Source organism: Lepeophtheirus salmonis, chromosome 4, assembly GCF_016086655.4.
Source record: "Lepeophtheirus salmonis chromosome 4, UVic_Lsal_1.4, whole genome shotgun sequence".
Classification (NCBI taxonomy): domain Eukaryota; kingdom Metazoa; phylum Arthropoda; class Copepoda; order Siphonostomatoida; family Caligidae; genus Lepeophtheirus; species Lepeophtheirus salmonis.
In genome coordinates this window covers 52,965,237-53,109,415 of record NC_052134.2, presented here as the reverse complement: position 1 = coordinate 53,109,415, position 144,179 = coordinate 52,965,237, and the positions used below count along the sequence as shown (strand labels likewise).

Genomic DNA, 144,179 nt, shown 5'->3' with positions numbered 1-144,179 from the left:
GTCTATTAATATAAAAACACTTTGAATTTTAAAAATCAACATGATATAATTTACTAATAACAATAGAATTTCAAGAAAATATATGCTATAAATAGATGTGTGTCTGAGCTCTCTAAATCATTAATGTAGACGTCCTTAGTGGCAATGATGACTTAGAGGTGGTGGCGGAAGACCTGGCATCCGCTACGGATATAGCCCTTTATCATGGGGTCCCAGGGCAAGCTGACAGAGGCTTTGAGGACCTCATTGTTTGGATTACGGACACTGTAGGCCTTCCCCTTGACATGCACTCAAAAGGTGTAGTCGAAGGATTAGGTATAAGGACTGTAGGGGATCAAAAGTGTCAAAAAAATTTCAAAAGAACTCAATAGACTCATTTAAAAGAGTCTTGCAACGGAAGAGATGGGATTCTTTCATTTCTGGTGTCAAGAGAGGTCTCTCCACCCTCACAAGGCTCTTTTCACCTACTTTAATATAGGTGGATGTTACTTACTTAGAGGGAGCAGTTAAAATTATTCTCAGCATACTTTTAAACACTATTTTAGACAAGCTAGAAACTGTCACACCACCTAGGAGAAAATATATATTTTTCAGTGTGCGTAGGTTTGCGCCCAGGTTTGCGCTTTATGTATATGGATTTCGAACAAGATTCCTAGGTTAGTTCGAGTAATTGTAATACTATAATGTTGATTTATACTTAATCAGTGCAACTCCATCTAACCAATTAAAGGAACATATAAATAGTTTGTTCAAGCCCTAATTGATCACAGATTCTCACACCGTTAAAGCATAAAGCACTAACGCAAAAATCTACATTGTAATTTGTTGTCAGCTGTCGATTTTTCTACTTATTTTCGTTTTATCAGTGTTCCGAACATTGTTGATTGGTTAAATTTGAATGAGGTCTTATTAACTATCAACTGATTTTAGAACTTTTTTCTGTTTTTTCGGAGGAGAAAAGTTTATGGGATACAATTAAGGGAGCAGCGGAGCTGCCTGAGGGGACGAATGTTTCGGGCCCATCACTATGAAGGGGACCATTTTTGTAGCTATTTTTAATGGTATTTGAAATACAAAATTCACTATTTGAATAGTTATTTTAACGTTAAGCACTTCAATTACTTGCTTAAGGAAATTTAATATAATTTAACTATTATTAATGTCATAAATAAATAAATGTTTACTTTTTCAAAAATCTTTTAAATTCCATATTTAATTATATTAGTTTGGGGAGAAAGTAATTTCGTATTATCCGCCCTTTTTAAGACTTTTTAATACCTTGTTTATTATTGGTCAGTTAAAAACGATAAATAGGTATAAATGTTTGAGTGTATACTATATAAGCTTTAGCAAAGTACTGCCATTGGTCAGTTTAGTTGTGAATTATCTTGTGTCAAGTATGTAATTATCAATGGAAGAAATCCTCCATATTTTAGAGTTTTACTCCCTGAAAGGAAAAACGGGTCGAAAGCGACCTAGAAAATAGGAGACAATTAGACATCGTCAACACAACACCAGGAGGCTGACATCTTTGAGGACTTGCGAAAAACTCTGGGAGCTCGGATGTGAAGTTCTTATGCTGTCACCCTACAGTTCTAACCTGGTACCAAGTGACTACCACCTGTTCCTGTTTATGGACAACGGGCCTTAGGGGGTACATATTTGACCTCGATAGAAAATATTGTGAACATTTGTTGTCCGAGTTTTTTTCCAATAGGGACAAGGGATTCTCCGAGATGGGTATTATGAAGTTGGATCCTCGTTGGCTGCAATTTATCGAATAGAATAGGGGATACTTGGCTTTAGTCGTATTATTGAAAGAACTTCATATAAAGCATTGAAATAAAGCGAAAAAATACTTAATTCCTTTTTCCACAACCTATTACTATAGTACTTGAACAGCTGATCAGGAATCTATAACTAGTTTTTTGGTTTTTCATATCCCATCTAGTTTTATAGAATTTTCTATTGAGATATGTGCTTTTATTTTATTTGCGATTATCTGTTTTTGAGAAAATGTAATTTAAAGGTTGCCCCTCCGTCAGTGAAGATACTTTTACTTACTCAGTTACTGAACTGGGTAAAATGAAACCACGAAAGAAACATATATATATATAATTTTTTAATTATTTCCTCAGCTTTGTACTAGTAAATAAAAATTCTAATGCTGAAATTACTTGGATGAACATGAAGACATTGGGAAATTTTTTGTCCTTATTTTAAAATAATCTTAACAACAGGATTTTGGGAGTGTCAAAAAGATACAATTTGTTATCCTTATAGTAGAAATATTAAATTAAAAAAAATTCAAAAGGATCCAAGAAAACAGTTCATTAAATTCACTAAACCTTGATTAAATTGACTAAATATATGAATAAAGTCTAAACAAGGGACAATCGAGATGAATAAAGAGTTATATATAATCAGATTTAATGTTTCAGGAGTATATAGAAAAGTACTGGTAAAAAAAGTAAATAGAAAATAGAATTTATGTAAGTCTTGGTGTGTATAATATCCCAGTTCAGTAACACAGAGTTAAAAAGCCAAAATATTTTAAGGATTTTGTTAGAAAAGGAATAATGCTTCGGTTTTTCAATTGCTTTTACACTAATGGGTATATAATTCATTAGTGGTTCATTAGCTAAAGAGTAATTAGTTCTTAAAGGTCTACTTAAGCTGCAAAATTGATGTGATTTTTTTTGTTTGAAGCAAAAATTTATCGAGGTTAGTTAATGAAAGTTATAAAACTCCAAGGTATCGAATTATATTTTATAAAAAAGGAAATAAATGAATATAAATAGGAGATACAATGATACTAGTAGAAACCTAAAGTAGAATGGGCAATCTGTAGGGGCAAAACTTCCGTCTAAAATCAAATTGAGTTATGTATCTCAGTTTGTTCTAAAGTTATGGTTGATTATACATTTTGTGTTACCATGACCTTAACCTCTCAAAGTTTTATGGCCTTTTACTATAACCTTGCCATAAAATTTGAATACTTTGAATTTTAAATTTCAACAAGATATAATCTATTAATTAACAATAGAATTTCAACAAAATTAATACTATATATAGATTCGTGTTTGAGCTCTCTTAATCATTAATGTAGCCACCCTTAGCATCAATAATGGCTTCTAGACGGTGAAGGTATGCTTGGGACGCGCTGCAGATGTAGTTCTATGTCATTGTGTCACAGTGCCATAGAACAGTGGATTTGAGTGTCTCAGTGTTTGGATGATGGACAATACTGGCCTTCTTCTCAACATGCACCCAAAGGGTGTCGTCGATAGGGTTGGCAACAGGGATATAATGAGCCAAAAATGTCAAAAAAGTGTTCAAAAGAGTCTTGCAACGGAGGAGATGGGTTTCTTTTGACGGTTAGTATTAACTGAAAATGAGGTGAAATTAAAAAAATATATCACTGGCTATGTGTGAAGCCCGGGAATTTTCAGCCCATGTATTATAATCTTTCTACCAAGTTTGATTAAAATTGATCCTTAATTTTCAATGCAATCCTGGTGTCTAACAAACAAACTAAAAAACATAACCACCATTCTACTTCATTGCGGAGGTAAATATTAAAAGGTTTACGATGGAGTTTTATATATTATTATAGAATTAACCTCTTATTTATCACTTCTTCAATCGATTTGAAAACAAATCATTATTGTAGCTGAATTAGATCCAAAAGGAATATCCTTACCAGTTCTTATCAAGAGATCATTCGAATTCAACCAATTAACAACGTTCAAAGAATAATTAGGATAGAATATAGAATTCTATAGAATCACGTAACCTTTCCTTTGAAAATAAACAGAAAAAAAGAGTAAGCAATTCTTCTCAACTATAGAATAGTTATTAACTCCCTGAAAGGAAGTTATTCCAATTCAACCAATCAACGTTCAGATAACTGATTATTAGAAAAAAAATGAAAAAATTGACAGTTAAAATTTGACAATAATTAATTGACAATAAAATGCACAGTCTGATGTATACATTTTTTTAAATGTTCCTTTTAATTGGTCAGATGGAGTTGACTTAATTAGGTATAAGTAAACATTCTAGTATTGCAATTGAAGTCCATATACATTAAGTTTATTTCCATATCTAGGAACGACAGGGCGCAAACCTACGTACATTGAGTGCAAGAGAATAATTTTTACCGTGTGTGTTGTAAGTGAGGTAACACCGTGTTGATCACGTCCTTAGTTGGGTTGTTTCACGCAACCTTTCATCCGAAATGAAACAGGGGAAATGGTCCATAATCAGTTGGTAGTAGCTAGCCAATTTTACCCAACTATTATTCAATAATTGTTGTGAATCGTTCACATCAATCAAGGAGCTAATTTTCTAATTCAATCAATTAACGTTTCAAATACTGATTGGGAGAAAATAACATACACATTGACGGCTGACAGAAAACTACACACGGCATAATCTCGATAACACAAAAATAATCTATGTATTTTGTTGTATGAAGTCGATTCCTCTGACTTGATACGTCATGGATATAACATAATTTAAACTTGTAATGAATAAACGAAGCATTAAGTTATGAACACTTATGCTCCGCTTCCAAAATGAAAGGAATACAATTTCTTGTTGATCCCTCCTCGCATATATATATATATAGGATGTCAAGAAATTAATGTCCTCTTTTTAAATTTACGGCGTCTCTAAAAAGAAGAAAAGGAAAACAATAAAAACAGAAGCACGTGGGCTTAGAGACTCTTAAAAATCTGTATCGACCCAAATTTAAAGTAAGGAAGGGCCCTTTATACATTTTTTTCCTTAATATTTTTTAACAATCATGTATAAATTTCAATTATGTCATAGAATGGTGAAGGAGCACTCCTTATACTCCCGAAGCAGGACCATAGGCAACTTGAGGATGTGAAAAGGTAGGTTCATCTAGCTTGGGACCTTGGTGTTTCAGTTCGAACCATTCGAAGGTGATCGAGAAAATAGGTGAACGTGGAAGGAAGAAAAAACTTTCAAGATTTGCATTAATAACCATCGCCAAAAGTCTTAGAAAAAAAGACCAATCCTTGAGGAAATTGGCGATCAGATTGACGTCAAATGATCATCCAGTGTCACATGAGACTATTTGAAAGCACATGAAAGAATCGCCAAATGTCTTGCCGTATAGGCATCAAATGCAGCCAAAACTCAGGAAGATTCAGAAGAAAAACAAACTTATTTGGTCAATAAATTACTGGAGAAGAGTTCTTTTCTCTGATGAGTCCACCTTTGAACTATTTCACCATCCCAATCCTCGAACTGATTGCGTTTGGGCTGGCAAGAAGAAAGATGTTGTGCGGATTCTGAAAGTGAAGTTTCCCTCGAAAATTCACTTTTTGGATCTTATGAGCTACCGGGCTCTTCATTTTATACCTCGAGGACAAACTTTGACGTCTTCATACTATGTGGAAGCCATACTCAAGGAGTGTCTTACCACTCCGATAAAAAGGAGCTGAGAAAACGGATCTTTTATGAGACAAAAAATGTTACCAGACATGTCAAGAGCCATTGTCCAAAAAAGATCAATAAATTACTCCCCTACAACCAATGAAGAAACTCTCGTCCCAAAATGTAAAATTTGGCTGGTAGCAAATTTCAGATGAGCCTTTGGATAATTTAATTGCTTGTATGCCCGAACGCATTAAACTAATATACAATTGTATAGCGACGCTTTTAATGAAATATTACAATACAGTATCGAATAAAAAATATTATGTAAAATTCAATATTGAATACCTGTAATTCATTTTAAAAATTGTAGCACAATTATATGACAATGATAGTCTGGGAGTACTTATAAAATAAATATCATTTAGTGTGATTGACTCATTTGGCTAAATACCAAATGATTTCGGCCATTTTTTTTTTTTTTTGTGGTTTCTTTTTGGAGGAAAGGTTGCGTGATCCAATAAAGGTAACGACGTGTACCATTATATTTTCGTGTTTGTGTGGTAATAATATATGTATATTATTTTTGAAACGGACTTCCATTTGACAGATTTCTTATTTATATATTTCTTTCTTTATCAATCTACCTACATAAAGATACTTGTAGTACAAGAAACATTTATTCATTTTTTATGAAGTATTAAAAAAATTATAGACAGAGGGTTGAGTGACGGATGTAGGATACTCATTGCAACAATAAGAAAAAAGGCCTAATAAAGGAATATAATATACGTTTTGTTGTTGTATGGATATTAAGGAAGTAAGTAGCTATAAATTGAAGGTGTATGTAGAGCAATAATTATGCCTTGGGGCATAATTTAAACCTACATAGTTTATAACCAAATATAAAGATCGATCCTAAGAAAGGAAAAGTGCGAAAGTGGGAAAAATAGCACAATTATTTTAAGATGATATAAACATTAGTAGGTTATGAGGAAACACTTTTTATCGACACATTTATAAAACATTATTTTATGAATACGTTCATGCATTTAATATGTATTAGGCCGGTTTGTTTTTCCAACTTTTTTTGAAATTTGATTACAGCTTGTTCGAAAAAGTTGGGTTTTGGTAAGGGAATAACCAGGGGCGTCCGTAGGGGGTAGGCTAGAGGGGCTGTAGCCCCCTCAATTAGGAATTTTTTGCTTTTTACGGCCAGTTAAAGTTTTTTCGTCATTAAGCCAAATTATGCAGCAGAGCAAATAATTTACTATTTGAAATATAGTTGAAAAAATATCATTTTTATTTAAATAGCCGTGGGTTTTTAAATTCTCTTCGAATACATTTATTATTTGAATTTTTTTTCCAATGTAATTATTTTTTCGTCAATTTTTTTTTTTTTTACATAATTCTCTGTACATATGTTATCCACAATGTTAACCACACATGGACAAACTCAAAACAGATGTCTTGAAGTCTCTAAACTGGACTTATAGAATGTGCAGTCTCTCTTTGTTTGTACGATTCTCAATTTGTTTGTAAAAAGGGTGGAAGTGGCCATCCTGTAGCAGAACCATTTTTCTTTAGAGTCCATGAAAGGGTTGCAAAATATTTTTATTGAGTTTTTCAGTACATCTTCCGGCAGTTTACAACCTAATCAAAAGAAGTGTTTACGCACCAAATCAGCTGGAGAACCCACAATTTGGCTTTCGATGGCTTTCTTATAAACACTTGAAATAGCTAACGCCATATAGCAAGGGATTGGGTGCCTATAAAACTTTGTCAATTTTTTAATTCTTTTAATATGCAAGAAGGTCTTTGGTGTGGCATTTGTCGACTCGCTCCACAATTATCTAATTGCTGAAAGTCCTTATGCCTTGAAGAGTTCATTTCTAGTCTTCAACCTGTGTTTGTAGTTCAATGGTTCGTCTACGCCCAGCATAGGAAGAACAGAGTCCACAATTGACTTCCATGAATTGGTCATTATCTTCCAGTAAGCACTAACTATACTTGAAGACATCAACAGCTCAGGAGGATCCATGAAAATTCTTTCGTTTTAAAATTGTTTTTCAAGCATTTTGCACAGAAATCCGAACAACTTCTGAGTCTAATCAGCCATATAAAGGTTAAAGATTTCCAACTGGTTTATATATTTTTTGGACCTATGCCTCACAATGAAATTGGAGCATACTAGCGGCTCTTTGAAAGATACACTCGCTTTGAACCCCATATAAATTTTTCCAGGATGATCTGCATTTTGTCTTTAATTTTCTCTGAGTAAGGGCTATACCTAAGTAAGTGGACTACTCGGGTTATTGCGACCGCATTCCATATTTTTACCCTATCTAATATATTTATATGGTACCTATTGTACCACGACGTAGTATTAGAGATATATTCTAGGACTCTCTCTCTCTCTGCGTTAGTGTTGATGCAGATCGCTCCATCCTCTTTTGTTATTGAGACTCCAAGAAGAATTGATCTAGTGGATAATTTCAATAACGGAAAACATCTCTTCAAAGGTTCTTCTAGTGAAGATAAAAATCCCGTATTGCTGGTGTTGACTATTAGACCCAATTTCAATTTTATTTTTGATTTTTTTTTCCAAAAAAGTATAATTTTTCAAAAATCCAAAAAGTATACTCCCACCGAACATCAATTTTTCCTAACTTTTTTCTCCTTTTTTACTCAATAAGGCAATTTAAGAAGGGATATTTTTTAAAGGTTAGAAAAATATCCATCAAAACTATACTATGCTCAATAACAAAAAACGTCTTTTTAGTATCCATATTCACTAAATAACGAGTTTTTGTTCGATATGTGCAACCTAAAGATGACTTTGTAGGACAATGCAATTTCGCATGGGTAATTTACGTACTATATAAAACTTTTCCGCCCTAACTGTAATCGAAATTAGAAAAAGTTGAAAATCAAACTGCTCTAATTTACATTATTATCTATTTAACTATAGATAAGACCAGGAGATTTTTTAAACCTAGATCCGTTATCCTGCAATACGCTTTGCTTTTCATCAATGCATTAGTCATTTTGTAACAAAATAAAGTTCACGTGGTTATTTTTAGTCTGATTCAATATTTTTAATAATTTACCATATAAATTTTGTCAAATGAATTTTTTTCTGTTCCGACTCACTTTGATCCCTGGATATAGCCTATTTAGGAGGTAACTAAGGAAAAGATCCCTGTAAAGAATAGACTAAGTTTATAAATTAGAAAAGGAAAAACGGTTGTTGCGTGTGCTTTTCCTTCTTTTTTTGCTCATTATTTAATAAGTTGTGGTGTGTTAACATCTCCTTCTAAAGAAGAATCCTCCCCTATTTTTGATGTAAATTGATTTAAAAATGTATAATAAAATTAATTTATATGAATTCAAATATATTTATGCTATTTTTCTTGCAATATGCTATGTTAAATCTAGAAGGTTCTCCTCTTTCTATCAATAATTAATTCCCATTTTGTTTCTGGATGATAATGTACCGAAACGCGACTCGACCGAATAAATAAGGAATGTGCAACACTAACCTAACCTAATTCCATGTGATTCTAATTATGCTTGGTGCAAATATAATTTTATAGGCCATATTAGTAATGCCTCAAAGAGGATATGTACGAATGGTTACACATTGTGTTTTAAGTAGCTTCTACGTACGTACAATATAATTCCCTGACTTCATTAACCATTGCAAAAATAATGATTCAATTACAAAATATATCAAAACCTTGCAAAAAACACAATAAAAAATAGCAATAATCATATATCTATATGTTGAAGTAGCCTATGGCCATTGCAGTACCTAATATAAATGAATCCCACAATCTTTTTTAGCCCATAGCTTCCGCATTATTGAATTACGAGGCCTTCAAATGTTTTAATTAAAATGATATCATTGATTTTTATTTTGGTTTTATTTTTGTTTTTGGGAGGAGAAGGTGTTTGATATGAAGTATGTATGGAGTATTCGTATTTTTGGATTGTCTGTGTTTTATAAATATTTCCATCTACGTTGGCAATTCATAGTCATGCCCACATTAGCAGTTTGAAAATGTGGACATTAATTCCCCTTTAATGATTGGTATCATCAATGACGCATAAAAAATGTCATTTTCTATTACAAACAAGCTATCATTTATTTATAGGAAACCAAACAGGGTATAAGCAAACTAAAAATACAATTTATCCGCAAGGTGGCGTGATAGTATTCAAGTAAACAACCACCCCTATGACATTTATCAATATAAAATAGAAAAATAAGTTGGAATGAGAAACCTCCCTCAGAAGCTAGAAACACAAATCTCGAGATTATTTTTTCCGTTCTGCATATACCAACTCAACCTGGGGAAGCAGGGGTGAGCCCAGAGTAAGGTGTTTAATTAATTTTTTTTAAATGCTACCCTCAATTTTTTTTCTATTTGATCTCAGCTACTCAATTATGAAAGAACAAACTCTCTAAGACAATGATAACAGGTACTCCATTCGATGCAACATATATTTTGCCTTGTCCCGGGATATTTTCATTATTCAAATTTACGACCATTTTTTCTTTAGCTTCTTGAGTGACATCATCATTGAAGAATGAAAGGTCAGCAGCTTCATCAGTCAAATACCATAAATACTGACTAAGTTTCTTTCAGGCAGCTTTTGATATTATTGCGTCTATTTTTTGTATGCTTTCAATGGTTTTAAAAAGCAGAAATCATTATATTGTGCTTTGACTGCTAAAATACATTGAAGGCAAGGCTTAACGTATAATGTTTCAATCAATAAACATATATATAACAATGCTATTTTATCGTCATTATTTTTATTATAAGCTAGTAACTTAATAAGCATATTTTCAGGGAGTATTATTGCTCTTGGCCTATGGCACCGGGAGGTCTTTTTTTATCATTGTCTCCACCTAAAAATATAATACATAGTTATATGAGCTCCATGTAATCATCCCCCACAATTTCTTTTGATAGTTCACTGCGATAATATTCTAATAAATCTTAAATCTCCGAAAATGATAAATTACTTTCTACTAATGTTTGTAAGGCGTCTATTTTGAAAGAATCTAATTTTTTCCAATAATCTTTTAATTTTTGAAAGAAAGGAATATTTGGACTTGTTGTTACATTTTTGATTTTCACTTCGAAAACGCTTTTTAAAATCAGTTCATGAAGGTGATGACGACTAGTAAATAAAAATATTTCTCTTTCAAATTTTTTCTCCATCAGTATAACGGTACCATTAAGACGACCAGTATTTGAAGCTGTGGTATCACAACAGAGAACTTGCACATTTTCTTTGAATTCCCAGTCTAGGATTGTCTTTCCATATGGAAAGAGAATCGGCAAACTTTCTTCTTGCATCTTCCAGTTATTCAAAGCATTTTCCATCCCAAAGTAAAGCTACAACATCTTGTACTTTGTCTATAAAATCAATTCTTTTTGCGTTCCCCGAACTTTTCTTCGATCACTCCATACCTTTTTGGATAGTAGACTTACTAATAGCTGATAATTTGAGTAATAAAATCTTTTTTAATCCTTTTTTCGGGTTGTTATTCCATATGAATTTAGTTTGAGCTTGTTAAGATATAAATCAGAAAACAATTCAAACAGATTGTGTTATCTTGGAGCTCCTAGTCTGTAATTGACTGTCAAGTTAAAATCAAACAAGGTCACAACATTTCTCTAATTTGAAATGTAATATGTAAAACTTCACTGCTTTCCAAATATATTAAGAACTAATAGAATACTATTATGATGAACAAAAAAGGTACTATTTATCTATTCTGAAAGATAAATTCAACATTTAACTGAAGTAGGGTGAACCGGAGAAATTTTTCGCTGGAACTCAATTTAGAGGAAAATATTCAAGGACTTGAACATTTGTGCAAAGACTAGATACTTTGCTTGTACTTTCAGTATAATGGCTTATTCCAACCTATGGAAATCTATTCTTTTCTTTTTTCTTGATATTTTTTATAAAATTGTTTTTTTTTTTTTGCTGACAAACCACATATGTTAGTTGTCCACATAAAAGGAGGCTGGGATAAAAAAGAAGAAATTGCAGAAAAAGGATTTATCTTTTTCTAGCTAATTTACTTAAGAATGAATCATATTACTCTTGACAGACCCTTATGTAAACTTATATCATCAATATATTATTTATTTGTATGGGGGTTATATTAGGGAAGACTTTGAGCTTTTTGATGATCCTCCTAATTTAAAATATAAGGGCTTAAAGTCCGGGTTCTCACAAAAATCAAAGCCAGTCTATTTCTATGTGTAACATTTTACGGGATAGATATTATCTATTCATTTTATTATTTTCAATCTTTAAAGAGTAAAGTTTAAAAGAGAGGTTTTGTGAGGACAATGATTTAACAAAATCATCTGAGAATAGTACTCAGCACAACTTTTATTCAGTACGTGAGGCTTCAGCTCTTAAAATTACCTCAATACGAGGCCTAAATCCCTTGCAGACCAGACTATGTGTTCAGAATCGAGCTTGGCCAATTCCTTCTTGATGGAACCTCTAGACACAGGACAATCCTCCGAGGAGTAGTACACACCCTCTCCTCCAGGTGCTCATTGATAGAGTTTCCAATGGGTTGCAAGGGGTTACGTTTGGAGAGGAGGGAGGCCACATATTGAAGTCCTTAATTCAAGAAAGTTGTCTCTCAGCAAGGGCGTCTGCTTTTTTTTTTTTTTTTAAATTTAATTTAATTTAAAAATTTAAATTTTCAAATTTTTCCAAAAATTTATTTTCTGTGAATCGATATTTTAAAATTTTTCTCCAAAAATTTAATATACTTAATCACTTTTTTTCCAAAATATTATAAATTTTCAATTTTTATAAAAATGAAAATTTTGATTTTCAAAAAATTCCAAAACTAAGCCCCCCCCACTTTCATTTATTTAAGACACGGACGTCTGTCTTGATTTTATCCCTGAACTTTTCTCTGTCCCAATCATATAGAAGTTCGATTTAAATATCATATCTGCATTGAGTCGTTTCTTCCTCTCCGCATAAATGGGAGGGCAGACTTTGCCTGTGCTGGTCATAACACCCAAGACCATGGTGACGATGAATAAGTCCCTGGAACGATGAACAGGTACGGCTGTACCCGAGCTACTCGGATAAGGCCACGAGGGACCATTTTACTCGTTCTCTTTTGTGTGTTGTTTTTAATTTACATAAGGAGTCTTGAGTCACAAAACCTATCTTTCACCGAGTTTGAAAAACAATCGAAGAATATATTTCCGATAAACTATAATTTAAATTAAGTTTAACACTAGATTAGATCAATTTGGTGAAACAATTCAAGCCTGCTTTTATGTAGACACGTCTCATATGTGGGAATAATATGTAAAGGGCGGGAAACCTTTTGTGTCAATATTTACTCTTATTTCTGTTCTTCAGCTAAAAGAAAGCTAAAAAAATGGTTGTTAAATATTTGTATAGAAATTATTTATATTGTTAGGAAACGCAAATATTATAAAAAATGTGTAAGGACAGAATCAATAGAAATCTTTTAGAAGTTAATTGGGATCAAATTTGTTGTTCCTATTGATGTATATATTCGTGATGGCGTGCTAATGTGTTCAGGAAACACGTACATTACAATAGGGTGTAGCTTATTTTACAGAGTGCGACAAGGAAATTTTCCTTCATCAAATAGCAAAATTCAAACTTAAATAACTTTTTATTAGAAAAGTATAATGAAAAATGTTATTCAAAATACTTTTAGCAATCCATCTTGGCAAGAATTATTCAAAAAGCCCGCTTCCAGCCTCTATCACAGCCTCCCCACAAGGTCGGAACTTGGCGCAGGTTGCCACAATATAATCAACACACATGTTGGCCACGATTAAAAAGGATGGGAAAGATCTCTCAAGGAAAGAAGAAAGTGGGGGGACACAACTTGAAAAGGGAGCCCTGGGGGACCTGAAGAAGAAGATCAAGGAGGACCCCAAAAATTCATGAATCGCCTCTCTAACAAGTTTGACGTGGACGAGGGGACAATCAGAAGGGCTGTGAAGATCTTCACAGTCGACGGATGACTCTTCAAATAATTAAGGACTGTTTTGTATCTCTCAAGCCTCAAGGACTTCATCCTGTCGGTGAGGAGATGTCTTGAAGTCCTCACAAAGCTCTTAAGGCTGAGATCATCATGATATGATATACCCTCCTGATGGTGATCTTGTCCACATTGAACTCGTCAACCAAGTGGCGCATTGATGCTGTTGAATCTTCCTTGATCTTGGTCTCCATGGACTTGAGGAATGTTTCATCCCTCTTCAAACTATTTCCTTCACTTCTTACCTTCTTTTGACTCCTTTAATAACACATGTACCGGAAAATGGCCTGAGCTGTCACCTGAAAACTTAATAAGCGTAAAAAGTTGATTATAATCGAAAGGAAAATTTCCCTGTCGCACTCATTATACATTTTCGAAATATTGGGGCTTTAATAGCTCAAAAAGTTTATTTTAGTCTAAAGATATCTTTTTCAAATTTTGAGCGGTTTGGGAAAATATTAAGAGGGAACTCTGATTTGTGTCACAGTCTCTGTGTGCGTGCCCTTGAACATTTGGTCAGGTTGTTCAGGGTATAGGTTTTGAGGGATGCTAAACTCCTCCCCATGACTCAAATTTGTGAGTAAGACAACATTTTTGTCAATCATCATTTTTTAAACTGTTTCTGTATTCACTTTTCAAATATGGCAATGCTTACATTTATTGTCTTAATAATAATAAACAAATACATAAATCATAATCACAGTCAATTCACCGATCAATTTCTGGAATTTCAGACAGGATCAAATTTATGGCACAATTTAAAATTTCCACTGACAATATCAAATTTTATTATCAATGAAAGACTGTGGTTTTATGTTGAAATTCACCCTGCAAACTTTCACTGATTTTCCAGTTTTGAGACTAGTCAAATATTTTATGCAATTCAACGTTTTTTGTGACAGACGATATTTATTCTAATTTAATAAAGGCAAATGTATAATTTGGAGCTTATGAGAGAAATAAAAGTACTTTACCTCGTCAAAAAGCCGTGGAGTTTGATTGCTATACAAATTAACTATTGATTCCCCATTACATGTGGAAGAATTAAGAGGTATATATATAAGCGCCGCTGCCCGATATTCAGCACTTTCTATCAAAATCCCTCAGTTATTATATTCGTCGTGGGCATGAACTTGAAATATTATCAAATTTGTTCCTTCAAGGTCCGTACAATATTCTAATGTCATCCAGTCAATGAATGATAAAACTTATTTTGGATATTTTTTCAGGTTATTTTACTTGTGGACATTAAATGTAAACTATAAAATGTTCATTTATGTTTTTTTAAACTTTGTCTCAACCAAAAAAACAAACAAACAAATAATCATAATCACAGTCAATATAAAACGATCAGTAAAAGCATGAATAATACGGAATATTAAAAATTTAGTTTTGTATACAACATTTCGTCTCAATAACTTTGTTCACGTAAGGGGTCATACATTTATGACGTCCGAGAGAAAGTACAATTTTTGACGGGGGTCTCTGATTGAACATCCTTAATTTTTAGATCCCCCTGTATGTATTTGAGGGCATTGGTTGCATCATTTGGTTGAATAATGATTTTTTTTAATCCCTATTCTTTTCATACAAAATTTTAAAATTAAAAAGTATAGTAAAAATTCTTTCGTTTCGGGACACACCTTCTGATTTACTTCATATTGAAAAGGTTTTGTCGATCAATGATAAGTTCCGAATGTAGTGGACTCTGTAAGATCCTCCTTCCCCCCTCCCCTCATACTAAGAAATCTTTAAATCCCCCCCCAACTGGACGTCATAAATGTATGACCCATAAGATGAGATTATCCTGTTTTTTAATCCAAGGCTTGATAAATAAATTCTTAATCGTAAAACTCTAGCTTTAAGTTTCACATCGGTAAAGATATTATTATTTACCTTATTTTCTTTCTCTAATCCCATCTTCTTCCCTCCCCTCGACCGACTTTGTTCATACGATCTCCTTTTGAGCAGCACGAGCCAAACTGCTGGTGAAATTAACATTTTCATATTATGCTCTAAGTCTAGTAGATCAGGGGCCACCTACCTTTTTGAAGATGAGGGCTATTTTAAGCAAGTGTATCCGTAGGATTATATTTTGGGAAGGGCTTAAAATATAAAATCTTCTGCTGAATAATTTGGTGGAAGGCGCTTTTTTTAAGAAACAAAAATGCTTAAGAATTTTTTTAATGCTATTTTCGCGTAAAATTTTTCCATCATGATAAAAAAAATTATAATGCAGAGAAAAAATTCCTTGTTTTAGGAGGGGCAGGCTACTGCCCCTCCAGCTCCCCCCCTGCAGATACCCCTGTTAAGATTTTGAAAAGGCTTGAGGGCTATCACTAAAAAAATATTTATAAACAAATCAATAAATATACTTTTAGAATAAGTCGAGTAGGCGACTAAAAAGAAGCCAATAGGCGACTAGGTACCCAAGGGTATAGGGTTGGTGACTTCTGCTCTAGATAGTAAAGATTATGAAATTTTTTCAATTATTATTTAATTTTTTTGGTCACAATTTTAAAATTCATTTTTCTTCTTCTATAAAATAGGTTGACAGTCAATTTTTGTCTTTTCTAAAATTTTAACATTCCAATTTGGCATTTCTAAGAAATACATCCTGTCAGAAAGCCCCCCATACAAAGAAAGATCCTAGTAAAGTTACTGGACTCGTAATTTGACTTGGAATCGAAAGTCATTTCAATTTTTTCAATGGATATTATGTATTTTTTTATATTATCTATATATTTCTGATTACTTGAACTGGACATAATGAAAATATTCAAGGGCTTTTATATATATATATTTCAGGGGTGTCAACAGGATTATATATAGGGGGAAAGGGGGACTTTAAAAAAAAAAAAATATAAATATATATATATATTTTAAAGAAAAAACCCTACCGCATTCTCAAAAAAAAATTTTTTTTTGGAAAAAAGTGTCAAAAATTCACAGTTGTTGACAAGAACTAAAATTTTTTGGAAAAAAAAAATTAAAATATTCAATTTCAAGTATTAAATTTTTTGGAAATTTTTTTTTCAAAAATTAACAATTATTTTCAAAAAATAAAATTTTTTAGTAAAAAAATTCATAGCTGTTTACCCAAAATTAATTTTTTTGCAAAAAAATGACATATATTAAATTTTATAATAAAAAGAAATAGTGTCTTAATTTTGTGGGGTGGGGGGTGGCTACAGCCCTTCTTACCAACCTCTTGCGGACGCTTTAGTATTTTTAGTAAGGGGGAAGGGGAGGGGGCAGTGATTTTGAAATTTTTTTTAAAAAATTAAAATTATAATAATTTTTCATCCTGCCTAAAAGAATTTCCTACTACAAAGCAAAAAATCCTAGATTTGGTGTGGGGGGAGCTAGAGCCCTCCCCTCTGGACGCACCTAACTTGGACTTGCAGATCTATAATAACTTCCTATCCTTTGTAAATTAGCATCCCAACACTTTATCGAAAAAAGAACTTAAACAAACTATTTCTTAACCTGTTTGTTTTTTGTAAACATGTTTAATAGTTTGAAATAAAAAATTTATATCATGAGATAAAAGAAGTTTATAGTCATAAAGATTTATGTTTTTTTACTAAGAATCTCTTTGTAATATATTTTTGTATTTGTACAATTAGTATATTACAAATTAGTTTGCCACCATATTTCCTTAGTATCATGTATCTTCAATCCACATCATTCAACAAAATGGTTTGTTTTTTTCTTTATTAATGTCATTGTAAGAAATTAATAGCTTGAGAAATAACGGTAACACTTTTCAAAACTGCAAATAGTGACTTAGCAATTAGTTACTCCATGAATTGTTTTGTTATTGTAAAATTTTTGATTATTGGAACAAAGCATAAATTGTAAAAATAAATATTTATGAAATAAAAACATTATTAATAAACTTTATATATTTTAATACAAAATTTGTCAAATTTATTCGAATTCCAATATTGTTTGGATTGATCCATTTAAATAAGTAGTGTCGAATTGGCAGGACTCAACTTGAGTCCATGATATTTGAAATTATTTGAAATTCGAAAAAATATATAAATTAAAACTAAACAAATGTTTTTTTTCTTCTTTTATTGCTATTGGTCAAATAGAGTTATTATTAGTTTTTATGGTATTAATTCATTTTCTTCAATTATCAGGTAGCGGCAAACTATAAATTCTTTATAAGAGAGAGAGAGAGGATATCATAACAGAAAAGAAAAAAAGAGCACACGCAACAACGGTTTTTCTTTTCTAATCTCAAAACAGTTATTTATCCATACCTTGTGCTCAGTTTTAGGTATAAGTAGGCATTGTAGAATACCACTAAAGGTTGGTTCACTAATGGTTTTCCACTGACGAATTTTAGTTTATTTTTAACGAAACCTTTTATTTCTTATTTATTAACATTTAGGGAAAAAGAGCGTAGAATTGATGGAGAATACTTCATAAGACGAAGTAGAGGTGTAACCTCTTGAGTAGTTAGATTTGCGCCTTATTTGCGGTTTTTTGGTATTGTTCCGGTAATAAGTGAAGAACGAATGGTATTAATTGAATGACGAATTCAAATAATATAGATAAAAATTTCTTCCTTTCGATTCCTCTAGGAAGAATTGATGATCCTCACATTTTCCTCAAGAAGAGTGTTACTTCAGAGGAATCATCTCTCCTTTGACTAGTTGGGATTCGTTTGTAACATGGGTGGGAAAGTGATAAGAAGACCTCAAAGGAAAGTTTGGATCCAATGCTACTTTATTCGAGGAATCATGGAATCTTTAAAATACTGTATCATTCTTATATAACGTTTTTCTTTCCCCCCCCCCTTTTCCAAATAAAATACTATTTAGAATACTCATTTCCTTTATTGTATAACGCAACCTTTCACACAAAAAAGAAATAGGGAAAAAATTGCCAAAATCAGTTGGTGAGTTTGCCAATTCTGGACCAACTACCAACTATAGAACTTATATTCAATAATTTATGAAAAATGTTCATAACTTAACAAGAGCTAATAATTATAGTTCAACCAATTAACTTTCAGAACACTGATTTGCCGAAATGAAGGAGAAAAATAGACAGTTGACGCACCCTATATTACTTTTCACCACAACTGTCTTCCTAGGTAATTGAACAAGATCCTATTTTGAAGGACAAGGAACGTTATCGATCGAAATCTTATTTTATATATTGGCAAAGTTTTTGCCACGATCGAAAAATCTAATAATTAATTACAGGTGTGTTTTCAGTTCTTTGTTAAGATCATATTGATATCCGTGGAGATTAAAACAAACCAGGTTTTATTCTTCATTCAAACAATAGAATATTTGAGGGGTGTTTTTCATTTGCTTATTAATTAAAGATATATACGTACATTTTATGATACAATGATAGATGCCAGAATGAATGGTAAAAGCTATAAACTTTTTTTTTGGTTTTTGAAATTTTATGTATGTGCAACAATGGTAGGAACTTTGGGCCTCAAATAAACTTTTGGTTTAATCACCACATAAAAAAAATAATTTTATGATTTTTTTTAACCAATTAAAGAATAACATGTAATAATAATCTAAATTTCGTGTATTTAATTAGAAATTCATCTTTTAATCATCAAATATAGCACTTTGAGGACGTATAAAGGCGTTTGAGCAAAGAAATATCGCAATTTGAAGCTTTTTTCATGAAATTCAAGTCAAAAATGGCTTAAAATGACCATATTTTCTGGACAATATCCAAATTTCGTGTATTTAATTAGAAACTCATCTTTTAATCATCAAATATAGCACTTTGAGGACGTATAAAGGCGTTTGAGCAAAGAAATATCGCAATTTGAAGTTTTTTTTCATGAAATTCAAGTCAAAAATGGCTTAAAATGACCATATTTTCTGATAAAAACTCCAAATTTCGTGTATTTAATTAGAAACTCATCTTTTAATCATCAAATATAGCACTTTGAGGACGTATAAAGGCGTTTGAAGAAATACCGCAATTTGAAGCTTTTTTCATCAAATTCAAGTCAAAAATGGCTTAAAATGACCATATTTTCTTTTTTCAAAAAAGTCCAAATTTCGTGTATTTAATATCAAATTCAAGTCAATGGTCAATTAATGGCCTTTAGAACATATATACTGTAGTAATTTCTCAGTTCTTCTCCCCCATTTGTAGCGGGCGCTCTTGAACCTTCGCTTACAGGTTTCTAGTAATATATAGAAATATATAAATAGGATTTTAGTTAGAAATTTTGAATGATTATAATTTATTTAATGTACCTTCAATTCGTCATATGGAGTTGCACTGATTAAGTATACTTAAACATTACAGTATTACAATTACTTCATCTGACCAAGGAATTGTCTTTGAATGTAATAATATACCTACATTTTCTTCCCTTGGAATGACTGAGACGGGAACCTACATACAAAGAGTTCAAGATAATAATTTCACCTGAGCACGCCATCCATTGAGCCCATTGGATTATTTACGGATTGAATTTTACAAAAAGTTAACAACATGGAAGGACTTTGAAAAAATTATAAGATAAAAGACATGCATAAAGATATTACTTCGTAAATTTAAATATTAACACAGTCTAGGAAAAGAGCCCAAAATGGTAAACCTAATAAAAAAAATAAACATTCTACAAAAATGTGATTCGATCCAAATTATTTATTAAGAAACACTTTTAATTATTCTTGGGAAAAATTAAAGGGCCAATATATATTTTTTTTTTCAAGTCACCTCATATTAGAGTTGAAAAAAATGAGACGTGAGACGGAAAGTTTGAAATAACTATTCCACCTCTCCGCTCCAAAGGAAAATGAGTATTCATACATAGTTGAAATTTCTTGCTCATCCAATTCGATAAAATATAAGTTCTGTGATTGATCAATATTTATGTAACATCTGGTACTAGTAATAAATATTTTAAGACATGGGTCTGAATCTGATTTAACAATTTCTAATGTAATTTAAAGTCATAGGGACTTTGTTTTTGACATCTTTCCTTATCTAAACATTTTGTTTCTGATTTGCTTTTTAAAGGCTCTCTGTTGTTGACTTTAGATATTTATCTTATTCTTGAAATAATAAGTTAATATATTATACAAAGTAATACTGGACATGAAGCCCACAATACTCCCCTTATTGATTTTTAGTCTTCATTGAGGCACTTTTTATGGTTAGTAATTTATTATATATTAATGTGTTTTGTACTTTTTAATGCTTTAAATTTTTCGAAGAACCCAAATTTATTGACCTTACAGATATAAAAAATGCCTATTTTGAAGCGATATTTCATAGTTTTTGAATATAAATAGTTGTTAATTGACATGGTTATGTTACAAAATGAAGCTAAGATTTAAATTTGAACTCATCTAAATAATATCTTATATACAGAGTTGATCTTATCGAGTGTTACACTTAATTTAAATTTGAATAAATCGGAAATTTATTCGTCCATTGTCTTCAAAGTCCGTAAAAGATAGGTTTTGTGACTCAAGATTCCTTAGGTAAAGTTTCGACTCATTTAAAAAAAAAAAAAAGAAACGAGAAAAGTAAAATGGAGTAACCCATTAGTACAATTTTGAAGCTACTATCACGTGGCAAATCCCACATGTTGGGTGCAGCAGCTTCAGTTGAACATGTATTCAGTACAGGCGAAGTCTGCCCTCTCATTTTTTTTTGAAGAGGAAGAAGCGGCTCAATGCAGATGCTTACATCGAACTTTTGGATAAGAAAGTGCTACATTGGCAGAGAAAATTTTAGGGACAACTTTGTATGTAATCCTTGTCATCGCACCCCTAAGACCCGCTGTCTTCCTGGGAGACAATTCCCCAGAAATTTAGGACTTCAATATGTGGTCACCCACGTCTCCAGACGCGAACCCTTTAGATTACTATATCCAGGGACTTCTGGAGGAGAAGATGTGTGCTACTCGACTCTCTAGAGGAGTTAAGAAGGAGTGGACAAAGCGGACTACATAGTCAAGACCTGCACGGGATTGGGGACTCGCATTGAGACAATTATTAGAGCTGAGGACTGAAATATAGAATAAAAGTTGTTCTAAGGACTATTTTTAGATGATTTTGTTAAATAAATGTCCTGACAAAACCCCCTATTTAAATTTTACTCTTGGAAAAATAAATAAAATGTATAAGATAGCTTTATTCTTAAATATAAAACTTAGAATAGTAGTTCTTAAGTTGTTGGAGGTACTGAACCTCACCAATTTTATATGAATATTCATCAAATCCTTCCTAATTTATAAATGGAGCGTGTTTTCACAAATTAGTTGTATTAGATGTGGGCTGATATATCGGATCAAATCAGAAAAACCACAGGATCCCTACAAATTTTGTATTAATTATGCAACATTAAATATTCAGCACAGGGAGTTGATAAGACTTTATACTTTTATTTTTGATCAGCTCTGTACGACCTATTTATGAGAGATTTGTCACCTGGGGTTGGGTCGCGGCCTATCTATTGAGGAAGGCTAATCATACCCACTCCTGATTATATTAATAATATTCGATATCTATAAAATGTCTTTGTATAGGGTTTTCCAATAAGAGGTGTTATGTTCAAAGAAAAATTGCATTTTTTGAGATTTTTTCTGCCACTAAATTATGGAAAAACAATATCAGCGGAATGACCGCCACAGCTACGCTTTATTTTTGTGTCTGTGATGTATATCCCGCTTAGAAAAACAATGATAGGAGATGCATCAATTTCAAAAACAGAGACGCATACATACTTTTGACAAAAAATAAAAATTGTTCATAATTTTGATATACATACGTAAGCCTATGAGGTTGTCAATTCAAAAATACCCAAAAAAATAAAATTGAAAGAACGAATTAGGAAGAGGATGTGCGATTTAATCTTAGTATGTATCGTCAATCTTCATGATGGTTGAAGAAGGAACATGGGAAGTTAGCAATGCCAATGATAGTAAATAAATCAAAGGCTCAAACATTTGAAAAAAATGCATTACATTTACCAAATTGAGTATTTCACATGGTCAATTATATGCTGCATTTTCAAGAGTGTCAAAAGGGGGTTTAGATTTGATTATATTCACATCAAATGGACTGAAAACAATCAAAAAGTGTGTATGCAAAGAGGTTTTACAATAGAAATTTAACTACTAAATATTGATAGTAGATCGTTTTAGTTAAGAATATTTAACATAAACAAGCTAAATATAAATAACATCTTTTTAATTTTTAATTGGCTATATGTAAGATGACGTGTTCGTTCTAGTTTGTATATAAAATAATGTTAATTATTTAAGTAATTATATGACATTGTTGATAGCTCCCCCCTTAAATGATGAAAGGCAGCTACGCCTTTTATTCAGTATGATCTTTTGCTCATAAATGAGTCAAAATTAAATCATGCATATAGCAACACAATTACAACTTGAGCATTATGAACATTATAATAAGCTAAAACATAAAAGTATACACATTCCCAATGGCGATAACTATTTATTATTGACATTTTTTAATATTTTGTGTTTTCTTCCTTGGACAAAAGGGTAGCGAGTAATCATTTGCAAATATGTCAACATCTTACTACGGGCAGTTGTAGGGGACGGCCTGAAGTAGGTTTTAGACTTCTCCTTCTCAAATATAAAGGATTTTTTTCTTTATATCAGCCAAAAGTTATCGTTTTGCGGTAAAAAACTAAAATGGCAATACGCGTAAACAAATTTTTTCAATTTTCCTTTTCTAAAAATAACTGCAGACTCCCCTGGTTACATTATCTGAGAAAAACAAAATCATTTCAATTCCCAGGCCATAGCAAATTATTTCTGTATTAATGAGAAATTCGTTACAGAAAAGAGGGATCATCAAAGTTCAGTAAAGTTATGAGTGGAAAACTTAGATAAGAAAGTAGACCATCCTGATCAAAGAAATATATCAAAATTGAATGGTACATTAAAATTATGTTTTAGTACTTTAGAGATAAGTCAAGAACTCTTTAATAAAATATTTTCTATTAATGTTGTTTACCCAGTTTTTTGTGTCATTTATATTCGTTTTTCTATTATAAATAATTGTCGACCTTATTATTAATCTCCTTTACCAGTTTTTTTTTCAAAGTATCCATTTTATGATTTATTTCTTTTGGGTTGACGACTAATGTATACTGATATTTGGTTTGACGACTGATGTAGTTATTTATTTTCCCTGTTTCATCTCTTGTTAGAAATAATGTATTTTAAGATACATGAAAAAATGCAATAAAACTCATATTCTAAAATGTAACTTCATATATTTTTTCATTAAAATATCATCCTTATTTAACAACTTTAATTTTATAACATAAATGAGCTTTTAAGACAAAAATATATAAGACTAAAATATTCGAATCAAAAATATACTTGTATTTACATATAATATATGAATATGACTAAGGAATGCCTCTCTCCCTGGCAGACTCCAAAAACTTAGGAGTTAGAAGGGAACGTAGCAATATATCCTAGTAGTTTTTGTATTACTATTACTGGGTGGGTTCTTGAGTAAGGGACTTTATAAATGTTTAATTAAAAACATTTTTTAAATCTTTTTGTGAAATAATAAATTAATTAATATCTATTCAAAGCAGTGTATGTACAAAAAGGCAGGAAAAAAAGTATGAAATTCTAGTCATAATTGGGGATCCAAATGGTTTTAAAGGGCGAAAATGTGTACAGTGTATAAATTATTGTTGAGACTCTGTCCAAAATTGATTCTTTGTTCGCCCAGATGGAAATTAAAATACAATTTTTTTTTCTATTTTGATTGAATTAAGACCGTATTACGTTTTGCTGACTGAATTTTAATAGAAGGCCAGCCACGAAGACCGTAGCTACACCGAATTAGTTTGAATAATAAAAGTCTCAAACACTTTTAGACAGAAACCCAAAAACTTGTGTACCAAGACTGTCACTTTAATATTGACGCCGCTCATAAGGCCTCTAGTAAAGCTCCAAGCAAAAGCAATGCGTTGTCGCCCTTCAGAGGTTCAAATTTTGAAGAATGATTCTTTATTAATATTTGTAAACATCTTATTAATAAAACTTTATAATATTTCATTAAGTATCCTGGTTATAAGTGTTGAGATTCAGTCCCAGACCGATTAATTTTGTTGAATTCAGCGGTAAGTTATTTTTTCTGGAAAGTAATATTTTTGTCCAGACTGGGGTTTTTAAATCGTGGGGCAAAACGTCCTTTAAACATACAAATAAAAAAACCGGTCATTTTTTTCTTAGACTGAATGTTACTACGAAAATCGAATTAGTTAATATTACAACTGTCTCAGACTGGTCCAGGATTTCCAGGACTGAACCACAACACTTCTAATCATATTGACTTATAAAAAATGAACAAGGGGAAAAGTCAAAGCAGCATTACTCCATAATATTGATATTTTTTAGGCCGGCACAATTATATAAAATACATACTTTCTTTTCTTTCGAATTTAGGCATTGCTTTAAAGCAGCAGAAATAAATAGGCATATTTGAATATGTAGATATTATATACAATAAATAATAATTAATGATGAATTTCATTGGTACTCTTCTAATTAATTAATTCTTTTTCTTCTGTGCTGACTTGAATGAATTAGGTTTAGTATGTACAGTTGTTTATTTTTTTAGCCCATTTTTAGTTGCAATGATCCTTGACACAATCAATGCAAAAGGGAACTTCATTCACGGGGTAGCATTTCACTTTGTCTCCATCTAAGATCTTCTTGCAATCCTGTAAGTAAAAAAATAGAATATATTATGTGCTTACTATTAAGGGAAAATATTACATATATAAGTCTCTATAAGTGTTAATTTCGTGTGCAAAACTTTCAATTTGTCTCGTTTGTGTCACATTCGTTCTGTCTTTGTCAGATTTTGTAACATTTCGTTCTGTCTTCGTCAAGTTTTGTAACATTTAGTAACATTTGTTATACCGGGTATAGAAAAAGTAATGAGACCTTCTAAAAAAATAGTTTTGAATAGGTGTTGTTAATTAAATCTTAAAGTTCCGATTATTTTTGAATAGCTTAGATTCTAAGCCTTTGATTGATATACAGTTTGTAAAGGAAAATTCTGTATATGTCGCAATGGAGGCAAGAAGAGCCATCATAGGCAATTTAATCCGGGTCGGGAGGATCACCTTGGACATTATGAAATCCTTAAACGTCAGCAAGACCACAGTCTGTCGAATTAGATTTTTTTTGGCTGATGGGGACAAACCCAAGTGTCGAAGACCCACCAAAGTGAAGCCTGATGGGCATCAAGGAGGCCTTTAAGGTCAATATATTGAAGATGTCAGAGTACGACAAGAAGACAAGGTGCATCAGTCTACTGTGGGCAAGGCCATCGGAAGAAGGTAATTCCTGTCCCAACGTTAAAAAGAACTCATTCTTCAGTGATGCTCACAACTCTTGAATAACCTGAAGGACAACAGCAATCGGGTATTTTTTTTCTTAGATGAAAATATCTTTACCGTTGACGTTGATGGGTAGCAACATGAACTTCTGGTCCAAGAACATCTGCCCTCATCAGAGCCCGGATCTAATCCACTGGATTACTCCATTTGGAGGCAAATTGAGAAGAAGGCCTGAAAAGTATGCACCAAATATTGATGCCCTGAAGACCTCCATTTACCAGAAGTGGAGGATCATGAAAAAGGACTAACCAATGTTTGCCAATGTTAGCAAGGGGTTGCAAAAGCGTTTGAAGGATGTCATTGAGGTTGAGGGTGGACGGATTCATAATTAACGTGCATTGTTATAGAAAAAAATATTATAAAATAAAATTTTCTTTGTACAACATCATCCTGATCAATTATGAGTATTTTAATGAATACTTTGAGGAGGGTATCAGTATTTTTTCTAGACCCGGTATATGGACATTTATTTTTTGTAGGAGTGACCATGACAAAGTCCATAATTGACCGAAATATATTGTATTTAGTGTTGTGTCATTCCTTATTTATTTGGTGCAGTCCAGTATTAGAACCGGTACTAAGGACTGTCAGTCCTTAAGCCTATTCATTAAGGCTGTCAGTCTAGAAAACATAAATATTGTCTAACGGAATAATTAAAAAAAAAAGGAAAAACACTATTAACGAGGGATCAATTTAACCTTCTTTAGGGACCGACAAGTGGGATTGGAACACAACTAGTGTTACCAACCCTCCCTTGAAAAACGGAGTCGTCCCTTATTTAAAAAAAGTAACCGTACAGTATACTTTGTCCCGTAATACTGTGAGTTTTAAAAAAATGGTCGCTAAAATGCAATTGAAAAATTAATAACAATGGGTGTTATAAAAAATGTTCAGTAAATGTGTTCCCAGGCCCTGTCATCTCTGGGACCAATGAGGTGAGAGCATATTCACATACGTGCACGATGACACAGTATACGATCATTCCATTGGCAGAGGAGGTACTTTTGCGCATACAGAAAATAGCGGGAAAAACAAAACAGTATGGCTGACAGAGACTCAGATACAGACACTGCTCTACGGGGGAGTCCACCTGCAAACAGCCATTCAATTCGTATTCCTCAAAAAAAAAAAAAAAAATTAAAAGGAGGAGAAAATATCGGTAGACATGAAAGAAAGCACCTGGGTAGAAAATGTGGGTGAAAATATTTATAAAGCGCAAGGAAAAGTGAAGGCAATCGGGCCGTGCGACCCTGCCTGTGAGGTATTCTTATTCATTTTTCAAAGAGTTAGGCAACCCTAATCACAACTAACTTTTTTATACACTCTCAACCTCAAATGACAAAATGCAAAGGAAAAATTTAAAAGAACATATGGTAGCTTTAGTTTTGTGAAATTTTCTGTTTGCCAACTTTTAATTATTATTTAAATAATACTTATCAATTATTATATACATTGAATTCATAATCTTAGACTGAGCATGAAAGGATACGAATTCTAAACGAAGACGATATAAATTAATATAAAAATCCAAATCTTATTTAATATCTTTTTTGAGTTCATAGCTGCTTTAAGTCAACTTACGGAATTACTTGTTTATTTGAAATAGCAAGTCGTAAAAGTGACAGCATTTTAGTCCTAGGTCCTAATTAAGGATCAACACTACACTAGCTGAATTAATATTTGATGTAAAATAAATATTGGAGATCGTTCTTTTCTTCAAGAACAAGAACAATTATTGAATTTTCTTCCCAACAAATTTAATATTTAAATTTTTTTTTGAACAATTATAGATTTTTGAATTTTTTTTGCAAATAATTTTTTTTTGAACAACTCCAGTTTTTTTTTAATTTAACTCCTCCCAAGAAATTTAATATTTAAAATTCTTTTTTGAGAATTAGAGATTTTTTGTGAACAACTGTAGATTATTGAATTTTTTTTCTTCAAAATATTGAATTTTTTTGAGAATAGCTACGAATTTTTGAATTTTTTTACAAAAATATATATTTTAAATTTTTTATCAAAAAATTAATTTTTTGAAATTTTTTGTGAATAGCTGTTGATTTTTGAATTTTTTTCCAAAAACTTAATATTTGAAATTTAATTTTTGAATTTTTGTCCCACAAAAAAAAAATCCTGTGGACGTCCTGATAATAAACTAGGCTTTGCACCAATTATAAATAAAACCATAAATACAAATACACATATGTATGTATATATAGTAATGATGTTAAAAGAATCTCCACAGAGTAACCATTTGAACGTCTGCCCCTTAAGCTTTAACTGCAATATAACTCTCCCACATCTCTTCCACATTGAAAACACGGAAGAACCCTCCCCTCTTCCAACCGTTCCCATAACCTCCTTAATGATGACTATAAAGATAATTTGTGAGTAATTAATAACCAAATCCTACAACTTATTTCCTCAACCTTTTGAAAATTAATATTTAAAATTTTTTTCATATCACCTTCAAATGTCATTGATGAACTCCACTCTTTGTGATGATGATTACATCATTTCCGTTTTTACAATCATATGTACATATATATGAGGAAACAGTAGGAAAGGAGTTATAATTTGTTTTCCTCAAAATAGAGGGACCTACTCTTCAAATATGGTTTTTTAAATTTATATTAGATACCCTTTAGAGTGAAGTCGAAGTGTATCGAGCTCGAAAGAGAAAAATTGAGACTCCTTGTACAAGCCTACACTGGACATGGTCCTTCTCTAGCCACCTAAGTAAGTGGAAGGACATGAGCTCAATGTGCATTGTCTGTACATGGAAGAATTGCAAAGTGCAGACCATCTCATCATCGAGAGACATCAAGTCATCAATAAGAAAAACGAAGACATTCGTATTTTAAAGTTTATGAAGTGTAAAAGAATAAAAAATATTATTGAACAAAATTTTAATGTAATCTAGGTTTCAGAATCTTCTTTAGTAGCACAAATACCCAATTGTGTGGTCGTGTTCCTTGCTTTATATTTCATTTTATGTATGTATGGCAAGCAGTAATAAATATTTAACTAACTAACCTATTAGAGGGATCATATTTGGGAAAACACATGTTTAAATTTCAGGATCACTTTAGTGAATATTAAATACTATAAAATTAACAAAATTAACGTATTTATTCTTATATTTCAAGAATAAACAATAAATTTGAGCCTAGTATGACCCAGAATATAATCCTTCTAACTGTTTCTATAAAAACATGAGATATGTAAAATACTGTTTTATAAAACCACGTCAAAACGGGATCCGTTTGAGAGACACGCTAATATCTACATTTTTCAATGAACTACCCATTCGTTACAAAAAGAAGGGTAATAAGTTATGAAAATGTTCAATAATTAATAGAAATTAACCCTTGGTCAATGGAGTGTCCGAATTTTCTAAATGATTGAAACTAGAACACTTTACCATTTTTAAGAACGAAAACGTTTATTAAATTTTAACTTGTTTTTAAGTCGAGATTTTTGAGTTTTTGGTTGGAAAATAAGAATATTTTGTATTCAAAGTAACACACTCACTGTTTTTACTGATATTTATAACAAAAATGATTACTTTTCTACAAATAACAACGCCTTTAAAAACACATGGTTTTAGAGCTTTTTTGTTGAGGCAATAGGTTTGTAACCATAGAAGGTCACAAGTAAAATACATTTGCATTTTTAAAGATTCATGATATATTTAATACATTTAGGTATATCTATTAAGCTTTTTTTAATCAAAAGAATTGGACAAATCGAAGATTTGTAAACTCATATATCAACTATCAAACGTTATGGGTTTAATAAATTTATTCAACACATCACATTTAAAGCCAAATTGCTCAATAGATAGTACAATAAACTCATATATAAGGGATAAAACGTTAAAATGTAGGCTTTGAGTTTTTAAAATAATACCTAAAATGCTGTTTTTTCGATAAAAGATTAATTAAATTTGGTCGCATTTACAAAAAACATTATTAAATACACCATTATTAATCAAAGTAATATTAAAAATAATAATAAATTTGGGCAAATTTTGAAGAAAAACAACAAAATTATATAGTTGATTAAAGTTGGTTCGTCTTTTTTTTTGTTTCGTCACATAAAGTGTAGATTTTTCTGTAATATTTTTGCAGGGAAATATTGTTTACAAATGTTACATTTGTTAAAATAAATAAGTTAAAAAGTAGATAAAGCATTTTCCCTCCCTTTAATTGGTCAGATGGAGTTGCACCGATTAAATATAAGTAAACATTATAGTATTGCATCTACTTCATCTGAACTAGGAGTCTTGTGTGAAATCCATATAAATAAAGTAAATTTTTTATCTAGGAATGCGAACCATTGAATTAAAGATAATAAATTTTCCCGTCTGTCCATCAAAACATTTTGGGATTAATAAGTTACATGTAGTAATACCCTATGTCCACAAATTAACATTAAGAACTGCTGTTAATGACTCAATTTGTAACTTATTTACACTACTTATGATTTCAAGCTTATAATAGTTTTTATTTCAAATAGAATTTTAAAATTTGTTGTACCAAATGTATTAATTATTTGCGATTTATGTAATGGCTTGCGGGACCCTTGACAATATATCAAAATTCACAAGGGATCCAAGGAGGCCTGGTAGGGAAAAATGAGTAATTTATGCCACTCAGAGTACCCATGGCGGACATAAACGTATTTTTGAAGACGACATAATTTGTATAAAAATGGATCACGATATACACCAAAAAAAATCATTTAAGAAAAGTTTTGTAAAATAGCTATGCAACTTAAAACATATTTTGTACATTACCTGGCATTTGAAGCAATGAGTATGCCAATCCTTGTCGAATATCCTCAGACGTTCCACAGAGGTGCAACCAGGGGTTGGAGCTATTGGCTCATTACACGCGCAGCAACGGGTAGAATAGCGCCTGTAAATGAATAAACTCATTAGAAATAAGTAATAACCCTTCTACTTTCGACTACAACCACAAGGGTTCATAAGGATAGTAATTAATAATAGGTATAAGACCCCCATAAAGGTTGAATAAAGAGAGGGAGGGAGTCAGGAATATGAATGAATGTGTAGGCAGTAGTAGAACATTATTTTACAGGGTGGTTCATAATTCATAATTAGAAACCCATAAAAAAAAATTACTCACAGATAAACAACTATTGTTTGAATTAGAATATGTATTAATACTTTTTTTAGGTTTAACATTGTCCTAAGTACAATTGACCAATATATCCAGTGATTATACTATGGGAACATTTTGTGCAAGTCAAAAAAAAAGAAATCGAATAACGACATGGTAAATCCAACAATTTGAAGAACGTTTTGGATGAGAGAAGCTTATCTTTCATGACGTCAGCAACAATCAGTTGTGACGAGGGGAGAAGGAAATAAACAAGGGCATAGGCAAAAGTTACTCCAATGTCAATCCCAATACCGATCTGAGTATAACAATGAGTTACAAGTATAACTCCGAAACCAATCCTCAAGGTTACTCTCCGTCTCTGATGAGCAACCGCAAATATTCAATAATGTTTTGAATGTGTTAGAAAAGGAAGTTCACTCATGAGTAATTAAATACTTATCACAACTGCTGAGGGAAATAAAATAAACTCTTCACTTTTCTACTAAAAAAAACAACAAAAAAAAAAAACACGATTTTCACGACTAAATAATAATAATTCAAAGTGTTAGCCCTTATTTTGAACAACTTTCTGTGAGACACGATATCACAGTCATGCAAATAGTCCCCAAAATCGTCTTCCGATATATTTTACCAAGGCAGCCTCTACTGCTGCCATCAGGGAATTTCTGTTGAGCCTGAAAACTGCATTTACCTCCCCCTTCACCTTAATATACATTGTAAAGTAAAGGTGGTTCAAATCAGGTGAAGAGGAAGGTCTAAAGTGTCTGTGCACTTTTCTTATGAAGTTGGACTAGAGCCACATCCTGCATTTGAAGAATACTCTTAATTTAAGGACGTTAAATTTAATGGGACTCTATTTCAGGGCCACTCTGTACAGTTTTTATAAGTAATTATATTTCTACCTATTAAACAATGAGTCGACAAGTTGGAGAATCCTTGATTTATGGTTTTTTTTTTTTTTTTTTTTTTTTTAATATCCCCAACCCAAATGAAGTATACACATCTACATATCGGAACTGTAATTTATTGAAATAATATTCTGTCAGGGGTTGTTAACTTCTTCATTACTTTCTATAGATCTATTAGTTCTTATAGAGAACATATTATTTGTACAAGATTTATATGGATTTTATAAATAGGCATAAATCATGGCTTAACTCATGCGAAAAGATCTTGAAAGTGGTTTAAAGGTCTACGGAAACGATGATGATGAAAGGAAAATGTTCCTATTAGATCCAAGGGCTATGTAAAAAAGAAGATTAATTATTATAATTTGCAAAAAAAAATAAAAAAATTGTAGGCTTATTACTCCATTACCGTTTGTTTATAAGGGGCAAATTCAAACTCTAATATAACCAATTGGAGGAGAAATGAACGATAACAAATTCATCACATGAAAAAAATAAATTTTTGTTCACGTAATGAAACCCTCTTTTACATCCCTCAGGGTTCAGGCTAGAGATTGATCTAGTGAATATAGAAGAACCAAAAAACTCAGTTCTGGTTCTATATATTGGGTCGTTCAGGTAAATCCGGACCTACATCCTGAAAAATGAGGAAAACATTGTAATTTTAAAGTGAGAGGTTGAGTGTTATCTTTCAGTTAGTTACGCAACTTTTAATTCAAAACAGGTATTTGCAATGGAGGATACCTAGAGGAAAACCTTATCGAATTGGCTTGCGAGGGACATAGCCCGGCGTAGATTAAGAATATGCTCGGGTATCCAAAAAGCACAGTCTTTAACGTAATTTCTACCACGTCTTTAAAACCAAGGTTCGCCCAGCATAATGACCATTGGAATCGTTGATAGGGTGCAAAATCAGTGTAATGCCCGCCATTTTCTTTGAGGCAAAAGAGAGGGTGTGTACCGACAGATACTGTGAATTCCTGTCTGACCAAGTGATACCTTGGATGAAAAATGAGTCTAAAGGTGTCAAGTTCCTGTTTCAACAAGACTACTCTCACAAGTTCTAGAAGGCCCAATACTTGTTGAAAGAAGAGAAGGTTCCATTTTGGGACCACCAGACCTGCCCTTCTAACTCCCCCGATATGAACCCATGGATTACTTATTTTAAGGGGAGTTAGAGAGAAAGGTCTCTTTCAATTAACACAATAGCATTGACTCCTTAAAGGCCTCTATCATCCAGTACTGGCACAAAGTCTCTCCTGCGGATGTGGGCTAGGCCTCGTATCAAGCCAATGATTGGCGAAGATGGAGTACAAATTGAATGATTTTTTTATTTTGTATTATTAAAACTTGTAAAATATAATCCAAACCTCTACTTGCTTCCCTTATTGATAAAACGAAATATTGCAAACTAATATATCTAACTTCTGGATAAAGTTGGAAACAAAAAGGACGGAGATTGCATCTTTAATACGCGCCAGTCGTGACACCTCTGACATCATAAAGCTGCTCGGGTCAACTTCCACACCATCTATCGCGTTTGCAAGCGCCTAAATAGAGGATCTCAGGATCAAGAATAGCAAACGAAGCGTTAGGTTAGTAGAGATAACCTTGAAGCTGCCAAACACCAACCCAGCCATGTGCATGGACAAATTCACAAAAAAAAAAAAAAAAAGTACCTCGGCTTGTAAACAACAACTACTATTAACTATGTATAGTTTGTATTTTTGAGTATCTCAATTTATCGCATAAATTTATCCAAAATATATGATTTTTATTAAAATGAATGTAAACGAGTCCTGTTCAAAAAATGGGGTGACTGTATTTTTAGGAAAAATATTAATTTATTCATCAATATTTATGTAATCCCCTTCAAAGTATCCCCCTCCCCCTCAGATACAATACACTTGTGCCAACGCTTTTTCTATGTTTAGTTTGTTTGTGAGAGGCATAACTGTTTTAAGTATTTTGAGGGTTCGACAATTTTTTGCTATTGAGAAACATGGATCAGGGAATTTGTAAATAAATCAAATTAAATGTGCCAGAACACTTGAAACAATGACAGTATTATACGGTTAAACTGTTCTGAGTAAAAAAAAATTAAAAGTGATGCAAACTCTTCCAAGATGGCCGGGAAGATACCAATGGCAAGCCTCTCTCTGGACGCCCAAGCACGTCAACAACAGTTACGTATCGTGGTGTAGTGTATCAGGAGTTCTTACCGTATGGTCGTAAGGTCAATAAAGAGTATTATCTTGAAATTATGCGCCACTGGCGATAAACAATAGGAAGAAAACGTCTGGAATTGTGAAAAAACAGATACTACCCCTGCTCACACATATTTGAGTGTGAGATATTTTTTTGTCCAAAAACAACATCACAATTCACCGGATGTGGCCACATCTGAAATTTTCTTGCTTTTAAAACTGAAGATACCTATGAAAGGACGAAGATTTGAAAGGATTGAGAAGATAAAGACTGCATTGCTACAAGGTTAATACCGAAAAGCTACACCAAAGAGCTATACCGAAAAGTGCTTATGAAAGTGTTTCGAGGATTGAAAAAAAGCGTTGGCACAATTGTATTGTATCTGAAGGTGAATACTTTGAAGGGGAAAATATAAATATTGATCAATAGACACACAACACATCTACCATTATTTAAAATGGAATAAATGTTCAATCTTGGACTAAATGACTAATTGCTAAATTTGTATTTATTTTATTTTATTTAAGTAACTCCCATAATTGGGCCTAAAAGTTAAAAAGAAATTAGTAATTCCATAGCAGCATTGATAAATAGAGTTAGAATACATTTTAATAAGTACATCCAATAATGCATTAAAACAATAATTAGGCATATGAAACCCATGGGCAAAATATTAACTTGGGTGCAAAAAATTACCAATAAATTATTTGAGAATAATTAAACCCGCGAGGATGTCTTAAAGACATAATATCATATTTGCATCCTTAATTAATTAAGGATGCATATTTTATAAAGAAACTAACGTGATTGACATTCAAAACTGACTATGAACACCCTTCTATAAAATATGCTCAACGATAAATAACATACCTTTATTAAAATAAAAAAATAGTAAATTTCCACACTGCAATTGTTTCCCATTGTTATCCAATAATCGTTGTGAATTGTTCACATAATTCAACCAATCAACGTTTAAAACACTAATAAGGGACAAAAATGAGAAAAGTCGACAGTTCATAACATAACGACAATCTACACATTTTAAGTATAAGCGAGATACCCCCTATGTGTTAAGTACAATTTTAAATGTTTTAAAGATATAGTACACATTTAAAATTGGACTTAACACATTTTTGAAAATAATATAGATTACACTGAATAAACCAAACTTCAATATTTTAATATCACATGATTTTTGTCCTTTTTTTATGCTCTTTAAATTACTGTCCATTAAGAAGTTTTAGAGTGATAGTTATTTTATACAAATAGGTGAAAAATTTAATTAACAACATAGTTTACTTTTTAGTCGTGGATGATTAGATGATAAAGTAATTAGTTATTGCTGCTGATTTCGAAAAGATCTCACAGTTTTTTTTTTCTGGAAACAATCCAGTTCCAATAACTAAATTTGAGCAAATTGTACCAATTTAAAAATCTTACATTACACCAAATGTGATGACACCAATTTAAACTCTACGGCAGGATTATTTTTGGTGGAGTTATTTATGTTCAAAAAATTTTGCCAATTCCAAACTATGAGAATGAGTCGAAAAAAATAACGTTTTTGTATATTAGAAAGTATAGAAATTAATGGATTTTCATAAATTGCACGAATCAAAGGTTAAAAGTTAAACTGCAAATAGTTTAATTATTTTTAAAATACTAGGAAGTACCCGTATCAACTATATTTTATTACGGATTATTTTATTATGCTCCTACTAAGAATACTAAGAAAAACTTGCTAATCCACGGAAAAACGGACAAACAAACACCTACTATAATATTTTAATACAGTCGATTATGACAAACCATTTTTTGGCAATATTTATTTTTGGAAGGCAAACTCACGTTCCTCACTACTCTTACCCATGATAGAGACTAACTGTACATATATCCAAGAAAACTTTAGAACCTTGCTCCTACAATGAAACCACACCTAACTCCCTACTAATTCTACAGCTTGATTGCCACGCATTATAAAAAAGGAAATTATGCTGCTACATACTGTATTTCTGGGTATTCCAACCCATCTCAGAAATTATAATATTAAACCCATTATTGATCCAAATAAGTGCATAAAATAATAGACCATTTATATTTAGGAAGTACAGGGTGAACAACGAGATCCGGCATATATTATGACTAGTGTTGTGTTGGTCCTTAACAAGGACCCACACAACACTAATCATGATCCTTCTTTTTTTTTTGTAGTGAAATATACGTATAAACGTTTCCCTTAGTAGCCAAAATACCGCGATACAGTAAAGAAAATAAGATTTTAAGCCTATTACATTTTCAGGGATGGTGCAAGTACCCTGTTGCTATGATTTTGGTGCGCAACAACCGGCATATAAGTAATGCTGAGGTCTTAAAGATGACAGGAGAAGGGTTGCAGAGTTGAGAAAGGCATTGATGGATACCATTGACTCAAGGGGAGCTCCAGAAGCACTGGTACGAGAGATTGTGCAATGATTCTTGGCATCTAAACTTCCCCAACCCCTGAATTCAGCGGATTATTTTGTCTAAAGTATAGTGAGTCAATGCTCAACAGAGGTCCTCCTACTTGTAAGGATCCCTGATGAACTCCACCGTCTGAAATACAAGAATTTAGATCGTCCTCTAGTTTCTAGGTCCTGCACGCAGTTCATGACCCAAATCGAGACTGTTCTTGAGACCATCATAGTCTATATTGAGTGATTTTTAATGGTTGTATCTGCAGTTCAGCTTTTGTTATTTAAATAAATTTTAAATCATGACCATTTTATGGTAATTTGAATTTAAATAATCGTTCTTATAGCCCGTAAAACAATAAATCATGGGAATTTCTCATTTTATCAATTTGTAATGTATTCAAAGGTCACTAAACCTTTTTCAACCCCACAAAGACTTAATAGTACTAGCCACACAAATTTTCAACTTCAAAAAACAAACAGAACCCCTGTTTCTCATTCCTCCTTCATCTTCTGTCTACATTTATACAGAACGGTTTTGAAGGTACATACCATGGGGAGAAAATCCTACACGAGAAAGCAATAAATCATGATAAAACATAATAATACGAATAATATATGCTTTATACTACCCATTATGACTTAATGGTGGCTTTATATATACCTATATGTATGTATGGGGCATTTATCAAATAATATAATCATAGACATTAACTCATAAATCTATTTATGAAAAAAAAAAATGAAAAAAAAAATGCGATCAAATCTATACATTGTATGTTTGTTCGTATGAAGGGAAGAGAAAAATAAATCAAAACTTGAAGGAAACATGATTATCAAAACTTATTGATTTATGACTGAGCGTGCCCCTCCTTAGAATTAGGGATCAATCAAATATCTTTATGATAAAAATTAACCCATTTATATGCAGTCTCTCTCTCTCTCTCAGGCCGGTATCTCTAATAAAGCTATAAACCAAGTCACGAATCAAAGACAACTTGACAATATTTGTACAGAGTAATGCTCTAAGTGATACTTTTTTCCCAATAGGAATGTTGACTTTACGTGAATACTACTCTAAACTAAAGCGTAAAATAAAGTGACGCATCATTGACTATTTTTTGTCATGATTTTTTATTATTTGAATGGACTCGAGATGCATTTTTCCCTGCTAGGGTGCGCTCAGGAAGCAACAGCTGAATAGGTAAATAAATACTAATTTTCAAAATATAAAAGTAATACTAATAGTTAATAAATAGCTAAGACTGGGATTCTACTCTGGGCTTGAACAATTATTGAAGGGTCAGTGAGTGAAATTAATTTATATTCCGAAATATTAAAGCATAAAAAATTAGTTACAAAAAATATCAAACCTGAGCTCTCTAGCTTACGTACAAGTCGAACAAATGACAAATGGAACGTGATCGACAAATTTATATTCACCAACTACAAGCAGTTGAACGTCTCCAGGACCACTGTCTACCCCGTCAGTAAGTCTTTTTAGTTTGCAGTGTCGGTCACCGTGAGGCCCTCAAATCCATTATCCGCCAGCACTGGGACACCATGACAGAGGACTACATCCACAGCGGGTGTTAGGCCTTTCGCCGCAGCCTGGAAGCCATCATTGCCGCTAAGTATGGCTACATCTAAATTAAGAGAGCTCAGACACACATCTATTTGCCGTATCCATTTTTGTTGAAATTCAATTATTAATTAATAAATTATATCTTGTTCAAGTTTGAAATTGAAAATGCTCAGATTATAATGGGCCACTCAGTATTATATACAAGAACATTATTTAGGATTTATTTGTGATACATTTGAGATCTGGCTACGGCTCATCTTCTTCCACTCCTTATTCACGGATGACTTGAGGTGAGTAATGTTGGAATGGCGGACTCAACAGGCATTGGATTCTACTTGCCATCAGATTATGTAGTCTAGCGGATTGAGGTACGGGCTATGGCGCGGGCAGAAACCCTTTAGCAAGAAGTTAATATATTCTGTCATCCAGGCCTGCTTAGAATTGGCTTTGTGAGCTGGTGCATCATCCTGCTGGATGATTTGTACGACATTTTGGTAATCTCTGAGATAACTTAAGACTTCAATATTGCCAATAAGTTAGCCGCAGTAAGTCTGTATCCAATATTGAACAAAATGGGTTGTACTTTGTCACCTCTTGATATCACAACACGCCACATCCTTATAGAAGCCGAGTGATTTAAGTGTGGAGCGGTGTTTACAGGTTCTATCCTCGAACGAGAAAATCTGATTGATCTCCCCTATTGATAACTGGATCGACAGTGAATGACTTCTCATCCGACAAAAAAATCATATATTTATCTTTTAGACAGACTAATGATAAAATAATTCATCAATTTTCCTTCTCGCCAAATGTCCGCTAGAAGTCTCACAAGTTACTATATAAATAACTACGCCATCTTAACAAAAAAAATGTGTACAGGTTTAAAAAAAATGGCATACGTCACGAGGAAAAATACTAAAATAATATCCTCTATTGTACTTCAAAAGTGACATTTCGTGAGGGAAAAAGGTTTTTCGTAGACTCTTAAATTGGCACAAAAAAATTATCACATGGTTGTTGTGTTGTTTAAAATCAAATGCATGAACAGTAATAAATTAATTTTCTTAAGAACCCTTTGGAGGATCGACAAATTGCACTTAAAGTAGTCAAAACTGATCACCTCAATAAAAGATTTCTATTTGAAAGGTAATATGGGGCAGAATATAAGTTTTTCAAATCAAACAAACGTAGCAGCAACTCTCAAGTATTTTAACTCATCCCACAATTTTGTATATTATGTATTGTGTATAATTATATCTGAAGTAATTTTTAAAATAAGAAATTATTAATTTTCTGTATTTTTCCAAGACTTTTAATATAATTTTTTTTCATGATGAAAAATTTTGATGCTAAAATAAGTAATTTTTTTTTTAAACATTTATTTTGATAAAAAAAAGCCAATCAGGCAAATTCAGCAGCAGAGCAAAAAAAAAAAAAAAAAAAAAAAAAAAAAAGTTAAAATCAAATTTTGAATTTCTTTTTACAAAAAATTAAATTATTTATGAGTATCTGTGAATTTTTGAATGGATAAAAAATATATTATTGGAAATTTTTTTCCTAAAAATTAAATTATTGGAAATTTTTTTCCTAAAAATTAAATTTTCTATGCATACCTATGGATTTTTGAATTTTTTTTTCCAAAAAATTTATTATTTAATTTTTTTGAAAAAAATAATTTTTTATGAATATCTATGGATCTTTGAATTTTTTTTTTGAATAGAAATCAATAAAATGAGCCCCCCCTCCCCTAAAAAAAAGATCTATATATAATCCTGTGGTATACCACGAAATAATGTACACTTTTTCTTGATTTTCGTTGTTTATATGTTGATGCATCACATAGTATGTCAACAATAATCCTCATTATAACGACAGGAATACCAACCTTGATCTTTAATCCTTTAATCAGGAAATCTCAATCAACAATGCTCCATTTATGAGACTCCTAGGAGTTTGTTTAATTGTAAACAGTCAATTAATTAATTATCATAAAATATCACACTTTATAGTTGACAATGAGTTGAGTGTTTATTTTTTTATTTTTTAAAGTTACGTCAAAAATAATTAAATTTCCTGATGAAATATGTAAGGCCATTAATTTATGAGTATTATATAGATTAAGTTATGTGACTGCCTGCAAATTAAATTGCAAATTGCTATAGCAAATAAACATATATTATCCCAAAAAATACCTACTCATAAACAAAATACTTAAAGTCACTTTGTCCACATTTTTAAATACTCGTATATGTAGACCGTTAATACAAAAGCAAGCTGGAATAATTTTTCTTAATATTGAGTGTGGATCACATTTTTATTCTTGGACGAATCATTATCGTCAATTTCTATCAACAAACTATTCTGACTTACCCCTTAAATGTGTCATAAATTGGTATTTGAAGTAGCAAAAATTGATTGTCAACATGAAATAATAAGAAACGGACATATTTCGTTTGAAAGTCTATAATTGGGCCTAATAATTTAGAACTTAAATGAAATACAGGTTCTAAACAAAAGGTAAAATACTTGTGTATATTGACTCATCCTCAAATTTGAAGACAAATGTGGTATTCATAAATTTTAAAGGTTTTCATAATGCATACAATGCAAGAAAATCCAGATCTTGGAACGCCTGCCATCTAAATCCCACTTTTATTATTGTTATTTAAGCCACAGAAATGATTTATAAAATCATTTTAATATGAGTAGGTTTGGTCATTATATTTTTCCTTTTAAACCACGTTTTTAGAGTATTATTCCGATTCAATGACGTATATAGAAATACCTTTAACTATCTATATCAATTTTAAAGGTTGTAAAAATTGATAAAAAATATCCTTGCATTTCAAAAATAAATTATTTAATAAGTTACCTTGAATACATTTTCTACAAAAATCAAGTAAAATGAAGGGTCTTATTCAGAAGAATATATTTTTTGCATATCTTTTCAAATACATTATATTATAGTTAAAAAAAAAAGAATAAATCTACGATTAAAACTTCAACAAAAGATTTATTGACAAAAAAATGGTTGATTTTGATTTTGAAAAGTTCAGAAATTAAATATTAATATATCGATTAGATACTTTAATATAATCAATAACTAAATACATATCAAATATATTGGATATGAAACATATTCTGCCTCTAAACTATTAATAAGTTATTAAAATTAGTCAAATAATAGTCTATTATATATATTTTTTAAATCACGCAACCTTACATTACTTATTTATTAATTTGAAATTTAATATAAAAAGAAAAAATTGAATTTATCTGTATTTATGATTTACTAGCGGATCCTGCTCAATGACAATTTCCCAGGAAATGAAATGACCCAGTAGAACAATTAAAATGCAGCTATTAAAATAACTGGTTCTATCCGAAGAACATACTCAATCAATCATTTCTATGCATTCAATTAGCTTTAAATAAATTCAAAACTCATCTTTAATTTTGAACTAGTGACTATACAAAACTCATCCTTGTTCATGACCAACATGATTTTTAAAACCTGATTTTTTAAAGCCATTGTGAAAAATATTTTATTTTCCATGTTTGGATGACCTAGATTTTCCGGTATCTTAACCCAGTGGGTTCCTATCGTTTTTAAGTTAGAGCCTTAAAATATGTGCCTGGACAATGTGCGACCTATATACCTTTCATGGAGAGATTAATATAAAATTTGGATTGAATTTTGGCAAATAGATTACTTAAGGTCAACCCTATAAAGTTCAATCTAGAACGATCAAGAAAAATACAAATCTACTACTAAAATGGAAGTGTTTAACTAAATCATCAGAGAACTAACGGTTACTTAAAGACAGTTTTTTAGTATTTAAACTTAGAATAACAAAATAAATTTAACTTTGACTAATTAACTTAATCAAGTAAAGTTAAAATTAAGATAATGCAGTTTAAAAAATTAACAAGTTCAGTTAAAAGTTAATTTTGATAAATTAAATATTAACTAGTTAAGTTGAAATTAAAATAACACTTTTTAAATAATTAACTAGTTAAGTTAAAAGTTAATTAACTTGACTAATTAACTTATTTAAGTTAAGTTAAGTTGTATTAGCTTGCCCAACTCTGGTTATCAATTACTAATAAGTAAACAACGCTCAGGTTCCAAAAGCTCTTACTAATGTTATTAAGGTAATTATTTAACTTGCTAATATCAGCCATTCATAAGATATGCCATAGAATACACAATACATAAAGAATGCACTCTTTATTTTCATAACTATTCTTCTAATAGAAAAAATAGCCTAAAGTTGGTCAAAAAAAGATGGGATAAAAGTGTACATTATACCAAAAAAAAAAAAAAAAACACGTTTCAAAAAAAGAAACTCAAAGTCTTATCTACGGTCTAAGATTGCTGTATTAACCAAAATATTGTTCTGGAGGAAATCCATCATTCATGAGCACATGTACTCGTGGTTGCACTATATACTCAGACGTTCCCTCCTCAAGAATAAAAGATAATTATAACAAATTTAAGTCATAACTTCTACAACTATATTCTTTATCAGGGGCGTAGCAAGGGATGGGGGTGTAGCTTCTACCCCAAATTAAGGAATTTTTGCTTTTTACTAGTAAATTTAATATTCCTTTTTTTTCCAAAGAAATTAATTTTCTGTGAACACTTATGGATTTTTGAAATTTTGCACCCCAAAAATTTTACATTTAAAGTTAAAAAAAAAAATAAAATATATTTTCGAAATGTTTTGTGAAAAGCTGTGGGGTTTTGAAATTTTTTCTAAAAAATGTACTATTAGAATTTTTTTTGTCAACAACTGTGGATTTTTGATTTTTTCAGTCTGCAGTAATAATAAGCAGCTGTCTATGATAAAGGGTAGAAACAAGGATACTACTTTATACCTTGAGATACAACTGCTATCGTATACAAATTTTTATTAAAATACGAGAGTTGCCAACTGAACTCTTTACCTTTTTCAAGATATTTCTTTTGAGATAAATTGTTTTTACCTACAAACTCTGTTAAGGAACGAATTTAACTCGTATTTTAAGGTATCGCTATATACTATTTTATCTCTGGGCTATCATAATTTCAACATTGTCAGTTAGGGGAAAGACGTCGGATTGGTTTACTTTTTATTAGACAGCCAATCAGACTTGAACATAATTTCTCTAGCTGGAATTGCCAATTATTAATGTAAGAAAAAGAAAAGAAATGTGACGTCATATTATCCCCTTTTGTAAACTGAATTCTTTGTTAATTATTCCCCCATCTTGAATTTGTTCTTTGTCTTCTTCTTTTACATTTGACAGCACAATTTCCTTCAAGGATACAATTTATAAAGTCATTGTCCACTTTCTCAGATGTCGTTAGTACAAATACAATGAGAAAGGTTGCGTGTCCTCTTTTTAAAAAAAGTCAGGACTTAACAATACAAATCTTAATGAAACCTTTTTCCGCTTGTATAGATGTTCATTAAGGCATTAATAGCCTCATCTTATCCACTTTTCATTCATAAATACGACTGTCAATTTTAACTCATAACAGCACCAATCCTATTTTAAACTACCATTATCCATGCATTTTCATTAAGGCCATGAAACGTTTGCATAAGAAAAACAAAAAAACATTGAAAAAGTCTAATGAATACAACGTACATACATTTGTAAGTGTCAACATAAAAAAAAATCTTTAAAAAAATACACACAGAAAAATATATTATTAAATTCGTCTATGTCTTTTCACACAACACTAATTAAGAGGACTCATTTTTGGGAGAAATCATTTCGTTTTGCTATTATGATCACAGATCATATATGAAAAGAAATCAAATATTTTTTTGATATATGGCTTTAGGAATGTGTATCTCGGGAAGTATAAGTGGAATGGGTTGACGCTAAACGGCGTTAGAAAGATAAGATTCGTACTAAAAAATCTTTTTAGACAGTTTTGTGATTGTTTGAGCGAGTTTCAAAGATGGATACTTCTAACTGAATCCAGAACCACATACTATTTGATCATAATATTTGATAACCCAGCTACTTTCTATTATTGTATATCGACCATATTTATCATTTGTAGATTGGTATATCCGTTTCAAATATGCCTAAGGGGCCTGTCAATTAGAGTCTACTATCAGCACACTCTAGTAATAATTATTTTGTGAGTGATGCAACTAATATATGCATTGATTACATACATAGGTAATGGTTGTCTGTGTAATCATTTAAAACATCAGTAATGACTAATTATTTCCTATTAAAGCCACTCAGGAAATGAATACCACCACTAAAGTTATGAATAAAGGGCTTGCATTAAATATATATATATATTTTTAAACACAAACATATAAATTTGTGGTTTGCCCTGGTTCGTTTCATAACCTTGTCCGTAAAGAAAACAAACAGCTATACCAAAAATCAACATATTTGCATTACATATTGTTTTGGAATAGAAGAAGCAATTATATTAATACGTAAATTCAAAAGAAAGTTTTTGCAAAATTCGGGATGTTTTTTTGCCCATTTTATAAATATGTATTAGGGATGTAAAACGATTCCCCAATTTTGACGTCAAGTCCCATCTTAAATCTAAAGGACGCGTCCAAATTGCACGTAAGTGTTTTAATAAAACAATTTTATTTAAATGATATGATCATTAATTAATCTTCTCCATCAAGGATCCAATTTTTATAAACATTTTAAATACTTGAAAAAATTTTTGAAAAAAAAAAAAATCCAAAAATTACAATTTTATGAAAAAAAATTTGAAAAATTTAATTTTCCTACAAAAAAAAAAATTTCAAAATTTAATTTTTTCGAGAAAAAAATCGACAATACAGAGCTATTTATAAAAAATCAAATTTTTGGAAGAAAATTTCTAAGATAAAATTATTTGAAAAAAAATTTCAAATATTAAATTTTTCAGAGAAAAATTTCAAAAATCCATATCTTTTCCGGGACAATTAAATTTTTTGGAAAAATTAAATAAAGTTTTAAATCTTTCTTAGCGAGAAGTGAAGAAAATAGAAAGATAGTTAGGACCGTAGGACTGAAAGTCCTAGGTATCGGTCCTAAGGTCCGTTGAAAGGTAAAAAAGATTCGACTGATGAAAAAAAAAAAGACTGAAGGGTGAAAAAAAAGACTGATTAGGCAATCAGTCCTATGACTGATCCAACACTATCTGTTGAAGAATAATTTTATTTATTTTGCTCATAGCCTATTGGATAAATTCCTTTGAGCCGACAGAAGTGATGATGAAACACTTCATAGTCATTCATGACCTTTTTTTAAAGCATATAAAAATACAATTGCAGTTTTTATAACATCTTTGTAATTGCGCATTTATTAATAAGTATGCTCCTAATTGAATAATAGATTGTACTTAATGAATTAAAGGCGAATTATATTTCTTTTAAAACAACGTTTGAAAGGGTTGTCAATTTATTTAGCTGACTCATACTCTAAGTATATGTATACTAGACCCATCCCCATATCAACCTAGTTACTACAATTACTATAATTATGATTGCAATCTCGTCGTCGGATAACCTTTAGAATAATTAGCTCTTATAACTACTACTTGTAGCAAAAAGACAGCTGCGACTAGTGGTGTGACGCTCTTTATTTTGGACCGAGGGCCGCAGTCACGTCCCACTTGTCAGTCCTTAAAGAAGGTCAAATCGATCCCCGTCACGTCAATGAGGGTGTTTTTCCTTTTTTAATTAATCCGTTATATAATAAAATAAATTATGTAACTAATTAACAAAATAATATGTTTGTATTTTAATGAGAAAACTCATATTTCTGCAAGACTTGTGCAATAATCTTAGTACACATTTCATATATCTGTTTTGCCTTAATAATCCATCGATATTTTTATTAAAATTTCCAAGGATCGACAGTTAAGGAATGACCAATAGGATACTTTAAGCTTTTTTTAATGCAATTTATTAATCGTGAGATATAGCACACAAAAGACATCTAGCGAAAAACACTCAGAACTAATTATTTAACCTAATATATAACACAAAAATACTGTTGACATAGGGATTGCATTTTTGTAGTGAGCAATAAGTAGGTGGGAGCGATACTTATGGTTAAAGAAGGTTAAAAGCATGTGCTCTTTTTTTTTGTTCATTATTTAATAGTTAGTTGTGGTGTTAACTTCTCCCCTGTAGTAAGCATTATCACCTACTTTTGCTATAAATTGGTTTAAAAAGGTATAATCCAATAGATAAACATTAATTTAAATATTTTCCTTGCACTTGTGCTAATTAAAATATCGGACGTTCTCTCTTTTAAAGGAGTAATCTATTTTCTCCCTCCAAAATTATGAGAAAAGGAGGTTATATTAATATGGGTCTTATTTCAGGGGTACCATAAGTCTCGCTCCCGTCTTCTCCTTGCACTTTTACAAAAATATCATCTTTACTTATAGTATTTGTGAATTAAGAAATGAGCTACCTGGAATATGACTTTGGGCGGGGTAGGGTTGGAGAAAATGAATTACTACTATAAAGAGGAGAACCTTCAACATTTAAAATAGTATAAGTCCATCAATAATATTATATAAATTTTCACGAGGAAAGGGATTTTCTGTGGAGTATGACTTTATAGTTCTATGTCGCCTCTTTGCACAATACTCCGCAAAAGAATCACCTTAAGACCTTAAGTACCGGAGTAGAGATGCATTTAAAACGGTCCAATACTATTGGAAAAGAACATACTTTATGTTGGGTTAAACACAATCCTTTAAAAGTTCTATTTTTTGTATTAATGCCGTTAGTTATTCAATATTTTTTCGTTTACGGATAGCATTTAAACTATGGACAGTGATGTAAATCCGGTGAAATTTAATCCTCATATTCCAAGCCTGATTAACCATTTATAGTTGCTAATAAAAGACAGAGTGTAACCCTGAGGATTTGTTGCGGATTAATAATTGTAAGTCCTTTCTAGACTCAGGGTATGAATTTGGGATCGACATCAGAGTAATTCTATCAAATGTCCTATTTTATATCCTTTTCTCCTTCCTCCCTTATCACAGCTGATTGTAGCTAATCTAATGATACGTCGAGGGATTTATTGTTTTTCTCCTACAAAACTTTCTTCAAATTGTCAGGGTTACCATCTTGATTTTTTTTTTTTAATTGCCCATTCTACACTGGATTTTCATCACTAACTATGGATTATTTTGCAATCAGTTGATATTGGTGGTTTTATCAAAATTCAAAATTCACTCCTGGACCGTATAGTTGTGGTGTACGAGTACAACTCTGCCATAGATGCCCCTCGTAATGCAAGGTATGACTGTAACCCCTTTTTCATTGTATACTAGTAAATGGATTCTTTTTTCTTTTTTTGTACAGACGAGCGATAAAACAGACACTGCTTTAATTACTTTAATGGCCATGAAAATGAATGGAGATCTGTCTATAGAATATACATTAGAGCGGTCCTTAAATTAAAGTGGTATAGTTCGGCAAATATATCAATTTGAATATAAGTTTTTTGAAGCAGAAATTACTGAAGAGGTTTACTGCTTCAATTTGTAATACTCCGTGATAATTAACTATCTTGCATTAAGAAAATGAAATGAATAATTACAAATATAAACAGGTAAACGGTAAAGTTTTTATATATTAACCCACTATTAACATTTTCCTTAATAAAAATGAAAAGAAACTCATATTTCAGCTGAACCAGACTTCTTAGAACCATATACTCTTTTGTAAATAAAACCCTCATTATTTACGCTTCAAATCAGCTCCTTTGACGGAAAAAACAATTGAAATACTGTGGCATTATTCCTTTTGAAATAAAACTCTTTTTATCACCTGATTGATTAACTTTTAAGTTGCATTTTCTCATAATTATATGATCGCATATAAAATATGAGCACATATTTGAAATTATCATACAATTTTGTAGAAGATAAACTAATCGTCATGTGGATTACTGACTTTTATCTTGTTCAAAAGTTGACTCAAACAACCATAAAAAAGTAAAAATTTGCAGTAAAAAGTAAAAGGAGGAAGTCAGGAAGGGACTGGAACTGTCTGGAGGTGATTATGACTCTCCTTCACGTCATAATGTAAACAAAACGTTGACTTGGTTGCCATATTTGTTTTCTTTCACTTTGTTGTACCCAGTGTTTGGCCTTCAAGCTCAATGGACCTTCATTCCATAGGCTTTCTTGTATAGGACACAGTTGATTAACATGGCAACATATCCTTCTGCGATACAAAATCCAAGATGATGTACAGGATCTTGTAGGAATTCCGGAATTTGTCATTGGAGACTGTCATCAAGACCTGCTCGCGTTTACGAGATGGAGTACAGGTCGTTTTTGACTTCTCAGGATGATTATTTTGAATAAAAATAATGATTTTTTTAAATTCAGCTTTCATTTAGCAGGTTTTTGATTAAAATCGGATGATTAGTTAAGGAGAAAATCCATTTGAAAAAAAAAATGAGGTTGGTAGTTAAATACAGGTCGCAACCTTTAGAACATGATTACTAATTTTTTCCTAAAGCTTTTTCTGCCTTGCACAACCCATAAATCAGTGGTCCTTAATCTGTGTGCTACGATACCAATGCAATGGGAGCGTTAATCGACTTTGGAATGAATGTGAATTTTATAAAAAAACACTGTGAAAAACGCGTAATATTTATTCAAAATATTAGACTATATGTAACACTTCGCTAAGTCACTCAACACAACGTCTGAACCAATACCGCTGATGCTCCTTCTACGAGTATTGCCAAACTACCCAATTTCCAACTAGATTTTGCCAAATTTAGCAGCATCTGCTCGTATTTTTTTTCACTTATTGGCTATATTTTTATGTCAGAATACCGAGTAATTTGTGGTCAATGATGCTGGGTGGAAGTGAAAGATGTTCGAAGAGATGTCATTCTGGACACAAAAGCATCAATAATTCCGTATGCAGCGTTGTTTGAGTTTTCTTAATGACCTCAAATATTATGGGGATCGAGTGATGTTTTTTACTGATAAATTATTATGGCATAGTAGTTACCTCACGAATAAATAGTCCATAATCAGGGGTGTCCACAGAATTATATATATATATATATATTATTATTCTTTGAAGGGGTTTGGCTTTTTAAAAAAAAAAAAAAAAATTGGAAATTAGTTTTTTTTTTTTTAAAATATAATATATAACTTTTTTTTCCATAAATATAATTTTCTGTAAACAGCTGCGAAATTTTGAATTTTTTTCCCAAAAGATTTAATATTTGAAATTTTTGTTCCGAAAATTTAAATTTTTGGAAAATAAAATTTATTTGAAAAAAATTGAGAAATTAAATTTCTGGAAAAACATTCCAAAAATCCACAGCTCATCACGAAAAATTTAATTATGTGAAAAAAATTTCAAATATGAAATATTTTTGAAAGAAATTTCAAAAATTCATAGCCATTCACATAAATAATTTTTTTTTTCAAAAATCCTCAACACTTCGCAAAAAATTAAATTTTGTGAAAAAAATAAAGATATTAAATATTATTTCACAGATATTCACAAGAAATTAAATTTTTTGAAAAAAAATTTCAAATATTAAATTTTTTGAAAAAAAAAATAAATCAAATAATACATTTTCTTGTATAAAGCAATATTTCCTCCAGCCGCCCCTGCGGACGCAGCTGATAATTCATAATTGCAATTAATTTACAATATGTTGTACAAAAAAAAAAAAAAAAAAAATGAAGGAATATATGTTTTATTTATTTTAAGAATTGATGTCGATTCTAAATTTTTTCTTTTAAATTAGGTAGGCATAATTGAAAGATGGGGAAACACTGCTCTAAACATGAATATGTCTCAAACTGTATTACTTCATTTTTTAAGAAAAGTAATATTTTTGGACAATGTTCCGCCAAAATTTCGTTTAAAAATAAATTTAAGAACCACACTAAAAGGTACATATATCTTTTGCTTATTTAGTGTGATACAATTAACACACTGAAACCTTTTGAAATGTTTCTTGTCTCGCTATCGTAATAAACAATCAAATTTATGGAGAAGTCATGGAAAATATTTCACATTAATCTTCGTTTTGTTCCATTTTTAAGTGTGTGTGAATTATAAATATACTTTTAATGTCTATTCCAAAACAGGTTCAAATTTATCAATAATAATTGCAATTTGGCAATGTTCGGTATATGTGTCTATGTCAGTGATGGAAACCGTAAATAATTATTAGAACTATAGATTTTTTGGCAATTTGTGAGTTAAAAATATTTTTTTTTTTCATATTTTAAAGAATAAATTGAAATCCCTTCCGTTTGGACATAAATATATATTTCAGCCATTGAAAAATGTATTCGTTTTTAAATCCAATTATAAATAAATCATTTAGATATAGGGTCAGTCAACATAGAAACAAACTAGGCTGTTTTTGAAGTATTAAAGTAGGAAAAAGGGTGATGTCAATTTTTGATGATTATTTTATTTTATGTTCCATGAATTAGTCAAATGGAGTTGCACTGATAAAGCAAAAAAATAAGCACTATGACATTTCAATTACTCTATATGACCAAAGGATTATCTTTGAAGTCCATATACATAATATACATTTTCTTCTCTTGGAATGACCGACACGGGAACCTACGCACCTTAAGTTCAAAAGAATAATTTCTCCGGAGGGTGGCTTTGTCATCAATCTGTTTTTTTTTCCTTTAAGTTTAAGGATGATGTAACTTGTACAAGTTGCAATTTTTACACTTGATCTAATTAAAAATGAATTATTTATAAAATGACAAACCATTCGTTTCATTTTGATCCATTATTCATGGTTGTACCCAACAATGTGAATAAACTTTAACCTCATCCAGATCCCGTGTGAGTGCATTATGATAGAGTTTTTCTCTCTATCAGAGAAAAGTTGAAAGCTAGGCCAGATAATACAATCCTTTATTGATTAAAACTTTGTATATTCAAAATATCTACGAATACTAAAATCCTAATTTGACTGTAAAACCAATATTACCAACTCTGGTACCGTTTATGCAAGACTAATATTTTTTTCTTTATGAAGTAAAATGGTTACTCTGTGGGAAAATTGAGGCAGTGATTGAAGTCCATTGAGGCTATATTAAATATGCTATTACTATCTAGGCTATTAAATGGAATAAAAAAACATCGTCAGATTGCATTTGTTCAGGATCCGAATGAGCTCAAAGTTTGTTCCGATTGTAATACACGACCCTGTACTATTAGATGCTTTTGGCTCCATTATTCGGAGTTTGTTTGACTCAGAGACGTCAACATTGAGCCCAACATATTTACATATGTCTTATATTCATTTAGTCTGTTCAAAGTTTATACTAATAAGTAGTTCGCTCATAGGTTACATTTGAAATGCAACCCATCAAAAGTTACAGCTATCCCCGTAGCCAAAGACACATTTTTGGGTTTTTGAATATGTCAAATAACTTTTTTTAGCTAAATATATTATGAAGAACAAAGTTTTTTTTAAAAAATGGTATAAATAAAAAGCTAAAAATACTACACAATATGCTGATGTAGAAAAAATAATAATATTATGATTGAGAAACCTAGAGTTGTATAAAATATTACCTAAATGCATGTGATATTTTTTCACATTTGTAATTTGAAGAGTGTTTTTAATTTTTCAAACTGTTATATTTATTATTGTTTTCTTCAGGTAAAGTCATCTTGGAATAAGTAGTCACTACCGTTTGTGCACTTGAAAGAGACTGAGGATTTGTCCGGGTGTAATTAGTGTAAGTCCTCCATGGATTAAAAATATAATTGAGAATCGACATTTGAGCCATTCCTTCCTATACGTGATTGCTATATGTATATGGAGTGGGATTCAGTTTATTTCCCCAATGTTAATATAACAAGGTTAGTCAGCAATGATTTTCAGTTCTCATGGACAACTTATTAATATAATGGATGACGTCATTGGGACACAAACACACACACTCACACAAAAGGAATATAACTATACAGAATAATTGAAAACCTAAACATAACGTTAATAATTAAGGAATCAATAGAAAATGATTTAAATGACAACATTTTATACTTTTTATGTATAATATGGGCCCAAACAAAGGCTCCCAATGACGTCACCAAAAAAGAGAAAGTTCAATCTGCCGTGTTTGCTATAGGATTTTCTTGTTCCCTACCTTGTTATAATAAATTTTTATTACCTTACACTCACGGCTTAGCTCCTCTCCTCTAAAATATTCTTCAAATATGTCAGGATTAACACGTTAATTTTCGGTTTCATTTATATTTACTTAACGACAGGTCATGTTTCATGCAGCTCTAGATATACCTAGTCCCTAAGACTCTTGGTTTGGATAATGGAGCTCTAGGAGGTATTTCCTAATTACTAATATACATATTAACATCGTTTGTTTAGGGAAAATAGTTGTAATTACATACTATGATAATAACCCCCAAATATATCCTACAAAGAAAAAAATATGTAACTTACTCTTGATAGTCTTTGAGACAGTAAACCCGCTTTTCCTTGTCTGCCTTGAAAGGAACGTCATTTTTGCTCAAATCCACATTACAAGCAAAGCATTTAAAACACTCTGGATGAAACACCGTATTCACGGCACGAATAATTTCTCCGGTCACACACTTGTCACAGACGTTGCATTGTAGGGAGCCAACTTTTTCCTATAAAGAATAAACAGAGACGGTAAAATATAGTTTGTATAATTATTTAGTGAACACTCTATAAATTATTGATGGAAAGACCCGGCTCTTTTTAAAGAACCGGGTCTTTCGGCTCACAAACAGTTATTTAGATTTTTTTGTTGCTTTAATAGATATATTACAATTACAGAGGAGTGCGCATAGGCACGTGCACAAAGGGGGGGGGGATATAGCTATTCTGTGAATAACTATGGGTTTTTGATTTTTTTTATTTCAAAAAAATCAATATTTTAAACTTAAATTTTGAAATATTTTGTCAGAAAATTAGTTGTATTGTGTATTTTTATTTAATTTTCGAAAAAATTTAATTTTCTGTGAATAGCTACAGATTTTTGAATTTTTTTTTTTACAAATTCCGAAAAATTATAATTTTTGGATTTTTTTCTTAAAAATTCAACCCCTAATATATATAGATATATAATCCTACTGAGCAACAATTTCTTCATAAAGGAGGCCACAGACCCCCCTCCTGCAGACGCTCTAAACGGTCTCCTGATTGGTAGGGAGCAGGATCCCCACGTTCACATCCAAGAACCGGTTCATAAAGGCGTCCCGTTCGCAAACGACATATCACTACTATTAGTCAAACCTTCCCCCCTCCTTTTTTAAACAAACTAAAGGGTATCTTTCTATTTGTTGAATACTTATTATTAAATGAAAGAGGGAATTGAATTAGGACAATTTAAATAACTTTTATTTAACGATAATTCTTCTGATGAACTAAAGTAAATAGATCCATCAAAATTAAATATTTTAATTCCTGAGTATTTGTCCGAGAGTTACAAGTGGAGGTTATTGTTAAATAATGTCGATCCTTAGGACTGCCAGTCCTTGGAATTTTCTCTAAAAATGTTGATTAAGCCAAATAACTGAATTTTTGAAAAATAATTTCGAAAAAATTTCATATTTGAAACTTTTTTCAAAAACTTTAATAATAGCTATTTCATTTTTAATTTTTTTTCTCCAAAAAGTTTAATATTTGAAATTTTTTGTAGAATTTTTTTTCTTTAAAAATTCCAAAAACAAATTAAATATATATATACATATATAATCCTGTAGAGCAACAATTCCTTCATAGAGGGGTATTTGAGATATGTCTTAACTGCATTTTAATTTTATTTCCTTATAATGTCTTCGTTAGGTAGCACAACTCTTTCTAAGTTTAAAAACAGATAAAAGCTATTTATACACTCAATGAATATTAATATACAATATTAATCATTATTTTTTATTTATTAATTATAAATTCATTATTCTAACCTATACAAAATATTATAATAGTCTTTTTTTCTAACACTACCCCCTGAGGAACAAAAAGAGAGAATCACGTAAGAAACTTTTGATATATCCTTTCTGAAAATCTAAATAATTTGATAGGTGCTATACGCAGATCATCAAATTTTCATACCTTTTTTCTCAAATTTTTGTTTGAAAGGACAATTTAAAAGGAACAAAACTTTATAAACACTTTTTATTGTTAAAAAAAAATTATATCACAATTATTTTATATATAGTATAACAATATCTTCTTAGTATTAATATATGTGGCCTAAAAATGAAAATCATAGGACACTGAAATTTTTTATAGGTCATTTTCATACCATAGCACAACTTTTCTGCAATAGCCATAATCGAAATTCGATAAAAGTTTAAAAAAAAGCCGCACTATTGGACATATTCATGTTTTCAGTATAATGCAATATAATGAAATTATATTTTTACTTAGTTATATAATTTATTCTATAATATAATAGAATAATTAAAAGGAGGAAAACGCCCTCAATGACGTCACGAAGGATCGACTACAACTTCTTTAAGGACCGACAAGTGAGACTGGACTAGACGGGACCGTGGTCCCTTGTCCTGGATAAAAAAACAACACAACACCGGTCATGAGTCGTAGCAATCGATTCCAAGTCAAGCCTCGAGTCTTTGATTATTGTCAGATCAAGTCGAGTCGCAAGTCTTCAAAATATGGACTCAAGTACAATTCGAGCCACAAGTTTGGAGTCCAAGTCCCCACATCTGGTGATTTGTATATATCATATATTTCCTTTATCTCACAACTGACTATAGGTAATAACGGGTGGTCCAGTGAAATCTCATCAATTACTTATTATTTATGAAGGTTGAGTGATTAAATCTACGTCGTCATGACAGAGAACTACATCCGCAACGGGTGCCAGGCCTTCCATTGGAGCCTGGAAGCCATCATTCCTGCTAAGGGATTCTACAATAATGATTAAAAGAGCTACAACATACATTTATTTATAATCTTAATTTTGTGGAGATTCGATTGTTAATTAATAAATTATATCTTTTTAAATTTTAAAATTCAAAGTCTTCAGATTTTGATGGATCACTCGGTATAATGAAACATAATGACAGTTAAGCTGCTCTCCATCTCCCAAACATTCTTCAAATTGTCAAGGTTACCATTTTGACTTATACTTTCTATTTTTTTTTTACATACCAAAAGAGTTTATAATTTATAACTCTATCCTCGTATATATTATACTCTAAAATATAGCCCTTAGTTGGTCAATACAAAAAGGAAGGGGAAAACAGTGCACAAACATTATTGAGAGGATTTATTATAGTGTAAAATACAGCTTATAAATAATAAATATATATTACAACATTTTATTTATTTAATAATGATAGTCATAATTTTAAGAGTCGGCGACCGCGACAAAATGTGTGCAAAAAGTGAGATGATCATAACTCGCGCATCTCTTACCTTATGCAAGACTCATAAATAGGTGCAAATGACGTCTTGGGAATCAAGTAAAATATTATATGATTGTATAATTTTTAGTATTTCCTTCTTTCGTTTCCATATCAAATAAAAGATTCAAACTGTGTCTTATTTGATTAACATTGCAATGGATAATTGCATCAAATTAACATCATCAGTCATCTTGAATATAAATCAAGGGAAATGATAATTTATCATTTCCCAAACCAGCTTTTTCACTGACGTCACGAATTACATCATCTTGGAGTTAGAGTTGTAAATCCTAATTAGTTTTTTTATGATTGGTTACTTAAATAGTTTTTTTTAACTATTCTAAAGTAGTTATATATATATATTTTCATTCTTAAAGGAGATAACATAATTATAAAGTGTTTGTGTACATATGAATGACTCAGAGTGACAACACTGAGTAGTCATAAGTGTAAGTCTCCAGGGACAGCTGGAGGGGTGGGATGTAGGGGTTTTAGCGCACCTAGATATCCCAAAAAATTAATTTTTCAATTTTTTTTCCACAATATTTAATTTTTTTTTTGAACAGCTATGGATTTTTGAATTTTTTTCCAAAAATTTAATATTTGGAATCTCAATTTTAAATAAGGTTCTAAATAAGGTAATTGCAAGCCCCAATCCCTTCCCTACGACACAAAACAACTTATAATTACTCAAATAAATCATATGGGTTACTTTCTGTCGTTCATGAGCACATCAACTCTTTATACTTACATGTTTCCAGAATAAAGTGCTTAGGATTTCCAACTCTATTACTAATATGATTACTTACTTATTAAATAGACTTGTTCACAAGGAAGTTGGGAAAAAATAGGGATGGGATGATGATGATGATCTGATAAGAGGGATTACAAGGGAAGAAACTGAATTTTTAAATACATACATAGATATTATAAAAATTTAAATAAATATCTACACATTTTAATATTATGTATGTATCTATTTGAATTAAAACGTTTTATCATATTTTTGAACAATGACTTTGAGATACCTACATACAAACATTTAAAGAATGGGGGTATACCTACATAGGTGAGTAGGCAGACGTGCAGGCAAAGCATATGGTTAAAAAATCGAAGCATTTAGATGGAATGACAAGGCAAGATTCGTTTGTAAGGAAAGTAATGTTCTATATATATACAAACATATTTAATAATATATAGTCATCATTTAAAACCATTTAACAGATAATAATAATTATTATAGTTATTAAGTCCTTGATCTCCTGTATCACATCAAGAATTAGGCTTGGGCCTGTTCACTCTTTTATCCGCTCTTTTCTGAAAACACATTTGTCCATTTCTTTAAAAATAAAAGGACGAGTATGACGTGATAAATTTTTTGGACAAACTTAGTTGACTGCCAAAAAAATTGACGGGTTAATTACAGCATATGTATTTGAGAAAGAGAGCTCGATGAGAGTTGTGCCGTATAATACTTTCCTTGTAAAAAGAGAAAAAAGAAAGGCCTAAAATTAGTTGTTAGCCAAATTCTTTCCAATAGGGCTTGAATAAACTAAATGAAATCTATAAACCGCTAGGTGGTGTGACAGTCTATTGATTGGACGCCAACATAAATATATTAAATAGGATATACCCTTTTAATTTTCAATGAAAAGGAATTCATAGCGCCCTATATGTGAGTAAAATACATTTATATTTTACATTCAATTATATTAGTTGTATTATTTTGTCGCAAGACGGTGCTACTCCCTGTCGCTCTGTTTACAAACTAAAAAAAGTAAACAACGCTCATGCCCCATGATGCATCTTTCTTCATAAACTAACGATCCAATTAGGAATTTGAAATATATTCGTCAAAGAAGGTTATTTTTATGATAAAGAATAGACAAAATTATTTTGTGCAGTTATGTCTGATTAAACTAAAATTTCTTTTCGAAATAAAGACGAGACGAAGAGTTGCGAAACGAAGACAAATTGAAAATTGTAAACAAAATCAACTCTACTTGATTCATCCCATCCTAAAGTATCTTAAAGGGTTATAACTGCAATGAAACAAACAACGCTTACATCCTTTTGTTGAGCTTTTCATCATTTACCAAGTCTTGGGACTCTCCTGAAAAGTTTCTGTTCAGGCACTCATTTGTTAAATTCTTTTTAAAAACGAAACGATGACCATCTAATCAATTTTTTCTACAACCAGAGATAGGCATAAAGTTTGGTCTTGAAATAATTGCTTAGGCCTAGATATACCGCCATAAAAATTATATTTGATAGTTGCATTTTGGAAACTTCGATTTGAGCAATTTGAGAATTATTTGGATGCAATTGCAAATATATAATAATTGATTGATCAATAAGCAGAAAGAAATATAAAATTCTTACTTATAACTTAGTCGACTGTTTCAAAAGATAGGCTCCATCAAAAAAGTACTAAAATCATGTATATTCAAAAAATTACAAATTTTAGAGATTTGATACGGATGAAATCAGTCATTTTTTGTTAACAATATCAGCAAGGAAATTCAATTTGAATCATTCAAAACAAAAAAAAATCTCAATTACTAGTCAACAGTTTTAGACTTACTTTCAAAAAAAAAAAAAAAAAAAAAGTACTTAGAAATGAACAAACATCGTTCTGAAAACGATCCTAAACACAAATATTTGTAATAATTTGTAAGCTTTTTTTTCACACATAATTAACCTATAAAATGACCTTGAGCGGACTTTTTGTTCGAATGATAATTCAACAAAGTACAATTTTCCGAATGTATATTTCACCGAACAGACATTTGGGACATTTTCCCGAAAAATGAAGTTTAATTTTTTGATGTATACGTTTATAAACTTTAATACAATTTAATAAAAAAGTATGACAAATATATATTGTTCATTACCTATATATATATATATAATTTAGGTAAATTAATGAGTGCTCTTTTGCAGTAAAAATATTTTTTTTATTAATTCTATTCATAAATTATCTTTATATAAACACAAAAATGTAGTATGTGGTTCGAATATACATAGTTCGAATCTTTACCGTTGTAGTACTTTAGATAAATTAAGTAATAATCAAACAAAACAGCCATTTTAATCACGGCGTTACTCCGCTAACACAAAAATATCCTATGTATTTTGTTGTCAGCTGTCGATTCACACATCTCACTTGATACGTCATGGCTATTTTATACTGTATTGTTTTTGATAAATAAACGATATAATAAGTGATTCTATACTATGAATATCGGAGTTATATATTTGTCATTTTGTTATTTCTATGAATAAATTTTGGCTATCATTACACAAATACAAACGTATAGCAACACAACAAAGCAATATTTCATTACAGTATCGAATAAAATACTACGGAAGAATTATCAAATTATTATTAGGGTAAATTTTTTGTACTGTCTTTAAGAAAAAGGCATCAAATTTATGATTTAAAAGATGTACATATTTATGGCGTTGAATGCGGCACGAAACTTCTTATCAATCAGCTGTTTGAACAACTCAATACGGTGGGGAGAAGAGGGATTGGAGCAATCCCTCTTTTGTAACATACCTAATACGTTATTTATTTAAAAATTTGGAAGAAATAATTGGCTAGCTACTAGATGATTTCTGACCTTATTTCGGTTTCTTTTTGGAAGAGAGGTTGCGTGATACAATAAAGGTAACGATGTGTAATGGAAAAAGTGTTTATCACTTCTCCGTTATCAATAAATTATTATTTGACATGATGGATAATTATTTATAATGGAAAATGCACATGGATTGACATAAAAGCAAATAATTCAAATGGCCATTCGGCAAAAAATGTTTTCGAGCAAATCTTGTAGAACCAAATTTGACTAGGCATGAACGCTATATACTAAAGACCGAATCGGCTAAAATATCAGTCTTGAAACGAGCATCAACACTAATATGTATATTTGTAATAGTTTAGTAGTTGACTATTTTGCGCACATCATTAATTCAAACACTCCATGCATTATTCTCATTTGGGAGTACATTTCTGTATTTTAAATGTCATTCAAAAACTGTTGAAAGATTCATTTTTTTGTTTCTAGGACTATATACCTACGTAAAGGGGAATAAGTTCTCATCTTATCTTCTAGGTATGAAAGTCAGACTTTGTATAATAATCTATTTCTTTGTAAGAAACAACAACAACAAAAAAAAAAACAACACGTTTTCCTCTAAATAAATTCAAAAGAAAGTAATTTAAATACAATTCATCATTTCGGAAAATCGACCTATGTTGTTTAACGATAGAGAAAATCCACATTTTATCGCATCCGGATCAGTTATGATCTTTAGACATAAATATTCAAGTAAATTTCTAGGCCCCAAAGTTTCGGATTCAGATCCAAAACCCCAGTTAGACTTGTCTCGAATTTTATGAGTATTTTACTCAAAGTTCAGAGCTTAATAAAATAGGGTCGGATTAATTTTACTGATGACTGTTTCTATAACAAAATTAAATGCCCCAATGTAATTACAATTAGAACATAATTATTCGATATTTTTGCATAACTACACGGCGTTATTTTTATTGTAGCTCGCAGCTTCTTTTCAAAAAGAAGCAGACAAAGGCCGAAAATCAGTTGGTAGCTATCCCATTCTTCCAATTATGGAACTATTGTATAATGACTGAATGGAATTATTCACAGCTGAATAAGAAATAATTCGAATCTAACGAATCAATGTCAATCTAACACAGTTTAGAGGAAAGAAGAAGACACATCGACAGTTGACAACAAAATACAATAAATATTTTTGTTAATACCCAGGGGCTACAACTTGTTTATGCATGTAGATGTCGCTCCAAGTACAAATAGTGATACTACGTTCGATATATATGATATATTTTTTCATAACTAAGATGAAGAAATTGTAATACTATAAGCTTTTTAATTTAGCAAAAATCCTTCAGATCCTTTGTAAGATCCGTAAAATTTCGAGCACTCAAAGGATCTCGGATCTTTCGACATTAAAAGTATACTTATACCGTGCCCAGGTACTTCGGATACGGAATCAAGACCCATCCTATATCTAATGATGGCCTCTTTGCATCATCAGAGATGCATATATATATATCAAGTAGTTTTATTTGTATTTAACTTCTTTGAAAACTTTTGTTCAAACTATATCCTCCGAAAATTAATTATAAATTCATAAAGCTATCACTACTCAGCATATGGATGTGGAAGATATGATAAATATAATATCAAAAAAGAAGGCAGCTGAGTGATGGTTTCCGTATCAAGGCAAACATGCATTCATAAGGAATTTTCAGAAAAGTTATAAGCCAAACTACTTTGATAAGAAAGATTGTAATACTGACTAAAGAAAAAATTTCAAAAATTGAATGGTACATTATAAATCTATATTTAGCGCATAATATATTAAATGTAAGTCTAATATTAATTATGGAACAAAATATTTTCTATTAATATTTAATTTTCGAGGAATTTTTTTCTGTCATTTAAGTTTGTTTATCTGTAACAAACCATTGGATATATTGTTATAATTCTCATTTTTCGAAAAGTGTTCAAAATATCCAAATTTTCAAATATATATATATAGATGTCCTTCATTTTTTCTGTTCCAGGATTGTTAGTGTAACCTTACGCCTCAATTTTTGATATAAACAAAGATCCTATCTATTTTTAATTCAGATTTTTTTATTTAATGCTCAGATGTTGACTCTTGTATAATTTAATGCAGCTACGTACCTTGAAACAAAAAAGGTATTAGATAGGATTACCAAAAACGTTACTAAATATTTTTTTAGACAAATTACGGGGTTACGCGGGTTGCCAGTTTATTCCGAAGAAAAAATGATGTCACATACATGCTGGACTGTTTAATGTCCAGCAGGACTTGTCTCCAGGTACATGGTGCTAGTATTAGGGCAAAACTCAATAGGATTTGAAAGGATAATTATGATTGAAAACGTTATGAAATTTGAAAAATCCAAGCTCGAAACAAAGTTCATTTCACAGAAAAATGATCCCACGTAGTAATTTAATTTACATTTTTCGACAGAAATTCGACTTTCTTTTATTCTTTAAAATTCTAAATCCTGTCTCGTTTTGATTGTACAGAGGGCGCCCTTGTGGCTATTCTTTTTTTCAAATTTTTACTTCCCCTTTTGACAATTGAGGTTGAGAGTAAATAAAAAAGTTAGTCGTCCCCATAATAAAACACAATGGATGGAAAAGAGAAAGGTTGAGTGAGTCACTCAACCTTTACATCATGATGACAGCGTACCAGAATTGTAGCATGACATCTTTTAAAGAATTGTTTAAACTTATCACGATTGCAAACATCTTCTTTGACAATTAGAATAATGTATGTAATACCATTTGAATATGAAAAGTATATTGAACATATTATAACAAAAAATAGTTATTTCCCGTCACGTAGGTATTTACGTTATAGATCCGTCAAATTATGTTCAATGTCTACTTCAAATTGTCATTGCCTTTTTTTTTTAAATATACAAGTTGGTCTAGAATGAGATTCCAAATAAAAAACTAAATAACACACCTCAGAATATTATGGCTAGTATTGGAATATGTATTAATACTTTTTTATATATTTCCTATGTAAAATTGATCATTTATATATCATTCAATGTTCTTTCCCTTACTCTGAACAACTTGACAGAGAAGCCTTATCAATAGACTGTCACTCTAGGACAATTTTGTTTGGGAAGGGTATTTGTCCGAAATTTGAGAGGTTAGGTCATGAGTCGACCATTCATTAGTGACGTTGTGGAGTTCCAAGTTCTAGATTTTTAGTTGATCAAACTTATTCGAACCTTTAAAAGTTTGATTTGGACAGGTATAAAAAAAATTAACTCGAGATCAGTCCCAAAAAAAAATTCGGTGTAAATGCGACTCATTTAAACTCGGTCTTGAAACAATTCTATAGATAAATTGTTGATGATGTCATGTGCGTTTCAAAATGGTACATTGACGTCATATAAAGTTAAATGTTGTGCATAGATTTAGAGAAGAGAATCAGTCCATTGATTGAGGGCTATTATAAATTGTTCTATATATTAAAACCGAAAAATCAGTCCGGATTTGAAAACGATTAAATATCGCTCAACGGTCTTAAATACCAATTTTGGACCGAATTATTGAAAAATATTCGGTCCTAGATCGAGTCTTTTTTGTCTATAGTTGTGGATTCACCATAATGTATAATTCAAGCAAAATGTATTTTTTGCCCCTCACAGCCTCTGTAGCTGTTATCAGTGATTACATGACTAGCACAGAAATTGCATTGGCCTCCTTCTCCCCCATTGTATAAATTCTAAAGCTAAGAAGGAGAATAAAAGTGCTCAAAATGGTATTTACTGCGTTTATACTTCATTTGCACCCTGAGGTTGGTTGTGGTCCCAGAACCATAGAACCCCAACCCACTTTGAAGGAATTTTTATGATAATAACAATATAAAAACCAATTTGACTTTTATAAAAAAAGGTAATTGGTTCAAAATGTATGCCTTCTAAAAAAAATATAGTCAAAAAAAAAAAATTCTTCTTTAACAAAAAAAAAAAAAATATATATTTGTCAAATTTAGTATTTATAAAGAAATTTTTATAAACATTCCAACACTGGCGCTCACACTGCAATATTTTTTTGACTTGAGTAACGGAATCTGTATACATAAAACTCTTAAATTAATGATGTTCAGGTTAATAGGACTCTAATTTTGTACCACACTGTGTATGAGTCTATGATAATTTGTATGTAGAATATATAACACGTGATTCTTTACAATTCACAATGCCTTGTGCATTTTAAATGATAATAAAAATTGAAGAATTAAAGACAGATATCAACGTGACAAGTAACATACTATTAAAAGACATTGTCGTACGAATGAAAACCTAGAACAATGGTTCTAACATCATCATCATCATTTCCCCACAATAAAAAATCATCGGAATACTAATTCTCAAAATTAACATTCAATTCCAAATACACCATTTTGATGTTCTTGTAGACACCGAAACCAAACCCTGATTCATGCGGAGGGATTGCAGGGGCGTCCGTAGGATTATATATTGGTCTTGGTTTTGGATTATTTTTGAAAAAAATCAAAAATCCCCAACGCTTCACACAAAATTAATTTAAATTATTAAATTTTTCGGAAAAAAAAATCCTTTTTTTTGGGGGAGCGACAGTCCCTCCAACCAACCCTCTGTGGACGCCCCTTGATTCATCCTCGTATAGGGACTGTGTAATGTTCTAGAATATCCACTAGGACGCCTTTTCCAAATCAAAGCCTCAGAGGATCTGAAATTTTAAAAGTCGAATTTCTGTCGAGAGATTCAAATTAATATTTGTGAAAGTGAGACCTTCTACCGGGGCAGCAACCATAAAATATGAACATTAGGTTATTAACAAATTAAGAGGCTCTGGGTATTTTTTCAGAGACACACAAAATTAAAGTTTGGCACGTTGAATATTTCATAAGACTGTGATGTTGAATTTTTATTTTTTTATCTTATCAAGAAAATGACACCGAGACAAAAAACGAAATTATTTATATAATCCAGAGGACATGTAACTTTTCTCAGATCTGAAGATATATTGGCAGTGGAGGTCTTGGAACTGATACATGACTCCCAAAAGTTAATTTATATCTTAGTAAGGCCACTTGGTTTATGCGCTCATTTGATTTTTTTGTTTCTCATGCAAAATAGCAGCATATTACAGTGATGCCCTCAGGTAGGGAATTCCCAGAGCAGAAGATGACAATAAACCCCCTTGATAATCTTTGCATCCTTTCCGAGTAAGTTGTCAAACCTCCCAGAACCCTTCAAAGACAGTTTATAAGAAGAAGTATATATGACTCAAGGGGAAAAAAAAGACGTCGATATACTTCCATGTGTGATCTTTGTATATTTTAAAAAACTATTCTTGTCAATTGCGAATCCCCAAAAATATTCATCAATATGAGTCAAAGAACTATATAGCACCTTAAAGAAACAGAAGAAGTGAGCAAGCAATGATTAATGATATTGTAAATAAATAAGAGATGCATACAACAATGGGGGTGAGGGGGGATGCAAGGCCAGAAAGAATCAGCATTGTACTCTTATATGTATCCAATTAAACCATTATTTCGAATCTCTATTATTTGCAAATTATCAAATAATATGTATCTAAATACAATCAAAATTTGTCAAAATAGTAAGGATTTATTTATTATTTATTCATAACTCAAGGTTCTTCGCATACTTATTATAATTTAGGATTGCTATTTATCTAAGTGATAAAGTCACAAAATAGGACGAAATGTTATATCAGTATAAGACAGTAGAACCCCGGAACTACTACGTTAATTACTTCAGGATGGAGCGTTGAGAAGGGATGTAGCAGTCGAGTTACGAATGGATTTCTACTCACCTCAAAGGATCTTTGAGATCATTTTGGATCACTCACTCTGATATGCCTTAAAAACCAGTAGGGAGGCCTCACTTCCAGCATTAAATGGCATAGTCAAGAGATTTGAGATCATAAGTTCAATCTTTACAATTCTAGCGTGCTGGATAGACGTCGCAACTAATATGCCAAGGATACTAATTTTCATTGCACGTTTCTCGTCTTATTCTTTTATAGAGTACTTTTCGTACGCCAAGGATCCTTAGGCAATCATAGAGGAAGTGCAAACTAAGTCTACCTATATTTGAACCCATTTTGCTTTGAGTTTAAACTTTGAATTCTCTTTAAACTGCTACACTTAATTAAATAATTTATGTCATTGTCAATCAATGGACTTTTTTTGTATGCAAAAATGTTTTTTGTTTTTTTTTTGTAAGGGAGATAAATATGAGACAAATATAATTAATTTGCTTATATTCCTAAAATTTAAAACTCATATTAGATTGTAATACTTTTTCATCGACCGAATTAAATGCATTCTAGTATTTCTTAATGCAATAATTTAAGTTTGTATATTTCCTTCTTAGGGGTGAACAAATACCTTAGGAATGGTATAGAAGCTTAATTTATCAAGCATTATTCCATTCCTTGTTTGCAATTAGTACAAGTGACAACTTTTACACAACATTTATTGCGAAGAAAATACGTATTTGATCCATTTTATAAGTTAATGGTAGGTATACTTTAAGAGTGATAATTTTTTTGTGAAGAACAAAAAAAGTGTTTAGAGAAAGAAAACTGTTGAGTAAAACCTAAACCTAACTTGAATAAATTTCCAATTTATTCAAAATGAAATCAAGTGTTGCACTAGATAAGATCAACCCTGTATACATGAATGTTGTAATATGAGACGTCATACTCATATCGAATATATCTACGTGATACTTATACGCACCATTAGTCTAAGTACATAGAGTGGGTGGATCCGGAGGTATCTCTACTCTACATATAGATCTGTGTAAAATATGAGGAGTACAAACTACTTGTCAATAATAATAATACACTTGTTATAAATGGGTTGAGGGATTCTTCAATGACTTGTGTGGTTTTTTATTCCTCTTCTACTTTTTGTTATTGTATAAAGAGTAAAAAAAATAAAGAAGTCCTTGACTCACACTTTACTCATCCATTAGTTAGGTCCAAGGGCATTAGATTATATGATGATGATTGTGGGAGGGTTAGACAGACCCTTTATTTACATCATATATATTTATTTATTTGATGAATGCAAAAATAGGCTGTATAAGTATAATTTTATATACAAACCTTTTCCCTACTTCCTCAAGTAATTAATATTTCGAGGGGCTACAAAGATAACTTATCTCTCGATCAATTTCTTCTTTAAAAACATCGATATGGCTGTTGAACTAAAACTTTTAGAAGCAAGTACTCTTTTGTAAATGACACCATGATTGTATAAAATCCTTTGGCGTACCGAGTGGTCCATTACAATCTGAACACTAATATGTAATTAAAAATCGGATTTCAACAAAATTAATAGTATAAATAAATCTTTGTCTGAGCTCTCTTAATCATTAATGTACAGGTACTTGGCGACAATGATGGCTTCTAGGCACCCACTGTGGATGTAGTTCTCTGTCATTGTGTCCCAGTGCTAGCTGATAGTCGTCTTGAGGGTCTCAGTGTTTGGATGGTGGTCAATGCTGGCCTTCTCCTCGGCATGCACCCAAAGGGTGAAGTCGATGGGGTTGCCATTAGGGCTGTAGGGGGGGGGGCAAAAGTGTAAAAATAAAGACTTCGAAGGAACTCAAAATACTCATTTAAAAGAGTCGGAGAATATGGGTTTCTTTAACTGCTGGTGTCAAAAGTGGCCTCATAAGTATCTTTCTACCCTCTTTTTTTTTATAGCTATCTGGACACTATGGTTGATAAAACCCAGAGTGTCCCTTGCGTGGGTCCTCATTGACATAAGGGGATTGGCCTGGGCTATTTTCTTAACTCCTCCGGATCCAGTTTGGCCTTTTTAATAGAGCCCTTCTTCCTCTCAAACGTTTCGGACTTGCTGATGGCGTAGACGGTGGTGCTCAGAGTTTGCGAATGGGAAATCGTGGATTTCGTTCAATTGTCACTGTGAGTGTACGTTACTTACCTTAGGGGCCATACATTTATGACGTGTGGAAAAAAATTGACCCTTCCTCCCCTTGTCTGTGTACCAACTATAGAATTACAAATGTATGATTTAATAATAGTTGGGAATTGTTTACACTCTAACTAAATGGAATATGAACTCTTCAAACAACATTTAGAACATTGATTGGAGGAAAATAAACGGACACATTTAAAATTTTAGTGTTTGTTAGGTACCTGTGTTGCACATATCATAAGTGCAAAAATGATTGTCTGAGCTCATAATACATTGTTATTTTAAAAATTCCATAAATTAATGAAATATTCGTCAAAAGAATAATATTAATGTTTGTTCCACATATATAGAAAATTATAAATGATACTGTGAATGGATAACTATGATAAAACTTGCAAAACGTTACTTGGATGATGATTGAGTCATTAAGGCCCTCCCCAATTATGATTCGATGTAAAAACAATTTGAAAAGCAATTATGGTGCATTTAGGCCAATGGCACAAATAACACAATTATTACCAGGATTGGAAGGTATAAAAATACCATTCGGAAACAATTGTAACAAATAATAAATAAATTATACAGTGGCAACTCGATATTAGGCTGAACCGTATTTGGGTTATTGTCCTGCAGTCCCGCATTCCCTCCGTTCTTGCTGGGAACAATAAAAAGCTGACTATGGCAATGCTTTCATGATTTTTTTTTTTTTTTTTTGCCCTCATACAATTTCTTCTAATTTGAATGAAAAGGGATTTTTAGGCCTGCTGTACAGTCCCATATATGAGTCAAAAATTGTACTTTGTGCATTACTTAAGTTTTTATTAAATTTTAGATTATCAGTAAAATATAATGCACCTTGTTTTAATCATTTAAGGGGCCTTGAAAGAGCCCTTATTTCTCTCCAACGTTTCGGACTTGCTAATGACGTAGACGGTGGCCCAATTGCTTCTAGTGTGCGAATGGAAATTCATCCGATCATGTTCAAATGTCATTTTCTCAACTTGTGAGCGAAATAGAGAGACCAGGTTTGTTCTGTGTTATAACTATTTTTCTATTTGTTAATATGTCGAAATATGAATTAATTTTAATTGCTCATCCTTTATTAATTATTGAATTAGTAAGTGTTCAGATTTCAATGGACCACCCAGTAAAAACTATAGTTAGATTGAAGAGTTATTCTTTTTTAAACTTAAATCACACAATTGAATGTTTTTTCAACGCTTAAGTTGCATTTTCGCATCTAAAATATTAACACATATGATAAATTAGCAATTCAAAAATCTGTGAGCGAGACTTGAGATTCGACTTGGACTTGTAGTCCTAAATATTTTCCACCACTTTTGTCATAAGGTTGGTCAAGGGCATTAATAAAGGCAAAGTATTACAAATTGTTCAATGACTTTAATGTTATTTGATTTTTTGTGGAGATAATTTGGACTTGAAATGTTGTGGTATTTGAAAATTATCTGAGTGCCGAGGGTCCACTCTATCTAGTACATACATATATCAATAAAACATAAATATTTGGTAACACATGAATGATTATATTAATTATAATTACATGTAATTACTTCCTCAAGTTGACAATTTTCATGATAAATTATTATTAACTTCTAAATAGACAAATACGTTTGTAAGTATTGTAGAATGAAAACCTTTGAAAATAAGGATTTATGTTTCTTTTTTAAAAGATAAGGAGACTCGAAACAATTGCAACAAGTCAAATTATTCGCACATAAAAAAAAGCAACCGCCATAAAATTTAGAATAAATACAATTGAATCATTTAATGCAAACTATTGATTCAAAAAATCAATAATTTTAGTCAAGTTTTACTTGAGATATTTGATAAAAACTAGAGATGTAACGACTCCATCTTTATGAACAATTCAGATTCCTTATTACGTATAAAGGAATTACGTTAAAAAAAATACCAAATAGTTTACTTTTATAATGTTTAACTTTTTGTTGATTAGCGCTATTTATAAATCATTTTAAAAAATATTTAAAAAGTTAATCCCTCTACGTACTCAAGAGTTAATTTATTCCTGGCTGGCTCACATATTCTGCCCACACTACAAAATAGTCTTTCACTTTCTACGTATGAAAGGTGACATGATAAGTATTTACAAGCATTTTTTTTTTAGCACCTCTTTTTTGTGTGAAATGTGCGTTATACAACTCAAAGTTAAAAACATAAGATTTTTTAAATAAGGAATACTAATCTGTAATTGAATTGTATGTAAGAAATTTCGATTTTAAATACCAATTGTTCTTCTTAAAATATTTATGAATATGTTTTTCATCTGTATGGATATGCTCAGAGATCCTGCTCTGGGGTAATTGACAGTTGATTTTCGCTCAAATTAGGCAAAGCCAGATTATGATGCAAGAACTTGCAAGAAAATGTGAGATCCTACGTCAATTTCTATATTGTAGCATAAGGAAATCGTTTTTCAAAGAGGAAAATTGCGTAAAGATCACGCTAAATGCGCAAGACTTAACAGTCCTGATGTTGGGAACAACTGGTGAAAGGGATCATTCACGTGGTTCTTTTTTAACATAATTATGATTAGTTTTAATTTTTCTTTGCATGAGTTTTCATCTTTAAAAAATGCTGTATTGTTATTAATTATTAACTTTGATTTCCGTTTATATGACATATAACAGTAAATTACATCATCTTTCAGTCATATTGCATTCAAGCTAATTGAGCCACCAATGTGAAGAATGTTTTTGATATTTTGAACCTTTTTTAATACATTTTTTATTTGATCTCTACTTAAATATCATTTTTTTCTGCAAACAAGGCTAAAATAGCAAAAATAAAATACAATGTTTAAAATTATGTGGTAATAAGCATTAGCTCCTACGATGATACAGTTTTTAGTAACATAGTAAATACATCTTCGAATAATATGAGACACACTAATTAGGGTTATATTGGGCATGACGTTGTGTATGTTTCTGATATAGTCAATAGGCTTCCAAATCCCCAATTTGTAGGACGTGCACTTAGAACTAGTAGAACTTTTAATGCTGCCATAGATTCATCATACGTAACAAATTAGGAGGTACAGCCTATAAAAAGCCTGACAAACACTTGTTGCCAACATTCTTTTTGCTGTTGAAGTCACTTTAACAAGCCTATAATTACCTATTTCTTAGCTATGTATAAAAAAAGAAACTGTTTTAGTATCATATATACTTATTGTAATTTTAGTGGGCCGTATAGTCCTAAGCAAGGACTAATATGGGGCAATTGCAGGCTTTCAAAAAAGGTATCTAACTCCGAATATTGATTTCTATAAAATACGCTCATATCATATTCAGTGGCGTCTGAGGGGCAGGGGGAAGGGATGGAGGGACTATAGCCCCTTTAAATATAATCCAAGGATTCCCTTGCCATTGAAACTGTCTTTGGTCTCCCCTACACACATAATTCCGTAGAATTTCTATTAAAAAACAGACACACTTTAAGCAAAATAAACAAAAAATATTATGCAAGCCTCTAAAATAAATTTGATTTATTGACGTTACCCAATATCAAAATGATAGGTGAAAAGTAAGCTCCATGTTATAGTATATTCATAAATTGCTCCATTCTAGGGGCTATCTTTTTTTTTTAATGATACAGATTAGGTAATCTGTAAATGCAAATTTTATATCCCTCACTCTCTCATTGATGTTCTAATCTATGTATGTGATAATTAACTTAGTCATAATCATAAATAATGATACGTAATGAATCACAAAGGGTATACTGTATACTATTTGCGAAGAAGAAGTCGGACCCATTAATAATATCTATGGTAACAATTAATTGCAGGGAAAAACTTTTTCTAAACGAGAGGTACAACAGATGACGTCACTTTATCATTTGACGTGTGCAATCATTTATTCCTTTCGAAGAATTCGCCTTGAGTGAATTGGTAGAGGATAAACAGGGGCTTTGGCAGGATTATATTTTGGGGAGGGCTTGGTTTTTGAAAAAAAAAAAAAAATTGCCAAGAAAATTCTTCTTTTTCTTCTTCTTTTTTTTTTTAACTCCTTCGTGTTTTACGGAGCCCTTCTTCCTCTCAAACATTTCGTACTTGATGACTGCGTAGACGGTGGTTATGAAGACACACAATTACTTGGAGTGCGCAATCACGTTCAAGTGTCATCTTATCGGCTTGTACGAAATGTTTGAGAGGAAGAAGGGCTCCGTAAAACACGATTAGGTACAAAACAAATTTGAGCCTAATTTTTTATGCTTTAATGTATCCAAATATGAATTAATTTCAATCACAAATTAATTATGGAATTAGTAAGTGTTCATATTTCAATAGACCCCCGGTACAGTCTATTTCTTATATAACTAAATTGTTTCTATGGATATGTGCTACATAACAGTCAATGTTAAAAGTTACTGTTTTAATAGTAGTTAACAGTTCATATAAGCTTTGTGTCGACTCGATAAATTATTGCTTCGACTCAAATTATAAGTATAAATCTAACTTAAAAATAACTGTAATTTTTTTTTATATTAGGACTCTTAAGATACAAGTAACTAATATAATTTGATTCGAGTTAAAATTTTCAAGTTGGGTCGAGCTCCAATTTTTGAGCTCTGCATCGAGTCAAGTTCGAATTAAATACACCAATTTTCGAGCTTCAGTTTTTAAGTTCTTCTAAGTAATATTGAATGTAGTTTCTTTTTTCTGAATACATCAATTATCTAGTAATAAGAATGGAAGTCTGCATTGAGCTTTTTACTGTCCTATTGAGCGTGATACTAAAACTTTTACAAATGCTTCCAGTTTTGATTATAATCATCGTATATTTCTATCCACTATTTATGTATTTATCATTTGATGCAATTTTTATAGTGTCCCCTTGGTTATTATACTCGTTCCTCCAAGACTCCTCTAGTTAAATTTGCCTAAACCCCCCACTGAATATTGGGCTGTACTTATGTAAAAAAATATATCAGACATTTTTCGTTTTTTAATTAGAGTTCCGGATTGGTTTTGTATTAACACACTAGATATACACTTTTTTTTTCAAAAAAAAAAAAAAAAAATCATCGATATATTCAGAGTACGACAACATAACTTCCCTTTCCAAAAGGACAATAAAATCAGTTTTTTGTATCAGAAAAGTTTTAGTTTTATTCCATAATGATAGTTTACACTTGAAGTTTTGTTTTACACATTTTTGAGAATCATATTCGATAGGTGACATCCTCCATTGTCCATACACTGAATAAATTGACCTTTGGAAGATACACCCTGTCCTTTTTCCATTTTTGTCTTTCTTTTTCAATAAGTTTTCATAGAGAGGTTTTATAGATTTTTTTTTCTCTTGGCCTTTTACTGGGCATTCATATATTTTCAAATTTTAAACAAAAAAGACAGGGACACAAACAAAACATTATCACCTATGTAAAATGACAACCATATATAAATAAACTACGTATTATAAATGTTTTAAAACATCCGTATACAAATTTTACAATGTTTAAAACCCCTCCAGTGACTTTCTCTTTCCTTGAACTTAGGGCGTACAAAATATACTGTGCATGTAATGTAATGTTAATGTAAGGGCAGCATTAACTTTTTGACTGTCTGGACCACTAAAAATGGTTAAAAAGTTATCACTCTGGAGCTCGGACCAAAAAAAATAATTCTAAAACTGAAAGAATATATCCGTATATTATAGATGAAAAAAAGGGGCCTTCTCACAAGAAATGGTTGACAGTCTCCATTAAACAGCAAAATGGGCATTCCCCACGTTTGTCTTTATAAGATTTACTTCCAACTTCCGGTGTATCTGATAATTTACGATGGGTAAACAATTTTTCTCCCCAAGTCAAAATCTTACTACTAAAAGCTTCGATAACTTTTAAGTTTTAGAGTTATACTTATTTTAAATAAAAAGATGCAAAAAAAAAAAAAATAACTATCTATTCTACTTCATAATTCTGTATGATAAGATAAATAGTACTTGGCGATTCTGCGAAGATGTTAAAAAGGATGATTTTCCCAAAATAAATCCGATTCTAATTACCGGATTTGAATCAATCGCACCAATTTAAAGACCATGTATGACACCAGATCTGATGGTACAAATTTTAAATCTCTAGCATAATTATTTGCATGACTAATTTGTGTTCAAAAATTTATACGAATTTAATTTAGGAAAATAAATTTAAAAAAATAGTCAGTTACAAGGTTAATAGAAATACAAGGTTATACCATTACCCGTCAACGACTAATGTTTGACTTCCACCACACTTTTAATATTGACGTCATAGACTATGATTGTTTGCATGTTTTGTCAAAATGTGTCTTTCTTAGCCAGCAGCCGGTACAATACATCAGATTGAAAATTATAGTCTTTTGTATACTAAAAATGGACGCAATGAACTGATTTTCATCGATTGCACTTTGAAAATTCAGGAGCTATTTAATTGAAGTTTGTTTAATTTGATAAAATATTATATCAAACCATTTTTTGTCAATATGTATTTTTGATAACACACGCACGTTCCTCACTATTTCATCGCATGATAGTAACCAAATGTATTTCCAATAGAAACTTTAGAATTTTCCCAATAGAATGAAACCACACCCACCCAGCTACGACTTCTATTGCTTGATTGCTAGGCATGGTAAAAAAAGGAAGTTGGTGATGCCGCACCCTGTATTTTGTATAAAATTTCACATGAAAATAAACTTTTCATGTCCTATTTTTGTTTTCCTTATCGAAACTATTCTCAAATGCAAGTGCACTGAATGTGTTTATATAGTGTAGAATATCATAAATATTGTTAAAGGCATATAGATACAAACATACATAATTGCACTAAGGAATTCCAAGTAAGTACTCATAAAAATATAAATAAATGAACCAGAGTTCTCAAAGGAAACAACCTCGTCGATTGATTAAATGTAATACCTATGTGATACGTTAACAGCGTTACTATACTAACACAAAAATGGAGGCTGTATATTTTATTGTCAGCTATCGGCTTTTCTACTTCTTTTCTCCATATCAGTGTTTTGAACTTTGTTGATTCGTTAAATTCGAATGAGCTCTTATTATTAAATTGTGCACTATTCCCAAGAATATATTTTGAATAATTAATAATTCAATTTTAAATTCCTATTGGAACCACTGCTTGAGTAATTCAAAGGTAGAAAACACTAACGAAAAAATTGAACAACGTTTTTTGGCTGTTTTTGTTAGGCGTACAAATACTTTTAATGAACGTATATCTTATTATTGCATTTGTATACTAAACAGAGAATACCAGAGACTGCAAGACTACGTGGAACTGTTTTTAAACATCTGTATCAGAAGATTGAGAGATTGAATCTATAAAATTCTGCTACCTATAGTTATCTACATTAATTGGCTTAATTTTTGTTTTCCTTGTCAAATCAATCAAGTCACGTTTAGCATGAATGCCGAGATCAAATGTGTTATGATTCCAACACTGTATCTGAGCCTAAAGGTATGTCTAAGACCTTCATCTACAAATTCCAAAAACGTGTCAGAGATAGTGAAGACATGAACGAAGGTCCTCGGAGGGATTAACCTAAAAAAATGAATGGGACGCAGTGGAGCAGGACTTTATTGTCAACCCAAGGATTTGTATGCACAAAGTGGCTAAAGACATGAGTATTCACAGGACTACAGTCTCCAGGGGCGTACAAAAACAAGATGACGGAACTCTACGTATGATTGAGAGAACTTTATTGTCTCAAAGGGTGTAGAGTGTTGCAGAGCCATGTTGAATCATATGAAGCCTGGAGCTTCAGGTTGCATTATCATCTCTTGGGATGAAAATAATTTCACGGTTAACCCGATTTTAAAGAATGTCAATGGTTGAGGAGCTATTTAGAGTCACTACAGTCCGACAACCATCATCTGTGATTATGTTAGATGCCATTGTATCAAACAGAGCGAAGATTAAGCCAATTTGGGTTGAAACCGGTTTCCAGCTTATATCGGCGGCTTACTTTCAGATTTTTAAAGAAAAAATCCTTCCATAGACCCTCAGGATCTTCAAGTGGGCCCAATTTGTATTCCAGGACGACAATGCATCTGCTCATACCTCAAAGAATATCCAGTATTGGCTCACTACAAAGATGACTTTCTGCGAGAATCACTTGTGGCCCCTACAACCTCTGGATTTGAACCCCTTAGACTTCAGCGTATAAAGAAAAATAGACTAGAGGGCCTCTGCAACCCGACATCAAAATTTGGACTCATTGAAGGGCAACATCAATTAGCAATGGGAGGCCATGAAGGACCATATCATTATTAACGTCTACAAGGCCTTCCGTGGCCGTTTGGAAGGTGTGCTTGCCACCAATGGGAGTTACATTCTGTAATTAAATCCCAATTTATGTCTAATTATATTATTTAAATATGTACAAAAAAAAAAAAAAAATTGTCATAAACTGTTCATCTGACGTTTAATACACAGTTACAAACTTTCGCCGTAATTATACATCCAATATTTTAATCTGCATTGAATAAATATACTTTGAAACCTATATATACTTTCTACATAAAGTTGGTTATTTAATGACTTATGAAACTCCGAATGTAATATTAATATTTCTTTAAACCTGGAACCCTGAAAATATGTTAATTTAGTAACTGTCCCTTTAAAAAACAATATGGAGGAGATTACTCACACATGTAAATAAATAAATAAAATTTAATGTTCGTAAAAATAATTTGGATTAAATTTACTTTTTAAATGCAGAGTATAAGGTTATGAGGATTGCTACATCTTATCCTTAAGAGAGAGATTGTCACAAGAAGGGTTTTTTTCCACGAGGAGCTTTGTCATAGAACCGTCCATCTTAGTGTTCTTTAGGCATATTAATGACTCACTTTGTAAAGGCAAATGCCAAATAACTATAAATTACCTTTCACACCAATTATCTCTCTGTTTCCTCAACTCATAAGGAGTGGTAATTACATTAGATTTTGGCCAATGAATGGTTATAAATACATGTTGATCAGATTTGAGTGTCTTTATGCGTGCATGTATTGGGTCGAGTGCACTATTCCATTCATGCAAACAATGCAGTTTTTAATACATGCTAGTTTGCAAATATTCTAAGGATAATAAAAACTTCATTGACTTAAGGGCCTGATATTAATACCATTGCATAAAATTACAACATATGAAAATAAGGCATATTGTACATAACTTGCAATATCACTAGCCTGACGTCCAGGGGCTATGGATTATTTCACTGTGGCTGCTAACATTTTACACTCACTGCCCGAAGGGCATCCTCAAAAAAACAAAACAGTGATGTAACAAGATGATGAACAGATAAGTGAAAATTACTGCATTTATTTAAGTAAAAGGATACAATTGTACAATCTACATGTACAAGCAAATTATACAATTGGGCTTGATCAAACATAAATAATATATATTATTTGCAAAGTGGTGTGATAGTCTGTAGATTATTGTATAAAAATGGTACAGTTAATTCTTCTGAGCAAATTTTGAAAACGCCCTTTATGTGAGAAACAAACGTAGCCAAGGCTATGTTAAATATTTTCATAATTATTGAAGTTGTATTATTTTGCCACAAGATGGCGCCACTCTCTGTCGCTTTGCTTATAAGTAAAGAAAGCTCACTCCATTTTTATTTTTGTTGATATTGCAGATTGGAAATACATAGTCGGTGACCATTTAAAACAGGTCAACTCCTATTTAGACACCATTTTATGTTTGAAAAGTGGATATGGCCGCTTAAAATAGATAATCGTAAGAGCAGCTTGGATTGTACATATAATAATAAATTTTCAGAATATTAGCAACCTTAATTTCGAAGGTGAAATTTAAACTCCAAAATAGGAATTTTCGGTGAATAACTATGATGATGTAATATTGTTTAATAAGGTCATATTAACATATATTTGATGAGTAATGCATATGGGCCCATGGATCTAGGTACAAACTTAAGTCATGAATTCATAAATAACTTTATAGAAATACATTAATTATTTCTTTCTCTAGAGTGTTTTCGTATATTTTTGAAACAAAAAAAAATGTTAATTAACATATTGTCTTTACACAATATTGAGTAAATATTTTTGTTAATTTATTTTACACGCACAAAGCAAACGATAATATTTAAAAAAAAAAAGACAATATATTGATATATTGTACAGTAGGCTGTCTTGTTTTAAGGTAAAATATAATTTTTCCCTACTTGTAGAACGACATTTCTTGCTATGGACAATCAAAAATTTGACTTAAACAAAGTTTGATGTTTTCAGGTCATTTTAATTTAAAAGAAATGGGATTTGTGGGTCGAAATTGACCATTTAAAGCCTCTTGTACCGAACTAAATAGGATGCTATGGGTCAAAAATAGTACTTTTTATATTTTTAGCATTTGGTCTATGAGTGAAAAATATTGTGCACCTTGTTGTAATAATTCAAGGGCCCTAAGATGATCTTAATGATATGCAGTTTCCGTATTTTATTTAAGATAATGTTCCTTCGTTTTGTTTTCCAACTATCATTTCGATTAGGAATAGATTTAATGATATCGGCTAGGTTGGAATAGACGTACAGGCATATTGTATATGAATAAACCCATTTTTTTGTACAGATTAAGGAAAAGTATAAACTATTTCCATGTAGCACATGGACTGAAAAGTACCGGGCTTCACACATAGATTGATGGTTTTTTTTTCAAATTCACCTCATTTGTACTTATCAACAACCTTCAAAAGACAGCTGTCAAAATTTTATGACAATGTCCTTTAGTTTGTGAGTTATTGTACTGAATATGACGATACTTTTGTTATTTCAAAAACAATGGACCAAAAACATTTTTGTGTTTTAATTTACACTGATTCAGGATGGGGAAAAATACCGTTCAAGCAAATCAATGACTTCAAAGTGTTGTGGGGAATCTTCTACATCCGAAACAACAGTTAAACGATGATTTCTTGACTTCAAACGGTGTCGTAGACATAGCAAATGAGGCAGTATCGAAGATATGACCACTCAAAATATCCTCTACCAAAAGGTCGAGCTGGGGTTTAATGGTTTAATCGTAAGAAACTGGAATTATTGCGTCGGTATGTGACAATGGATTAAATATGGATCCATCACTTCAATCCAGAATCAAAAGGATCACCATCTGAGTAGAGATCAACTGATGAACCTTGTCCAAAGCGCCCGAAATCACAAGAATCAGCTGGGAAGGGGTATGGCCTCGGTATTTGGGGATGCATAATATTCAATGACTACTTTCAGAAGGGAAAAACCCTCAACAGTGAATATAAATAGCGTTATTGGAGCGTTGACAGTACGAAATCACAGGAAAAAGGCCTCATTGGAAGAAGAAGAAAGTGCTGTTTCACCAAGATAACGAACCGTGTCACAAGCCAATCAAAACAATGGGAAAAATACATGAATTAACTTTGAATTGCTTCTATTTACATCCACCTTACTTTGTGTAAGTGACATTGAAATGTTCTAGTGGGGCTGGAATGATTGTGTAGCTCTTGATGGGGATTATATTGATGAAAAAAAAACCAATTTTGAAGGGGAAAAAAAGAGGTTCATTTTTAAGCCCGGGACTTTTCAGCCTATTTGTTATGTATTTCAATGTAAAAATGGGACCAAAAAATAGTAACTCTATGTCCTCAAGGGGGTTTCACCTTTTATTATGAGGCAATTTGTGACGTCAATAGGATATTACTATGCACTATTTAGTGTCAAAAAGTAATTATTTAACGTATTGAAGAGATAAGAGCGATTGAGTTGGAATGAAGTGAGTAGTGATACTAATTACCTTAGGAAATATTGTGCAGTTAGGTGTGAGATTTCATTTGCCTTTATAAATATGTGTAATTTGCAAGAAATAAAGATAAATATTTATTAGCTATTTGAAAAAAATATCTGGAAATGTTTCTAGGTGGGGCACCTGAAAGCATTCTCATATTTAGAGTTGTAAAGAACTGGCAGTATGTAAATTAAGGAAACCGAAAATGAACATGGTATTGTTTTTTTTAACATTAAAGAAATCGGATAAAAATTATTTCTGCAATTTTTCTAGTTTTGTCATTATAAAAGTCCGTTAGTATATTGATAAATAATATATTATAACTAGAGTTGACATCTTTGTAAGAGAAGAAAGACCGCCGAGTAAAAGGCAGGAGCGAGACATATAGTACTACTGAAGGTAGACCCTTGTTAGTATCAGCTGCCTGCTTTATAATTTTTTTTGAGGGGAGAAAATGAATTAATTACTGATCTAAAGAGGATAATCTTCTACATTTAAAATAGCATTAGTGGATTATATTTTAATATAAAACATATTCTATAATTATTTTATTCTGCATTACAAAAACAATCTACACCAAAGATAAGCGAGAATTCTTCCTTCAAAGGAAGAAATTAACGACCAATTAAAAAGTAAACAAAAAAGAAGAGACAGCCCACGCAAATAACCGGTTTTCCTTTTCTAATTTTGAAAGGTAGTTTTTTCAATAGAAAAAAAAATATCAACTATAAGGCTTATATAATGAACCCTTTATACCGGGCATTTTTTTGTCTTATATAATATATTTGTTTGATTTAAACAAATAATTTCAGGATATATAGCTAATGAATACAGAGTAAAATATGCTTACTTCTATTTAAATCTATTATTAATACTTGAATTGTAGCTTTATAATCAAAAATGTATTTAAACTTTATTTTATTATTGAATTGTAACGTACAAAATGTAATTCATTTAATGCACTTATATATACCTATGTATATATAAGTGCATAACAATGTAAGGATGTATATATACTTATTTATCTGTTTGAAAAATAAACAAGCAAAAAATATATCTTTAAAAATAATTGAGTTGTTAAATTTAGGGGTGGGAATCTAAATACTAGTCAATATATGGAAGTAAATCATTAGTTGTTTGAAAATATTATTTAGAGATTTACAAAGTGATACTGTCAACAGTAATGCATAAAAATGCGTGTGATTGAATAATAGGTCCATGCATACGACTTATCGTTTATCATACCTCTACAAATATGTGTCGTCAGAGAGTTCGTAGTAGTAGGCCAATATTAGGAAACTCATACTTACATCTATATATTATTTGAGAATTTCATTTGTATGATGTCTGTCATTATTTATTACAATTGCTTATACAGTGTGCGACGTAAGGAAATCGTCCCGTTTTTTATATTAAGATTTAGATTAATTTAATCAAGAACAGCAAAAGTGTCAGAAGTATCAGGACTTTTTTTTGTAGTATCTAATAATTATACCTTATAAAATCAACAATTATTTCTATAAATGGTAAATTTCTTATTACGTCATGGATTTCATATTAGGTAAGCTATGCCATCAAAGCAATAGAGTGTTTTAGCAATTAGACTGACGTCGTAAATTGCATCATAATTGAATGAGACGCCATCTGTGGGCTGAAAGTTGATATTTTTACAACATCAAATGAACAAATTTCCAATCAATCTTAATTAGACTCCAACAAAATGTTTTATGAGTGAAAAAATACTTAACAATCGCATTAAATATTAGTTACTCAATACATGCATCGAAAAACACTTGATTCAAATGATAAACACGGATATTTGAATTAAATCAAAATAATATTCACTAAAAATGGCTAGACTTGAACATTATTTTTTTTATCGATAAAGGAATAATGCCTTATTCTTTCAATTTTATTAGAAATTTTTTTATGTACAACACGAAAATAAGATTGTATACCGTTGTTATAACATATTTTGTAAACATTTTAGGGTCAGATATTTAATCAAACTAGGTAATAAGAGGTTATACTTTTGATAGAACGTAAGATGGAGGTCCTTTTATTTGATGGTCTCATTTTAACATTCAATAGTTTACTATTTCTCTTAATATTAATGAAAAAAAGGGTTACCATTGTTAACGAACTTGGTAGTTTAGGCCCTCAAAATGGGCGACATCAACAATGATGACGTCATATGAAAATCTCTATTGATGAGGATGTTTCTACAAACAAACATAGTCTTCCAAAACATTAAATCAAAAACTGATATTATTGCATTTTGTCTAAGACAACTATAATCTCAGCTAACACAGTAACTAGGCCCCTCTTTCCAATAAATACTGTGGAAGAAATGTGTTTAGTAAAAAAACAGGTCGTTGAAGTCAAATATGGAAAAATCTAATTTATTTTCTAAAAAATAACATTGTAACAGATATATGTCTGGACCATCCCTACTCAGATTGGGATTTGAGCGTTTCGCATAGGACTTCATAATAGTTAAGACCGTCTCTCTCTGCCCCGACTTGTATGGCCCTAATTCATAATGTGGGACTTAAAATCAATCCCGTCTCACGTACAGTCCTTGAAAAAACCCCGAAAGACTAAAAGCCCTTAAGAAGATATCATTTTCAATAGTATTATTGTAAGATTTGAACTATGTTTCTTTGATGCAGGTGAATGGTTTGTTGTTATTCTGTGCATAGGCCTAATTAAATTATCAATTATTTTTATAAAAATGGATGAAGATTGATTGGCCATGACGTGTCATTTACCCTAAATTGTTCTATGATAAGTCCTAATTTTTCTATATTTCCAATTTAGACCTAACTTTTAAGTAGATATTATTCCTATAGATATTTGTGAAGATGGATTGACGATGACGTCATAAAGCAAAATTGTCATATGGAATGGTTTTGTGTCCTATTTTCGGACATGTCCTTAATGTTTAGGGCGGGACTAAACAAAACGTTATAATTTTGAAATTGATCCATCCCATGAAGGCTCCATTTATTGTATGTATCAACCTTTAATCCTCAAAAAAGAAACTGGAAAAAAAAAAGATTCAAAATCAGTTGGTAGGATCTTGCCAATTCTTCCCAACAATATAACTATTATTAATTTAATAGTGGGGAACCGTTAGCTTAGCTAATTCGAATTAAACCAATCAACATTGTTCCGAACGCTGGTTAAGGGAGAAGACAAAAACAGATCTATTGGGTTGGAAAGCAAAACGTGGACTTGAGAGGTTCCTGGCCTTCATTACCTCTGTCAGAAGGTGGCATGGGATCTTTGTGCATGAGGACAATCCCAAGCTGTTCATCACAGCCCTCCTGGTGGTCTTAGCATCCACGGATAAGTCGTTGGCGATGTGATTCATCGATTTAGTGGGGTCCTCCTTGATCTTCTTCTCGAAGCTAGATATGAACTCCAGATCCTTTTTAAATTGTGCTTCAACTTTCTGCTTTCCTCGAGTGGTCTTCTCCATCAAACTTCATATTGGCCACCTTGAAAATCAAGCTCCTGGAGCACTTCACAATGTCCATAATCATTGCCACCTCAACTTCAGCATCTAGGAGATCTGAGATGCGCAGCCTTTTGGCTATTTGCTCACTTATGACGACCAGAAGACGAAATTTTCAGCTGAGCCAGATCGTCAAAAAACAATAAATAAACATGTCTATATTAATGAGAAAATTAACAGTCCATGTTTTGCTGCCCAACCATGCACAGCTGACACAATAAAATAGAGTGTACCTTTCTTTTTTATCCCTCATTTTTTGCCTGCAATTATGATTTGTTCTTGGTCCAAATTATAAAGACCACGAACAAGGCGAGGCAGACGTCATGATGAAATAATGACTCATTACGTTATGAGTATTAGGTATAGAAAATTAAGGAGACAAAAATATCATTCAAGCAATTAATACGATGGGAGAAGATTCTATAAACATACTAGATAAGACTGTTTGAATGTATATTTTGGGCTTACAACAAAATTCGTTTTATTAATAAATAAAAAGCTACGGGTCCAAAGGTCAAAACGTTTTTTCATTTTTCTTTTGTGTATAATGTACTTATTTTTCTTTTCTTTAAACATATTTAAAAAACCATTATACATAAGATCCATGGTTGATTGGTTGTTTTTCTTGCTGTCGTCTTCTTCCTATCTCGTGATGTAAGTTAATCATTGATTAATGATAGAATCGAGGAAGATTGTTTTTTGTTTTATTTTGTTGTGGTTACTCACGTCTTAAAAAAAAGGGGGGACCGTGAGGAACTTTTTCATTCAAGTATGTGAATACATATTATGTATACGAAGGACTTTGTAAAGTAATTTTTTGAAGGATGTAACCCAAAAAATATATTTTCAACAAATTTTAAGCAATTTTTATTTCTATTATTTTCTTTCTGATAAAATTGTATCGGTTCTTAATATTGGGGATAGAATCTGTCTCATCCTACGTTCCTTTCATTTTATTGATCCTTGAAAAAGTCCCAAACTGTAAGGTATCCTCTACATTCTAAATGTCATCAACTACTTTTTGACGATTAATAAATCTGTTCTTTTAATCCTACTGACTAAATATTATCATGTTTCTAGGGTATGGTTTTAAAAACAACTGCCTTATATTTGAGTGTTCCAAAAGAGAGGATTTCTTAAAAATGAGTCAAAATTGAAAAATGAGTCTTTCCTCTCGTAAGAATGAGGATTATATTTTATAAGATGAAGAATAAAAAGGATAAGGGGGGGATCATTTTGATTTATGCTCCCCCTTAAATCAAAATGTCAATAAATATTTTACCCATCAATTTAATAGATTCTTTTTGTAAGAAATACCCCATTTATTACCAGTAGTGTTGAGACTCGGGTCAAGACCGATTTTTGTTCGGTTCCGTCTAAAGATATTTTTTCTAGATGGATTTGCAACTATATTTTGAAATTTAATCGTTTGCAAAGAGTTGACTAATATTTGTTTCCGTCTCACTCAATGGATCTATTTTTTCTGGTCTCAACGTATCCCTATTTGGAAACATACATGACGTAATAGGTAATTAATCAATAAAATAGGTTTAAATGAGACGGATGATTACTCTTTTTTAGAAGTGATGGACATTCATACTATAAGGTAAAGTAGAGTCTGATTGGTATATTTTTGACTTTGGAAGCTAGTCCCAAGAAATTGGGTGAACTTTTTGAATGTTTTTTGCTTCTATGAAGCATTACATGTCATCAATATCAATTTCACAGAGGATCCATTAATTTGTAATTCAAAAATAATATTTAAATTAAAGAAAAAAAGTCAGGTATACCTTTTGACCTCATGTGGTGGGGCAAATGGATGTATAAGAATTGATACATTTAGAAATTTTTATAGCTTATTTCATCAAAAGATTCTTATCTATATTTTGATAATAGAACCTTTTTTGTTTATGCCCACTGTTCTGTTTAAAAGCTCATTAAATAAAAAAAGAAACAATGCCAATTTTATGGTATGAAGAATTTCCCCAATTATATCGAAGAAAAAGCAACGTTGTAATCCCAAGAAATAAATAAATCAATTCATGCAATTTATATCAATTTATGCAATATGCAGAGAAAGAAGATTGGAAACTCCCATTTTGAAGCACACCACTAATTTCTTTCACATAAAAAGTCATTTTACTTATTTTAGCACCGTTTGACCCCACGTTAAGAAAAGAGATAATTTTGGTTAGCCTAATTTAGAATGGGGAAAAAATCCTCTTAGTCACTGAAACTTTACGATTTAATGTATTGAATTAATATATGAAAAAAGCTCCACTTAAATATTTCTTTGAGTTTCAGGAACTTTAATTTGATTGATTTTTCCGTTAATGTTTTTAAAGCATACATTGGCCCAAAAACATAGAGTCAATAATATAAATTTAATGAAACTTTTACTACTTTTTCGCCCATAGCATGGGCTACATATAAATATTTATAATAAATTCTAATAATATTAGAAACGGAAGAGTAATGAGCCGAAAATTAACATACCTTCATTTGACCCCACCTTACTTATTAACTAATAATTTTCATAAGATGATTAAAAAATTACTCTATTAACTCATATACCATGTAATTGATTTATAAAGTCAGCTAAAATATTACATTTTTTGAGATCTTTACAATTCTGACCTCAAAAGGTCAAATGACTTTAATTCCGAATTATTATGGTTCTTAGTTCAAATCATTCACGAGTACAAATGATATGGAATGCAGTTAAAGTACAAATCCAGACTTCAGGACTTCATCTCTGGATCGCACGAGTTACAACTTGTACCCCAAGTATAGAAAGAACAAGTAGGTCTTACCTTGTAGCAGTTTGCACAAATGAGTCCAGTGTCTTGGGTATAGTAGACTCCTGTGATGAAGTCATCGCAAGTTCCACAACGCTTTCGGTATTTCTAGAAAGGATTAAAATAGAATAAGTAACAAATCATTTAACAAACACCAACGTGAAAATGAGAAGATAAATATGAGCTAGTTTAAAAAAAAGTTTCGAGCCGTTACTAGAATTTTGCTTGGTCAAAATCTTTTAAAATTATGACAGAATGTTTTATTTATTAATCCCAAATTTAACAAATCAAATTTTAAAACAGTGACTAAGGTTAAAATTGTATACATAACTAATTTTTTTGTAGAAAAGACACATGTACTTTTTTGAAAAAATTTGACGTTTTAATTTTTTTTTTTGGAAAAGGAAAAATTTGACTGTTAAAATTTTTCTAGAAATGGCAATATTTAACCAAATAATAAAAATATCAATTCGAAGATTTTTTTTGCACAATTTGACAAAAAACAATTGTGCAGTTCCATCTTGGAACTGCTATATCCCTACTGATTAGAGATAGGGTGGGTCTTGGACCCAGATACAAAGTACCTGGGTATGGTTTATATAAATTTGTACTATCTGAAAATATCTGAAACGCAAACCAGCTACGGAAACACCAACTTTTAAGGATTTAAAAAAACCCGAGAGATTTTCCAGATCTTATAATATTGCTTAAGGACAAGTCATGGATCTGGATTTGAAGTACTAGGATAGGGTGTAGATAAATTTATATTACCCAAGATCAGGGATCTGAACTTTTAGAGATCTCAAAAAAGTTTTGAGGGATCTTTCATACCATAAAAAGCTTATAGTATTGCTTAATACTCTATACTAGTAAAACAAAAATGATAATATTTATATCCAACGTAGCATCTCTATCTATTTTGATTAGTGCTTGGAGAGACAACTTCATAAACAGTTACATCGCCTCGTAATTCCAATGTTATTATAACAATAATTCTAATAATAACTAATCATTACATATGTTCTTATAGTAGGAACATCTGTCTATTCATTCTTTCGGCTATCCGTAAAAATGAAACCTTTATCCGAGTACTATTTTATTTAGGTACAAACCTTGGGTAAAAAGCCCATAAAAACTCGAGATAAGTATTCGTCTATTTTTTATTTTTTTAATATTCCTTTAATTGGTCCGATGGAGTTGCACTAATTATGTTAAGAAAACATTATGTTTTACATTTTTTCCATCTGATCTAGGAATCTTCTTTGAAGTACATATACATAATGTATATTTGTTTCTCGAGTAATGACGGGCGCGCGAATCTACACACATTGAGTTCAAGAGAAAAATTGCTCTCGAGCGCGTTGTCCATTGAGCTACGTCGTTCCATCGTCTAATTTTGCTTATGGATCTGTATCCAAAAGTTCGAGTACGCGAAATTTACTCCAATACTTACGTTTAAAGATCCGAACCGACCCGGAATCGAGAAAATGTGTATCAGAACTATCTAAGCTACTGATAGCATCCTAATAAAATGTATTTGACAAAAACCTTTCACCAACGATGGAAAAGCTCAATATTTTGCTTCTGGATTGTAGTGTGAGGTTTTACTGTAACTATCAGGACTGCGGAGTCATAGTCAGGAGTCGGAAAATTTGTACCGACTTCGTCGCCGTCTAAAATAATTAAAACTTATTGATAATCTAAGGCTTATATTGAGTATTCGTTAAGTTATTCTCTAAATACTTATAAATGATAGGTATGAAGTACTATTGATTTATAAAACTTATTAAGTTAATTAATTTATAAGTTTACTTTGCAAATTTCAAACGTGCTCAATAGTCCATGCAATCCCAATTCTCCAACACTTTTACAGTCTAAATTATTATATTGGGTAGAGCATAGCCCCTCGCCGTCCTAGTTCATTAATTAAACATGTAAATAGTCAATTTCATACGAGAAAAGTGTAACATTGCAATAAGATGTTGTGTTCTTGTTCCTCGGTTACGAATACATACATTATGTTAAGAAACTTATGAATGTATTAGCAATAAAAAGAGTTTGATCCATTTCATTTCTTGTTCATCTAGTTAAATATTTTATATTCCAAATATTTTCTGTATACAATTATTCACTAAATATAACTAATAACTACCTATAGCTATAAATTAGATCTATATTTATAGTTTTTAGACTCAAATGATTCAATAGTACTTATACAGACTATTAAATATATTATTAAAAAATTGTGTGTTGGAGTCGGGTTTGGGCATTGGATGTACCGACTCCGTAGCCCTGGTTACTATGGACAATATTATTTTAAGACATAAAATAAAGTGACTTTTTTCCTTCTTAAATAATATGCAACATTAATTGTAAATACAATTATTCATCACTATTATTACGTCATAAATGATTTCTATTCTCCCTAGCCTTCATATTGTCCTATATTTTTTAAACTATCTTCTTGTCAAAAAATATATGTAAATATATTATACAGGGTGAGCCTGCTAAATGTTCCACTTGTGTTATATATTTTTTATCTGTCAAGGCTTCACAATAGTAACAAGTAAAAATACTACTCTAAGGACAGAGGAAACAAGAATTTTAAATAATAATGAAACGTAATACAGGGTGGATCTTATCTAGTGGCATATGTAATTTGAATCAATCAAAAATTTATTTTGTCAATTGTCTTCAGAATTGGTTAAAGATAGGTTTTGTACCTCAAAATACCTTATTTAAAGTTTTGACTCAATTAAAAAAAAACGTGAATGAGTAAAATAGAGCAAGTAAGGATTGACGTTTGGAAGCTTCTCTCTTGCAGCATGTCCCCATACTCATATCCAAGGAGCTTATGCCATGTTCAGTGAGACATGCCTTCAGAACAAAAATCCAGCCAGACCATGGTATTTAGGCTAGTGGCCAACATAGGCGAAGCCTGTCCTTCCGTTTTGTGGAGAGGAAGGAGCAACTCAATTAAGAGCTTACATCGAACTTTGGGATAAGAAAGTTCTACATTCTCCAAGAGAAAAGTTCGGGAACAACTTTGCATTCACTCAAAAAAGAGCTCAATGTAATTACTAAGGCCCAGGTTATAGCATAGTGTTTTCCCAACTGATGTTTTACTTCCACCACACTTTTTAATAGTGACGTCAAAGAGTATAATATACTGTTACTCTTAATCATATAATGTTAGGAACTATATTCTGTTAATATACTGTTGTTATACTCTATGACGTCAATATGTATGTCTTCCCCTGCATTAGGTAGAGTGCATCAAATTGAAAATTCTGGCGAGCCCATTACATGATGGTATAATCTTGTGTTTCTATTACCTTGATCTATCCGATGAAAAAAGTATGACATATTTTTTGTATAAAGAATTTGATAATTTTTTGCACAGTACTTTTTTGTCCAGCCTACATTTCGGTATACAATTTTGATTGACGGCTTCAGACTGCAGTTGGTAGTGTTGTGTTGGTCCTTATTTATTCGGTCCAGTTCTGTTTTAGGATAATTCTTTAGGACTGGGAGTCCTTGGGAATGGGCCTAAACTGTCGATCTTTGCAATTTTTCCAAAAAATGTCGATGGTTTGTTAATCCAAATAAGATATTTGAAATATGTATTAAGAGCATTCGCGTATCTTGCAAAAAATATTAATGTTTTTATTATTATGAAATATAATACAAACATATAATTTTGTTACTTAGTGAATAATTTATGCTATATCAGAATGTACCATAAGTCTGTACCAATTATTTGAAGCAGCAATAAAGTAATGTGCTTTTAAAATTGCTCATTTCTCATGAAGAATAATAAGTTGCTTTAATGCAAGAGCTTTTATTTGCAACACTTAGTGTCTTCCTAGATTAATAAACAAACAAAATGTGAAATCATGGATGAGCTAGGAATAGGAAATAGCTGCGCGCATTGACTCTGGAGACAAGATCAAGGACATTCCCAAAAGTTTCCATGTCTCCAGAATGCTGTTGTAACATTTCTAGGAAAATTGAAATGTCACCAAGAACTTTTCCGATCGTTCTCGGAATGGAAAGCAGTACAGAACATCAATGCAATTAAGACCACAGAAGTAACATCCGTCTGATTCCCAGGAAGTTAAACATGGACAAAAATGCCACAAGCCGCATTGTGAGGGATGACCTATGCATCAAATCAAGAGGGTGTACCAAAGTATAAGGACTGAAAGCACATTAAAGCGAGAAAATACTTAAGGGATGCAAGAAAATTATTAACGAACAGAAAAGAGGACAAAGTCGTGCTTCCATGTTCTCTGATGAAAAAATATTTATTGTTGATGCAGTGGCAAACACAAGAAGCACTAGATAAATCGCCAAGAGACTTGAAAATGTGAAAACATCCCTTCGCTATGTTAGCAAGACAAAGCCACTACTTCTGCTGTGATGTTGGGTGTTGTGGGCTCTAACAAATATATCTTTCAACAATTCTGTACAAAGGGGACAGTTGGTATCATGCAGTAGAAGAACTTGCTCCCTCACAAGATATTGTCTGCCCTTAAGAGAACCTATGAGGTTGGTAACTGGTACTGAACTCAAAATTGACTCCACGTGAAGGATAAGTAGAAGACCTATTCAACAGACCAACCCACTGTTGATGCCTTGAAAACCTCTGTATCCACTGAGTGGAATTTCATGCCTAAGGCCACAGTGAAATACGTGTGTGACAAGTTTAGATAAGGTGTTGAGGCTCGTGTTTGCTTCCAAAGGAAGGAATTTTGAAAAAAATATTTGTGGTAATCTTTTTTAAAAAAATTAAATGCATAATTTTCTCTCAATACTTGTTTTTGTATTAATATTTTCTTTGGTACACCCTTTATTTGACAACATAATTTAAAAGAAAACCTCCAATGACGTCATAATTACTTTGTTTAAGGAACGATCAGTGGGCCTGGACTAGACTGTTGTCATTAGTTCTACATAAGGATAGCTAGAACACTGGCAGTCTGTACCGAATTTTAAATTACTATCCTTTTCTTTCAAAATTGGAAAGGAGACATTTTCAAAGGGTCACCCAGCATGTATAATTGTATATTTACATGTGTTAGTCATCCCACCTATAAAGAAATAAATACTGACAGTTGGGAGGAAAAAAACACACAATATATATCAAAGCCATACCTACTACTTATTTCTTTTTTTGAAGCAACTAACTTGTTAGAATATTTGAATACAATATCCATATTTTACTAGAAATTTTATGAAAAATGCAATCAAAAACTAGGTTAATATCCATACTTCGTCAAATACGTAAGTATATATATACGTATAGGCATATAATAATATTTATGTTTGCATATATTTGCAAGCACTAATGTATTTGTACAAAGTGTACATACACCAAAAAATCAGAGCAGAATAAATAAAAATATTTTCCATGAATTTTGGGTTGAATCTGAATAATATCTCTCACGTCGTTATCTTAATTATATCACGCAACTTTCCTACGAAAAGAAACATAAAAAATGGCCAAAATCAGTTGGTAATTAGCCAATTTTGGCCCAATTCTTCTCAACTTTGTAGTTATTATTTAGTAAGTGTTGAAAGTTTAAAGATAAACAAAACATTTTTGAGCGTGGAAGTTTTTTTTGTTGGCAACCCGATCAATTTTTCCTTTAAATTTTCTCAATCTGCTATAAATGTTATTTTCTTTCACTTTTGATGAGAAAACATTTAAGTACTGAGTAAATGTGTGTGTACTATGAAAAAAATAGAGTAATACTGAGAATTTCTTGAATATTTATCTCCTTTATTACTAAAGCAAAGTTTGTATCATCGTCGACGCCTAATAACTCCTGTCCATACCTTGTACTACCGATAGTACAAAAGTAAAGTATCCATTTGAAACTTTACCATTTGAATTAGTTTAGTAAAACTTTAAGTATCTTTAAAGCAGGTGAATATTTTATGTTTCCAAAAAAACGATTTTAATTAGTGTTGTATCTGTCCATATTTATTCGATCCAGTCTCGTCTAGTCTTAGGAGGGTTCTTATCCGTCCTTATGAATGTCAGGACGGAACCTTTTCTAAAAATGTGAATGATTTATTAAGCCAAATATGATATATATATCATAAAGATTTGAGTAGTTTGTAATGAAAAAAAGAGCGAGAGGAGAAGGTGAGACATATGGTAGCCCTGAATTAAGATATTTGTTAAGATCAGCTGCTTGTTTTATGATTATGGGAGGAGAAAATGAATTAATGCTATAAAGAGGAGAACCTTCGACATTTCAAATAGCATTAGTGCAGGTAATTATATTTCGTTCATATCCCTATATTTCTTTTTTTATGAATTTTTAAAACATTTTACACTAAAGAAAGGCAATAATGCACACTTCAGAGGGAGAAATTAACACCACAACAACCGTTTAAATAATGAGCAAAAAGAAGAATGATCACACTCATCAATCGTTTTTCCCTTTCTAAGTTCTAAAGGAAGTTTATTCTTTACAAACATGTCATCTCTAGATATACATTCAGAGCATTGCTCATATCTTGTAAAAAGTATTTATGTTTTCATTATAATACAAACATATTTTATTTTACATACTTATGTAATTGATGCTATTATTTGACGGAATAATTAAAGAAAAGGAATAACACACTCAATGATGTCACGAAGGATACATTTTATCTTTTTTAGGCACCAACAAGTGGGACTGGACTGGAATGGATAGGATTACAACTACGTCCTATATATAATATTTTTATAATTGTACAAAGTTCATATGAATTGAACCAGTGGAACTTTTCCTCAAAAATGAGGTTTTTGCAACAGATTGCGAGATTGGAGCTTGTGGTCCTCCAAAGAGTATTAGAACTCATTGACTATTTCTTTTTTATTAATATGCATTAATTATTTCATCATTATTTTCCATTGTTCTCTTTCGCCTAGTAATATAATTAATCTGATCGAGGTACAACAGTAAAGTTCGAACCGGGAATATAAAAACATAAAAAGGCGGTGAATACATCTTACGGCAAAATTACCAACGGTAAAATTAGGAGCAGTGGAAATTTTTGCGGCAAAATAACCGGTCACGAAGTTTTAGAACTGATACCCATGGCTGAAATGGATGGAATTGCAGTCTTCAGTACTTACTAGGACTGACACAACACTAGTTTAAATACCAATTTTTTTTTAAACAGTGTTAAATGCACCACTATCCCGGTATTATTATGATACCGGAATACAAAAAAAAAATCTCAAGTATGTGCTTTGCTGATATTCATGGAATTTTCTTACAATCTATATACATATCCAATTCACAGAAGGAATCTCTGTATCGGATTTATGATTTACGAAACAAACGTCAGACCACAACAAGGATGTTGCTCACTATGTTGTTTTAAGTATTACTGCATTCATTAAACTAATTATGGTAATTATAGTGAGGCTGCTGAAGCCTCCCTTACAACCCACCCACCCTCGACAAAAAATATTTAATTGTCACTAATATACTTATATATTATTGACAAAGGCAGTAATAAATAATAGACATAGGGAAGACCGCGATAGTTGTAAGACTTTTTACTTTTGACTCAATTAATCCGAGCTAGTTTCAATTAGAACCATCAAATTTAAACACAATATTGTTGTTTGAATATATTTAGAGATTATACCACCCAAGTATTTTTCAACAAATAGTATTTGAATTCGTTTCAGGCGTGAGCCCGAAAGCCCCCCATCGGAACCTCATTCATCCAGGCCCGAACAGTCCGAAGCTTGAATCTTTTAGTCCAATATTTATTTCTAATGTAAAATAATTCCTTTACAACTAATCAATGACGTCATCTTCGATTTGATACCTTATGAAAAATATGCTAATGATGACGTAATAAATAATAATTGATAACATATATATTCATTACTGTCCTCTAGAAATGACGAAAAGATTTTAATAATGAAACGGTAGAGCGGTATTTTCATTTTAAAATTACAATACAATGGATCTTGAGGACTCTGATTCGCTCCTGGACGACAAAAACTATAAAGAATTTTCATTTAATTCTAGAAATTTGGGTAATTCTACGGAAATGGATGGAAATCAAAATGCAAATGAACCCACTCCTTTCATTTGTATAAAAATTTGCTTTACTGCAATATCGATTAATTAATTATTATCGGGGACATTAAATTAATGTATGACTTATTAGGAATAGATTCTGTAGAAATCGTATTTTTATGATTGATTTCGTACCGACATACGTAAAACCTCTAACATTACTAATCAACCAATCTCCAATATTATAATTTGAAAAAATAGGTGTGTTTGTAAAATCGAAAAGTCATCAACACATTTAAATATGTTAATCAATAGATAAAGATTTAAAATTAATGACTTTTTATGAAATTTGATTGTGTTGTATTTGACTTGATGAATTAGTTATTACATGCGGATTTTTAAATATATATTTAGCTCTCGTGATTATATATTAGTAATATTTATTGATGAATAGATAACTAGTTTCTGTATTATGTTGAATTTAGTAACTTTCAATGTTCTTAATATATTCTTAAGATGGCGCCACTGTCATTGGATATGCAAAGAGCCCAAAACTTGCAGTGGCATTAAATTACGATTTGATCTTATCTTGTTTTTAATTAAAAGGTGTAATTACGTAATTGAACGGCAGCTTAAACAGAAATAAACAACTTTTATTTTCCTTCGTTGTCTCTAAGTGTAAAAATATCGGAGGAACAACAAAAAAGACAACGCGTGTTGCTCTCCACTATGAAAGTATGACGGCCGAGGAGGCTGCAGAGACCCTTGGCATCTCCGTTCAGACTGCCTACAATATCAATAAGTCCATTACATCCCCATATAGCCAAGAAGAACCAAATCTACTGCAGGAAAAATATGGCTGTCTTCTGGTCCATCTTCATTTGGCCCTCCTTCAAATGTGACCTCAGTCCCCTGGACTCTACAGTTTGAGGCTTCTTGGAGAAGAATGTATGTTACATCTCTCATCCAAATTTGGATTCGCTCCGAGCGGCCGCCATGACAGTGTGGTAAGACACGGCCTTTATCTTTAAGAGATCCCAATCTGACTGCCGTCGTATCGAAGTTGTTATTGGGTGTGAAAGAGGACATATTAAACAAAAAATATAGCTAAATATAGTATTGAAACATATCCCAAATAGGTTTTGAGTTGTCTTTACTTGATTCCATTCAAATGGCGTTTTTCGTAATTTATTTATGCGTCTGTAAGTTTTGGGTCCCCACTCGGTAGACAAACTGTTAATAAGTATTAAAGAAGAACGGTCATGTCCGATTGTGATGTAAATTTTATGCAACAGTCCCCAGCCTCCCCCAACTACAAGGGAGTACCAATGTTCGTCGTAGTAAGTGAGAAGAAATATCTTTTTTCCATTTTATTGAGTAAAATGACTCATTTCTTCATAATCAAGAAAAATAGAAGTTGATAAGGATATAATATAAAAATGTATATTTAAAAATATATATGCTGTATAGGTGGGAGGGGGGCTAGTATATTTGCCCCAAGGGAGTATAGATCGTATTTCCAAAAATCATTATTTTGGGAGGGATAAAAGGGAGAGTAACTTTGTAATTGAACTTAAGTAGGTAAACACTACAATTTTCTTTTGTTTTATTTCACTCATAAGTTGTCATGACTACCAACTGCTATTTATTTCTCAAGTACTCTGAGACATCCTTCTCATATTATTTCTCCACCATTTTTAAAAAGAATTAAATATATCTAAGCATTTAAAATAGTATAATCCGACATAGTATTTTATTCTATTAAAATATTGCTTAGTAATATTTCACTAAAAAGCGTAGCTATACATTCGTATAGGGTTGATCTTATCTAGTGACATACATTAGACTATTTTCAATCTTTAAAGAGTACAATTTAAAAGAGAGGTTTTGTGAGGATATTGATTTAACAAAATCATCTGAAAATAGTGCTCTGCACAACTTTTATTCCATATGTGAGCATTAAGCTCTAATAATTACCTCAATACGAGGCCTAAATCCCTTGTAGACTTTGACTAGGTAGTAAGACTCAATCTTGGACTACTCCTTCTTGATGAAAGCCTCTAGAGACTGGACACTCCTGTGAGAAGTAGCAAACACACTCTCCTCCACATGCATCTACATAGAGTAGTGGTCAAAGGGGTTCGCGTCTAGAAAGGAGGGCGGCTACATGTTGAGTCCCAAACGTCCGGAAAGTTGTCTCTCCTGAAGGCCTGGGCCTTAGCGATCCTGTATATCAACCCTGTATGTCTATATAATCGCCAATACTTCGTCATAGAAATAATCAAATGTCCAATTCTTTTTTTACAGTTGATTATATTCTTATTTAGAGAAGGATTCAGTTTTTATAGTAGTGTAAGTGGAGTGATTGATTTATAAATAACTATATATTCCTTTGTTTTGGTCAACTATCTTTCCGCTTCAAAAAATATCCCTTGCTGTTGCTTAGCAAGGCACTAATTGTATTTTATCTCTAAGATGTCCTTAAAAAGGACATCCTGAATACTCTCCCAACCTTTCCACCTTTACCTTTTCATAGTGCATAGACCAAAAAAACATGAAAAAAATAGTTAATATCACCACGTACACTCTCGGGTATGATTTATAAATAACATCAACTCTTGTTAAAAAAACATATAATCAACCTGATAATTTAAAGAATGTTTTGTAGGAGATTCACTTCGATGAAGTGACGTTCCATTGGATCACTTACAAGGGTGGGTTTGAAGCAGGAAATAAACCAGGACATTGGCAAGAATGACTCTTATTTCGATCCTCCATTCTACTCCGAGTCCAATAAGGACTTATAATTATAACTCTACTACAAATCCTTTGGATTACTCTTCGTCTTTTATGAGCACACGCAAAATGTTTCATCAGGTTTTGAATATAGTTATAAGGAGTAAAAAAGGATGCTCAATCCTCAGTAATTAAATAATAATGACAACAGCTCAAGATAAGAAAATGTAATTTTCAGTTTGCCGACTCAAAAAAAAAAAAAAAAAAAAACATGAGCTTAAAAATACACACGATTTTCATCACTACTAAATATTAGTAATTCATAAATTACAAAAAAACAAAACAATATCGCGTCCACGAGGATCACCACGAACCAACACATCAACATTACAAAACAGTATATTATGTTAGTACTTATTTGATCTATAAATTAAGGAATCAATTCATATGAATTTGAACATAATTTGTTGTGAAGGATTACTGTTGTACCGTGATTATGTACATTCATCTTTATATTTGATCCTTTCACTCAAAATATGGGCGTGGCACAAAAAGACTTGCTTGCATTGTCATTTAAGGTAGTCGATTTGTTTCTAAATTTATTTAGCAGTAGATAAAACAATAAAAATAGATCAATTTAATCTAATAGTGTCATTTTCAAATGACTTGAGAGGTCATAACTACAGTCTTTAACAACTGATACTTTTTCAACATATTAACTACATCTACAAATGTTTGATTCAATAAATTAATGCTTAAAATGAAAGACCTTTATCAAGATTTGAAAATAATATATCCTAGATACTTTCCAGCCAACCAGGATTTAAATTAATTCAAATATAATTTTAAAAGTCAATGTGTTTTTCAAAACTTGCCGAAGGGTTACACGAACAGAGGACAAATGTATTTGGATTAGAAGATTTTCATGTGGGAAGAAAATTATATCTCAATAAATTTTAATTCATAAATGAATTAAATGATTTCTTAGTCAAAATAATTAGAGCATAATTAAATACGATTTAATAGGTTCTTGAAGATGATGTTATAAAAAGTAAAAAACTTTCATAAAATGACAGTTTTCGTTTGATTTATACCAGGTTTTTTTTTTTCTCTCACAAAAATACTCAAATGATATGTGGTCATACTAAAAATTAAATTTGCACATGTACATAAATTAAAATAGTTATTACATTGTCTTGTACATTATTTCGGCATCAGTAATCAATAAAAATGTAACCTTAGTCCAGATCCAATTTATTTAGGTAGCAACTTTAGGTAAAATACTTTCAAAATTCGGGACAATTATCTGTCTAATTTTAATTTTGAATCTGGATTCGAAAGTTACGGTGCTCGAAATTAACTGGAATATTTATGATAAAAGATCCGAACCGAACATGAATTGGAGACAATTTGGATTGGTTCAATTTTTACAGGGGCGTCCGCAGGATTATATATATGTATATATATACTTCTTTTTTTTAGGGGGGTGGGGAGGGAGGTTGGATTTTTGGAATAAGAAAAAATTACGAAACTTAAATCATTTTTGGAAAAAAAAAAATTCAGAAATTCAATTTTTGGGAAAAAAATTTCAAATATCAATTTCTTTGAAAAAAAATTCAAATATTACATTTTTTCGAAATATATTTCAAAAATTAAATTTTTTTGGAAACACATTTCAAATATCAATTATTAAAAAAAAATCAATATTAATTTTTTTCGAAAAAAATTTCAAAACTCCACAGATGATCACAAAAAATTAAGTTTTTTGGAAATTGTGCTTAAAAATCAACAGTTGTCCACAAAAATAAAAATAAATTGTAAAAAAAATTTCAAAATTAAATTAAATATTTGGATAAAAAATTACTAGCATTAAATTTTCTAGTAAAAAGCAAAAATTCTTTAATTTGGGGAGAGGCTAAAGTCGTTCCAGCTCAACACCTTCGGACGCCCCTGCTTTGCCTCCGATCCGATTGAAGTGACTCATGTAAACAAAATAAAATTCCTGCTTTGGTCACGTGTATATAATTAGTGTAATTACAGTTCCACTGTAATTGGTTATATATATATGTATAATTTGAGTTAGGTACTTTCTTCCACCATAATTACATTTCCTGCATCTTTTTTATGTAATGGGCCTCATCCTTTTAATAACTTGGTTCAAACCAGAGGAAGTGTATGACAGATACAATACTCTAATATGGAAGTATAAAAAAGGGGTATCCTTTTGTAAGATAAGATAATTTTTGGCAGAATTTATTCTGTTTAATATACAGTGTAATAATTAATTAATGTATGTCCAAAAAACGATCCAAGTTTTATTTTAACCATTCTTTCCAACAGATTCAAAGTTATTTTATCTCGTAAGTAAGGAGAGATCGAAATCTAACTTATTAAAGAAAAAAAAACCAAGTATGACTGACCCTATGTACATTGAGCCAATTCTGTACTTATGCTATTGATAAAAAATTGAATAGATACTATATTGCCATATTGGGGCATCATAATTGATACAATATGTCCCAACGAATCGTGAATGAAACTTTAGAAAGCTCAACTAATATCAACTTATAGAGCCAATTAAACAAACAATTCTTGGGAAACAAATTTCTTCAAAATACAAGGACAACTGAGATGAAGTCCAAAAGAAATCGTGAGCTAGTTCTTCTTGATGTATCGTTTCCTGCTCCAAGAGTCTCATTACCAAGAAAAAGATCTAAAGCACAACATCAAAAGCCTTGAGAGGAAGCCCTAAGCAAAAAAACTCCAAATTGTTGTGAAGACAATATGGCAAATTTCTGGCTATGGTCAATGTGGGCTCCGTCTTCACTTGACTGTAACCCGCTTGATTATGGGATCGAGACAATGGCCTGTGCTACCTCCCATGTGAATGAGGATACAATAAAAGCTTCCATGGAGAATGGAGTGTCAAAAGAATACGTGAAGAAGACATCCTAGGCCTACAGGCCTAGGATCGAGGTCATATTTAAGCTCTAGGGAGGCCACTTTGAGACTTAATTTTTTATATATTCAGTAAAATAAATATATAAAGTTGCATTTTTTTACTAGATTTGTGAAATGCTTCTCCAAAAAAAGTTAATATTTAAAATTTCACTTTTGAGTGGACTTTTTGCAGTGGATTTTTATAAATTTTTTACAAAAAAATTTAATTTTTTGAGAATAGCTTTGGATTTTAGATTTTTTTTTTTTTCCCAAAAAGATTAATATTTGAATTTTTTTTTCAAAATTTGATTTTTCTAATTTTTTGCAAACAGCTGCGGATTATCGATAAAAAAATCCGAAAAATTTAATTTTTTGCAAATAGTTATTGATTTTTGAAATTTTTTCCAAAAAAAATTCAGAATAGTTTAACTTTTGAATTTTTTTTGTGAATAGTTATGGATTTTTGCAAAAATAAATAGAAAAATAATATTTTTTTGATTTTATTTCAAAAAAATCCAAAAACATATAAACCAAAAAAGTATAAACTTGCAGACACCCCTGTTAAAAAAAAAGAAAACTAAAATAGCCACTCGGTAGAGCTCAAACCTCTGCCAATGGTCATTCTTCATAACTGAAATAACATTTCTCCTTTATATTAAAGTAAAAAATGTACAATAAAAAACATGTTGAATAAAATGAAATATAATATCTATTACATCCATACTTTAATATGTATTATATATATATATATATATTGTGTGCCAGAAATTGCAAGGAAATCCATCATTAGTTTTTAACAATATGAATTTGATTCCAAAGTTACTTAAAATAATAACAGTTAGCTCTAGAGATGATGTCAATATTCCTATGTTGATTATATTATATATGTATATTTATATTATTGATGATGTCAGCTGTGAATCTCAATTTGTTAAAAAGTGATGGTCGATATTGCATTTTTGACCTTTATTTTTTGATATATGATATATATCGCTTTTTTTTAACAGACATAATGTTACCAATTTGAGCTTTAAACCTCAATATGCTCCAAAGTTATTGTCGATTATATATTTTTAACGTTTTGTGCTACCTTGACCTATCAAAATTTAATAGTCCCTTACTGTGACCATATATAATCTTCGTCCCAAGTCAGATACAAATCGATCTATAACTTTTCCTGTAATCCTGGTATCCAAAAGACAAACAAATAGAAACTTTTGGACAAATAAACGAACATTGTTAATAATTTGTTCTTTTTATTAGGGTGTGATATATGTACAATAAAGCTAGTCTGATCCATGACACCTCTCACATTGTCAAGTAGATCGGGGTCAAACACAACATTATCGCTAGTGCCTTGATTATGGCTACGGCCTCAAGGGTCGTCCTATAAAGCGGCAGGCTAGCTTACTCAAGAAGCAGCCAAACACTCTCTAGAGGCCAACCCGCTAATGTTCATATCCAAATTCGCAAAAAGTAATATTTATACTGAAACAGGTCTATCGTGTCAAAAGTAGTCAAGGCTACTAGGGATAGTTAAAGAGATTTGAGGAGAGGTCTTACTTGACTCAAAAGCATCAACAATTCCAATTTGCTTTTCATCTTCTGCCCCGCGCAGAACCCGTAACTCAACTCGGTGGACTACAGCATCTGGCAACACGTACAGTCTAAAGCCGTAGCATAATTCCCAACGTCTTCAATGAATAAGGAGTGGAAGAAGATGAGCCGTAGCTACATCTCAAATGTCTCCGATAACTTTTGTACCTGATTGGAAGCTGTCATATACGCCAATGGCAGACAAGTTTCAATAAAAAAATGTTTCTGTATCTCATTGCATGCCTACCATGTGTGAGTTCATTTGACTTCACTTAGATCAGATGTTCTTAACATGGGTTCGATCGAATCCCAAGGCAAGGCAAGACAAACACTCAACTCCTATAATCTGAGATGACGCAGTCTAGTCGATCTTTAGAGAAGGGATAGGGGAATGTTCAACAAGGTTAAGAACCGCTGATTTAGATTAAGTAAAGTTCAGCATGCAAGGTGGTGCAAAACGTATGTACTCCCTACTCGGTACGTCAGTGAGTGTCCATTTAACAAGTTGGAGGGGTATATATTTTTCTATACCACTTTTATCCTTTCCATAAATACTACTATGAGTACACATATTTAGTATTTACAGACTAGATTATAATATTGTAATATATAAATGCATAATGATACGATTAAACATAATTCATTTTTGACATTCATGACGGAAGTTGAATCACAAAGGAGTTTAGTCGAGAGGAGAGGAGCTGAAGAATGAAGATGATTCAAAATAATAAATAACAATGAAAAGAAATACTTCTTCTTTTAAAAAAAGAGAAGAAGATAGCATTAATATATTAGTGTTGTGTCGGTCATAATTTCTTTGGTCCGGTCCAGTAAAGGACCATTCGTTAAATACAGTTATTATTAAAATTGTATAAAATAAGGTTAAATTTATAAAAGAAAGAGAAATGAAATTGTAACTCCTAAAGTATAAATCAAGAGGCGATCACAAAGACCCCGTATTCTATATTTGTAACAGGGAGTGATCGTAGAAAACCTTTTTTTTTTGTACGCTAGGAGGGTTTAGCATTACTCCATAACTATCCACGAAGTCTCTATGAGTTCACCCCTTTAAATGAATGTTAATATGGTGAATTTTGCTAAGGGTAGAAAAGTGTTACATTCGACATTAATGATATGAAGACGTCATCAGTTGTATAATAAAAAAACTACATGTTGATTAGAGAAAAAAATATTTCATTTGTCCGACATTTCCTTTACCAAAAAAAAAAAAAAGATCACAAAAGCAAATTTTTTCTGCTCTTATTAAAAAAAAAACAACTTTTTTTTTGTAAAGAATAAAGACCCGGTTTTTGCAAATTCTCAAAAAGCAGGATGGCCATAGGCACATGGATCCTCCTGCTGTACGTCCCTTTATCCTTAACTCATATGAGGACATTATATTGTTTTAACGAACAAGCTAATTCAATGCTGTTCGGTCTGGACCGGTCTGATAGTAAAATTCTTTCTTAAGAAAAAATATTTGATAAAAAATAATACTACTACGATTTCAGTTTTCAGTTTTAAACCCTGGTCTGTAACAAAATATTTCGATCCCAATTGGTATAGAAAAATCAATTAACCCTGTTACTGCTTGCGGTGCTGATTATACTGAAATACAGTGTAATTGTTTGTGTAAGTTAAATTTAACGGTGCAGCCGTGGATTTGATATCTCAGTTCTCACGTCGTTACTTATATTGTATCTTACAAACATAAGCTACAAGAAAAACAAAAAAAGGCCAAAAAGGAGTTGGTATTAGTTAGCCAATTCTTCCCAACGGGGGAATGATTATTAACCGTCTATTGAGAATTGTTCACAGCTTAACATGGGCTAACTCTAAGTCAACAAATCAACAACATTGTAAACACAGATTAGGAGAAAAGAAGCAGAAACATCGAAAGTTGACAACAATACATTCTATACTTTTGTATCAGCGAGGTAAAGCTGTTCAATATCTAATGCCTGTTATTTTAATATCATTAAGAAGTAGTAGGTGGTAGTATTGTCGCAGTCCCCCGATGGGCTCAAGTAATTATGCGTCGCTGAAGAAACAAATTCTGTTTTAATAATAACCCTCAGTGTGGAATCTCCGTTTTTGATTAACACACTCGCACGTAGCTCCTCAATATTTTGATGTTCTCTCCTCCAGAATGAAAGAATTTTACTGAGAGTTCTATATATAAAAAAAATAATATGATGTGAGTAGCCAGGGAGTACTTTAGCAGTGATGAAAATCGTGTGAATAATGGGCATGTTAAAAAAAAAAAGAGACCGGAAATCAATGTAGTAAATATCATCTATTGGAATTGTTGAGAGGAACACAAACCTACTAAGATTTTGTTGGTACTTGCAAAAACAAAAAGAAATATGGAGAATAATGTCGTTGCAAAAATAACCCTGGATAATTGCTTCATTTTTGCAAATATTGGAAGAATTATGTAATAAACTGTTCTGGAAATTAAAAATACTATATTGTTCAGTTAGTCTAAAATTTTATTGACAAAATCCATCATTTTTTGGCATTTCTTTCTATTTTATTTTTTTGCAACTGAAAAAAAAAAAAATGAAATAGCAATTTTCACTCATTTCTTTTTTACGCATAACTTTTTTGATTTGGAATAAATTTTGAAAAAGTCCTTATTCGCTTAGTTGTTGTAAGAGACGACAATCCCTTTTTGATTTATAACTAAATTCCTTATCTTGTCTTCTTGAGCTGCAAAAAACAGTTTTTGTGTTTTGGGTATAGCATAACCCCCCTTATGACCCCCCCCTACCAACAAAGTATCACTTCCTCCCTTATAGCATGATCAGCTTCGAAAGAAGCACCCATGAAAAGTCTCGGACCGAGTCTCAACACTAAAATGTATGTTTTATTTTTAGATACTCAAAATCATTATTACTACGTAGCTTGTATACGTAATGTATGCAAGACGACAATAAAGAAGTCCATAGAATTACTCATAGAAGGAGTTATTTTATTATTATTATTATTCAAAGGGGTACTTCTTACAAATGTCGTCTTTGAAGTGTTTCAAATTTGCCGAATTTTTGAATACATTATTTTACAATAATACGTAGTACATATTATGAATAATGACTAACAAAGTCAAAATGACTTGAAATGAAAAGTCATGACACCGTTAGAAAAATAAACAAATACATTCATAAAAAATGAAAAATACATGCGGTAAGTTAACACAAAAACAGTCTTGAACAAGAAAAAGAGAAAATGTACAACACATGGGCATACAGGTTAATATTTCATGGACATATTTGGGGCAACTATAGGCTTTATATTACAATTTCTAGGATGGCTTAAGATACCCAAAAATGTCTGCTATAGTTTAAAACCTGTAAATGATTTATAAAACTTAATTTGGCCCCGATATGATCGGTATTGCAGTATGAGTCTTCATTAAATATATTTGTTATTTTTTTGGCAATAAGTCCGTCTAGCAAAATTAGCTTTTGATAAAGTATTCGCCATGGTAAAAAAAAGGGATCATAAGATCTCCGGAGACAATCCCTATCATTGTACTGTTTCAAAAGTACACAATTAACCATGAAATCATAAGATTTTATTATCAGTTAATCTTAAAATATGAACTTAAAATCAGTAATTATTAATTTTTCATTTCAAAAATGAACACTTTTGAGAATACACTTTTAAGAATAAGGCACTAGAAAATTATGTTTTTTTCACGACATTATTACAACAAAGTATTTTGTAAAACACTCTAACATATACGGCGTAGCAAAATAAATAAATCAGAAATTTTTATTTTGTTTTCATACAAATAATAACTATTTAAAGTTATGTTTTACACAGTCGTAAAAATCATATCAGATAGTACATTGATTCCATATATGTACAAAATAAACCAAACTTTTTACAAATATATCTTAATACCAATGGATTTTTGGATTTTTTTGTTTCCTTTTAAAATTCAAAATAGTTGAAAAAAAAATTATTTCCTCTTTGCAATGTTTTGTGTATAAAAAACATTTCCAAAGAAAATAAAAATAATTTTCTTTCTTATAAAAATAATTACAAAATGTTGCCTTCAAAAATTACTACAAAAACAAAATCTTTTTTTTTTACATTCCATAATCTTATCCTTTTTATTTAATATGAAGTTTTATTTCATAAAACACAATTTGTATTATTATTCTAGTAATAAATAATTAACTTACGATTTCCTAGACATAATTATATTAAGGCTATTGAAACTGGAAGGATTGAAACAATCGTTAAACAGGTAAACTCCAGTATTTTTCGATGCTGAAATGCATGAATATATATCCCTAAGCACATATTAACTCAATAATTCTTGCAAGTAATCCTTTTTGAGATATTTGCTCCTGGGCAACATTATGAGAGAAAGGGTGAGATAACTTTTCATTAACATATTTTAGACAGGTTTACAAAACTGATACAAAATAAATTGGTTATTATATTATGTTATGGATAATTAAGTAATTAGCTATTGTCAATTCCGCAAAGGTCTTATAAAATCTTGTTTTTTCTGGAATAAAATCAATTTTAATAAACCAATTAGAACAAACCCCACTAATTTAGAATTTTGCATAACCTCAGATCTGATCAAACTAATTTTTAGCTCTCTAGCATCATTGTTTGTGGAGTTATTTGCCTTCAACAAATTTTGCAAATTTCCAATCATCAAAATAAATCTAATAAAATCGTTTTTTGTATATTAGAAATTGAAGCAATTAACTAAAGCTGTTCACCAAGAAAAACTGAGGAGCTGAATTACCATTAGTTTAATTTCAAAAGAACGACGTAGCTCAATGGACAACTTACTCAGGATAAATTATTATCTGAAACTGAATGTTCTTAGGTTTGCGCCCCGGTCGTTCCTTGAGAAGGAAATATACATGATGAATATGGAATTCAAAGAAGATTCCTAGGTCAGGTAGAGTAATTGTAATACTATAATTTTTCTTATACATAATTAGTGCAGCTCCATCGGACTAATTAAAGAAACATTAAATTATTTATTATAATTAATTTAAAAAATCTACTACAATATAATATTATAGTTGCAGTATAAAAACACATAGGCCGGGTAAATATTTCAAAAACAGGGACAGATCAAACGTTAGCTATAAAATAAAAGTTGTTTATAATTCTGAGTTACGTACATAAAGCCATGTTTCATTCTGATCAAACCAGATTCCTGGGCTCTGGAGGCCATGTTTGTTTTTGCTAATAAGTTGAACTATTTCACTTAAAACAAGGTCGATTCCCCTTGTCTAAAAGTGTGGGTTGTCGCTTCGGAAATGCATCAAACAAATTTAAAATAATATTAATAATTGTTGACCAAACGGAAAAATGGAGAACGTCTATTGAGTACGAATTAAGAAAGGGAATTAGAAGAGGATTAGCGAGTTAGTCTTATTATGTATCTTCATAATGGTTAAAGGATGAACATATTTCTAACTATTATGTTGTCTATCAACAAGATTTACTAAATTCTGGAGTTATTTAAAGCGTTAATCAAGTGATACAAAATAAAATATAGGTACTATACGGGTACGTTCTAGTATTTTATAAAATATTATTTCAAATCATTTTTTGGCAATATTTGTTTTCAAAGAGAAACGCACGTTCCTTACAACTCCAACGCATGATAACAACTGACTATATTTCCAAGAAAACTTTAAAATCTCGCTACTAAAAGCTAAACAACCCTCAAACCGCAACTACTTCTATAGCTTTATTGCTAGGGATGGTAAAAAGGGGATTTAAGCTGCCTTACCCTGTACATAGCCACAAGTAGAATGCAGTATTAATTTCGTCGTCTATACTAGACGAAGTGTATTCGTCAATGACGAATACGAGAGTAAACGAAAACTCATTTTTTGAATGTTTTATCTATATAAAAGTTATGTTTGCTGTCTTGAGGAATTAAAAACGAGATTAAATGTGACGTTGACGGCAAAAAATAAGACAAAACAAGATTAAAAATCAACACTGTTAATAAACACCCACAATTTGTCACGATAATACATTTTTCTGTCTGATTAATTGCTCCAGAAATGATTCCGATAACCGATAATACTGCCTTTTTGACACCATTTTCAACTTATATTGTAATGATAATTGCAGCATAATCCGTTCCTATCGAATAAATATTTAAAATATTGGTGTCACTGAAATCAGGAGAAAAGGCTACATCAAATAAAGTGAATTATCTACTTCAAATCTAAAATTTTTGAAATCCTTTAACATACTTAATTATGAATGCATAACCCTGCGCGCTGCCTTGAAGAATTCAGTTAGGGCAAAAAAACAGCAATCCACCGAGAGGACAGATACACCGGATTAAAAACTTTTGATATCCAGTTACTTTGAAGTGTGTGGATGGAATTTATTGCAGCCGGAAAAAAATTATCACCCATTTCAATTTATCGCGCAATTAATTGATTTATTGCAGATCACAACAGGCCTACTTTACATCCTTACATTTATAAATATCCAACTACTTAAAAGCCCAAGGTATATTACTGCATCCATATATCTATGCATAGACAATGTGGTGTATGACTGATATTGAAGAGAAATAGTATTGTTGTAATCAAAATAACTACATATACGAACATATTTAGGCCTCCTTTTGCCTACTTTTGTTTTATATATTTTATTTTTAGAATTGTGTATGCCTACAATGATGGATGACTATTTTTAATGACTTAATACACATTGGTTCATAATACATACAAACAGAGTGGTCCAGCATTAGAATACCTTCAAAAAATATTAAATTACTCATCATAGTTTTTGTTCTGAACAGTCCTAGGTAAATATATTACTTGTAAATTCAGTCCTTGTCTTTTTATTTCAAGATATTTCCTTCCCATTTTGTCTTAAGGTTTTTTGTCAATTAACTAGAATTTACTAGGAATTTCATAACTGGTCATGGTTCTGAAAAACTCGGCGGAGACGTCAACGACTTGCAGCAAGTAAGGGCAACGTTAGATATTTCCCTACGGGGTCTTCGCAACAGTGGCAACATATCCATAGGTGCAGAGGGCCTATTACCCCCCCTCAATTATTTTAGAATTTTTTCGTATTTTTCGTAATATGAAATTATCAACTTGGCAAAAAAAAAAAAAGATTAAATGTTCAAATTATCGTTTTTTTTACTAAAAGGCTATTCCTTTTTAATTGAGTCTCTTCCAACTTTATGCTTTGATTATTCGTTTAAATTTAGAGTGTTCTGAAGAATTGTAAATCTATAAATTTTCAAATAACTTTTTGTCTCGTCTAAAAAAAGCTATTTTTTAAATTTTTCCATTTATAAAAAAAATACATATGGTCACGGTTCTGCCCGCGCAAGCCCAAAATCCTAGGGGTGCCCCTAATGACGTCACTCCCACCACTTTCAAATACATTCTCCCACCGGTACTTCGGAACTGCCATCAATGAGTTCTTGCTATCTCTGGAAACTGCAATGGCCTCTCTCTAGACCAATAATCCCAACCTTCCACCCCTGTACAGGCCTTAAGCGTAATTTTTTGGGGAAGGAGAATTTATTCATTTGTCACTAATATTTTGGTCTAGGATTTTTTTTTTTTTTTCCAACGTTTTGTTATTACATTTTTTGTTAGAAAAGGCATTTCTGTATGACCTTTCCTTCGAAAGACATTTTTTGATTATCTTGATTAACTAATGGAGCCATAGACAAGGGCACCAAGGTGCCATTGGGTATCGTGAAGGCTCTGTTAGGAATCACTACTCTACTCCATATCCTACATTGCAAAGTCATAGAGGTTACTATCAGGTGAAGAAGGTGGGCAAAAGTAGTGCTCAAAATTGTATATGCACCATTTTTGCACATCATTTTCATGATGTGCTTAAAACACATTCTGTTCTAACAATATTTCTAACTTTAGTAACGAAATCTATACAGAATATGCTCTTTATTCAATGAGATTAAAGCTTATGGGACATTCATTCTGGACCACTCTGTAATTATGTTAAATGAACATGGGCAATATTGGAGGCCCTTTGTATTTTTTTTTTTTTTTTTTTGGTGCATCCATCGATCTATGTAAGTGTCTAAGGAAAAGTAGTCATTTACAAACATAGCCTTGAGCACTTTTTAATTACATATATAGGGAGGGCTACTTACTCATATGTACCACAAACATGATTATATAACTATTGCAAGGCTCAAATATTCTGTTCTCAAATTTACATTCCATCCCTAATATGTATGATCTAGAGGTGGATCGAACTAGAAAATATCGGACTATGAGGTGTGTGATTTCGGATCAAAATATGAGTATTTATAGAATAAAAGTATTCCAATATATACTCATGAGAGATAAATATATTTAAAACATCAAAAACTAGAATGTAATAACTAATTGATGAAGTCAAATATCACACAACAGGGGTGTAAAAAAATATGTATAAAAATATGAATTTGTTATTGTTGTTTTTTTATTTTTTGATTCTTCTCAACGAAAAAATATTCCAGTACAAAACAAAAATTTCTTCATTTGGAAGGCTGTCAAATCGAAAATTATGTCTCCATTAGTTGTAAAGGACTTATTTTACACTAAAAATAAATGTCGGATTGGAAGGTTCTGGCCATTGGCTTGGCAAAATAAAGTTGGGACAGAGGGTTTTCGGACTGGGCCTCTACCGAATTCTCCTCTAGTGTAATTTTCTCTAATCTTTTAATTTCGTGTTTTTCTAGGCTATAGACATTTCAATTACAGGATCAACCTTAATAATTAGATAGATTTTGCTTGCAAATATTTATAACTGCATAAATATCGTATTGACAGTAGTGTTGTGTCAGTCCATATTTATTTGATCCAGTTCAGTCCCAAGGCCGGCCCTTTCGTCTGCCAATACTAGAACTGATTAAAATAAAAAGGAGATATATAGTTGTTTGACGTCATGAAATATTTTGGGGAGCTTATTGCAAGGGGAAATCTGGATCACAGGAAATTCTTAATTTATTACTGAGAGACGATTTATAATCTTCCAATTCCACGATACACTTCGGAATTTTGAAAACTTTTCTTGTTGGGGGAGCCAAAGTTATAATTCCATCTTTTGTTATCTGAAGATAGTTCAAATCGGTAGGAAGCTCTCCTCAAATACAAAAAAAGAAACAAAGATATTAAAGCATGATTTATCTGAAAAGAACGAAGACACATCCTCCATAAAACTAAGTCACCCCCTCTGGACTTGACATTTTATAAGCATCAACCAACATTAGTTTGGATAAGTATCCTTTTACGTAATCAAAGACTGAAATTTATATGTTTTAGGACTGATATGCAGAAATGAACTGGACCCTACAAACAAAACTCGAGGGGATTTTAGTCTTCTGTCATAAATAAGGACCGATGGAACACTAATTGCCAATATTATATTTAGTTCTTAAGTTGAGGATAATGTCCTATTTAGCTATATTATGAGGCGAGTTAGAAAAAAAAATATCTTCAACAAAAATTAAGGAGAAAGGGAGAATAAATGCTCATTTTTTCCTTTTTAGTATAATATATATATGTAGCCCGTCAACAAAAATTCAAGCTAGAAAGTTTTTATTATCAAAACTGAGAATGACTTTTGTATTATACAGGGGCGTCCACAGGAGGTGGGCTGGAGGGGTTGTAGCCTTCGCCAAATTAAGGATTTATTTTTATTTTCACTAAAAAATTCAATATATTTTTTTTTCTTCTTAAATTTAACATTTTAAATTTAATTTTTGAATTTTTTTTCCAAAAAAATAAAATTTTTTATATGTAACTGTAGATTTTTGATATTTTTTACAAAAAATTTAATATATGAAATGTAATTTTATAAATTTTTTGTTAATAGCTTTGGATTTAAATTTTTTGGGCAAAATATTTTCAATTTATTTTTTGAATTTTATGTGAATAGCTTTGGGTTTTAATTTTTATATCTGCAATTTAATTTTACAAATTCTTTTGGAAAAAAATTTTATAATTGCAATTTAATTTTTCTAATTATTTTTGAAAAAATTTAATTTTTTGTGGATGGATATAGATTTTTTTTTAAATTTTCTAATAAATTTAATATATTAAATTTAATTTTTCAACCTCCCCCCAAAAAAAAAAATATAATCCTACGGACGCCTCTGTTTTACCACAAATTCTCGTCTATTTCGTCAATAAATTAAACTTATTAACCTTTTTGGGTGTGTCATAAATAGCACTTAAAGTTGCAAAAATTGATCGTCACAATAAAAGAATGATTGAAAAAAATGTAAAAATGAAAAATAAAAGTTAAAGGAAAAAAATTTCAAATATTAAATATTTTTTTCTTCTTAATTTCTATAATCCTGTTCTGTTCTCAAAAAAATTATTTCACAAAAAAAATTAAATTTCTAATATAAAATTTTTTCAAAGAAAAATAATGTAATATTTGACGCTTTTTTACATTGAAAATTTTATTTTCCATTTTTTTTTAAAATAATTTTTCTTGAGAAAAATTTGAAAAATTAAATTAAATGTCAAATATTAAATTTTCTAGTAAAAAGCAAGAATTCCTTACGGCTATTTTTTTTCCATTACTTAGAAAAATAAAAAATAATAAACTACCCGTAATAAAAAAGAATCTGAATTGAAAATTAAACATTATTTTCACGATGCCGATCCCTATTCCAGAAAAAAGATCCGATTCTCCCTCATTGTAAGGTTAAAAAACCAACATGTTTTAAAGGTTTTATTTAATGTTATTTACATTGATTAGTATTTGTTACGAAGAAGTCTATTTCAGCTGCAATATTGTCTTTGTATTAGTAAAAAAATCAATAAGAAGTTGATATAATAATATTTGTACAATATTAGTAATTATTTTTGTCCTTTTTAATACAATATAATTAATTGTCAGAGATTATTAAAAATTTAACCACTAAACCTCGATCAAAATTGCTTCTAAAAAGTGTAATTCAAATCAATATTGCTGTTATATCATAGTTCTTATAATCAAATACTCTTTTTGTAAATGAAATGGATTGGATTACAATGCGAATAATTTCTGCTCCAGTGTGTCTATATACGGAATAGTAATTGCAAAAAAAAGTAGATTGTAAAAATGCTAAATGTCATCTCTCACTAACAATAAGTTACAGGTAAGGCGGAGGGGAAAAAAAATACCTGAGTCATTCTTCAGAGGAAAAACAAAACAGTATTTTAATTAAGGTGAAGATATATTGCAAATTATTTTTGCAATGTTTTGCACTTTTTTCTTTTTTTTCACCAGTTTTTTGTCATCATTCATAGGGTTTTCAAGCTCTACATACATATATTACGACGTTACCTGACTAACCTAACAATATATACGTATATATTAAATAGAGTGTTTTGTTTTCAGCTGTTTTTATGTTTCTTTTCTCATAATCAACGTCTTTAAAGCTGTGCACAATTCACATAAAAACATCAAAATAGGGATGGGACAATTACAAAAAAAAAATCCGCATGTCGATTTCAATTCTATTCTTATAAAAATTAGTGATTCCATTTCTGTAATATTTTAGCTTATAGTTCAAAAATACCACTTTGCTATCAGGGGCGTCAACATGGTTATATTTTAATGGGGGCTTTGTTTTTGGAATTTTTTAGAAAAAAGCTAAAATTTTTTTTGGAAAAAAAAATTTGAAATATTTAATTTGATATTTAAAACATTTTCAAAAATCCACAAATATTGTTAAAAAATACCATTTTTAGAAACAAAAATTCAAAAATACTCAGCTATTCACAAAAAATTAAATTTTTTGTACAAAAATTTCGAAAATCAACTGGTATTTACAATGTAAAATCTCAAAATCGACAGATGTTTACAAAAAATGAAAAAAATTGGGAAAAAATTTCATAAATCTGCAGCTGTTCTATAAAAAATATTTATTTTAAAAATAGTTTCAAAAATTGAATTTCTAATATAAATTTTTTGAAGAAAAATTTCAAAAACACAGTTATTCGGAGAAAATTAATTTTTTGGGAAAAAATTGCAAAATTTAATTAAATTCTTTGAAAAAAAAAATTCAAATATTAAACTTTGTAATAAAAAGCGGAATTTCCAAAAGTACACAAGTATTGTTAAAAAATACCACTTTTAGAAAAAAATTTCAAAAACCCTCAGCTATTCACAAAAAATTAAATTTTTTGTGGAAAATTTTTGAATATCAACTGGTATTCACAAAAATAAAAATTCCAAAATCTACAGATGTTTACAAAAAATGAAAAAAATTGGGAAAAAATTTCATAAATCCGCAGCTGTTCAATAAAAAATATTTTTTTTTTAGAAACAGTTTCAAAAATTGAATTTCTAATATAAATTTTTTTTGCAAAAAAATACAAATATATTAAATTTTTTGAAGAAAAATTTCAAAAACACATAGTTATCCCCAAAAAATATATTTTTTGGGGAAAAAATTACAAAATTTAATTAAATTTTTTGAAAAAAAAAAATTCAAATATTAAGTTTTGTTGTAAAAAGCGCAAATTCCTTAATTTCGTAGGGGAATTATTTTTTATAACTTGGAAAAGTAATTAATACGTAAATACCAGTAATAAATAAGAATCGGTTTCGCAAATTAAACATTATTTTCCTGATGCAAATTCCGATTCCAGAAAAAAACATTCTCCACATTCCAATGAATCGTTCCATCACTACATCAAAGTATAACCACGAGAGTGTCTACTCATAAATGATGTATAGTAAAACTTAAGTATTGATTTGATTTGAATTTTCCTCAAATAAATGCTGGCAGCTAATTTAATGAAACGCAATGACAGCGAAGCTGTTCTCCCCCAAAACATTCCTCTAATTGTAAGAGTGTTAGATATGTTTATTTTTAGAGTATTGAAGATATGTCTCCCGGTTTTGAATATAGAATATATGTGTGACCCGCGTGTTCAGAATAAAGTCTCCCATGAGTGTTTCAAGATTGTATCCGTGATAGAATAAGAGAACACACAGGTTTACCATGTTAATTTTTGGGGTTTTGTTTTTTTACAAACCAAAAAATTCATACAATTTACAGCTCTAGGAATAGGACACATAAACATGGGGTTAAGGGGGATTGGCCAACTCACTTTTTGAAAGACTTTAACAATTAAAATTTATATGATAATAAAACCTATATTTGATTTTAGTCATTACTTATAAATCCCAAAACCAAGGCTTCCCCTACACACAAATATAATAATGTGGATAGCTTAATGGTATTTTTTGCTTTTTTATCACAATTTGAATGACTTTGTTTTAATTGTTAGTCTTCTTTTCTCTCTTCTTTCTTTGATAGGGTAATTAAAGATTCTTGACGTATTGTTTTTTTCTTCATTACTTTGTTAGTTGCTGTAAATATCCTATATATTGTAATTAGGTATTTTATAAGTGTATAAATTACAGAGTTCACAAAGGCTTTTGTGAGGATACCCCCTACAACCATAAATAGATATGGTTTTAATGAAGAAGATGGTTGACCTCAATATTTCATACGTAGGTATACAATGAACATAAACCGACACAACAAAAAATAAGGGTCCTATTACTAGTAATGAGTGACTAACATGCATGAATTAGTCACATTTTAGGGCCAAATCTGTTACTACATACATCAAGAAGCAAGTTTGTAATGGTAGGACAATGTTGTGTCGACTTGGCTCAACTCGTTAAAAGGTCGACTTGAGTCGATAAATTAGAAAAACAAATGAAAAAAAAGAAAAGATAATTTGCGGCACCCCAATAGAGATATAAGAGGTCTTGTACCTGGGTTTAAATTACTTTTACTTTTTTTAAATCCTTCAGTATTACTCCATAAAGATAAGACGGATTCCGGATCCGAATTACTGAACTATTTAACCCTCTTTTGATTCACGTAACTACTTACCTGGTGTGTTTGACCACCCCAACAATGAATTTTGAATCAATATATAAACTTTATTTGCAGGTATACTGTAGCATATATATATACTAGCAATTCATACTTTCTTCAAAATGGGAGACTGCCTAAGCAGAAAGTAGAAATTGAGCCATCACAATAAATCGAATAATAAGGAAATAACTTCTGGAACTGAAATAAACGATAAATTGTTGGTATAGAAGAGAGATATCCATTTTTTCGAGATATTCGGACAATTAGCAATTGTGAAGGTCATGAAAGTACATTGAAGGTCTCATTATGTGAACAAACAGGGCTTTGTTGTTTGATGAACATGGAAGCCTTAGCCCCAAGAATTATAGACATTGTCATCAGTATTTGAGGGTGGAGCGGCTCGGAGTCGATCTGTGGACTTAGGGACGAGGCCAGAGGAGATAACGTCCCATCATGTGATATGTGTTCTTGTATCTTAGGCTCAGTCCACGGATCGACTCAGAGTCCTTCTCCTCCCCCCTAATACTCAGTAAGAGACAAACTCACAACCTCCTCCACGTAATGAGACCTTCCATCTACTTTCATGATCACACAAGTGCCTAATGTCCAAAGGCACTTGAAAAAGTCGAGATCTCTCTTGTCCTACTCATGTTCTTTGCGGTGCGTCGAAGGTGAAGTAAATATATGATGCATACAAGATGTTTCAGTTCCTAGGGGGGTTCAACAACCCCAAGGAAAGTAACAGAGGGTTTGATATAGTCTAAATATTATTTTCTCATGAAAGAATACCGTGTCTAAATTCGTAAATAAGTAATAATTACAACTATTGAATAATGAATAATGATATTAAATAATAATTAATCAGTCTTGTGTGGGCTGTAATTGACTCTTTTTTTTTTTAAATTTATGTAGTACTCATTTCTGGAAGTAAAAGAGAGTGTTGCTCGTGGCGGCCTAGAGTAGGTTTTAAGGCATTGCTATTAAGAGACAAAAAATATTTTTGAGTTGTACGTTAGAAATTGAGATTTTTTTGAAGAATTTAAAGGAATGCTGATATTTACCCTTTTAATAGCACTTGAATTATAAAATTCGTCATTTTAATACCTTTTCGATAAGGTAAATTGTTTGAAACAACGGAAGGTCATAAGGAAATCATTAGCACTTTTTTCTTTTAATTGACCTATTGATCACATGTTTACAATTGCATTTAAAAAAAAATCAAATTCCTTAAATAAAAGATTTCATAAACTCATGTATCGAATATTATGCATATGGCTTAATAGGTAAAACTTTTAATCCCTCAGATACTGGGCTAAAAACGAGCTCCGTTCATGGTTTCTATTTATTTTCGGTTGCTCTTTAAAAGGTTTAACTACATCCTCAGTAGTCAATTTTCTTGAACATCCACTCCTGAAGGCTTCTCCGACATCCTTACTCTTATTCAGGCACTCTTTACAAAGTAAACGGTTGTATTTGAGCATAATTGGGCCATAAAGACTACTTTTAGGGATATTACGGATTGCAACCAAGGGTGTAATCTTTTACTTTTTTTGTTCTTAGGAATATGATAATAAACACTTATTTTTTTAACTTAACGTAAAGAAAAAGAAGCGAGAAAAAAGCAAATAGTAGTATACACTGAATTATCGACTTTCAAAAAATGTCTTATAACATTTGATCACCCTAATTTTTTAATAGATGCAAAACATTGATAAATCCTTCATAATGGTATTCTGGGAGAGATCCCCTCGTAGATACATAGCAACTATCAAAGTCAACTCCTTTCTTAAGAAATCTTAGGTACATTTTCAAAAGAAATATTTGGATACATACATATATGTGTGTTTAAAAAGATAACACTCATGCCTTATCAGCCCAAACTCTTTATCCAGAGATATAAATTCATTATCTCATGTTTATCTATTTGACTGTACATATTAAATACAGAGTTTGTTTATGGCTTTCACCTCATGTTTAGATATAAACACTTCACTTTTAAATGTTAATGTCCAACCTCCATCAAATTGATAATACTATGATCAACACAATTTATTCTTCATAAATATCACAATATGAATGAAGGCAGAAGAAGAGGATCACACACACCAAAACGATAGCTCAAGGAACAAAACAAAGACAACAATGAATTTTTGTCGAAAGTGGATCCAACTACTCAATAACTAAAGAAAGAGGCGACAAACATACTAAAACATTACCCTACAGATATCTAATAGGCTTAAAATTATCCAAGTGCGCTATATTCAATAGTATTTTAACACGTGGCATTTTTATTGATGGGATTTTCGTAGAGAAAAATTACATTTTTAAATAATCTAGCATTCTACAAAAGTCCCATCCATGGTTATTTTGTGATCGAGGGTGTGTGAATGAGTGAACATATTTTACATACATGTGTGTTGTTGTTTTTTTCTTCAACAGTTTTGTATCCTCTTTCCTGTGAGTCTCTTTATCTATCCCAGAGGATATCCTTTTTGTAATGAAAAAAATAAGTATGACGATTAGAAAAGGAAAAACGGTTTTTGTGTGTATTCTGTATTCTTTTTTATTTATTACTTAATAGATCGTCGTGCTATAAACTTTTCCCTCTGAAGTAGGTATTCTCGTGTATCTTTGGTGTAAATTGTTTTAAAAGTGCATAATAAAGTAATTATAATAATTTCCAAGTACTATCGATATTTGAAATATAGATGGTTCTCCTCTTTTCCGAAAATCATATAACAGGTAGCTGATAGCATACAGGGTCTCGTTTCAGTAATACCACAAGTATTCATACCATCCTATCCTCGTACTCATTGTTTCTTTTAAAAAATGTCATCGTTATCTATAATTAACTACGCAACCTCCCTTATTTCACCATTTCCATTGACTTAACAAGTTAAGTAGATTAAAAAAAATTATATACGTTATGAACGAAAACGATAAAGTAACGTCATCAGTAGTGCCTCATATATGACATCTTGTGGGAACAAAACAACTATCGTAGCCAAGCAAATTTATTCAAGATGACAGGTGACTTTCCTTACTTGATACAAAGCTTTATAGAGACTCTAATGCAGTGAAATATTTTAACACTGCCCTCTCACTAATCCAAGTGGACCTACATCAGTCAATTAACTGTCAAAAAACACTGGGTTGAGTTGACAAGTGTTTTTATCAATTATATATAATTTGGGGAGCAATTCCATAGAAAAATGTTCAATTGGAAGGAAGTTTTTTTGTGCAGAGTCTGCACACGATGTATCATCCTTGGCCCGTGCTTATTTTATCCTAAAAATCTAGGAGAGTGAAAGTATATCAAGGCGAGTATATTTCAAATATCACTCACACAAATGGGCGAATGTCCAAACTAATAAACTACATACACAGTCATGGCAACAACAATAGCAATGGAGAAAAAAATCATCACTATGAATTTTTTATAGGTCTTACAGATACCAAAATGTACAATTACCTGCATCTACCCTAGGGTGACTGACTCTTGTTGATTTCCAAAAAAAAAGAAGGAACTTAGTTCAGGCATGGAATTCTATATAGCGGGTATTTTTTACTCAACTCTATTAAGAAAATTTTACGAGGTTAATTGTCATTTTTTCCCCCAATTCTACAATGTTGTAGAACACGTATGGATGACATTATTATAAATCGACTTCCTCTAGACCCTAGTCTGCTCCCCCATGGCCTTTGGGGCACTCTTACAAGGAGGAGTGCGGGTATCTCAATCTCTTCTCGTACTATGTACTCATAGTGGTGATTAGGACAATGTTTTTCTTATCAATTGACAGCCAATTATGTGTTATACAACATTGTTCATAGGATAATTGTAAAAAAAAATTTACTGAAAACCTCTCCAAATTTTAATAAAAGAGATGAGTAAATTATTGGCCCAGTATATGGAAGTCTATGAATGTCATTTTTGTACCTTTTTCCTCCACCTGAGTCATAGATCCTTCTTCTTACATATACTTTATTCACTTTAAGTTCTTTGTGCTTGATTTGTATTTTTTTTTTTTTTTTTTTTTTTTTGGTAATTCTTTGGAAATAAACATATTAAACAGTATTTGTGAATAGGATTGAGTTTTGTATTTAAAATTAAGAAAATTAAATTGTTAAGATAAAAATTTGTAATTAAAAAAAATAGGAGGACCAATCTTTGCTGAAATATGTATTTTAACATTTAATACATCTTAAGCACATGGAATGAAAAGTCCCCGTCTTAACAAAGAAACCCCGTTTATTTTCGTTCAAAATTACCATTTTTCAATTATTATAAGTATAATTCACATATTTATATATTTTTTCCCCCGCTTTATGGAGCAGAGTTCCCATAATACTTTCCAAGCCATTGCTTAGCTTAAACCGTATTTTTCCCCATCAGGAAGAAGTGTAAAATTAAAATACGAAATTGATTTTGATCCATTTTTTTGGAAATAACAAAAGTAGAGTCACACTTAGTACAATTACTCACAAACTAAAGAAAATATTATCGTGAAATTTTGACAGCTGTCTTTTGAAGCTTGGTACTAATTGAAAATGAGATGAATTAAAAAACGTCATCAATGTGTGAAACCCGGCACTTTTTAGCCCATGTGTTATATTTGTACCTTTTTACTCTTATATGTTATTGTATATTAACATTTTTGAAATTCATAATAGTTTTGCATTTTTGCCCTTTTTTACAAATTGATTTTTTTCAAGTTAACTTTTCACATGGGCCATTTGTCCTTCATAAAACCAGACTGTTTTTACGTTTAAAAAAAGTCCTCAGTACAATATAATAAGAGCCCATGTCTGGTGGAAAAGGAGACAGTTGGTCATCCTAGTCATTGAATTGTAAACACGTGGAATAATCACACAAGCAGCTTAGCCTGTTTTTGTTTTTTTTAATTTCCCCTCTTGAAGGAATGGAGCAAAAGAAGATGTTGACTCATTTTGTTCCTTTTTTTCAACCAATCACTCCTTTTATATTTCCCTCATGCAGGAATAAAATATCCAGTTCTTTTAAATTCCATGCCTAGTATACAGGGTGTGGTTTTACAATGAAGAAGTTTCGAGACCAGGACATAAACCTTTCTATTTCTTGTATTAGTAGAGATATTTACAAATCCATTTATATACAAACGTAGGGAACCTCCATGAACCTAATCATTCAATCCAGCCACCCTCAGCCTCAACCATGGCCTCTAACATGGCGCAAAACGTGCTGCACGCCTTCATTAGTTAATATTTATTCATATTGTTCACAGCCTCAATAATGGAGCCTCTCAAAGAAGCCAAATTGTTGAGACTCTTTCTCCTAGACGCCCCACAGGAAATAGTTCAAAGGATTGCAGTCCGGGGAGCTAGGGGCCACATTTCCTTAGACCAGAACATCTCCAAATTGTCCGAAAGCAAATTTTGTACGCAGATCGATCTGCCTTCTTCCTTACGGGTGACCCCCATCCCTTCGGACTCCTTGAACTCCTTTGCGACTTTGTACACGGTGGCAGAGGACAACATGAGAAAGTGAATTATCTCTTTGGGTGCACAGACTGCACGGAGGGCGACAATGATCGCTGCATGATGATCGTAGTCGGAGGAAATTTTCAACACTTTGTAAACAGAACTTATACAAAATTGTCTGTTAAATCTGTTTTTAAAGCTGTACGACTAAGGGTTCCCGAAAAAAAAACCGGTTTAAAAAATTTCTTAATTGTAAAACTGTATCCTGTACTCGGTTCCAAAAAAAAAAAAGAAGACCATCGTCAACAGATAGCCATTTTGGTACTGGAACCAGTACAAAAATATTAGATTCTATTACAAACCATTAAAAAAGAGAAAAAAATTACGCAAAAAAAGGGGTTTAAATTTTTTTTACACAACTGTGGATTTTTGAATCCATTTTCCAAAAAATTTAATATTTGAAACTCTTTTTCAATATTTTTTTGTTTACAGCTGCTGATTTTTGAAATTTTGTGAGAATGCTTTAGACTTTTAAGCTTTTGGAAAAAAAATTCAAATTGGATTTTTTAAATTTTTTTCAAAAAAATCAATGTTTGGATTTTTTCCCAAAGAAAAATGTCTATAATTCAATGCCGATACTCATTTTGGTGCTATTACCAGTATGAAAACATTATATTTAGACAACACTAGTACAAAACATAAAGAAAGAGAAATACTCACTTGATAATCCTTTTTGCAGATGGATCGTCCCTCATGTTCATAGTAGCTTCCATCAATTTCTTCTCCACAATCTCCACACTTCATTCTATAAAATATGAAGAAATAGAGTCATAATATATAACATAATATGGTTATTCTTTGATAAAGCCTCTCGTAATAACATTTAAGGAATCCAAAACCCTCTACAACATAAATAATAGATGCAAATACTTTTGAATAAACCATATTTGGTGCGTACATAATTAAATGTTGAAACACATTTATGATTGATGTTTTGTTCGAAGGGAGGATCATTTAATAAATAAATGAAAGGACTTTTAAAAAGTTTTGAATACATAAATGATTTTCAAATCATGAAGAGCTCCTCCAAATGGAAATGAACCAGAACTCAATTTATTTAATTGATGATTTAATCATGATATATTACCATTTAAATTATAAATAACTACATATTATTATAAAAAAAAAGAAAAATCCAATGTCCCTTATAACCAAATACCTAGAGTAGAATGAACCACCCCGTAACTCGACCACCTGTGTTTTTTTAATGACTAAAAAAATATATATTTGGGCTGAATAAAGAGCCCATTTGACCTATAAATTGCGATACTTTTACTATAAAAAAAAATCAAAAAATACTGAAATACCAATACCTACATATTTGATACCCCTAAATAAAAAAATAGTATCGTAACATCACTAATATATAGTTCTTGACATATTAGTAATTCCAAGACGGAAAATGTCCGCGAGAAAACTTGGTTAAATAATTCCCTGGAACAAAATATCGAATGCTAATTCATGGGGCGTTTGTAAACAAACTCTAGCAATCCCGGGAACTCAGGCCGAATTTGGGCTAAGGGGCTAGGCTCCCTGGCTTTGGAACCTTCCACACTCTTTTCCTCGACGCCTATGGCAAAAATACATGAGAATACCCTTTTAATTTCTTAATTAAACTGAATTTCGAATCCTCGAGGTTTTTTTAATCACTAAAATGAAGGCGACTTTTATAGTTTTAATTTGTTTGTTTTTCTCTAATGACCTATTAATAGAAAAGATTTAGCAATTGATAAAAATTGTCTCTGACGTTTAGTTGGCATTGTTATTGTATGGGGCTTCTAAACCATAATAAGACTGAACTCCAAGCTTTATTAAGCTAATGGTCTCTCATGGGTCTAAAGATAGAGTAGAGATTGTTTAATTGTGAGCATATTTCTCTGGCTTTTTTCTATGTTGGGAGGTAAAAACTTGATGGTTGAGAAGGGATTAATTATAATCCGTTCTCTGTTATTTCTTATGGGGAAGATTGATTCAAAACTGGACGTATACATCGCTTCTCAGAGTTCCTAACCATAGAATAGGTAGGAGTACGATGCGGTAGGCTGGAGTAGCTGAAGACCCCCTCCCCCCCAAAAAAAAAAAATAATAATAATTTTTGCTTTTTAATAGAAAATCAGTAATTTAAAATTTACACAAATTTTCCAAAAAATATATTTAAAAAAAAAATATTTTTCTCTGAATAGCTATGGATTTTTCAAATTCTTTTCCAAATAATTTATTTTTTTGTGAACAAATGTGGATTTTTGAAAAAAATTCCAAAAAGTTTAATTTTCTGGAAAAAAATTAAAACAATTTTTTTCTTGTAAATAGTGTGAATTTTTGAAATTTTTTTTACAAAACTGAAATATTTAAAATTTGTTTTAAATAAAATTACTATTTGAAATTTAATTCTTCTATTTATTTTCTGAAAAACTTAATTTTTTCGAACAGCTATGGATTTTGAAATTTTATTCTTACAAGTTAAATATTTGAAATTTTTTCCGAAAAAAATCATTAAAAACTAGGAATGATTATTATGATTAAAAAAAGTGCATTTATTACATATATACAAGAACCTTAGAGCCAATGGTTATGTTTAAGGCAATAATACAACCTTGACTAAATTGCAATAAGCATACGCTACATTTATAACCTATCCATTAATAATGCTAATTAAAAATAGAGCCTTATTGTCTATGTAAGCAGTTAATTATAGGACTCAATGAAATACGTACAACGTACAATCATATCCAGATGCACTCCTCCTTCTAGTTTTTTCAATGAGTTAATTAATTAATTATATTAGAGACGTAAGTAAACACTTTGCCTCACATCTGGTAAAGTAATAATACAAATTTGAAAGTGCAATCTGCATTATTCCCTCACTGAAGAAGTTTTGTAGATATAATATAAAGAAGCATAGAAACATTATAAAAAAGAAACCGAAAATCAAAATGGTAACCCTGACAATTTGAAGAATGTTATGGAGGAGAGGTAGAATCATGCTCATGAGGTTTCATCAGATCAGCTACAATCATCTGTGACAAAGGAGGAAGGAGAAAAGGATATAAAAAATGGCATTTGATATAATTTCTCCGTTGTCGATCCCTCATTCTACTCTGAGTTCAACAAGGACTTGCAATTATAACTCCCCAACAAATCCTTCGGATTCCACTCCGTCTTTTATGAGCACACATCAACGTTTAAACATTTTTTGTATATAATTGAATCTATTTAGGAAAGGATCTTCACTACTCAGGAATTAAATAATAATGACAACTGCTATGGAAAAGAAAATTCGACTACCCATTCAAAAAAAAAACGGACCAACAAAAAACTATTTTTTAAAACTCACAAGCATATCATGGAATACTTTTAAGCGCTACTTGTTTTGTCTAAAAATATGTTAACATTTTCTTAGCAGCTGTAATTTGAGAAATAATATGACAGGAACAACGAACGAGAAAAAGTAAATTATAACATTATTTTAGAATAAACAGGCTGCCAGCTGATATATATTATTTAACACCTACGTAATTACTTTATTTTAACGAACTTTAATGAATTTATTGTATCTAATCATTAATATTGTGTTTATTTTATTTTCTCCATTAATCTATTTAGCATTGATTTTGATTTGCAAAAAATGACGATTGAAGAAAAAAAAACACGCACCTAATTTTACAAAAGTACAAACCGTCTCCGCCGTGGATGTTTTTTGGCAAACCTTAATAATTGAATAAATGACTGAACAATCCTTTAAATCATGCTTAGGTCATTGGAGGGGTCTCAAAAGGCCCTTCGTGTCGTTCAGTATTATCGGTTTCTACTTCAGAAATCAGGAGATGATTCAAAAAATCCACAAAAAGACTCCACCCTTCAAAACAGCATCCCCATTATAAAAATATATATATACGAGTTATTAAAAAAAAATGGACTATTTATTCATTTAACAAAAGACTTTATTGCTCATAACGTTATTTTATTTTTTTATTGTTCTTCGATTATTTTGTACCATTGTTTTTTACCTGAAAAATGTAATATTTCGATTTTCTTTTTTCTTTTTTGCCTGTTTCTGAATATAACAAATCTGTGTTTTGTGATGTGCAAACCTTTAATGGATGTTTATATTTGTAGTAAAGTGCCACCAGCTGACCGAAAAATATATATTGTTTTACAAACACTCGGATATAGTTCTTATTTACGTCTTTATTAATAATATTATCAATATATGTATAATATGCAGATCCGGTTTTGCCGGGAGATGGACATAAGGCCAAAATAAATGCGGGAGGACCTCTTAGTTTTTTTTTTAAATAACTTTTTTAGAAAATAAATGAAGTGTCTTTCTTTTTTCGTCCAATTGACCTTTTTTAGAAAAGGTTTATCATTTTTATGGCCTTTTTTACTAAATTAATCTTAAGCATATTTCATTTAATGCCATTTCTAAAATAAAATTTTCTTTATAAATTATTTATGACCATTATATAAAAATATATTTTCGCCTTATGTATTTAAAATTCTACCCAGCACGGGTACCAATCAAGAAAATGGTCTCGGATCCCCTTAAAACTGTTTCGGATAATATGTTATAGTCGTAATAAAACAATAAATAGAATTGGATTTATAGATTTATTTATCATCATAGATATCAGCGAGTAATCTCATCACATATCAATTTCCATCATCTTGGATTCAATGGTTATAAAAAAGTTTTAGAATAAAGACCAAAATTTTTACGCTTTTTAAAGATACTTAAAGTTTTACTTAACGAATTCAATTGATTAACTGAGGTAGGAGTTTAGTATAATCTTATTCAATATGATGGCATGTACAGGGTGCTCTAAAATTTGGAACGTTTTTCAAGGACTTATAAATGAGACGGAGTTGATACTAAGGACAGATATAACTCTAATAATAGGCACTATATGACAAAAATTAAGGACAAATGAAATAATATATATTTGATTCTATTTGAAAAAAACATATTTATATATACTAATCTAAAATAACCTTGAGTGTCTTTCGTCTAATCTAATTTAAATATTTATATGATAGAATAATTTTCCAATAATTTTAAAATACATATTTGAAGAATTCAGCCTGCCTGCCTCCCCTACTATAAACTATGGCTGTAAACTCCAAAACGGTTGAATAAATTGACTGATTTTTAGAATTGAGTCCCTTGAGACACAGTGCTGAATATAGACTATCATTTTTATACTCCAAGGGCCAGGATGTATTTGAGGGGCCGTTAAATACATTTTTCCCCTTCAACTTAGACACTTTTGTAAAAACTTATTTTACAGAATAACGTTAATTTCATATCATTACGGGTTCTTCACTTCTTAGCTTAAAAAACGAGGTCACAAGGTATTTACATGTAATTTTGCAGTTTTAGTTAAATACTGTGTTATTTTCCTATATTTATACATCAAGAGTGAAATAATAATGTTTCAACTTTATTAACATAATGATTAATTTTTAACCATTATCAATACTGAATAAATTTTTAGTCCTAATAGAAATAAGTGGATTGATCTTGTCATAACATTAGAGTGAATGTATTGGGGAACCTCTGAAACCCACTCGTTTGAACTCATATTGTATACAAATTATTATTATACCAAGGGCAGTCCTGCCCGCGATATTTTACAAAGTTGTATTATTACTGCCATTATTTTTTAACTTATTTAGTATTCACCGAAAAAAATCATAAATAACCGGCCAATTCATCCAGGAGCGTCAACAGGGGGCGAGGTGGAGGTCTGTAGCCTCCTCAAATTAAGGATTTTTTAACTTTTTAGTAGAAAATTAATTATTTAATTAATTTTTTTTCAAAAAATTAAATATAATTTATCAAATTTTTATTCTGAAAAAATTAATTTTTCATATTTTTTTAACAAAAAATTTACTTTACTGTGAATAACTATAGATTTTTGAAATTTTCCTCCAAAAATTTTTTGTATACAGTTGTATATTTTGGAAATTTTTTTTACAAAAAAATAATTTTTTATGAGCAGATGTGGATTTTTAAAAAAAAAATTCCATTTTTTTTTAATTGTTGAATTTTGAATTTTTTCTCGAAACAATTTATCATTTAAAATTTAATTTTTGATTTTTATTTCAAAAAATTTGACATTTTGCGAATAGCTTTGAATTATTTTCGGAGAAACATAATATTTGATATTTAATCTTTCAAATATTTTTCCCAAAAAATTTTAATTTTTTTTTTTCTGTCAAAAAAAAAATCCAAAAACCCTAACATATAATCTTGCAGACGCCCCTAATTATGCATAGATGATAAAAATGTTTAATGAGAGAGGATATATGTAGATTTTAATCCACAGTGTGTAGGATATTTAATATGTTAAAGGAGGAATCTCGGAATCTTCTTGAGCGTAAAGAACAAAAACTCAGCATTTATTCTACTTGATGTAGCATATTCAAATAATATAGTTGGAGTCATTGATTTACAAACTAATAAATACTAATGTTGTACATTAATTTTTTTTTTTTCTGTAGATGATGACTTTTGGTGCCGTTAACATTTGATTTTTGAACCGTATGCACATATTATGAAGATATCTAGGTACTTCTTATGATTTGTTGCAATAATATATCATAAGTTGCCTTCAAATGGTGATCTATTAATAATTATGAGTGTTCGACATATACTCTATTCAAGGAGGGTTTAGCCATGATATGGTATGTTTCTGGTTAGATAACAATATAGCTCCTGTAATTCCTACAGATGTAATTGCTAGATATGGAGTCGGACTTTAATTTAATTCCTTCTTCGCATATCTAATTATAGCTAATCAAAGTAATAAAAATTATATTGACCCTCAGCTGCTTTTTTCCCCAACATTCTTCATAATATCAGGGTGACCACGTTCATTTGGTGAATGAAAATCATATAAAAATCTAACCCTGAATTAATTTCAAAGCTTGAGAACCCTGTATTTTGCTCTCTAGACCCACCAAAAATTGAATGTCTCATCATTCATGAATATGATAATAACTAGGAAGGGAGGTCGTTTCTCGTGTTCTTTTTGTCATGATTTAAGGCGATACGATGATATTGAGTCATCATCAATATGATATACAAGGTTTTCTTTCTGATTAATAACAATTCTTGAATGGAATGAATCTTCATTACCTATATCAATATGTATATACACATACTAATATAATACGTTTTATCGATGAAAATCTTTAAACAGAGTAATCGGAGACGGTTGGAAAGAGCAAAGAAGATTCTAAATTTCATGAAGGCCGACAAAAAATTCTGGCAAAGTTTAGGTGCTATATGATGAAAAATATTCAGCGTTGATGCCGCTGTGAATAAGCTGAACAGTCTCTACATCATAACCGAATATCCAGACAATACCTCAGCTTCAGTGAGACCTGTATTCAGAGGAAATGATCCAGCCAGAAACCATTGTCTTGGGCGTTGTGGAGTCTACCCTTCCACTTTCGTGGAGAGGAAGGAGCAGTTCAATGGAGTTGCTGGCATTGAACTTCTGGATAATCTTGGGTCAGAGAAAAGTTCCCTGACAGCTTTGTTTTCACTCAAAATGGAGCTCCTTGTCATTTCACCGGTAAGGCCCATATCTTAAGAAACAATTTACTTGACATTTGGAACCTCAAAATTTGGACACCCTCCTCTCCAGACGTGAACCCCTTGGACTAATCTATCCAGCGTAGTCTGGAGTAAAAGTCAATTCCTACTTCTCAAAGGCGTGTCCAGTTTCTAGAGGCTACCATCAAGAGAGTGGACCAAGCTTAAGGGTTGCTACATAATTAAGGTCTGAAAGGTGTTTAGGCCTAATAATTGAGGTAATTATCAGAGCTGAGGGCTCACATATTGAACAAAAGTTTTGCCAAGCACTAATTTCAGAATATTTTTTTATGCAAAGTTCCTCATAAAACCTGTTGTTTAAATTTTATTCTTGAAAATTGAAAAAAATTAAAACGTATATCCATACGTGACGGTGTTACTTAATTAACATAAAAATTTACTCATTATTTTGTTGTCAGCTGTTGATGTTTCTTCTTCTTTTTTCCATATAAGTGTTCTGAACGTTGTTTACTGGTTGAATAATTCAAATTAGAGCTCTTGTTAAACTGTGAATAATTCCCAACAATGATTATATAACAAGAGTGGGAAAGTCCTTATGCTACAAGTCCAACACTAGTCTCAAGTCCTTGCATTTTTTCATCGAGTACAATGCAAGTCAAATTCTAAGTCGTTCATTACGAATAAAGTCGTATAAAATATGACTTAAACGCGTCCGATATCTTTTTAAGTTCGTGATCCGAAGATTGTATTTTAATTTTCCAAAGCAGTTGTCATTATTATTTAAGTCATAATGTAGACATATTTAAGATTTTATTTAGCAAAAATTTGTTCGGCAGCATTTCATCATTCTAACTTATTTCCGTCTTTCAGGACCACACACTCTCGTGATTGAATTTTATGCTTAGGCATTTTCTTTTCAAGAATTAATTAATTATGACAAAACGATTGGAAAATAAAAAAGACTGTTTGGAAATTAGAAAAAATCTCAATTGCGTTTAGGTCATATTTGGTAGAACTCTACTCATAATAATAGTTGAGTTTATTCATTTTCAGAATTATATCATCAAATTAAATACCACCCATTGGTTCAAAAAGACTTAAATCATTGATAAATATAGATATTGCAATAGTTTGAACAAACAAAGTAATTGATTACACGGATATATTTGACTACAGTAGAACCCCGTAACTCGACGCTTATTTGTTCTGGAAAGTGTGTGGAGGAGCGATTCAGCCGTTGAATTGCATATCAATTATATTTCATGAGAAATAATAAAACAGGGATCATTAATTTGGATCAACCATCAAATTGTCATCCCTAACCCTACCTTTTTTATACAAAATCTATGAGAAATATGCTCAAAATTAAATACTTTCTGCTACGTCTGACCCATGTTGTTGGTTTAAAACAGTAGGCATAAAACTATGGGTTTTATGAAAGGAAAAGCTTGGAGCATACCTAGTCCTACAATAACAGGTTATAACGCACTAAACAGCAAATATCTTTTATTGACAAAAAGTCAGGTGAGTCAGATTTTGTAGTCTTATTCGAGCTGATCAAAACAAAAAAATTGTAGCCATTTTCCCTCTCAAACTGCCAATCTATTTCTGGGTCCCAGAGACTATATGTACTGCAATAGGTCGAATAGAACAGTGAATTATTATATGAATATGCATACCTGACTTTTTAATCCGGACAGTTTGAGACAGCATTATTGGCTACTTTCTTGTGAACAAGTTTGTATGATAAATAAGTAATCACATTAGTAGTAGAGTTGCGAATATTAACTACTTTGTAGCGTGCCTGTTTTGTTGTTGTTGGCAGCCTGAACAGTATTTTTTATAATTTATAAAGCTATTACGAATATTATTTCATTTTTGAGGAGGGAAAATCTAAGAATAACATGTAATCAAGACTGTGTGTGCGCCCACAAATGACTCAGAGTTACGCGGAAGAGTTATTAATGTATAAGTCCCTGTTGGACTAGAAGAAGGATTGATGATTGAGATCGGAGTAATTCCTCCTATGCCTATGCTTAGTGATGTATATCCTGTGTATTTTTTAGCTCACTCATTTTTTTTTTTTGGAATTGATAATCTGAAGAATTAATTAGTTATTATATAACTCCTGAGTAGTGAACTTCCTTTTCTACAACATTCAATTATATTCGAAATCTGATTGAACGTTTGTATGTGGTCATAAATGATGGAGAGTAAACTCGATGATTATTTGCAGAATTATAAAAGTAAGTCCTTTTTCGACTCAGAGTAGAATTGGGGATCAACATCCGAGTAATTCTAACCAATGTCTTTATTGATTTCCTTCTCCCCACCCTCCCTTGTCACTACTGATTGTAGCTAGATCTGAGGAAACGTCGTGACAGCTAGGCTTCCTTCAAGCTGTCAAGGTAACCATGTTGATTTTCATTTTTTTTAACATGCCCAAAGTACACGCCATTTTCATCACTACCCTTTCTAGATACAGAGTGGAGCTTGTGTTTATTTCCTTCTCGTCATAGCTGTTGACAGCTAATATAATAAAACTTCATGGCAGTTTAGCTGTTCTTCCCCCAAACATTCTTCAAATTTACATGTTTATCACATTATTTTTTCCATGTATTTTTTGTTAGTATAGCAGTAAGTCATATTCTGAACAACTCTATTCCTTTTTCATCAACGACCCTAAATGGACTTGTCCTGGGACACGAGAACTATTGGCCACTCAAGTCCATGTCAACAAACCAATCATTGATAATTAATTATAACGATAATTCATCAATGATAAATAATAAAGGAACCTTGTAAATCAGGGATTTACAAGGAATTGAATTAAAAATCAATTTGTCATGTGAACAAAAAACCCCAAAGATGCATGCATCCCATAATCAAAGTTCCAATACAAGTGGGCATAAAACCCCTATAATATATTATTCCGTAATGAAACTATCACAGCAGGAGGACTCCATAATAATACTTAATTTCATAATTAATTAATTTAAATTTAGGGCACGTTCTCTTAAAATCAATAGAAATGAATTTTAAAACTTTATGATCCTGAACACCCAGGTAGACTTTGCATAGACGGCTTTACAAATTATGATTTTGAAGGTGTAATTGATGGGAATGTTATAAAATATGTTTGTAAAGGTATTCATTTTATAAAACGTTTCTATATGCGTGGAGAATGAACACAAAAACAATCTTGAAGACAAATCAAAAAATTAAGGAGAAATGTTGATAGTTTCGATCAGAAATGAGTGGATTACATTTCTATTCTTCATCGAATTATCGTCTATTTCTTTGAGCAAATTATTTTGATTAATCCTTTGAAGTCACCGCAAATTGCAAATTAAAGTAGAAAAAATTGATTTTCGCAATGAAATAATTAAAAATTAATCAATTTAATGAGTTTAAAAACATCATATCAGGGTCAAATTACGTCTCACCCATCAGTTGAAGCTATCTCTGCTTCCAAAAGATGGCGTGCCTGTTCATACTTCCAAAATTGCCCAGTAATGGTAAGCCTACAATTCTGACCATTTTTGGCCCAAAAATATGTCTTTATTGTGCTATATCTCACTATTAATACATTGCATCAAAATAGCTTAAAGTATGCTTAAAGGTTAAGTGTATACTAAAAAAAGTTGATTTGCAGTTTTGTGTTTGGTGAACATTCCAAGGTGAAAAGGCGGAGTAGGCGCCCTAAAAGAAATGTGCTGTTTATGGACTCAATACAGTATAGAATGCAACAGCAAACAGTAATCATAACTATATTTTGAAATTATGATAATACATTGGCCTAGTTGATGCTATAGAGTTGATTTGCAATTTGCAGGTCCTGCAAATAACTAATGAGCAGGGCTTATAAAAAAGTCGAGCTAGTGCAGAGTAGGCTGTATTTAGCCCGTTTTAGCTACGTAATGCTTCATTTCAGGGGCATTTACAGGATTATATAAATAAATTATTTATTTTGGGAGGGGGCTTAGTTGTTGAATTTTTTTGAAAAAAAAAATAAATTTAAAATATTATTTTTTTTGGAAAAAAATCTCAAATACCCACTGTCCTACACAACAAAAAATTTAGTTTTTGACAATAAAACTATAAAACAAATATTAGATTTTTGGACACAAATCCAGAGCTTTTTAGAAAAAAATTAATTTGGTTGTTGGAAAATTTTAAGAATCCATAGCTATTCATAGAAAATTAAAATTTTTGGAAATTTTATTAAAAAATTTAATTAAATTTTTTGGAAATTTCGTAGAAAAATTTAATTAAATTTCAAATATTAAATTTTTTTTGCAAAAAAGCAACAAATCCTTTTTTTATTGGGGGTGCTACAGCCTTTCGAGCCCGACCCTGTGGACGCTCCTGATTTTGAGAAAAATCCTAGTTACTTGCTTTTGTATTGACGAGCCACATGTGTAGTACTGATATTAGTTTATTTTATATGTTAGTGTATGGATAATGGTATTATTTCTTTATCCATTTGATGGAAGGCTTTGTGTAGCATATTACTATTCGTTAAAAGCCATTGAAATCCACTAAAGGTATTGATTTAATGAAGTGGGGGATTTGGTTGAAGATGACGAAATATAACATTATATATTATGTGACATCTTATTAAGTCAACAATAATGCGTTTAATCGAGTAGAAACATCTCAATCTCATCATATTGAAATTGACTTTTCAGAAATGAGGAAATTAGAAAACGGCATCTATTTAAATCACAACGTGATCAAAATCAGAGGGATGTCACACATGTAGAAAAGTGCATTTTAAAAGCATTGACAGAAACAATGAACCCGTCTAGTTATGCATAAAGCATTAAAATATCTGCTGATCAGAGGCATGAGGTGGTGCATCAGCACAAAAACAATCATAAATAAATATTACTTCACAATTGCATACAGCCTAATATTTGACGTACATATTTCAACCAATTAAGGGATTTATATTCAAATTTCCGGGACAAGATGTAATGCTCAATAATTATAATTATAGTTTAAAGCACACATTTAATTCATGTAACTATATTTGGTCCCAATTTGGTGTTTTAAATAGCATATATCTTATTATTTATCTTGACTTTTGAAAGGGGATTTTTGAAACCTTTAGGTATAATTTGCTGTGCCTCCAAAGGTTTAATCAGAATATTCACTTAGTTATATAATACAAATCTATGTAATTCAGACTTAAACAGTTTTAAATTACTTTAGTGTAGATAAGCCATAAACAGGAGCGTCCGCAGGATTAAATATATATTTTTTTATTCTAATTTCTTTTTTTTCGGGGGGGCGGCTTGAAAAAATTTCAAAAGTTCATAGCTATTTAAAAAAATTAAATTTTTTAATAATATTTCAAAAATCATATTTCATATATAATAATTTTGGAGAAAAATTTGAAAAATCCATTTGTACTCACAGAAAATATTTTTTTTTTTTTTGGAAATAAATGTCTAATATTAAATTTTTTGCTCTACTGCATAATTTGCCCGAATGACGAAACAAATTCTAGTAAAAAGCAAAAATTCCTTAATTTGAGGGGAAGCTACAACAACTCCAGCCCACCCCTGTGCCCCCCCGGATGAATTTAAACAGGAGCATCCCTTTAATATTTTTTTAAATGATAAAATATAGAGCGTTTTCACTGACGGAGCAAATTTCATCACAATTGAAGGAAAAGTCTTCTTGGGGTCTCAAAAATGATATTTTTATTATTACATAAAATGTACACATTTTTAACATATCTTTATCGAATTTAATACTATTTACTACCTCAAAAATAATGTGAATTTTGAATTACATCAAAGTAATATGTACCCAAAAATACTTATAAAATGACTAGATTTACAGAGATAATTTTGTTTTGAATGGATTAGTGACGAAGTAGGGTATTTGAAGAACATTATTGAAGCCTTGCAAATTTAATAGGTAATTTATTGTCTAGACAAGGGATGTCCAACCTGCAACTCGAAGGTTGCATTGCAACCCTTTAAGGTCAAGTTCAGCCCACTTCTCATTCTCACTTAAGTAGTATTTTTTAGCAAAATTGTCAAAATATCATCAAACCGCATCGAATGCGTATAATACGTACTACAAACATTGAAAAATATTTTCAAAATAAATGAATTTTTTGAAAAGTTATCGCTTTGGAGAAAAAAAAAATAATGAGAAAACAGGGAAAAAAAGAATTTCGATAAAATTAAAAAATTAGATTTGCCCTAAATTTGAAATAAATACAATGTATCTAATAGTTTAATTTTTTGTAGACATTTTTCAAGACATTTAGTTTAATAAGTTATGTGGCCCATTAAAATATTTCAACTCGTAATCTGGCCCATTATATTAAAAGGATGGGCATCCCTGGTCTAGACCATGCTGCTTGTAAAACCTTTTACCTACATGTTTTTCAGTTTTTTGCCTTCCTTCCAAAGAATAAGTGATGTTTTCATGATTTGCTTGCTTTGAGAAATTAGTCATAAACTCTATTATTAAGCAAGCAAAGTAACTTGACTTAATCCCTACTCATTACCTACTTAGTTAATATAAATACCCTTTACAATCACCTAAAATGGTGGTTGTTCACATGTAGATAATAGGTTTTACAAAAAGAGGGCAACATGTATTGATGGAAACATTTTTTAAATACATATTAGGATCTGATCTATAATAAAACTAATCATTATAGAGATACATCTTTAAAAGGTTTGAGTCCTTTTATTTGTCCCATTTTGACATCCCAATACACATGAATAGTTCACATGTTTCCTTAATATCAATAAAAATGGTGTGTATGTCTATAAAATATAGTTGCTTATGCCTCCAAGGTGGCTTACATCAACGTCACATGAAAACGCTCAACATGCTTATAGATAAATAATTAATTAGTCATAATTATTGGCATTATCTAGCCATTAAGAATGTAATATAAGAAAATATATGGATTTCAATTATCATATCCGTCGGAGAAAGTTCAGAGAAAAAACCACCATTAAATGAAATAGGTTCACAATTTATTTAAAAAGGCTACAAGAAGGCTGGATCTTTTGTAAAAAAAGATCATTATAAAAAATAAAGTTGAAGTATTTCTATATGCAGGCCATATTTTGATATCCATAGTTTATTTGGGCTCTTACCTGCTTGAGAGTATACAATAGCTTTTTGCTCGTACAATATTACAAAAGCCACATTTACGAGTACTGGGACACTAATAATTAAAAACCTACAAAAGTTCAATAACAATTCAATATGCTCATTCATCTTTAACTAACGTCAATCAGCAAGCAAAATCACTCACTCTTACCATTTCGAGTAAGATTGCATCATAAATCTATGATGAGCCCCACAAATATCTGAGCATTGCCCAAAAAACAACCCTTGCCCAAATCTGTACATTGATAAAGCATTTGCCCGGGATCAACAGCTATTTTAAACCCTAATTTGGGCACAGTTCAACTGTGAAAACATCCTTTATGGATACTATCAAGTGTAATATTCTTTGAATAGGTAATGTTTAGTGTTGAAAGACACGGCCCTGCGCCGAGTTTGTTTTTTTACGGTTCGGTTAAGGGATTTTTTTTGGAACGATTTTCGGTCTGGACCACGGTCTCAGACCGTAGACTTATTTTCTTTCGGTCTCACTTTATGAACCTTATTTTTCCGGTCTCAATTTATGGACCAATTTTTTTTGGTCTCGTATATTATGAGAGACCATTTTTTTTTTTCAAAAAAATCTCCAAAGTAAGTCCTAGAACAAATACTGTATACATACAAAAGACGGCGGGATCAAAATTAATCTGAGTTTTTACTGTTTTAACTTCGTATAACGTCATTGTACTTGAAAAAACATATGATGTCATGTTATAAACAATTTATCTGTAAAATCGGTCTAGACCGATTTTTTTGGTACCGAACTAGACCAAACTCTTCCTTTGGACCAATCTAGACCGATATGGAACTAATTCAGCCAAAAAAAAAATAACAGTCTCAGACCAACCTAGGATTTCTAGACCAAAACAAAACATTAGTCATGTTTGTACAATGGTTCACAATTTTCTTTAATATTAATTAATATAAGAGTTTTATTCTATAAAACTTGGTTGTTGAGCCCTCCCCCTAGAGGACATCAATCCCAATGTTGACGTCACATGAAAACCTTCCATTCCCAATTTTTTATATTAATAATAATTTAGCTTACTTGGACTTTGTTTCTTGTTTATATAAGGGGTAATAAGGATCACACTCAACACGACAGCTCAGAGAGGTATTTGAATATTGACTACGGTGAGGAGTAGGGTTTGGAAATGCCTTTATCTTATTGTTATTGCATAAATAATAATACTTAGTGTTTGGTGTAGTACTACGAGAAAGAGTAAGCGCGACGACACCGGCGTTCTCCTCTTCTTCTCCTTCTCTCCTCGAGAATAATCAGCAATATATTTTTGTATGTTCGTACAAAAGGAAAATCAGGCATAATATTGTCATGTCAATCACTGACAGTTGTTAGGAGGCAGAGTAGGGTGTATAAATCATCATGGTGTCCCCCTGATGTCTGAGGATACAAGTACATGCGTCATAAGAATTATGAGTTTTAAGGTGTGCAGAGAATTGGTTCAATAGGTTTTGATTTCTTGGACTTAACAAGGTGCTCCACAAAAGTGTTAAGTGGGGTTGGGGGAGTATGGGCTTAGTTTTGATTATTTTTTTTTTAAACAAAATTTTAATTTTTGTTTAAAATAATTCAAAACAAATTTCAAAAATTAAAATTTTGTTTAAAAAAAAATAAATCAATTTGTCTAAAATTATCTTCTACTCGTTTTCCAATAACAAAAGTGCCTACACATGTAATAAAGAAATCAAGGGTCCAGGTTGTATAGATGATTATACATATAGATTATATAAATTTGGAATTCTGATATAAATAATTTATTTCTGCGTTATGTACATCAAGGAATCTGAAGAACTCTTATAAATGAAATATTTTTCTTAGAGTTAGACACAACGCAGAGTTCACTTAAGAACAAAAGAACTTCAGAATTTCAATGATGGAGCAGCGGATGGCCTATAAAAACTCTTTCTGGTTCCTCATTTGGGCTTTCAGTGGATTATTATGCGTTCTTATGGAACTCATTAGTTCTTATAGGAGTATATAATTATTCGAGGTTTGGAGAAGAACATAGAGGCACTATCACAGACATTGAAAGGAAAGGGGCATCTGCACAATGAACCATTAAAGAAGATGAGATCCATCGAGTGAGGCACACAGAGACGAGATCCCCTGAACAGAATATGAAGAGAGGGTCAGAAGGCGTGTTACTAGGTTATCCAAATTGAAAAATATGAACTCCAAGGGAAAATGGATCGATGCAGGTCCAATGAAATGCAATCCAGGCGGAGGGGGAACTTTTTTAAGGCATTCAACTAATAAAATTAATTATATTTGATATTACTAAGGTAGGTGGCAGACTATAGACTTTATTTGAGGAAGATGTTGTACACAAGAAATATTAATAAATAACGAAGGAAAAAAATAATAAAGAAAAAAAGGATAACTTACCAACTGTTTTCCTTTTCTAATCTCAAAACAGTAACTTATTTGACCAACCAGCCCGTTTTTACTTATTAGTATCTTTTCTACGTACGTCGTTACCCCAGAGACGACAAGTTGGTAAATATCTTAATCTAAATTTTACCCGTTACTAAAGTTGCATATACTAGAGAAGATATGACCGGAGAAAGAGAAGAGTTGCAAAAGGGAAGACACCTTTATTGTATCGTGCAACCTTTCATACAAAAATAAACAGAAAAAGTCAAAAATCAGTTAGTAATAGTTATCCAATTCTTTCAAAATATGGAATGATTATCTAAATAATTGTTGAGAATTGTTCACAACATATCAAGACCTAATTATTTTTGAACCAATTAACTTTCAGAACACTGACTAAGGGGAAGAAGCAGTAATATTGACAGCTGACAACAAAATACATTGTATATTTTTGTGTTACTGAGATAAGGCCGACCTTAATAGATAGTTAATTTTTGGGATGTTGCTTTGACTATTCATTTAATCAATTCAATTAACTCAAATTAAGTAAAAAACCAATGACTATGTTTAACTTTGAAACTTGTTCTTCAAACCAGGGCCATCCATAACCAATCTATTTGTGTATAGTAGCTAAATTATACCCTATCTGTAGTGTATATACAAAGAAATGTCTGCCTCAAAATGCCACATAAATTAATTTGTCAGCTATGTATATTTATTTCTCTATGGTTGAGTGAGCATTGCGTCATATTCATCCGTACGAGAAGGTACTTAATTCAATGGACAATGGTCAATGACTTTGTGAGCTTCTTGGATTGATGATAGCGTTTGCTAATCATAGGCTATGAGTAAGATCGACATGATTTTTTTTTAAGTGAAAAATTGCTTTTGAATGAGTTGTACAAGCCAACAACATAATTTCACACCTTTGAATAAATAGTAAACGACTGGCTTTGATATGCAATTATCTACTACAATCCAGGTTCTATTTAACCACGACCAAAATTCCGTAATATTGTGAAAAAAGAAAATCCTTGAGCATAAGACTGGCCTCTGAAAATAGTCTTTCTTCCTAAAAGATACAAGGGGAAAACCCAAAATCAGTGTGTACTAGTTAGCATAACAAAAGCTGTCGTATTGTGACTACATGGTGGGCAAGTTAATCCTCCTGACTAAAATAATTATTAAACTTTTAATTAAGCGTTTTCATGTGACGTCGCCGTTGTTGATGTTGACCATTTTGGGGCCCTAAGCAACCAAGTTTATATCAATTAAAAAAGTGTGCGAATTGAGATTCGTCGATCACGTTCAAGTATCATTTTCTCGACTTGTATCAACTTTGTTAGGGTTTTAACTAATTTTGTATGCTTTAAAATATCGAAATATGAATTAATTTCAATCGCTCAACCTTCATTAATCATTGAATTAGTAAGTGTTCAGATTTCAATAGATCACATAGTAGTAGAAAATCTTTTGTGGTAATATCGGTTTTGTTATTGGAGGGCCCTAACTGTAGTGACTATGGATGACTCACTATATATATGCTGATATTTACTAGTGAAAAAAATAAAATATTCACGCTCTAGGCCTTCCTGGACCTCCAGTGATTACGCCCCTTAATATAGACCGAAAATACTCTGATGTTGGTTTCAGTTCTAATCTAAGCCTAACAAGGATTTGCAACTACAATCAAGCAAACCCCAAATGTTACTCCCCGTCTTTCATGAGTATAAGCACTACTTTATACAATATTTTCAAGTAAATGGCATTTTAAGACAAAATTTATTACTTATGAAATTTAAATTGAACAATTAGCTATTATATCATTCAATATGATCACCAGCTCTAAATGGGACATATAGTCCTAGAAGGTCTTTATTATATCTTTCTTGTTTAAACGGAATATGTTCCTCTTTACTAAGAGCTTCAGGAATATCATTTCAGCTAGAAATATCATGGGATAAGGTCAAGGCTGTAGAAGGCCACTCATCAGCTTTAATAACGACATGGAATTGGCTTTCGAGGTAATACATGACAGTTTTGGCAACATTACAAGGCACTAAGTATTAAATCCAGATAAGCCTCGTATCTGAAGGGTATTCGGCTTCGAGCCATTACATCTTAAGAAGATTTAAGTGCACAGAGAAGGTCAACTTGAGACCGTTGTCAAAAATGTGAGCCGGCATGATATTCCTGTACCTGGTGATCAAGCCAAACACCATTATCTTGGACAGGAACTTTGTTTTCATTACAGGAGGAACATTAACTCTGTCCTTTGCCAGCAAGCGGTCATTCTTTGGGTTATAAGCAGCGTTCAAGGTGAAGTTTGACTCATCACTGAATAGCTTTATGATGCCTGAATTTGATTTTCAAATTTGGTGGAGTTTTTTGCTTCTTTGCAACCTGATGACCTTCATCTTCGTGGAAATAAGGTGACACCTTCCCCTGATGTAGGACTTCAAGACAAGGTCGTCCTAGATGGCCCTGGCCACCGTCCTCCCACAAATAGGCCTCCTCCGAGAATGAGCAGTCATAGAAATGCCAGGATTTGCTTTGATGAGCTTCTTGAGCCCAGCCAGAAAGTGGCCAGTCCGATTTTTGGGTTTGGGTGAATCACATGAGGAATGGAAAAGCCCTTTACCCACCTTCAGTTCCTTATGACGTCATAGACGGTGCTCCTTACATATTTTTTTACTTTTATGATTGCCTTAGCATCGTTTTTGGCCTCAAACAATTATGGAATTACTTTCAGTTTGTCCTCTGGCTGCTTCATGGTGAAAATGAACAGATTAAGTAAAAAAAAAAAATGTTGTCTATGTACTTTTGTTAGAGTACTTTAAGGTGAAGTTTAGAGCTTATCAAGATGAACTCACTAGATTAAAAAAAAGCAATTAGAAATATGTCTGGATATTTTTGCCCACCCCTGTACAGCTTTGGAAAATAAAAAAGTATGTTCAGATTTTCCAACTACAAAAAGCTTCTCCCATTTTTTAAAACATACTTTATACACCTCTGTATATCAGTTATAAGTATTGTGTGTGTCATGTTATTATATTATTAAAACATTTTAACATACTTTTTACAATTTTCTTTTTGGGGTGGATCAATTGTAAAGTAGGTAGTACTTTGAATGATGGTGTCAGACTTATTTTTATCATATAGGAGAAGGCAGTGAGTATGTATTGCGCAAATATGTTCACGTGGGCTCATGAAATTGTAGATACCTAATTGATATGATGTTCATATTAGAGTTATAAAATGAAATAATCTCTTGTCATTTCAATATGTTTTCTTCGATTTTGGGAAAAAAATGGCGTCAGAAAAAATGTCAAGGACAAAATGGCAGGTTGGCTATGGGGCAACAAACCACTGAGAGGATTTGGGCAGGTAGTCAAAGGCTGAGTTGTTGTAGAGTGCAAGGAAACTGAAAACCACATGCAAATTCTTTGAAAGAGCCTATCTGTTATGGTTCTCATAACTTGGCTTGATATCCATTAGAAAAATGAATTCACATTTCTAGATATTCAAATTTAAACATTCGAGGCCTTTGAGTGACTACGTAATGTAGCCAGTTTCGTTCTCTTTGGAAAAGAAAGAAGGTTTATGAAGAGAAGAAGAACATCGTCTTATTGCAATTTTAGATTGTTCCAACTGTACTGAGCTTTTCAGTTTTCCTCGAACTCTCCAACGACTTGACCTTTGACTACCTGCCGGAATCCTCTCAGCGGTTTGTTGCTCCACAGCTAACCTGCCATTTTGCCCTTGACATTTTTTCCGTTGCCATTTTTTTCTAAAATCGAAGAAAACATATTGAAATTGGTTTGTCGTGCCACAGCCAACCACCTCTTCTTCTGACACATCCTGGATGGTAACAAAGTAGAAATCACTGCTCTTGTCTTATACAAATGCTTGGCTGTCCATCCAAGAGTCTTGTCGATTATGAATAATCCATGTCGTATGAAATTATAATTGTCATTGATAACGTAGAGTTAAGTGAATATACATTTTTCCATTGGAACAGCTGTCGTGTTTGTTTATTCTTCTTTTATCACAAATATATATTATATTGGTGATAGTTATTTTATCAGTTTCAAAGAATCTTGCCATTTTTTTCCACTAATACACTTTTTCTTTTTTTTCTCCTGCCATTTTTCCCACAGCCATTTTTTCCGTTACCATTTTTCCCTGAAAGCGTTTTCTTCTATTCCTACATTTTTGAACATAGTTAATCATTAGTTGTAAGGAATTAGATTCAAGAGATAATCTTCCTAAATTATTTGTTCTTAAACGTATATTTTATTTGAAAAATTAAAACGATACTTCCTTGAAGAGACCATTTTCACGTGGAGTTACAATGAATGAACAGCAATAACAAGCCAAAAGAAATGTACAGACTTAGTACATTCCCTCTATTTTGGGGGTGCTGTCTGTTCATTGTGATATCAAGTGAAATTTCTCTATAGAGTCGTTTTAATGCGACCTCCAAATTGTTGGAGTCAGACATTTTGGCCTAAGAAAACCAAGTTATTTAACCATTTTTTATTAATATTAATGTTAATAGTAAACTATTAAATGTGGAAATGGGCTAGACAAATGAAAGGCTTAAATCTTACTCTCTATCAAAAATATATTCCTCTAAAGTATAGTTTTATTATACATCTCACCTTAAAATGTACTTAGCCTTTTTTTAATCACGTTTTAGATTATAGTTTCGATTCAGAACCATATTTTGAAATGGTATAGCTCTACAGTTGAAAAATGACGGTAATAACACTGGATTAAATACATTACAGCATTCAAAAAGTATTAATATACAGTTCCAACAAAATGTGCCTAATCATTTCAAATCAAGTGAAATGAAGGATCATTTATGGAAGCTAATATTATTTTTTTATTAGCTTTATATTATAGCTAAAACTAAAGAATAAACCTTATGGTAAAAATTCAAAATATTTCTCGTCAAAAAAAAGTTCGATTTTGATTGATTTTTCAGTTTAACATTGATTTTTCTAATAGAATATTTAATAAATAACCAATGTAAGGTTGGGTGAAAACGATTTAAAAAATTTAATTAACTCTAAAGACAGGAAGATTAGGGCCACTCTAAATATGTTTCATATCTAATGTATTTAATTAGATGTAAGTAATCTAATGGACTTGTTTACATTTAATTTCAGTACTTTTCCAATCTCTAAAATATTCACTACGTCTAACAATTAGTCAAATAATCGCCTTCATTTTATTTTATTTAAAAACAACCATATTTTGTTTATTTATTTATTATTTTTATTTAAAAATCCCAGGCAATTACATAAAACATAAAAAACATTATAGTTTAAATTTAGTGCCCCGGAGTTGAGCCATATTTACTATAAATATACATACAGAACAAATTCACTAAAATGAACTAAAATTCTAATTTTTTCCGTTAAAAACTCTTCCCTTGTTGAATGTCATTGATTGAATATACTTGATCACTTCTGATGCTGTGGACCATATATCCGTTCGTATATTTGGAATTTTCAGCGATAAGGCCACATATCTCGCAGATGCTACCAAAATTATACTTCTCACTCCTTGCCCAACAATATGTTCATAATATGGGAGACTACTCGCAATAAGAAGCTTGGAGTTTAACAAATCAAAATCAATTTATTTTGTTTCTGATGTAGCTCCTTTTCTCTTTCGTGAAAGTCCGAAAAGCTCAATCGCTATATGAAATTTTTCATCTTCACCTATCAAAGCTTTGGCGTTTAACTACTTTACTAATTGCTTTAGAATAGTTAGAGACGAGCAATCAACAAGGGCATGGGCTGTGGAATTGAATTTATTACCACAGTCCTTAGTTTTTTTGTTATAAACAATTGAAAAAGATATGTAAAAAATATTAGCTTCCATATATGATTTTTTATTCCAGAGGATTTTGTTCGATTCGGAAGTGTCCTTAAGATTTTAAACGGGATCGGATGGGAAGTCAAAATTTTGGGAGCGATACATCCCTCCTATACTTATATCTACCTCGGTGTAAAGGACTTTAGGCAAAGAGTGGACACTCAAGGCAAGGAAGGTAGTGTTTAGTAGTTCTCAATTCTGACTGGCTTAAAATTAGAAGCTGCTACATGTTCCTCCAGCTAGGCTCGCAGCCAGTGTATGTGTGAAAAAAGAGGAATAAGGCTGACTACGTTAGGAACATAATCTTCCCTGTGTTTTAGATCAATTGCTTATTTTTCCCTTGACCTCTCATTCCCTAGAGTCCTTTACCACGGCGTTTCTTGCCTAACATAAAAATATACATTGCATTTTGTTGTCAGTTGAATACGATGTTTCTTTAACGTTGATTGGGTGGATTTGAATTCGCTCTTGTTAAGCTGGGAACAATACCCAACAGTTATTAGTTAATAGTTTCATAGATGGGAAGAATTGGCCGATTACGGAGGGATTTTGGGGATTTCCACCTGCTTCGTTTCAGATGAAAGTTGTGTGATACTTATACAATACAGGTAACAACGACATGATACGTAGTAAATTTCATAATAATTACAGGTGGTGTTTTTTTTTTACATAGGTACACAAGATTTCTCAAGTAGTGTTTTGGTTTATCTTTTGTTATTAATTAATATCATCTTCTATGTAACCATAAAAACACAGAGAAGTTTCCACGTACGTTTGTAGGCGTGAAGGATTCTAGAATCATCATGAGCTTTGATAAAGTTCTGTATGACACATTCACAAATAAAACATTGCGTACTCTTTTGTAAGAGTGTTCAAACGTATTCATATATCCAGCATGAAAATTGGCAGAGAGGTTTTTAATCATTCGTGTACATTAACAAGATGTCAAAATGAGCAATATGAAACTCCTACACTCCAACTAACGTTCCATGGCACACGTTTATGTATATGTATATATATTTAATGCTTATTAGGTTTTAACAGAAGGATTTTCCATCATTCAATTAGACAAATCTTTATTTTGAGGT

General features: G+C 31.3%; 1 protein-coding gene and 1 long non-coding RNA gene across 2 annotated transcripts; one reads left to right on the top strand and one right to left on the bottom strand.

Annotated features, from left to right (window-relative positions):
• Window positions 1–17,147: 17,147 nt before the first annotated feature.
• On the top strand, window positions 17,148–18,337 carry LOC139905089 (uncharacterized). The gene is made up of 2 exons (XR_011779566.1): window positions 17,148–17,197; window positions 18,094–18,337. It is a non-coding gene; the product is annotated as an uncharacterized lncRNA (long non-coding RNA).
• A 5,410-nt stretch (window positions 18,338–23,747) lies between these two features.
• On the bottom strand, window positions 23,748–135,992 carry LOC121116208 (lipoma-preferred partner). The gene is made up of 6 exons (XM_040710457.2): window positions 135,853–135,992; window positions 120,752–120,836; window positions 85,388–85,480; window positions 52,695–52,885; window positions 30,720–30,840; window positions 23,748–25,234 (listed from the first exon to the last, which is right to left on the bottom strand). The coding sequence occupies exons 2-6, from the start codon at window positions 120,833–120,835 to the stop codon at window positions 25,139–25,141; spliced, it is 585 nt and encodes a 194-aa protein (XP_040566391.1). The 5' UTR covers window position 120,836; window positions 135,853–135,992; the 3' UTR covers window positions 23,748–25,138.
• Between the last annotated feature and the right edge of the window lie 8,187 nt (window positions 135,993–144,179).

Coding starts and splice junctions, on each gene's coding strand:
- LOC121116208 (XM_040710457.2), bottom strand. CDS start 120,835: ATGAAGTGTGGAGATTGTGGAGAAGAAATTGATGGAAGCTACTATGAA. Junction 52,886..85,387: donor TTTGTGCAAACTGCTACAAG/GTAAGACCTACT, acceptor TATTCTTTATAG/GAAAAAGTTGGCTCCCTACA. Junction 30,841..52,694: donor TGTCTCAAAGACTATCAAGA/GTAAGTTACATA, acceptor ATTCATTTACAG/GCGCTATTCTACCCGTTGCT.